Genomic DNA, 144,179 nt, shown 5'->3' with positions numbered 1-144,179 from the left:
CTTTCCAGGAACTTGTTAGAGGCATGTGGAAAGAAGCCCAGATTTTCACTTGAATGCTTAGAATTTGAACTCAGCTCTCCAAGGTTAGATGTCAAATACCTTGCCCATTGAACCACCTTCCCAGTTGTACTGTACAGTTTTATATCTACTTGACACATATTAGAGTCATTTGCAGACCAATGGTCTAATCTATACCACATATTCTTAGTTGATGATGGATGTGAAGGCCTAGCTCATTGTGAATGTACCATCCCTAGGCAGGAAGTTTTGGAATCTATAAGAAAGCAAGCTGAGCAATCATTAGGAGCAAAGCAATAAGTAGCATCTTTTTATGGTTTCTTCATTGGCTCCTCTATCCAGTTTCCTTACCAGACTTCCTTCAGTGATGAACTGTGGTATAGAACTATTAGTAAAACAACCCTTTCCTCATAAGTAATTTTGGTCCTTGTGTTTTATCACAGCAATAGAAACTCTGACTAAGACACTTAAGCCCTAAGAGAGTTTAGTTTTTTAATGACTTACTTGTTGTAGTTCAGTACGAAGTAATAATAATTTAACAACTCTTCCCCATACTGAGTTGCATTCTTTAGCCTTGGTATGAGGGTATGTTTCTAGTTTCATTGTAACTTGTTATATCATGTTGTGTTGCTATCCCTGAGAGGCCAGCACTGCTTTTTTGAAAGGAAATAAAGAGGAGTGGCTCTATCAGAGAAGGGAGGTTGAGGGGAGGGCCCATGAAGAGTAGAGAGAGTCTTTGGGATGTCATGCATGAGACAAAAATAAAAAAAATAAGAAAAACATCTCAAAATCAGAAATGAAGAATAATTCACAGTTCAGTAAATAATTTAGCCACTTTGTATTTTCTTGAAAAGCTAGCCACAGGATTTTTAAAGTAGAGACATTTTTAAGCAGTCAGGAGAACACCATGGGAGAACCTGAGACAAGAGTTGCTACCCATGGGGTCAGATGCTTTGCTACGATCAAGGTACAGATTGTTTCTATGTATTCATGTATATACTCATGGAAGATTTTTTTTTTTTTTTTAAGCAGGCAAAGAAGGTGATTATAATATTACTCAGTTTATATGAAGTTTTCCAACATGAAAGAATTTTAATAGATGTGTTGTTAAATTTTTTGATTTAAAGAAATTGAATTAATAATAGGGATATCTAACGAGGATTATTCATCCAGAAAAGTTAGAGAGCTTTAGAAGGTGTTAAAGAAGGATGTACTTTAAAATGTTTTAGGTATGTATTATAGTCTGGTAGAACTTAGTCTGAGGTAAGAGGTCAATCTAATACTCAGCCTTCAGGGGTTCCTGACAGAAGGTCAGTAGTCACAGTTAGGAAACAGTTCCCTGCAGAGGAACTCTGTTTATTAATATGCAAAGGTTTTGCTATTGGGTGGGAAGAATATTTTCTTCAAGTTTGGCAATACAACAAGCATTTGTTTGTAAGAAAATTGCTTATTCTTTTAGCTGTGTTGTTGGTTTTCAGTATTTTAGAGACAATTATTATTCTCATAGTTCCAAAGCTACTTTTACATCACAAAATGAGAACTTATATTAACCTAGGAAATTTGAGTACTGGCCTAGTTTCTACAGAGTCCTGCAAACATTCCTCTCTAAGATGCTGCCTCGTAAGTTATCTTATTAAAAGTTCATTTCAGTCAATTACACATTTTGTTTATTAAAGCTCATTTTATGTTATTATATTGATGTTAGTGAAAATGTTAAAACAATTATTTTAAAAAAACAAAAGTTAGAGGTAACTGCTCAAAAATAATCAGATTTCTCTTTTTCCCTGAATTTAGAATTATCTAGAATGTTAAGGTGGTCAAAAGATATACAATACTGTACTGAAATTCCTGCTTTATAAATTTAGAAATATCATAGTTAAGAAAAGTCTCCCAGAAAAGGAAAAATCATACATGTACTGTTAACTTCACCAGACACAAAACTTTTGTTCTAACTTAGTGTCTACAGAGAATGACCTGGTTCGACATTTGCCAAAAATGTACAACTTCATGAACCTCGGAAAAAATCATCAAGAAACAAAGGTGTTGATAAGAAGGAGACAGGGATGAAGTGATGAGGCAATAATCAGACCATATCATCTATGTATGAAATTAGAAAACAGCAAATTTAGTAAATGAAACTTACTAAAATGAAAGAAAAAATTTTAAGGGGTCTGGGGAGCTACTTTGATCAGTAATGTACTTTCAAGTAAGGCTAGAGGGTTGAGTTCAGTCCACAAAACCTACATTAAAAACTATTTGTGGAGTTACATAACTTTGATTCCAATTTGAGTAGATGAGAGTCAGACTGTTTGATACTTGAGACTCACTGAAAAGCCAGCCTTGCCTCCTGGGTGAATTCCAGGCTGATGAGAGTCCTTGTTTGAAAAAATAAAAAGGTACAAAACATGAAAAATTATACATTTGGTTGTCTTCTGGTCTCCTGATGTGCACATGCAAACATGAATTCATTCTGCATAAACATGCACAACCATGTGCACATGCACACACACACACACAGACACGGACACACATAGTCACGCACACACACACACAGACACGGACACACATAGTCACGCACACACACACACACACACACACACACACACACACACACACACATACACACACACACACACACACACACACACACACTTACCCAAGGGGGGGGGTGAAAAAAATTAGGAGAGAAAAGAAAACTTACTTTGTAAGCCTAAAAGTCTGCTCTGAAGGGGTTTGTTGTAGACTCTAGAGTGGAAGTAAAAAGTCAGTAGAATTAGCTTTATAACTACTGATGCTATGGAGCATTAGATCTGAATGACCATAGTCACTGGTGTCTTTTACTTTCTGAGAAGTAAAGGCTTGCTGTCTTCTGCAAAATGTGTGTGAAACAAGTGATCTTTTAAGTATCATTGTCTTTTTTAATTTTGGTAGATTTTGCTTTAAATATAGAACTTGAATTATGAAGCTCATATGCAATTATTGTGTCAATCACATGCTTTTAAGGATTTGGGACTTAAGAACATCACTGCAAGTGGAATTTGGGGTTAGAAGTCAAAAGTGTATACTTTGTACTATACTGATCCTGGAATTCACTTTTTCCAATACTTTTTATAAAAATATGTTTGTACTCATGTTTATCTAAATTACTTGGTCCTGTGACAATAAGTTTCCAAGTAAGAAATAGTAATCTAATACAATATTATGAACATATTATTTTAGATGAGATAGTACAAAAATTCCAGTAGCTTGTTGATAACAAATGGACAATAAGTCGAGAAAAACCAGGAAGCTAATTCATTACATCACTCAAGGTGAGTTATAGGTGAATTACTAGTTACTAGTTACATCACTCAAGGTGAATTATCAGTCATAGGCATGTCATTCCTGTATAGAGAACATATCAGGCTTGCTGCAGACACAATGCCTTGGAATAATTCCATGTTTTCTTTCTCCCCTTTCTTAATGGGACTGCACTTGCCCTGCAGGTAACAGTATAATACTGAAGACCTATCAATACCTGTGTCTTACATAGAACAACTTCATGTCTTTCTGTATGAATAAGATAAAGTGATAAAAGAGCAAAGCCATACCTATCAACAACACAACAGTTAATCAACTATTCCAGCTGTATTTCCAGAATGAGGATAGCATGGCAGAGGGGAGATTATACTTCAAAGTTTCTTGGATTTTCAAGGGATGTTTATGTTGGATACAGTCATCCATCTGATGGTGGAGGCTGTTTTGAAAATAGATGATAAATACATAATCAGAAATCAAAGGTTTCATTTTTCCTTAAACATTTTTCTTCTTAGATGTTTCTGATGGCATTAACATGGGCATATATATCGAAATCACTCTCAGGAGCTTATGTGAGTTCCATGCTCATACAAATAGAAAGACAATTCGGTATCCCCACCTCTATAGTTGGACTCATCAGTGGGAGCTTTGAGATAGGTGAGTTAAATTTATGTGTATTTACACACACACACACACACACACACACAGAGAGAGAGAGAGAGAGAGAGAGAGAGAGAGAGAGAGAGAGAGAGAGAGAGAGAGAGAGAGAATGTTAGGGGTGGTTGAGGAATAGTCACTTATGTAAATATCCTCAAGATGGCACTTAATTTGTACCACATACACTGACATTGTCCCGTTTTATGATAAATGGAGGATACAGTATTAATATTTTCTTCTGTCATTTGATAAGTCAAAGAGATGGTAAAGACTTTTCTTTGGTAATTTACATGGTTGAGATAATATAGTGGTGGTTTACCTTGGGATAAGTAGCCAGTTCTGTTTTCTAGCTGTCAAACTACAGTTAGCTTAGCTATCAATGTAGTCAGAAATCTGGGGAAAATAAATTTTAATCTAGGTGTCATGTAGTAATTAAAATTACCAATGTTGGTTTATAGTATACTACATAAACAGTTCCCATGTACTCATGGTCTCCATCTTAATTTGGGCAGAGTCAGTCTGGCTGTCAGGCCTAGAAGATCAAATGCTTTTTTCTCATAGAGTAGATACATGGGGGACATTACTCAACTTAACATGGGCAATATGAGACAATTAACACTCTGGGTATCCTCTGTTTGTCCTCAGTGTAAGTCAAGCCCTGGCCATGAGCTTAAACTTACTCTGTAGTCCAGGCTGTCTTCCTCTCCTGGCCTTCTATTAGTTTGAATGTCAAGTATGTTCTACCAGATCCCACTTGTTCTTTCTACTCTTAAACACAGTTATCAAGGACCTCTTTTTCAGCTCAGGGCTTCCAAACAAGTTTTTTAAACCAAGCTTTCTCCTAAAACACAAAGAATTATTTTTGCTTTGACCCTTTGACTACTGCAATGTAGAACTAAGACCTAGTTGGAACATTTGTACTCCAAGCAATATTATATCATCTAAGGAAAGAAGTGACAATAGAAGCAGGCATCCATTTTGGCAATGTTAAACAACAAAGGTGGTTTTAAATAGCAAGCCAAAAACCATAAGTCCATTTGAATTTGTGTAGAGCAGGATGAGAGGAGCGGTCAGAGGTGAAATACAGGCCTACACTAGCTTTTTCATACAATCCCATGGATGGATGATCATGAATAGAGCTTTAGTATACTCAAGAGAGGAAGAGATCCTTCCTCCTGGTCACAATTGCTTTACATATTCAAATAATACACAAAATATCCTGACCCCATACCCCACAACCTCCCCCCCCCCCCAGTTCTCTATTTTTAGTTGGTTGTTAAACAAAGAGCCCCAGAGTCTAAATGCTGGAGAGTCTGCCGACTAAGAGCTGCTGATACTTTACTAAACCATGAATTCTCATTTCCCTCTTTCAGGAAACCTTTTGTTGATTATATTCGTGAGTTATTTTGGAATGAAACGGCACAGACCTATCATGATTGGTGTTGGCTGTGCAATTATGGGTCTAGGGTGTTTTATAATATCACTACCTCATTTCCTCATGGGTAGGTGAGTATTCAAATTTTACCTACAGGTAGTGAGAGTCAATTTCATTTTTGGGAGTAGAAATGCTCTCTTGGCTCTATACCCTGGATAACTATTGGAGTAAGTCCTTTGCCACCTCAATCAATTGCCTTTGATCAGGATATTCTGAAAAGTTTTTGGTACTTTCTTCACATTGATATCTTTCTCCTGCTCCTTTCCTTTTTGCTATTTGAGCACTGGCATCTTAGATTTTGTTCATATCTTGTGATTCATATCTTGTGATTTTCCATTTCTAACCTCTTGTTTTCTCATCTCCTTGGTATTTCTGGAAAATTTAACTTTGTTATCCAGTCTCTTAAATGTGCTTGTAATTCATATGATCATCTTTAAAAATTTTAATTGTCTAGCATACCTCTTTATCTAATATATCTCTTCTGGGGAAACATCTTGTAGTTTCTGAAGAATTCAGTATGTTTTCCTTTGTGACTCTTCAGATGTCTCCCTTGTCTCTGGCTCCTTCACATGTAGGTTTCTATTCCTTGATCTACTGTACTAGACTATCCTCCATAACAGCCTTGGTTGTTTACTCATATTTAAGAGAGTACATTTAAGAGGATATGGATGATCAACAAGTGATTGAGTAGGGATTGGCTAATGATTGAGAAAAACTGTTTGATTTTAGCTATTTTGGAAATGTGTACAATTAACTTCTATCCTAGACTGACACCTCTGCTCTTGCTAAAGATGTAAAGTTTTGGCTAAGCCATAACAAAATGGGAATATAACCTTTTAGTATTCATAGTTTAAAAAAGTAATGACTTCTCTTTTCAGCCTCTGTGTCTTCAGTGTATCTGTTTGGACCCTCTTACTCCTTGAGCATTTCCAGTTGGAGAGATGAAGGGCAAGCCTGAGGATCTAGCTATTCCTTATTTGCACTTTAAGCCCCACTTTAGACTTTGTTCTGTGTGCCCAGCTTGGCCCTGCATTGGTAGTCTCTTCATGCAGCTTTCCAAGGAGCCTCCAAGATACCCTGTTGTTCCCAGCAGCTCGTTATGTTTCCCTTCTAACTTCTGATTCAATGGCCATTCGTATATCCACAACCCAATCTCAAAATTTTATGGAATGTTATTCTGACTATACATTCAATCTTTCACTTGCATTTTTAAAAATTTTAGCTATTTTTTGTATATATTCTGTTGGTCAAGCTAATATGTGTCAGGCAAAACTCTAAGGAGTCAATTCTCTCTGACCACTGTGTGGGTCTTGGGATGGAAGCTTGAACACAAGCATCTTTTCCCATGGAGTCATCTGGTATTCAAGAGCCTATTTCTTCTTCTTCTTCTTCTTCTTCTTCTTCTTCTTCTTCTTCTTCTTCTTCTTCTTCTTCTTCTTCTTCTTCTTCTTCTTCTCCTTCTCCTTCTCCTTCTCCTTCTCCTTCTCCTTCTCCTTCTCCTTCTCCTTCTCCTTCTCCTTCTCCTTCTCCTTCTCCTTCTCCTTCTCCTTCTCCTTCTCCTTCTCCTTCTCCTTCTCCTTCTCCTCCTCCTCCTCCTCCTCCTCCTCCTCCTCCTCCTCCTCCTCCTCCTCCTCCTCCTTCTCCTCCTCCTCCTCCTCCTCCTCCTCCTCCTCCTTCTTCTTCTTCTTCTTCTTCTTCTTCTCTCTCTCTCTCTCTCTCTCTCTCTCTCTCTCTCTCTCTCTCTTTTGAATAAGATCCTCATGTAGCTCATTGTGCCTTCAAACTCACTCTGTAATTAACAATATTCATGAACTTATGATTCTCTTGTTTTTACTGCCTCACTGCTGGGATTAAAAGTATTTTCTGCAATATCTGGTTTTACTGAATGCTCGGGTCAAACTAGGATTGGTGATTTGGTAGACATTGAAGTACATCTCCACATCTAGATCTCTTTTTCTGTGAGGATGGGCCTTCACTTTTTTTGTTTTTAAACCAACATTTTCAGCTTTTTAATTTATTCTTCTCTCATTTGTTACACCCCGACTGCAGTTTTAGTTTGCTCCCCTATCCTTAGTCTCCCCTCTCCACCCCCAGATCAACTCTCCCACTTCCCCTCAGAAAAGAGCAAGTCTTGAAGGGACATTAAAGAAATATGGCATAAGAAGCTACAATAAGTACAGGCACACATTCTCACATCAAGGCTGAGAACAGCAACATGGAAAGAGAAACACAGTTCCAAAGGCAGGCAAAAAAGTCAGTGACAGCCTCTAATCCCACAAGGACATCAAGCTACACAGCTATAACATATATACACTGTTGGGGGCTGACTTTTAGCAGAAATCGGCTATCAGCTTTGCAGCCATCTTGAGCCATATATCCTGACATGAGACTTGGATTACAATAGCCTACAACAGCTGAGCACACTCTGATAACATCTTGCTTTAGATACCCAGGACTTTCCTTGGGTGTGTGAGATTAAAGGTGTGTGAGATTAAAGGTGTGTGACTTAAGAGTGACCTTGAGATCAGATTTAGAGACAAGACCTAAGGGCATGATTAAAGGTGTGACCAAAAGGCATGGCTTAGAAGTGAGACAGATAAAAGGCAGAGGCAGAAGGCAGAAAATCTGACACAGCAGAGAGAAGACAGAGAAACAGTACAACTTGGAGGAAAACAGATTACCTGACATTAGGTAGAAGACACTTTAGTGAGAACAATTTGGAGTAACAGAGATTCAGACACTTAGAGGAACAGAGACTGAAGAATAAACGGGATTGAAACACACTCTGTCTGGTCTCCATTCCTCGAGACCGCCCTCACTCTCTCTCTTGCTGAACCCCTACACGCAGACTGGAGCGGCAACTTGGGCGGGATACAGTGGCCACCCAAACTCGGGGCAGCCCGAGCCTCAACATTTTGTTCGTGCCGTGACATTTTTTGGTGCCCGAACGCGGGGCTAGTGCAGCTCCCAACATTTTTTTGGTGCTCAGCGAGGGGCAGTGAGAATGAGAAATCCAGTGAGGGACATTACTGGAAGAAGGATCTGTTGATTATCACAGGAATCTGCCGTGTCAAGAAAGGTAAGGAAAATGGGACAAGAAATTAGTCAACCTGAATCCAACTCTCTGTTTTGGTTTGCTTCAAGAAAGGTAATGAAAATGAGACAAAAAATTAGTCAGCCTGAATTCAACTCTCTGTTTTGGTTTTGTTGTTTGCTGCTCACATGTGTTAATTTTCTGCTTTTGTTCTTGAATGCTGTCTTTTTTGTTCAAAATAAAAAGAAGCGTAAGTTAGAATCAAAAATACAACCAAAGGTTGATGACAATTTGTCAGAGCTTGACTGTGCTGACCAAGAGGAAGAGGAAGTTACATTTTATGATGCTGAAAGACCCCCTCCCTATGCACCTCCACCTCCAAATGCTACCGCAATGGAGATGGTGGTTGTAGATCCCATAAGGGAGTTACAGGAAAAAAAAATATTTGTTCTTAAACAACAAATAGAGCTAGAAAAAGAGTATCAGGACTTAATTAATCAACCACAAAAATTAAAGACAGGAAATATGTCTCAAGAGGTAAACTGCGAAAATCCCCTGGCTCCTTGTGTTCCTCAACCAGGAGTCCAAAGACAGTCTCTGTCGTCTAGCTTAAGACTAGCCACAGATCATCCAGAGAAGGGAAACACTGAGGCTTTTCCTGTATCAGAGACCAGAGATGATCAAGGGGTTGCTTGGAGACATCACACAGGGTTTAATTTTCAAATTATTAAAGAATTTAAAAATGTAGTATCTCAATACAGTGCCACTGCTCCTTTTACTCTTGCAATTTTAGACTCTGCCTCAGAGGAGTGGCTGACTCCTAGTGATTGGAATGTGTTAGTGAGAACAGTTCTTAGTGGTGGTGATTATCTTATTTGGAAATCAGAGTATCATGAGAATTATAAAGAGACAGCTAGGAGAAACATTCAGGCATGCAATGGTTGGTCCTTTGATGCCTTAGTAGGAGAAGGGCAATTTGCTTCTAGTGATAACCAGATGCAATATGACCCAGGTTTATATGCTCAAATTCAAAATGCAGCCATGAAGGCTTGGTGTAAACTTCCAGTAAAGGGAGACCCTGGTGCATCTTTAACAACAGTCAGGCAAGGGCCTGATGAGCGATTTTCTGACTTTGTTCATCGATTAATGACAACAGCAGGGAGGATTTTTGGTAATGCAGAGGCAGGTGTAGATTATGTGAAACAACTTGCATATGAAAATGCTAATCCTGCCTGCCAAGCAGCCATTAGACCTTACAGGAAGAAGACAGACCTTACAGGGTATATCAGACTCTGTTCTGACAGGTCGCTCCTACCAACAGGGCTTAGCTATGGCAGCTGCCATGCAAGGACAATCAGTAAGAGATTTTTTGGCAAGTAAAGACAGAAAGGCATGTTTTAAACGTGGTAAGCCTGGACACTTTGCAAGAGATTGCAAAGTAGAAAATGAGTTAAGCCAGAGACAGCCCAGAAAACAGCCTGGGCTCTGCCCACTTTGCAAACGTGGAAGGCATTGGGCTAGTGATTGTAGGTCTAAACAAGATGCACAAGGTAACACCCTTTCCCATAATCAGGGAAACGGGAACAGAGGCCAGCTCCAGGCCCCGAACTGACACAAGCCAAAACAGGCTTATGGAGCAGTCAGTGTCCTATCGGCAAACACCAATCCCTTTCAGAACTTAGTCGAGCAACACCAGGAAGTGCAGGACTAGACCTCAGTTCTGCCACCCACACAGTATTAACCCCAGAAATGGGACCTCAGGCCTTACCCACTGGAGTGTTTGGACCACTCTATCCAAATGTGTTTGGCCTGATAGTGGGAAGAAGCAATACTACTATGCAGAGACTACAAATTTTTCCTGGAGTTATAGATAATGATTATCAGGATGAGATTAAGATAATGGCACAGGCAATTCAGAATATAGTCACCATTCCTACAGGAAAGAGGATAGCTCAACTATTGTTACTTCCATTGTACCCTACTAATCACAAATATAAGAATCCTAAAAGAGGGGATAAAGGTTTTGGTTCCTCTGATGCATACTGGGTACAGCCTATAGTTAAACAAGAACCTATGATGACAATTTGGCTAGATGGAAAGGCATTCCAAGGCTTGGTTGACACAGGAGCTGAAGTGACTATCCTAAAACAAAGTGATTGGCCTGCCACCTGGCCTCTTAACCCAACCTTAACCAATTTAAGGGGTATTGGCCAAAGTCAAAACCCACTAGAAAGCTCTAAGGTGCTGACATGGAAAGATAAAGAAGGTAATACAGGAAATATACAACCCTATGTCATCTCAGGCCTTCCCATTGATCTCTGGGGCAGAGATCTGTTATCCCAGCTGGGATTGATTATGTGCAGCCCTAATGAAGTAATCACGGCTCAAATGATAAACTCTGGACTTTCCCCCAGGGAAAAAGGATTAGGAAAAAGTGAAAGAAGGGATTATCTAACTTGTATCAGGCCATAAAGGCTCATGAATTACATCACCTTAATTCTAAAACTTTAAAAGGTATGTTTAAAATTACCAGAGAACAAGCTAGACAAATTGTCAAACAATGTCAATCATGTGTTAAACTTTTACCAGTTCCTCATTTGGGTGTAAATCCAAAGGGACTGATACCAAACAGTATCTGGCAAATGGATGTTACTCATTATAATGAATTTGGCAAGCAAAAATATATACATGTATATGTAGACACATACAGTGGTTTCATTTATGCAACATTACAAACTGGAGAAGCAAGCAAGCATGTTATCGTTCATATGCTCGCTACAATCACTGTATTGGGTGTGCCTAAACAGATAAAAACTGACAATGGCCCAGGTTATACAAGCTCCAGTTTCCACCAATTTTGTGAAAGATTGGGAATACTACATAAAACGGGTATTCCATATAATCCACAAGGTCAAGGTATGGTAGAAAGGGCACACCAAACCATTAAATGTCAATTTGAAAAAATTAAAAAGGGGGAATGGTACCCTACCAAGGGATCTTCCAGAAATATCCTTCATCATGCATTCTTTATTTTAAAATTTTAACTTTGGATTCTGAAGGAAAATCTGCTGCAGATAGATTCTGGCATCCTGATACCAAAAAGAATTTTGCAACAGTCCTCTGGAAAGACCCATTAACTGGAACCTGGAATGGGCCAGATCCAGTGCTTATCTGGGGAAGAGGTTCTGTTTGCATATATTCCCAAACTGCAGATGCTACACATTGGCTGCCAGAGAGACTGATTAAACAAATAGACAACAATAACAAATCCAGGGAAGAGAAACCCCCTGAGAAGCGTATTTTTTCTTTGCAGGAAATATGAAGGAAACATGAAGATGCTTCACAATTGCCTTCAAACTGGAACAGATCAACGAGTAAACCTGACTTGGGAAGTTATCAGTGCTGAAGGAGACATCACCACCTGAATCTCCAGGGTGGCTCTATTGGACTCTTGATTCCCTGACTTATGATTTAGTTGGGAACTAGATTGTTTTAGATTTAGTGGGAATTTAGATTGTTTAGACCCAGGAGAAAACCCACTACCACAGTTACTATAGTTGTTTTTTTGGGTTTGAGATTGACTAGAGCAGGAACAGGGATTTCTTTACTTGTCTCCTTTAGATCAGAGCTATGATCAGTTTTGTATTTCTATAGATTCAGATTCTGATATAAGACATTTATAAACAGAATAGAAGAGGCTTACACTTTTTACTCCTCTGATAGAGGGAGTTATGTGTTGCTCTTAAAAAGAATGTTGCTGTCATACTAACTATTCAGGAGTTGTTAAGTCTCTTGTCTGTTGGGTCCATGTGGTTCAACAAACTGATGGCTTTTGTATGGCAACAAACCCATATGGGTCCATTATTACAGGTTGGAAGTAGAGGATTGTAAAACCTCTGTCATTAAGACTAATGAGGTATATCCCCTAACTTACGCACTAAGCCGGATAGTCAAAGACGGGTAAGAGAGCATACCAATACCCTTGCCCCTAAAAGAAGGGAGGCCTTACCATCCTAAGACAGGAGCTCAACCAATGGCTGTTGAGTATCCAAGGACGGGAAAAGGAGGCTGGGGTCCTTTGCTCCAACCTAGGACAGCCACGGTTTCTGTAAGTTTTCCCAGCCTTCCCTTTTGAAAAAAAATTTTTTTTTAAAAAGGGGGACCTGTTGGGGGCCGACTTTTAGCAGAAAGTGGCTATCAGCTTTGCAGCCATCTTGAGCCATATACCCTGACATGAGACTTGGATTACAATAGCCTACAACAGCTGAGCACACTCCGATAAGATAATCTTGGTTTAGATACCTTGGGTGTGTGAGATTAAAGGTGTGTGACTTAAGAGTGACCTAGAGATCAGATTTAGAGACAAGATCTAAGGGCATGATTAAAGTTGTGACCAAAAGGCATGGCTTAGAAGTGAGACAGATAAAAGGCAGAGGCAGAAGGCAGAGAATCAGACATAGCAGATAGAAGACAAAGAAGCAGACACTTAGAGGAAGAGAGACTGAAGAATAAACGAGATTAAAATACACTCTGTCTGGTCTCCATTCTTCTAGTCTGTCCTCACTCTCTTTCTTGCTGAACCCTGACCCTCGGACGGGAGCAGCAGCTTTCACCAGGATACAGTGGCCGCCAAACTCGGGACAGCCCGGGCCTCAACATTTTTAGGCACCCAAACGTGGGGCTAGTGCAGCTCTCAACAATACACAAGTTCTAGGTTAGACACATTCAGGCTCCCCAATTTCTATGAGCCCACTTGAGTCCCAATCAGTTAATTCTGAGGGCAGTGTTCTTGTAATTTCTTTGAACCTTGATGGCTCACCCAATCATACCTTCCACTCCTCTGAAGGACTCCCTGAGATCTTATTATTTGGCTATGAAACTCTGCAGTTGCTACCATCAGTTGCTGGATGAAATCGCTATGGTCTTTCATGATGATTATGCTAGGCTCAAGTTCCTGTATATACAACAGACATGACAAATTGTAGGTTACAGGAGCTGTGGCTGGGTTGGTATTTCTATTTATCCACTTAAGACCTTGTCTGGTGGAATACTACTTTTTACAGCCATTTTATTGTCAATTGGGAGAATAAATGGACCTTGAATGAATGACTGAATTTTAAGCAGTTATTAAACCAAATGAAGGCTATTATTATCTTCTCAAGTGTTTTTGAAGGGAACAAAAAGTCTGTGAATATAACCTATCATCTGTCTTTCTTTTATCTATCTATCTTTCTTTCTTTCTTTCTTTCTTTCTTTCTTTCTTTCATCTATCTATCATCTACCATCTATTTTCTTTTAATTGTTTTATATTCTATTCAAATCAAAGTCACAAAATATTTAGCAATTATTGTGTTTGGGAATCTTCTGTCAAAAGAGATAATTCTTTAAAGCTGACTTGTCCTCCCAATATCATGCATAGAGAGACACAGAATCTTGCCCATATTTCACTCGCCATCATTTTGGGGACATCCAGAGAGGTTTTCTAATGAAAAGTTATTCTGAGTTCTTGACTATATTATGCAGAATAGAAATTAGAATGTTGGTAAGTATAGTTCCCTACTGTGAAGAATTCAGCTACCCAGGCTCAGACTTTCCTCTGCTTGACTTTCATCTAACAAAGGTGAAAAATACATCCAGCATATTCTCCAAATGCAGAGATTTAGTTATATAATTTTTCTAACTATATTGCATTTAGTCATTTCTTTCTTGCACAACCTGCTCCTTAATAGTGATTCAAGTGAAATTAATATTTTTATTCCTATGACCCTGTGCAGTTAGGTGATGGCTTCTGTCAAATCTTGTTATGATGTGTACAGGTTTTCTTCTGTTGAGGTTATTGAACATACGAAAGAATGATTGTTTAAATTCCCAGAAAGGAAGGCTAGGGCTAAAGCTCAGAGAACCCAGAGCAGATGTCTTGTTTTATGTTCTTTGTGTCCCTCTAAAGCTTTGTCTTCTTAATTCTACATTACTGAGTTTTTATTTTTTTTTTGCCTTTGTTCTTTATGTCACAAAAATTATTTTGAGGAAATGATTACTTAGAAATCACCATTAGTTGACATTAGAGAATCTAATAGTTTTATCATCTATTTGTAGATACTTCAGAGCTAACTGTAAAGAAGTGACAAATTTTTGGTCATTATCAAGTTATTGTTTTTGTTTAGTTTTTGACAATATTGGGTACTTCCATTTTCTCATTCAGATGTTTTGTTTTGTTCTGTTTTTGATAAAGGATGTCATAAAGCTCAGGCTGGCCTCTGAATTGCAGAGATAAGAGTAGCCTTAGACCTGATGCTCCTGTCTTCACCTCTCATGTGCTAGGGCAATTATCCTGAGACACCACACCAATTTCATGCAGTTCTAGAGTTTAAAACTGGAGCTACATGTCCAGCCTACTGACACAGATTCTGGCTTCTTTGTTTGTTTGCTTATTTATTTGTCTCTATATGTACATGGCTATATCAGAGGACAATTTTATGCAGTCATTCATCAACTTCTACTTTCATAGGGGTCCCAGGGATTGACCTTAGGCCATTAGGCTTGTGCAGCAAGTATTTTACCTGCTACATCATCTCACTGGTCCTGCCATAAGATTCATGATGATTAAACTGACTTTTGTGGAAATTTCTTTACTGGTTCTGTATGCCCTATTTTCAGGGAATCAGGAGTCAGTAGTCTGTAGATGCTCTCCTTGCACTCAACTCCTCACAGTGAATATTTCCTGTGTCCACACAGATACGAATATGAAACAATGATTTCACCTACAAACAACTTGTCCTCAAACAGTTTCTTGTGTATGGAAAATAGAACTGAGGCCTTAAAGCCAACGCAAGACCCAACAGGTTGACTCCTGCTTCTCATTACTTTCTGCTCAGTCACTTGGCCACAAAATGCTCTTTTATGAAGGGCTTTAATAGGACTCTGGGTTTGGTAGACTTATAAGACAAATAAACACAATTTATTTCCCTCTTCAGGGAAAGGAGATGTCTAATTACCTAGAATATTCTTCCTCATGAGTCTGAATATACTTATTAGAAACTTTTGTTTGGTTACCAACATTGTATAATTAGTCCCACAAGGGCAAAAGACTTAGAAGGATGGATTTACACCCCAGGCTGTAACCTATGTGGTTGGTCTTGTTTGGTTTTCTTTTGCTGTAATGAAACATAAACTTGAATAAATATTTACAGAAAAATTTGAATTAACTATCAGGAGCGACTTGGTAGTCAAATACACATGAAGCTTTCTATTCTTTTAATCCAGAGTGTATGAGAGAAATGAAATCATTAATGTGGATATACGTACTGGTAGGAAATATTATACGTGGAATTGGTGAAACTCCCATAATACCCTTGGGTATTTCCTACATAGAAGACTTTGCCAAATCTGAAAACTCTCCTTTATACATTGGTAAGTTTCAAAATCAGAGTAGAAATCAATTTTTGATTTGAATGCTTTATGGTTTCCAGAACAGTGAGCTGATGCTGTGGCATAGTTGGTTATAAGATTGTTCAAACAACTGGAGCTCCTTTCTCAATGTTTAAAGAAACCAATGTATGTATGTATAACGTACTTATGCATATGTATATGTCTCATGAATATCAAGTTTATTTTTTTAAATGTTGAAAATATAAAAATACCCAAGGTAGTGTGGTATGTAGCTAAATGGTAGAGTACTTTCATAGCCTCTTGGATTTGATAGCCAACATTGCAAATGAAGGAAAAGTAATCTAAGCTTAAAAATATTTAAATGTCAATACCATGTTTTATTTCTGACTGTGTGTAAGCAAAAATTTTTTTATGTGGTTATTTAATATCCTGTTTTTTTTTTTTTAATTCCAGGGATTTTAGAAGTAGGAAAGATGATTGGCCCACTAATTGGACTTTCTTTGGGATCCTTCTGTGCAGGCATTTTTGTAGACACAGGGTCTGTGAATACAGGTAACACAGTGCATTTTATTTATACAGCCTACTCCCTAGAGTATGAGAGAATTCTTGGGAGTGCCATACCACTGCTTATTTTGATCCCCAGTTAGGTAAATTATCACCACATACAGATGGGAGACTTAAGAGAGGCACTGATAAGAGTACATTGCCTCATTCTGATTAAAGATATTCCATTCTCCCATTATATTTCAGATGTATCTTTTGTTTCAAAAGATTTATTCACATAGGTTTCATTCAATGAAGCAGTCACAGTGGATCACACAATAGACCTTTTTGTTATGTGATGAGCACCAAATTATAAAGGTTGCACATGACAGACAGTAGTATTCGTTTAGTGCTGTCAACTATATCAGCACACAGTGCTATATAGTTAGTATTTTCAAAACTATATACACAAAATGTAAAAACTATCTGGATACCATGCATTTCATATCTTTATTTATTTATATGTGTCTCTGTGTGTGGGAAGATTGGATGATTCTCTGTGTGTATGTGTGTGTGGGGGTGCTTGCTGAGGTCAGAAGAGGATATCAGATCTCCTGAAATTAGAGTAACTGGCAGTGGTAAATTTCCATGTGGATTCTGAGAATAAAGCTCATGACTTCTGCAAGAGTACAAAGGCACCAAACTGTCATAGCATCCCAATCCTCACCTACTGAGATGTTTTGATATATGACTATATCAGGGTAAATCTATTCCTTAAGTATGTGTCAAATAAATATTCTTTCAGTCTTTCTGAAATTTAGGTTTCAATAATATCCACTGTACCACTCTGTAATCTTTTCTTCTTATTCAATTTTAACTCCACCCTATTGATTAACCTCAGAAATATTTTTTAAAGGTCTGAATTAGCCAACCAAGGTGGTAGATGTCATTACACCTAGGATTTGGTAATCACAAGCTGAAGACCCCAAAAAAGAACAAGAACAAATTGTGAATAGTTTACAAATAATTATGAATGTCAATAATTTTCTTCAGCTTACACACAAAAGAATGATGAAAGCTAATGCAATATCTGTATTTCTTTACAGATGACCTGACCATAACTCCAACCGATACACGCTGGGTCGGTGCTTGGTGGATCGGCTTTTTGGTCTGTGCAGCAGTGAATATCCTGACCAGCATCCCCTTTTTCTTCTTTCCAAAAACACTCCCAAAGGAAGGATTTCAGGATAATGTGAATGGGACTGAAATTGCCAGAGAGAAGAGCAGAGAAAAGGCCAAGGAGGAAAACCAAGGAGTCACTAAAGGCAAACATGAAAACTTAACTCTCTTTGGTTTAGATGGGTCTGTGGTTCTTGGGCACCTTGTCACTTGTATTGAGATAAGACAGTTTGTCATTAATCATCAATCCTCAGTTGTGTTAATGGTGTCTTCTACAGTCACCATTCGAAACAACTAACATGATAGGGAACTTGATTTAACCCTGGATTAGATTTTATAAAAATTTAAAGTCAGTCTGAACACTCAATGAGCAAATATTTTTATATCTGTTTTGGCAATCCTATTTTATAGAAAATATTAGTCCAAGGTAAAAAAACCATGAATAGCCAGAAATTTAAGATATAGATAAAGATAAAGATGAAAATCTGTTTGATAATGAAAATGTTTAGCTGTGAGCACCCTTGAAGTCAAGGCTGAAAGAGAAAACGTGACAGGTGACAGAAACTTCCATATTTGAAAGTGTGTGTTAGTTTACGGGACAATTTTTCTCTTATGACAAACTGTTTTACAACAAGCAGGAATGTTCCTAAGCAACAATCCTGAGTAGAGATGCTTCTGTGAGAAGCTACAGTGGGACAAGGAAGTGTTCAACAGTGCACATTCTTATACTTGGCACTGCTTTCACAGTTGTTTGTGTTGAGACTTGTGTAGTGTTCTCCAGAGATCAGAGATATTGCATGAGGGGTGTAGCTTGGTCTCTGAAATTCTGAAAGTATATAGTTGGAAGATGGAAGGAGTCAGTGCTTTATTTGTTAAATGAGGGTAAGCGTGTGTTATAATCTTGAATGTTGATGATGTTCTATTACAGACAACTGTGGAGAACATCTAACTTATGATATTGCCATTTCCTCCAACACTCATATTCTTCAACACCAATGTTCATTGAATAGTCAAACATCCGACTTAAACACTAGAGACCATGACTGGGTAGCCAAGCCACACTGGAAGAGATTGCAGAGGCTTGAAACTTCTTAGAATCATGGTCATGTGAACAATTCTCCTGAAAGAGGAAATACTGACTCTACTGTGTGACTGTGGTCTACCAGATAAACCTATAAAGAATGTAGCAGAGAATAAGACATAGAGAAAATAACTGTGCTCCTTGGAGACTCATTTAGGACAAGGATGTCAACAAACACAAGTGAACTGAAGCTCTCAGGAATACTGATTGCATCCATCTCACTCATAAAGATGGGTTTTGCTACTAGAGCCTGTTTCTTTTCATTACACTTTTCTGCCTCTACTTTTAAATGGTGTCTTCTTGATAGTTTTCTTTCTATAAAATTTTATAAAAAATTTTAAGGAAAATGCAAAATTAGAAACTCAAGACAGAAGACATGAAAAGGAAAGAGACTGTTAAGAGTAAATTTTAGCCACATTATCTTGAATAACAAGATAATCAGTAGAGACAGGCTTCAAACTGGTCTCAGTTTTTTAAACAGGGAAAGCTTTGGTTAAGTTGCTTGGAAGGTTCTTGGTATTCACTGACTGAGTCATCAGCCTTCCTCACAGTGAAACCTTCACATTGAGATGTTTTTGGTTCTCACTGGGTGCTTTTCATGTATGTCCTTCCGTGAAGCTCTGCTGAGTTGAGGAGGTTGTCTGGGTTACAGCATGATTCCTGATTTCAGCTCATCCATTCTTGCATAAAGGAGTGAAAACATCAGTTTCTGAAATCAAACTTCATCAAATTGAGTCCTTCATAATTATCAAAGAGCAGACTAGGCACTCTTTAGCAGATGCTGGATATTAATAAAGGAAATGAAGGAGTAAGGCCACGGACTTGAATCCATCTCCTCATAGTTTTGCTTGGTGGCACAACTGTTTTTGTTTCTTGTTTTCTTTTTTTTTTTAAATTAATCATTATATTTATTTATATATCAAATGTTATCCCTTTCCTGGGTTTCCTTTTTTGAGCTTCCCACCTCATCTTTCCCCTGTGCCTCTAAGAGAGTGTTCCCCCACCCACTCATGCCCTCATGCCTCATTCCTAGAATTCCCCTTCTCTGGTGCATCAAGTCTCCACAGGACCAATGGTGTCCCCTCCCATTGATGTCACATAAGGCCATCTGCTACATATGTAGCTGGAGCCATGGGCTGGCTTATGTATACTCTTTGGTTGGTGGTTTAGTCTCTGGGAACTCTGAAGGATCTGGTTAGTTGATACTGTTTTTCCTCTGGGGTTGCAATCTTCTTCAGCTCCTTCAGCCTTCCCCTAACTCTTCCATTGGGGTCCCTGTGTTCAGTCCAATGGTTGCCTATGAGTATCAGCATCTATCTTAGTCAGGTTCTGGTAGAGCCTCTCAGAAGACAGCCATACCAGGCTCCTGTATGCATCCCCATTTTCACATTAGCAATAGTGTTAGGGTTTGGTGTCTGCATATGAAATGGTTTGTGGGGGGGTGGGTCTATGGATGGCCTTTCTTTCAGCCTCTGCTCCATTATTGTCCCTGCATTTCTTTCAGACAGGGACAATTCTGGGTTAAAAGTTTTGAGATAGATGGGTGGCCTCATCCCTCAACTTAGCTATCTACTGGAGGTGATCTCTTGAGGTTATATATCTCTGTTGTTGGATTTTTGATTAGTGTCATCCCCATTGGGTTCTGGCAGCCTCTCGAATCACTGATGTCTGGGACTTTCTAGTGGTTGCCCAAGATCCCCTCCCCCATTGCTACATATTTATATTCATTCTCCTGGCTCTCTGGACTTCTCTCCCCTCTTTTTCCATACCTGATTCTTCCCCCTCTTTCCCTTTCCCTTCCCTTCTCCTACTCTAGCCCCTACTACCCTCTGCCTGCTGTGATTATTTTGTTTCCCTTTCTAATTGGGTTAGAAACATCTACATTTTGGCCTTCCTTCTAGCTAAGCTTCATATGAACTATGAGTTGTATGATGGCTATGTTGAGCTTTTGGTCTGATAGCCATTTATCAGTAAATACATACCATGTATGTGCTTTTGGGTCTGGATTACCTCACTCAGGGTGATATTTTCTAGTTCCATCCATTTGCCTACAAAGTTTGTGAAGTCATCTTTTTAATAGCTGGGTAGTAGTCTGTCTATTGTTTAAATTTACCACATTTTCTGTATCCATTCTTCTGTTGAGGGACATTTGGGTTGTTTCCAGCTCTGGCTATTATAAATAAGGCTAATATGAACATAGTGGGACACGTTTTCTTGTAATATGTTGGAGCATCTTTGGGTATATGCCCAGAAGTGGTGTATCTGTGTCTTCAGGTAGAACTATTTTCTAAGGAACCTCCAAATTGATTTCCAAAGTGGTTGTATGAGTTTGTAAACTCACCAGGAACAGACGAGTGTTCCTCTTTCTCCATGTCCTCTCCAGCATCTGCTGTCACTTGAGTTTTAGATCTCAGCCATTCTGATTTGTGTAAGGCTCATGTTGATTTGAATTTCCATACTGATGAAGAGTGTTAAACATTTCTTTAAATGCTTCTTGGCTATTCAATATTCCTCAGTTGAGAATTCATTTTTTAGCTCTGTATCCCACTTTTAATTGAGTTATGTAGGTTTTTGGAGTCTAAGTTCTTGAGTTCTTTGTATATTTTGGACATTAGCCCTCTATGAGATATAGGGTTGGTAAAGGTCTTTTCCCAATCTGTAGGTATCCATTTTGTCCTATTGATAGTGTCCTTTATCTTATAGAAACTTTTCAGTTTCATGAGGTCCCATTTGACAATTTTTGATCTTAGAGCCTGAGCCACTGATATTCTGTTAGGAAAATTTCCCCTCTGGTGATGTGTTTAAGGTTCTTTCCCACTTTCTCTTCTATTAGATTCAGAGTATCTGATTTTATGTAGAAGTCCTTGATCCATTTGGACTGGAGCTTTGTAAAAGCTTTGTATTTAAATGTGCATCAATTTGCATTTGCCCACATGGAGACTGCCAGTTGAAGCAGGACCCTTTGTTGAATATGCTATCCTTTTTGCACTTCATGGTTTTGACTTCTTTGTCAAAGATCAAATGACCATAGGTGTGTGGGTTTATTTCTGGATCTTCAATTCTATTCCAATGAGCTACCTATCTGTCTATGTACCAATAGCATGCAGTTTTTGTCAGTGATGGTTGTTTCCTGTTTACAACAAAGTGCTGAGTCCTGATTACATATCCAGACTGTTAGCCTACATCTTTTTATTGGAGAATTGAAACAGTTGATATTGACAGATATTAAAGCCCAATGATTGTTGGTTCCCATTATTTTTGTTGTTAGTGGTGGTATTGTGTTTGTGTGGTTCTCTTCTTTTGGGTTTGTTGTGAGATGATTAATTTCTTGTTTTTTTTTTCTTGCGTGTTTTCCCCTCTTGTGTTGGAGTTTTCCTTCTATTATCCTCTGTCGGCTGGATTATCAGAAAGGTATTGTATAAATTTGTTTTTGTCATGGAATATCTTGGTTTCTCTATCTATGTTGATTGATAGTTTTGCTGGGTCTAGTGGCCTTGAATGGCAGTTGTGGTCTCTTAGGGTCTGCATTACATCTTTCCAAGATCTCCTGGTTTCTAGAGTCTCTGTTTTCAAGTCTAGTATAATTCTGATAGGTCTGCCTTTATATATTACTTGGCATTTTTCTGTTACTGCTCTTAATATTCTTTCTTTTTCCTGCATATTTAGTGTTTTGAATATTATCTTTCTTGAGAAATTTTTTTTGGTCCAATCTATTGGATGTGCTTCTTGTACATTTATGATGATTGCTCTCATTAGGTTGAGGAAGTTTTCTATGTTTTTGTTGAAAACGTTTTCTGGCCTTTTGCATTTGGAATCTCTTCTCTCTTCAATTCCTATTATTCTTAGTTTGGTCTATTCATTGTTCAAGAAATTTTCATTCATCAAGAACTTTGTTTTTCTGAATTACTTGGATGTATTCCCTTGAGAGCTTTTTGCACTTTGTATTTTCTTTGACTGTCATGTTAATATCTTCTATGGTACTGTCCACACCAGAGATTCTCTCTTCTGTCTCTTATTTCTCCTTGTGATGCTTACATCTGTAACTCCTGATCTCTTTTCTATGTTTTCCATCTCCAGGCATGCCTCCCTTTGTTATTTCCTTATGGGTTTTATTTCCATTTTAGATCCTGGAATGCATTTTTTACTGCCTTTACCAATTTGATTGTGTTTTCCTGTATTTCTTTAAGGAATTTATGTGTTTCTTCTTTAAGAGCTTCTAGTGCTTATCTGTGTTCTTGTATATTTCTTTAAAGAAGTTATTTATGTCCTTCTTAAGGTCCTCTATCATCTTCATGAGATGGGATTTTAGGTCAGAATATTGCTTTTCATGTGTGTTAGGTATCCAAGGCTTGCTGTGGTGGGAGAATTGGGTTCTGATAATGTTTAATGGCATTGATTTCTGTTGTTTATATTCTTGCACTTGCCTCTGTCCATCTGGTTATCTCTGATGTTAGCTGGCCTTGATGTCTCTGACTGGACCGTGCCTCTCCTATGAGACTGGTTATGATGGACAACCTGAGTCAGGCTTTCTTTGCAATTGTGGTTATGATGACCCTCCTGGGAGTTGACTTTTCTCTGGATGTGAGTGTTGATGTATGTGGCCCTGGAGCACCTGATCTGCTTCTGAGTGCAGCTGTGGACCTGTGGACCAGAACATTGATATTTCTCTGGCAGAGTAGATAGGGTCCATCTCTTCTGAGCCCTGTGGGGATCCCAGTTAGGCCAAGTATTGGTGCTGGGCATGTTTCACCTGTGAGCCTGGTTGTGATGGACTGCCTGGGAGTCAATTTGTCTCTGAGTGTGGAAGGTTGTCTAGAGGGCTGGCTCTGCTCTGTGCCAAGTTGTGAGTTGGAAGTAAACTCCAGTTCTTATATAACCAGTTTTGTCACTAACTTTCATAAGCAACTTAACCAGTGTTATAGAACTTTAACTCCCAAGGGGTAAAAATTTATAACATCTATTTGTGTTGCAGCAGAGAATCTGAGATTTTTAGGAGCACACTGAACAAGAATGGCACAGCCAAGTTAGCTCAATGGTCTCTATACTCTCTTGTTTCAGATTTCTTTCCATTCATGAAGAACCTCTCCAGCAACCCGATTTACATGCTATTCATCCTTATAAGTGTGCTCCAGACCAATGCATTTAACAATAGATTTAACTTTCTGCCTAAGTATTTGGAACAGCAATATGGAAAATCCAATGCAGAGGCCATCCTACTCATAGGTATGTACTTTCACTTTTTCCTTCATAGCACTTTCCTCTCCCATGATAACATGGTAAACACTATTTCAAACAGCATGATAAACAGAAAAATAATGTGACTAGGAGATTACAATGAGATGCAATCTCTTAGGATAGCCTTGTACATGTCTTCTTTCCAGGCTCCAAAGAAATCAATAAATAATAGAGAAAGGACATGGGTAAAAAGAAACCTTTCTGATCTTTCTTCAGTCAAAATGGGAAATCATCACAGTTTTTGCAATGTTGGAGGAAGCCTGTGTCATTCAATTTTCAGATACCAATATGTGAATTCAAAGAGGAATATAGAGTTAAATCACTGAGAGTTTTTGTCTTACTTTCACATTTTATATCTGGACTTCAATTCTTTTTTCTTTTTCTTTTCTTTTCTTTTTTTGTTTTTTTGTTTTTTGTTTTTTCGAGACAGGGTTTCTCTGTATAGCCTTGGCTGACCTGGAACTCACTTTGTAGACCAGGCTGGCCTCGAACTCAGAAACCCGACTGCCTCTGCCTCCCAAGTGCTGGGATTAAAGGCGTGCGCCACCACCACCCGGCATGGACTTCAATTCTTACTTTCCACATTTCTCCTAATTCAGTCCTTTGGTCCTTTTGTTGTTGGAGAAGTGTGTGCAAACTCACTCTTCATTTCTGTTTAGTACACTTAAGCCAAGTGTCCTTCTTTAATTTTGAAAACTGAAGATCACAATTTGCCTGCTTCCATGTTGTCTAGAGTTTTTGAAAATCCAAATCCCAGTCCTCACCCTCAGATCTGATTAAATGAGAGGAAGCTGAAAAGGATGATTACATCCTTCCAAGCCTTGTGCTGGTGTTGTGTTAATGCAACCTAAGTGGAATTTTCTCTTTCCTTCTTTTTTCCCTTCATTTTTGTGTTTGGAAGGAGAGTCGGGGGGAAGAATGCTGGGCATTATTAACTATGCACAAAATATATTACTCTTGAAAAGCATAGACTCACAACTTTCAAAGCCATCTGAAAGTAAATTGGATTCCCTATAGACAAAGTGAAAAAATACTTGAAATATTTTATGTCATATGTGAAGTTCATAAGGTGTTTATCATGTGTTGTGAATGATTGCATACATGCTGTCTTTTAAAATGGAACTTATGAGGCATTTGAGAACATATTTGTATGCAATATTTGAGTGAGCGGTGATTAGATTTACTGCATACTAGAATAGAATAAAGTAGTTTCTTAAGTAAGTTATATTAGAAAAAATTATAATTAAGCAATGATGGGTCAGGAACTTATGTCCAATACAGCTTCCTAGTCACCATTGTCAGGGCACTCAGTAAGCTCACAGGTCAGCATCATTCTTTGTCCTAGGATCAGCATGTCTCACCCATCACTCTGGCAGCCACCTGCTCCTTCAGCATCTTGCAGAAAAAACAAAAACAAAAACAAAAACAAACATGCCCCCTTCTCCATATTTAATTCCTGATCTGGATCATGCCTTTTGCCAGTAAGTGCATCCTTCCCTTTCAGCTGTGCATAAGTATTGCTAGTTGCAGAGTGCCGTAGACACTCAGCAGAACGTTCCCTGGCATCCAAAATTAAAAAAAACCAAAAAAACAAAAAAACCAAAAAACCAAAAAAACAAAAAAACAAAAAAAAACTTTAAAATAAAATCAAAATAAATACAATTTAAATAAATTTGTGGTGTACAGGGGGTATATCTCACCCTTTTTAATTTCATGAAGATATTGTTTTAAAGTTCCATGGGCCCATTCCACAATCTCTTGTCCTTGACAATTATAAGGAATCCCCATAATATGGGTAATGTTAAACTGCTGTTAAAGGGTCTCAAATGTTCGATTGCGATAGCCAGTTCCATTATTTTTTTGTTTTTGTTTTTCTTTTTTTTTTTATTATTATTGGGTATGTTATTTATCTACATTTCAGATGTTATCCCCTTTCTCCTTCCCTACCGCCAGAAACCACTTAACCCCTCCTCTCTCGTCCTATTTCTATGAGGGTGTGCTCTCTCGCACACACACACCCACTCCTGCCTCCCCAAACTCAAATTTCCCCTCGCTGAGGCATCTGGCCTTCAAGTGACCAAGGCCCTTCTCTCCCACTGATGCCCAACAAGTCCATCCTCCTCTACAAATACAGCTAGAGAGATGTAAGTTCCCAGGCTAGCTGTTTAGACCCAGGGAGCGCTGGTTGGTTGGTATTGTTGCTCTCCCTATGGGGACACAAGCCCCTTCAACTCCTTCAGTCTTCCCTCTAACTTGTCCACTGGCAACCCTGTGGTCAGTTTGATGGTTAGCTGTAAGCTTCTGTCTCTGTGTAGGTCAGGCACGGGCAGTGCCTCTCAGGAGACAGGTATGTCAGGCTCCTGTCAGTATGCACTTCAGGACATCCACAACAGTGTTTCATATGGTAAGTGCATCTGGGAGGGATCTCCAGGGCAGTCTCTGGATGGCCTTTCCTGTAGTTTCTGCCCCACACACTGTCTCATATTTGCTCCTGTGAGTATTTTGTTACTCCTTCTAAGAAGGACCGAAGTACCCACACTTTGGTCTTTTTTCTTTTCCTTGGGCTTCATGTGGTCTGTGAGTTATGTCTTGGGTCTTGTGAAATTTGGGGCTAATATCCACTTATCAATGAGTGCATACCATGTACGTTCTTTTGTGATTGGGTTACCTCATTCAGGATGATATTTTCTAGTTGCAACCATTTGCCTAAGAATTTCATGAATTCATTGTTTTTAAAAGCTGAGTAACACTCCATTGTGTAAATGTACCACATTTTTTGTATCTATTCCTCTATTGAGGGACATCTGGGTTCTTTCTAGCCTCTGGCTATTATAAATAAATCTGCTATAAACATATGTCCCTTTTATATGGTGGAGCACTTTTTGGGTATATGCCCTGGAGTGGTGTTGCTGGATCCACAGGTAATATTATGTATCATTTTTCTGAGGAACCACCAGAGTGATTTCCAGAGTGTTTGTACAAGCTCACAATCCCACCAACAATGGAAGATTATTCCTCTTTCTTTACATCCTCACCAGCATCTGCTGTCATCTGAGTTTTTAATCTTAGTCATTCTGACTGATGTGAGATGTAATCTCAGGGTTGTTTTGATTTGCATTTTCCTGATGACTAAAGATGTTGAACATTTCTTTAGGTGCTTCATGGCTATTAGATATTCCTCAGTTGAGAATTCTTTGTTGAGTTCTGTACCCCATTTTTAATCGGGTTATTTGATACTCTGGATTCTAATTTCTTAAGCTCTTTGTAAATTTTAGATATTAGCCCTTTATCAGTTGTAGGATGGGCAAAGATATTTTTCCAATCTGTGGGTGACTGTTTTGATCCTATTGAGAATATCCCTTGCTTTACAGAAGCTTTGCCATTTTATGAGGTCCCATTTCAGGAACTTTTCCCCTGTGCTCATGTGTTTGAGGCTCTTCCCCACTTTCCTTTCTATTAGTTTCAATGTGTCCAGTTTTATATGGAGGTCCTTTATCCACTTGGACTTGAGTTTTGTCCAAGGAGATTTAAGAATGGGTCAATTTGCATTTTCCTACATGCTGACCTCCAGCACCACCTGTTGATAATGCTGTCTTTTTTCTACTTTATGGTTTAAGCTCCTTTATCAAAGATCAAGTGACTATAGGTACATGGGTTTATTTCTGTGTCTTCTATTCTATTCCATTGATCCTCCTACCTGTCTCTGTTCCAATACCATGCAGTTTTTATCACTACTCCTCTGTAGTAGAGCTTGAGGTCAGGAATGGTGATTCCCTCAGAAGTTCTCTACTTGTTGTGAATAATTTTCACTATCCTGGAGTTTTGTTATTCCAAATAAATTTGAGAATTACTCTTTCTATCTCTGTGAAGAATTTAGTTAGAATTTTGATGGGGATTTCATTAAATCTGTAGATTGCTCTTGGCAAGATTGCCATTTTTACTATATTAATTCTGCCAATCCATGAGCATGGGAGATCTTTCCATCTTCTGAGATCTTCTTGGTATCTTTCTTCAGGGTCTTGAAGTTCTTGTCATACAGATCTGTCACTTGCTTCGTGTTAGATTCACACAAGGTATTTTATATTATTTGTGACTATTGTGAAGCATTTCATTTCCTTAATTTTGTTCTCAGCCTACTTATCCTTTAAGTTGAGGAAGTTTACTGATTTGCTTCTTTTTGTTCTAGAGGTTTCAACTGGGCTGTCAAGCTGCTAGTATGTGCTCTCACCAGTTTCTTTTTGTAAACACTTAGAGCTATGAGTTTTTCTCTTAGTACTGCTTTCATTGTGTCTCACAAGTTTTGGTATGATGTGTCCTCATTTTCAGTACATTCTAAAAAAAACTTTAATTTATTTCTTTATTTCTTCCTTGACCAAGTTATCATTGAATAGAGCATTGTTCAGTTTCCATGTGTATGTTGGCTTTCAATTGATTTTATCATTATTGAAGACGAGCCTTAGCCTGTGGTGATCTGATAGGACTATTTCAATCTTCTTGCAACTGTTGAGGCCTGTTTTGTGACCAATTATATGGTCAATTTTGGAGAAGGTACCATGAGTTGCTTAGGAAAATATATATTCTTTTATTTTTGGGTGAAATGCTCTTTAAATATCTGCTAAACACATTTGGTTTATAACTTCTCTTAGTTTTGCTGTGTCTCTCTTTGGTTTTTGTTTCCATAATCTGTCCATTGATGAGAGTTGGGTGTTGAAGTCTCCCACTATTATTATGTGAGGTTCAATCTTTGCACGCTTTGAACTTTAGTAAAGTTTATTTTATGAATGTGCGTGCCATTGCATTTGGTATATAGATGTTTAGAACTGAGAGTTCATTGCTTACTTATACCCCTGATAGGACAAGCTTCCTTGCCTCAAGTTCTTAGTCCTTCTGGAACAGAAAATCAAAAACAGAAGTTATAATGCCTCTTGTATTGTTATTAAATGTGACCATTTATTCAGACTCAATCATTGACTGGTCTAGAAATCAGTCCAATATTGGAAATAAGAGTCTTCATTTGGATATCTATTTCTGTAGTCTTTCAGAGACATGTATAGACATTAGCTGCAGTGCTCTATGATGTTATGTTAGCAAGAGATAAAGTTGGGCAGGATCTGGATTTCAAACAGGTATTAGCACATGTGTTAATACTCTTTTAATTGTCAAGTTAAAAATACTTTTGTTTCCTTTAGAGTATTGAATGTAAGTTGCATTGATTGTACACATTCTAATTGTGTTAGTGTTTTGAAATCTGTCATGCCAGTTATGGAGGTCTTTAAAACAGCTGCTGTTTTAGTACCTTGGTATCACAGAACTTTGGTATTCTAAAATTAGCTTGCAAATACTGGAAAAAAATGAGTCAGGCTTTATCATAAGGGTAGTGAGCTTGATTATTGCTGGTATAAGAGCTTTAATTACATTAATTGGTAGCAGCATTGCTTCTTCAATTGCTGTGACACAGAAGTTAAGACAGCTACTTTAGCTTATCATTTAGCAAAAAACATTACTAATGTGTTCAATATACCAGAGGATTAGGTAGGCATTTGGAAGAATGGATTGATGCTTTTTATCCTATTGAAATTACTGGAAGGAGGTTCAGATTTTAAGGGTAAGGAGCCGTTTTGAGTGTCATGCCAAATACCTTTGGATCCATGTTAGTTCTACAATTTACAGTGGTAGTCAGTATAATTAGGAAGAAGTTTAACGACACATGCAGTGTATTTGGCATAATTCTAACAACATTCAGGATGTTTTAATGATACAAAGGGAGCTTATGAATGTCAAGAATGCTGCTCTGCTGAGCATTGATGCAGTAGATACTGCAGATAAAATTACTCATGACCTGAGGTCAACATTTGTATTTTGGTCAAGCTTCAAAAGTGGCATATACAGCTTGATTATAGTAGCCCTTTTTTTTTGTGCTGGGAATACTTTTATTCCTGTCCATTATGTTAAAGTTTTTCTTCAACAACATCAATATTTTGGCAGCCTAGTACATGGCTTGAACCTGAAAATGGACCCCCAGACAGCATTATTAAATTAACAGACTGTCAAGACAAGGATGGGTAAGATTCTGCACAGAGTCTTACCAACCTAAGACATTAGTGCATTACTTTTGATAATGCATATTCCATGATGTACTCATGGAAGGCATTCTTGTCAGAATGACCTAAGACAGGCTCAGTATTGTTAATGAAATAAAAAATGGGGAGAGGTGGAGAGCCTTTGGAGCTGTTTGGCAAGACTCTGACATGGGCCAAGGACAAGGAAATGAGCTTTTTGGCAGGAATATGACATTGGCCAAGGACAAGGAAGTAAGCTTCAGGCAGGAATCTGACATTAGAACAAAGAAGTAATCTTAGGCAGGAACCTAAATATTAGGCTAGAAGAAAGAAGTAATTTCAGACAGGAATCAAATTTTAGGCTAGGACAAGGAAGTTAGGCTTCAGACATGAAAATGACCTTGGGCTAGAACAGGGAAGTAGGCTCAGATATTTTAGTCATCCTGATAAGCTCTTAGAAACAGTGATCACAGCGGTGATCATGTAATTGGGTTTAATGCGTCTATTTTACTTTGACTCTTTGTGTTTATTGTATTGCTTGGTTCTTGACTATTTGCCTCCATTGTGTTGCTAGACCCTGAACCTAGAACTGACCTTAATATATGCATGTAGTAAAATGGTATAAAAGCAAATTGGAGGATGGGGGATGTGACTGGGTGTTCTAAGGAGGGGAAATGGGTAAAATGGATGACATCTATATTGTAAATAAATAAAATATCAAAAAAATTCATATTAAAGAAATAATTTTAACATTTGTTCTGCTGTCTTTGTAAATACAAATTTTCTTGCATTTATAGGTCTTCATATTTTTCCTGCAATATGCATTGGATATTTAACTGGTGGCTTTATTATGAAGAAATTCAACATCACTGTCAAGAAAGCTGCATACCTAGCATTCTGCCTATCTTTGTGTGAATACCTTCTTTATTTCTGTAACTTTCTGATTACCTGTGATAATGTACCAGTTGCTGGCTTAACTATCTCTTATGAAGGGTATGTAGGTTTTTTTTTTTTAATGAAGATCATAACATTTTCAAAATTTCTAGTTGTTTTCCTTCAAGGATTATGTATGACCATATCATTTTATTATAAATTAATGGCAGTGATTCACAGCTAGGTTGTACTTTCCTATGATCCATCAATCCTATGCCATCCAACACTATGTTTAAGCTTATTAAAAGAGGACTGGGGACTACCCATGAGTCAGGCTGTGATTCCACATACTCTAATTCTCATCATGGCGATATCTTAATCAGCTTTAAATTGCAATAAAGGAAACTAACCTGGAGCTTTGAGCTTAAATTATTTAGGTATTTTATACTCCCACTGTGAGATAGCTTTAAAAGTTGAGTATAAAGGCCAAGAAGCCTTCACAGGTTTTTACAGTAGGCTCAAATTGAGCATAATCAAATTTAATACATGATAAGTCAATTAATGTTTCTATTTTTATATGTCACTGGTATACTTATATCTCATATATTCTCTGGTCTTATATTTTGTATTTTAGGGTTATCTGGTCATATTCTGTATTAGTATAGAGAACGTAAAACTCAGTTTAAGAACTAGTTACATAATCAATCAGTTAAAATTAAACAAAGCACATACTGGTAGGTTTTTTCAAAGGTCTGAGGAGATAACTCAGTAAGAAAATGCATACTGAGCAGGCATGAAGTTTTGAGTAGAGATGCCCAGAACTCAGGGAAAGCTTAACATTGTTGGGTATCTGTAACTCCATTCTTAATACTGTGAGTTAACCAGCATAATCAGGAAACACTGAAAGTTAATGGGCTTGCTACTCAGGCTTTGCAGCAGTAAAAACCAGGACTCTGTCTCAAACCAAGTGAAAAATGATTACTAACAGGCACATGCAGGCTGTTTATAACATGTGCACACACACACACCTTAGTGAGACTGCGACAAAGACAGAAAGACATAAAAAGAGAGAGACATAGGCACAGTGATATTAAAAGTAATATTTCTTTTAAAACACTCAAGAATTATGATACAAATAATTTCAAACATAAAACTCTAAGAAACCATGTATGTCTGATTTGAATTACATGATCACTGGAACAGATAATTGTCTGTGAAAAACAGTATAGAGATGACATGTTGATATTTGTATGATTTCTTCTTTTGTTCTGGGAGAGAAGATCAAATATCTCTAGCACTCTCTCTTCTGTCTCTCTCTCTCTTCTGTCTCTCTCTCTCTCTCTCTCTCTCTCTCTCTCTCTCTCTCTCTTCTCTCTCTCAGGAGGTGTGTGTGTGTGTATGTGCTGAGATGAGGAGAAGATAATAAAATGCTTGTTTAGGCTTTTAGTATTTATAACATTATTTCAAATTATTTCAGATTTCAGAAACCTTTATACATGGAAAATAATGTCCTTTCTGACTGCAACACTGGGTGTAGCTGCTTACCAAAAACATGGGATCCCGTGTGTGGAGACAATGGCCTAGCATACATGACAGCCTGCCTTGCAGGCTGTGAGGAATCTGTTGGAACTGGAACCAACATGGTAAACATCCTTTCAGTATGTGGGATGACATTTCGTGTACTGCACTAACATGAACAGTGGTATCACCTAAACCTTCATCCGCTAAAAAGAACAAAGGAGTCCTTGCTTAAAATAGATTAATAGGTTTAATAAATTAATAGTAGATTAATAGTTTTTAAAACAAATCAATTTCTTCAGTATACACATACTTGACTTTACAACTCCTAGATGTTATGTAACCTTGACAGAGTCTGAGTATTATTTTGTAATTGCAAAGCAGTAGAGATCAGTAGCCAAATGATTTGAATTAAAATGCTCTGGTCAGGTGGGAGAGATAGCTCAGTTGTAAAGAGCCTTGCTGCTCTTTCAGAAGACATGCTTAGTTCCCAGCACTCACATGACCATCTCTAGACCATCTGACGCTCTCTTCTGCCTGCCTCAGGCACCCACTTGCACTTGTTTGTATACACATGGAAAGAGAAGCATACATTTAAATCAACATTAAAATTAAAACTTTAAACTACTCTGGATCGAATCTCGTCTTCGTTGTGATAGGGGCTCATGTTGAGAGAGATATTTGAAATGGTGGCACCCATTCTGGCTTGTAGTTATGGAGCTGCCATGTTCCTATTCTAGACCTGAGGCCATGAGTGGTGGCAGCTTTGCTGCTCAGCTCATGCCATCTGCTCAGGTGTCCAGAGACTTTGGTCCTTCTATCTACAAGATGCCAGCATGAGAGATTGGCATAGCCAATCTCTGTCTCCACAAGGATGGAGTGTGCCCAGACCATCTCATCATCCACATGAGCCTGGTCATAATGCAAAGGTAATGCTTAGATTATTAAAAGGCTTTATATGTTTTGTAATACTCAATACCAAGATGCCCAGACAATCATATGTGTAACCAATACCCAATCTAGATATATCAAAAACCTTTGACTGCTGGAGATATGCAGACATCCGCAGCCTTGTTCTCCTCACTCTCATCCTCTCTCGTTCCTCCTCTTTCTTCTCTTCTTTCTCTCCTTATTCCTCCCACCTTAGCTCCTCCCAACTATTGAGGAAAATATGCGGCTACACTCTCATGTAGTTGAGGTGAAAAGAAACTTATTACTCTGGAAAAAACTGCTCTTTGTTGTGATAAGGTCTCATATAGTTGAGGTGGACACAAACTTAGCTTTTCATATCACAGACTTCTTTGAATTATTTATCTGTTTGTTTATTTATTTAATCATTGTGTGTGTATGTATGTACGTATGTATATATGTAGTGTGTGTGTATGTGTGAGTGTGTGTGTGCGCATTTGAGTGTATATTTGCAGGCAACGGTGCATATAGAGGACAGAAGGCAACCTCAGCTGTTGACTATCAGGACCATGCACTTTGCGCTTCTGACACAGGTTCTTACTAGCCTGGAATTTGCTAGATCTTTCAGGCTACCTGGAAATTGAGCCTCAGGGTGTGGCCTGTTCCCACCTTTAGATCCAGTGTTGCAAGCACATCCTCTTGCACGGAGCTTCCACATGTGCTGGGATGAGAACTCAGGTTCTCATGCTGGTTCAGGTCATCATTGACAGTTCCTCCTTCCCAGACCCTTATCATGACAGTTTAGCATCATAGACTGTCACATGTTTTTCTTGCCTCAAACATATTATAATCTTGAGAATTGATTGGTAATCAAAGTAAAATACAAATTTTGATTCTTAGTCAGACCTGGAAAAAATAACTATTCAAAAATATGTAAAATATAAGTTTTCATTCTTAATCAGACCAGGGAATATAATCTATTTATTTATATATGTATATATTTATACAATTACAAAAATATAAAAATATATATTTAAGTAAACTTTTTTCTTGGAAACATGACATTATTAGTAAGCACCTAACAATTTCATTAACATTCTGAAATACGTTTTGTTTTAGCACTTAGTACTAGCGTCAAAACAAAACAAAGTCATGTTTATTTATGTGCAATATTTATTATGTGTAGACTATAAAGTTGGCTGAGTAGGGAAAGACATTGTCCATCAGCCATTTACACTAGAAATACATCCTAGAACCCCCATGGTACAAAGAGAGAACTAACTCTCATATTTCCTGAATTCTACATGGAATCCATGGCACATTCCAGTCCACACTTAGAAACACAAATGCACTCATATGCATGTACACACACACACACACACACACACACCATTTACAAGAAATGCCAAACAAACAAGCAAATAGATACCAGAAGTAAAATAAAGTATGCATTTAGAATAATTGAAATTTTACAAATTTATTTGACAAATTTGAAAAAAATGGTACCATTAAAAATATATCACTTTATGTTTTATGGTATAGTTCTAATATACTAAAGAAACATACATTTTATTTATTTAGTAATTTTTATTAAGTGGTGTTTGTGGCCAAACTCAGGCCCACATTAGCCCAAATGAGTGGTCTTCCCCTGAGTCATATCATTGACCCAACACTTCCCATTTTGATCCAACTGGCTGTGCAGATGGTACTGTAGGTTCATACTAATATGTTTCTTCTTTAATAGGACACTTTTTTTGACAGGTGTTTCAGAATTGCCACTGTATTCGGTCATCAGGAAATTCATCTGCAGTCCTGGGGCTGTGTAAAAAAGGCCCTGAGTGTGTTAAAAAGCTGAAGTACTTTTTAATCATGACAGTATTTCTCTGTTTCCTCTACTCACTCTCAGCCATACCTGGATACATGGTTCTTCTGAGGTAATAAATAACTTCTTCATTTAAATTTCCCTCTTACTTTCTTAGTAGTGTGAGTGCTTACATGCTGTGAGCTCCTGTGTGCCTCTAGGAAAACAGGATGTCAGAAAACAATGTTGGGGAACCCACTCTCTTCTTTCATCTCCTATTTTAGGCAGGGTCTCAGTGTTTCTTCTGCTGCTCGGCCTGAGTCCTTCAGCTGACCTGGCCCACAAGTTCTCAAGCAGTTCTGTTTTCCCCTCTTGTTTCACCTTGGGAGTGCTGGCAGTATAGCTTCATGCCACTGGTTTGGTCATCTTTAATTTAATATTCTATATATGTTCCTGAGTTGTGGGGATTGAAATTGGGCCATAAGTTTTTTACAGATTGACCCACCTCACTGATACCATTTAGTTGTTTGTTTGTTTGTTTGTTTGTTTGTTTTTGGTCATTTATGAAAGTTTCACTTCTCAGCTAAGGCCATTGGAATCATAGTTTCTACAATATCAATGTTTTCATATAATTTTATTAAGACATTTCTACTAAGCTCTTTTACGTTTAATAGTAACTTAGAGTTTGCTGGGATTTTTCTGCTGTCTTCTCCTATTTTCTCCCATTATTAAGAATAAATGGATATTTGTGTTGTTTTGGGATGTGAGAGTAGTTGCCTAGCACTCACTTCCTCTGGCTCAGCTAATTGCCTGGCAGAGACTGAAACTCTGTGCAAACTGGACTAGGGTCCCTTGACATGCAGAGCCCAATCTGTCTTTAACAAAAACTGAATGCAATACTAGACATTGTCTAACCAGGAGCTACAAGAGTTCAATGATTGACTCTCACATAATCTGAGGTAGCTGCAGAGTCAAGTTCCAAAGTTTATTTTCCTAGCAGGTGTTCTTTCCAGTCTAGCAAATTTCAGACCAACCCACTAATAATGGAAAAGAGTTTGAACCCCTTTTCTTATATCATTGGAATTCAGAAGCATTACTGAGCTAAAGGTGATGTGTAATTCATTATACCAAGGCAGGGTCCCTTTGTGTGTCTTGGTAGTTTCTACCACAGGCCCTTGAGCCAGCAGCTCACAGGCTCCATTAGTGTGTGGTAGCCAGCCTGGCTGCACAGCTGGGCTCTTTTCTTTCTCCATTAATTAATTTATTTATTCACTTTCCCCTACAGCCTCCCCCCTCTCCTCACAGTTCCCTCCCTCACATGGCCCCTCCTACCACCACACTTCACTTTCCCTTTTGAAACTGAGGTCAGTCAAGATAGCCCAGTTAGGGTACCAGGATTCACAGGCTGGCACCAGAGTCAGGGTAAGCCCCTGATCTGGTTGTTGGGGGACCAGGAGGGGCACCAAGCTGCACATCTGCTACATATGGGAGGTGCCTACATCTAGCCCTTGTATGCCCTTTGGTTGGTTGTTCAGTCAATGGGAGCTCCCAAGGGTCCAGGTTAGTTGATTCTTTTAGTCTTCTTGGAGAGTCCCCACTCCTCCAGGTTCCTCAACCCTGCCTCCAACTCACAGCCCTGCCTTTGCATGGGTGAGCTTCAGGTGTGGGAAAGTGCAGCAACTAAGCTGTGAGTCTCTGCAGCACTATACACACTTCAGGGGCTGAGCCTCCAGTCTGAGTGGGGGTGAAGCTGCCACAAAGCAGCTTGTGGCTGGTAGGAAAAATTTGCTTCCCCTGCCTACCTCCTGGGACTATTTTGCCTAATGCCTGTCTCTAGTGTCTTAAGCTTGGATTTCTTGCTACCACATTGGATGCCAAATATTGCTGGAATTTCTGGACCTGCCAGCAGTTAAATAATGACACACAGACATTGATTTTTTTATTGTAGCTTAGGCATTTATCTGGGGATCCTACCCAGCTGGTTCATCTAACTTAATCTTATTATCCTAGCTCATGGCCCTGCACATGGTTAGTTCTTTACCTCATTCTTAGTACCAGTATTTGGCACCATCTCTGGATCCCACCAACAAATTGTCACTTCTCTGGTTCTTCTCCCAGAGACACTATCTCAGCCCAGAGGTCCCACCTCTCCTTTCCTGCTTAGCTATTGGCAGTTAGCTCTTTATTAAAGCCAATCAGAGAATGCCTTAGGCAGGTGGGGAAGGACAGAGATACACCTTCACACTGTGTACCTCAACACGTTTACATTCATATTCAGTTGAATGTTGTTGTATTGGAGATGTGGTATATGCCTTGTTTCAGTTCATTCAGTCACAGAAATAGAAGGCACAAAGTAATGCTAGTTGTCAAGACTTATTCTTGCAAGTGACAACTGTAACCTTATCACCTGCCATGCAGATTCAGCTGATGCAGTTAAGTGGTGTCTCCTTTCTCCCTCAAAGCTCCAGGTGGCTCAGTTTCCAAGCTGCATGCTCAGTTAATCAGGACTTTTCCTCATAGAGGAGAACGGTCCCAGATGAAGCACATGGCCAGCTGAACTCACCTGTCAGAACCTCCAAGCATGCCCTCACAAGATGCTCTCATATTAACTGCACACCTATTCCCATTTCCATCCTTCCTCACTTTCTCAATTATCTTAGTTCTTGAAAGTTGACTGTTCCACTAGGTGAAAAAAAAAAAAAAAAGAAAAAGAAACAAAAAACAAAACAAAAACAAAAATCCAAGGTTCATTGATGTTGGAACATTTTCCGTGTACATAATTTTGTGTGTGGATGTGTTTGTGTGTGTGTGTATTCTATGGCATGTATGTTGAAATGAGAGGACAGCTCACAGGAGCTGGTTCTGTTTCCATCATGTGCATTCCAGGTGTTGAAATCAGTGTGTCAATCAGTTGGCTAGCAACTTTACCAATTGAACCCTAATGTGTGATTTCTTGATGTAATCAGGTTAAAGTCTATTCAAGATTTTTTTGTATTTCTTTCTCTTTCATCTGCATTTGAAGATTGCAATGTAAATATTTGATAATTCACTGCTAATATTGGAATACTATCATTATTCCTCCAGACTCTTGTGTTTTCTTTAACTCCTTTATGCAATCACTTTCAAAATGAAATCCCAACAGTTGCTTATATTACACTTTTCTTACACAATGGAGTGTTTGGTGAGAATACGTCACATATTAGAAAGATTTCTGTATTTCTAAAAATATTTTTTAGCTATTGTTCTGACTTATTTGTAGGCCTTTTGTATGTAATTATCCAAATCATCTCAGAAAACACAAGTGTCTACAGTTGCTAATTCCAAATAACACAGTAATTTTCTTAATGTCTTGTCTTACATGATGGATTCTTTCTCTGCTTATCTGTTGAACTGCATTTGCAGCATCTCAACTATTTACATGATATGCACTAGCTTTTTTAAATCAGCATGACAAAATGCTTGCAAACAACTTACAGGAAGAATGATTTATTTGGTTTGTGGTTTCAAAGGTTTGGCTCTTTTATGGTGGCTACAGCATGGTGGTGACCAAAGAATCCAGAAAAATTCTTCATTTAGGTTAGCAGACAATCTCTAACTGTTAAAGGGCTCAGCCATGCTTTAGATGTGTGGAGGTCAGAGGACAGCTTTCAGAAGTCTTTACTCTCCTCTTCTGTGTGGACTTGACAGAGGTAAGTATGTATCATTCTTACTTCAGGATGAAAAGTTTGACCATTAGAATCATGAACTTCTATGGTAACTGAAAGGATGCTAGTGCAGATATGGATTGGCATGATGAACTTTATATGTGTGTGTGTATTTTTTCAGGTGTATGAAGTCTGAAGAAAAGTCACTTGGAGTTGGATTACATGCTTTTTGCATAAGAATATTTGGTATGAAAACTTACCCAACATATCAGATGTATGTTAAGTGCTTAGTAAACAAATTACTTTTCTCTGAATAAGAAGATAGCAAATATCTTGTCAACCCAAAATAGAACTCTCACCATAAATGGAATAAGGTTTTATTCTGGAAGTGACATAACATGGGACCACAAATTCACATCTTTCCAACATCATGTTACAATACAAGGGCAGTTTTATGATGTTTATACTTAGAGAATGAAAGTATCCAGGAACTAGGTGCTTCTTGAATATATTTGTGGGAATGTCAGGTATAATGGTTATAGCAAAGCAAATAGTTCTGTGCTGTAGGCTTGATGCTATCTGATGATGTTCTTAGTGTTTGTGTAGGTCGAAGTTAAAGCTAGACATCACTAAAGGCTTCATGCAATAGTCATATGGATATATGATCAGACACAATGATGGGGCAATGGATAATCAATAGAAGATAAAGGTAATCTGTCTCTGGATCAGCAATATCCCAAATGTCAACATTCAGAAAGTTTCATCCCCTTATAGCATCATTAACATGGATGTTCTCTGCCCATTTCACCTGACCTTCAGTTTACAAACTTTTGTGTTTGGAACTGGCTACTTGTAATTAGTCTGAGAATGATGAAGTAACTGAAGAGATGAAAAGTGTTGCTGGGCAGTGGTGGTGCACACCTTTAATCCCAGGACTCAGGTGGCAGAGGCAGGAGGATTTCTGAGTTCAAGGCCAGCCTGGTCTATAGAATGAGTTCTAGGACAGCCAGGACTACAAAGAGAAACACTGTCTCCAAAACCAAAACAAAAAAAAAAAAAAAGAGAAACAAAGAAACAAAGAAAGAAAGAAAGAAAGAAAAAAAAAAAGAAAAGAAAAGAAAAGAAAAGAAAAGAAAAGAAAAGTGTTTCTGCTTATCTTTAAAGACCTTACCTAAACTTAATTATACCTTTCATATTTTGGTAGATTTAAGAATAAATGTGGAGGAACTGGTTTTGTTAGTTGGGTGTACAGAAAACCATCACATTTAAAAATATATTTGAGAATATACGAAGTCAAAAAATGCTGCTTTTAGGATAATATACACAGCTATCATTTGTGTGATTCAGAAACTTTAACTGATTGTTCCTAAAAGTAAGCTTAGTGCATTTGATTCATAATTTTTATACTGATTTTTTAAAAGGGGAAATTGAAGCATTTCCAAATACAAATTACACACCTTTCTTTTTCCTTTTGTTCTTTCAGTGGGATGGTGTTTTTGTTCTTGTTTTTATTGTGGTTGTTGTTAATTTGTTTTTGTTTTTCCTTTCTTTCTTCATTGTAGTTGGCATTCCTGCACCAATTTACTTTGGTGCTTTGATAGACAGAACTTGTTTACATTGGGGAACTCAGAAATGTGGTGTGCCAGGGTCATGCAGGATGTATGATATAAATAGCTTCAGGTAAGTATAACTTTGAGACTTACTTTTGTAGCATAAAATTCTTACATAATGTTCCTTTTTCATATAAAGCATTGTTTTGGGTGATAAACTTATATAAAGCTTCATTTTCAGAACGCTATAGCTATATAACATATATTTTAATACTTCCTCATTGTTTCTAAAGTGCATGATGCATATACACAATTCCTAAAATCACTTCAAAATATTTTAGAAAGTGAGCAGTTATCTGCCCAGAGGCCCTGGAATAGCAGAGAAGAGATGCAACTTGAGCTGAACTAGCATGGTTGAAGTCTAAAGTTATACAAGGCAGCAAGATTCAGAGACCTAGCACAAGGGTTCTGCAGCAGGGAACAGAATCCCTCAGTTCTTTCTACCCTTCTGCCTATAACTCCCCCTGGCAGAGGTGGGGATGACAGAGTCCCAGCACATCCATGCATCATGGATTCTGGAATTATAGCTCCAGGAAAGTTCACAGCCCTCTCATGCTTGCAGCCTGACTCATTGAGAACCTCTAATCTGGGTCATATCATACAGTTTTACAAAATGTACCTGATGCTGTAGCCAGTAAGTATCTTGAAAAGAGACCTGGTATCTAGATTTCACTGTTGGTCAAATCTCTGGGAAACCCAGAGATACCCTACTGGACTTAATGTTAGCAGCCTCATTAACACAACTTGGCTCAGTAAAGTGATTATGCTACAAGCCTGTTGAGAGTGTCACAAGTGGGATGATGTGATAACTGGAACCATTACTCTCAAGAACTAGGAGACCAGGAAACACACCCTATGATATCAGGGTGCATCCAGTTGTGTGTAGTTTATGCTGCTGCTTGGAATAAAAGCAGTTACTTACATGGCTCTCACCACTCTCAGTGCAGGCAGTTGGCACTAACACTCTAGTCAAAGAACTGGGGGTTCCATGCTGCCCCACCATCAGTGGCCTTCCCAGGTTTATCTTGAACCAGGACTCTGCTGTTACCTTGTCTTGCCTTTTAACCCAGGGAGAAATCTTGTTTGCTGCAGACTACATTGCTTTGTCTTAAGTGTTTATTGTTAGGAGTGGCTAAGATCCCATTCCCTGACTGGTATACCCACAGTAACAGTGTGAAAGGGCAGAAGTACTTTTGTCTGCATATCTGTGTGTGTCACAGTTCTAGTGGCCTTGACATCCACAGGATGGTGGATTGTATCCAGAATTGTGCAAATTAACTCTTTTGAGCAAACTAACTCTTCTTCCTTACCTTGATTTTGTCAACATCTTTTATAATAGTTGCAGGAAAATAAACTAAGATATTTGTTAATATATTATCCACTTAGAAAAAAGCTTCAATAATATGTCTAAACTATTATATCTGAAGTTTTAAGCATCTTTAGTTATATACTGTACTTATACTTTTTCTCTACCGAAGTAGCTGTGATCATTTTCTCTATTCCTTTTGTTTGCTTGTTTTTATTTTGTTTTTCAAAACAGGGCTTCTCTGTGTACAGACCCAGCTGTCCTGGAACTTAGTTTATAGTCCAAGTTGGCCTTGAACTCACAGAGATATGTCTGTCTGCCTCTGCCTCTGCCTCCTAAGTGCTGGGATTAAGGGGGAGGACCACAAAGCCATGTCTTCATTTCTCTATTTGTATGTGCTGAGGGCTGGCCCCAGTGGGTCTTTTTTCTTCTTGATTCCTCTTGAGTCAGCAGAGGTAGAAGAGAGAAGGCATGGTCTTATGAGATATTTAGGGTTGTGTAATAATAATAATAATAATAATAATAATAATAATAAATTATTTAACTATCTTGAGACCCTTTGCTACAGTAGGTGATACTCCTGTCTGAGTTCCTCTTAGGCCAGAAGCTGCAGTCTCTGGCATTTTCATCTTCTCAGGGGATTAAGCAGTTGATTAATAGCTAGAGACTTTTCCCTCTTTTCCAGATGTCTCTTGCAAGTCAGGCTAAGGGGAAGTTTGAAGTAATAAACTTCTATTACTAAATCAGAAGAGAGTCACACTTAGAGAAGGAAAAACCTTTTTCACAAGCAAATATGGGTTGAATTTATATAAGTTCACATACAGATTCATGCATATACATTCTTAAATCTCCATTCAAATCAGTTGGGCCCAGCTTTTAGACTATCTCATAATTACATACTTACACACTCACATCCATACTTACATATGCATATGGAACAAAAGACCAAGTACCAGTGCAGAAACAACACACTCATTCTGGATGAACAATGAGCTTTAATCTTTGTTGCATAGAGAAAGAAGAAGCTTCTACTATTTTAATGCTAAATGAATTAAAAGCAAATCTGAAAGAAAAAAGCTTTGTTCTCTTTAGTAAGACTAAGACTGCCTTGCCATTAAGAAAAGATCAGTCATTCTGGATTTCTGATGGGGTTGAAAACATATAGCTATTGACCTTAAGAGAAAAGATTTGAGTGGATGGTCGTCAGCTGACATTCATCCTAAAGCCAGGTTCAGAACTAAATGTTTTAGTTAGAATAGATGACAGAGGAGCTGGTTAGTCAACAAAAGGATGGACTGGGTATTAGGACTATCCTGTACCTCACTGGTACAAATTGGCATAATTATGCTCTAATTGTATTTTGAGAGAAAAGTTTCATTTTAACAGGAGAGGTGATGTGTAGGAGGAGCTAAGGTAGGAGGAGTACTGAGAGGAAGAAAAGGAGTAAGAAGAGGAGAAGAAGAAGGAGAGGAGAAGCTAGGTGATGAAAGAAAGAAAGAGGGGGGAGACAGGGAGGCAGATATTCATGTATCTCCACCAGTCAAAGATAGTTGTTATATCTAGGTTGGTCAGTGGGTTACACCTCTGATTGAACAATTCCAAAATTATAAAGCCTATGATTAACATTATTTTAAAAAAATGTATAAATGCAAAAAGGAAAAGGGGGCATGGGATAGGGGTTTCCTAAGGGGGGTGGGGGTGGGGGAATGTGGATAGGGGATGGCATCTGAAGTGTAAATAAAATATCTAATAAAAAAATAAAAAAATAATAATAAAAAAAGAAAAGATCTATTTTGTCCCATGGTAAGGAGAAGGCTGCCTGCTTCTTCTGCTCAATCTGCAGCTTCTTTTTTCCTCTTTCTGCATTCTGCATATTACCCACTTAATTTTTAATGTTGCCTTATAATTTCTAAAATATTCCATTCCACATTTTCCTTCTAATCTTTCTCTTTCCTCCTGCTCTGATGTAAAAATGCTCTTACTTCCAATGCCTTCTTTTCTAAGTTCTTCTTCAATTATGTCTAAAAAAGTTTTCTTCAGTTCTGCCTCCTCTTTTTTCTCCGCAGTTATATATCGCTCAGAATACATGATCACATGGCAAAAAGCTCATCCTAAGTTTACACATAAATTTGAGTCATAAATTGAACAAGAACTTTACAACAGCCTGCATATCCATGAAGAGTAATTATCTGGCTAAACATTCATCACCTGTCACCAGCTCTGTAGGTTCATGGTGAAATAAAAACCATATTTGTGACTGAGGTATTAGTGATGTTTTGTATGGATAAACCCAGTAAATATTTTATCTTCTGTCATTTTCCCCTGACATTTTTCTTCAAAGCATAAGTGATCTTTAATAATATACAAATTTACATTCCCTAAACACATTAAGATTTAATACAGATTGGTTCTTTTCAATAGGCACATTTTCCTTGGATTGGATGTAGCACTGAAAGGATCAAGCTATCTCCCTGCATTCTTCATTCTAAGACTTCTCAGGAAATTTCAATTCCCTGGGGACATGGACTCTTCTGAAACTGAACTTGCAGAGATGAAGCTCACAGAGAAGAAAAGTGAGTGTGCAGATGTTCATAGAAGTCCTATGTTGGAGAATGATGGAGAACTGAAAACTAAGCTGTAATGAGTTTTCTACTGGCCTGTGCAAGGCCATGAACAGAATGTACACTTGACTAGTTACAAATCATGAGATATTCAATAAGAATACGTATGTTTAAGAACCTCAAAAATTATTTTTACCCATGATAAAACTAATTATTGATAACATTTTCAGGAGGCTGGTATAGGACTTAAGATTTTCCTAGGACAGACTTCTATAGAGACACTACACTGACATTAAAGCTTTCTTCATTTGTAAAGCGCATTCAGTATTATATCAAGTGAAATAATGTGTTTCTTATATTTCTTCAAATAGCTTTAATATCTATTCCTTAAACACTCTTTAATTATGTTGAATTTATGTTTTGATGTTGAGGATATTTAGAGCTGAAAATACGCATTGTGGTTGTTCCACATAGAAATAATTATTCTTTCTATGAACAAGATGTGTGCATATGTCTGTATCTCAGTGTTATTAACTTTTATTAATTTTAGTCATGACGGTTCTGAGATTCGACTTTTTCCTCATGTGTCATCTCCTGTTTTTAGTTCCTTCTTTCTTTACTCATGTCACCCCTTTGATTATTTAAGTTTATATCACTGAAAAACCTAATCAGATTATTAAAAATCACATTGCATATGGTGTTGGACCTATTTTTTCCTAGCAATTCAAAGCTGGTCATGAAACTATTTTTTTTTTATTGAATATTTTTTATTTACATTTCAAGTGTTATCCCCGTTTCCAGTTTTCTTTCCCTTCCTCTTCTCCAGCTTCTATAAGGTGTTTCCCCCATTCTCCCCCCTACTTCCACCTCCCTGACCTGGCATTACCCAGCATCGAGTTTACTCTGATCCTAGGGCCTTTTCTCTTACTGATGCCAGACAAGACCTTCCTTTCTCCCATATGCTTCTGGAGCCATGGTTCACTCTTTGTATAATATTTAGGTGGTAGTTTAGTCCCTGGGTGCTCTGGGGGCTTTGGTTGTTGATATTTTTGTTTCTCCTATAGGGTTGCAAACCCCTTCAGCTCCTTCAGTCCTTTTTTCTAACTCCTTCATTGGGGGCCCTGTGCTCAGTCCAATATTGGCTGCGAGAGTCCACCTCTGTATTTGTCAGGTTCTTCCAAAGCCTCTCAGGAGACAGCTATATTGGGCTTCTGTCAGCAAGCACTTCTTGTCAACCACAATAGTGTCTACATTTGTTGCCTATATATGGGATATATCCCCAGGTGGTGCAGTCTCTGATCCACACTTTGTCTCCATATTTCCTCCCCTGAGTATTTTGTTTCTCCTTCTAAGAAGGACTGAAGATCCACACATTGGTCTTCCCTTTTCTTGAGCTTTATGTTGTCTGTGAATTTTATCTTGGGTATTCTGAGCTTTTTGGCTAATATTCACTTGTCAGTGAGTACATACCATGTGTATTCTTTTGTAATTGGGTTATCTGACTCAAAATGATATTTTCTAGTTCTAGCCATTTGCCTAAGAGTTTTATGAATTCACTGTTTTTCATAGCTGAGTAGTACTTCATTTTATAAATATACCATATTTTCTGTGTCTATTTCTCTGTTGATGGACATCTGGATTCTTTCAGTTTTTGGCTATTATAAATAAGGGTACTATAAATATAATGAAGCAGGTTTTCTTATTATATTCTGGAACATCTTTGGGTATATGCCCAGGAGTGGTATACCTGGGTTCTGAGGTAATACCATGACCAATTTTCTGAGGAAGCACCAGAATGATTTTCACAGTGGTCATACCAGCTTGCAATCCCACCAACAATGGACGAGTGTTTCTCTTTCTCCACATCCTTGCCAGCATCTGCAATTGATCTTATTTATTCTGGCTGGTGTGAGCTGCAATCCCAGGGTTCTTTGGCTACATTTCCCTGATGACTAAGAATGTAGAATATTCCTTTAAGTGCTTCTCAGCCATTTGAGATTCCTCAGTTGAGAATTTTTTGTTTAGCTCTGTACACCATTTTTAATAGATTTTCTGGAGTCTAACTTCCTGAATTCTTTGTATATATTGGATATTACCCCTCTATTGGGTGAAAGAAACTATTTTTAAAAGCATGTATTTGAGAAAGCTTGTCTTTTCAAAGGCCCTTTGTGGAAATTGTGTTGTATCTCAGGATTACAAGGTTTGCATAATATATGTGAGGCATTCAGTTAAGATCCAATTTATAGTAAAATACTGACCAAATAAAATAAAATAAAATAAATCACAAGTGAATGAAATATAATTGTTATTTAAAGGCTACTTTGTGATATTTAGGGGGAATTTTTGGCCCACTGTTCACTTTATTCATGTATCCTCAGAGCACATAGTGGAAGCAACTCATAGGATGTAAGCTCCGGACTTCATGTTGCCTGGGAATTAGGAAGAGAGAGATGGAAGGGGCCAAGAATCTAGTATCTCTTCCAAGGGTTTATTATTTGGGCCCCAATTCCCCTCTAGGCTCCATCGTTTAATATTTTCACATTATTTCACAGCATATTTCACAGCATTCAATAACTCCTTGCTGACAACTGAGATTTTAAGACATTGGCCAATGTAGGTAATCCAAACCCAAAAACCATAGCAAAGAGAAAGCAGACAACCTAACTGTAGAGCTTTCTAGAGTTATCTGCTAATTGTTATGACTTCCTGAATTAGTGTGTATTGCAAAAGAAACATTTCATGGAGATGGAGAGACAGATCAGTAGTAATGAGCATGTGCTGGCCTTGCTCAGAATCTGAGTTTGGTTTCCTCCATCTACATAAGGAATCTCACAACCACTTGTGACACTACCTCTGGGTGATGTTCCCTTGCTTGTCTACATAAACTAACACTAACAACATCAAAATAACAGAAATTAACAACCACTTGTAATTAATATCTCTTGACATCAAAGGACTCAATTCTTCAATAAAAGACACAGGTTAAGAAAATAGATACAAAAAGAGGACCCATCATTCTGATGTATACAAGAAATGTACCTTAGCAATAAAGATAGATATTACCTCAGAGTAAAGGGCTGGAGAAAAGATTTCCATGCATGTGGACACAAGAAGAAAACTGGAATAGTTATTCTAATATTTTAAAAAAATGTTATGCCAACCAAAATTAATCAAAAGAGACAGAACAAATCATACTTATAAAAAAAATATACCATGACAAAATCTCAATTCTGAATATATATGTCCTAAATGCAAGGACAGCCACATTCATAAAAGAAACACTTAAACACTAAAGCTTAAAATATGCGTTGAACTCTACACATTTATAATTAGACACTTCAACACACCATTCTCACCAATTGACATGTCATTCAATCAAAAGTAAACATAGAAATAAGGAAAATAACTGTTGTGGGCTGGAGAGATGGCTTAGTGGTTAAGAGCACCGACTGCTCTTCCAGAGGTCCTGAGTTCAATTGCCAGCAACCACATGGTGGCTCACAACTGTCTATAATGGGATCCGATGCCCTCTTCTGGTGTGTCTGAAGACAGTTACATTGTACTTATATAAATAAAATAAATAAATCTTTTAAAAAAGAAAATAACTGTTCTTATGAATCAAATGGACTTAACAGGTATTTACAGAACATTTCACCCAAACAAAAAGAATATGTATCTTCTCAGCACTTCATGAAACCTTATTCAAAATTTTGACCAAATACTCAGTCAAAAAGCAAGCCTCCAAAGATGCAATAAATTGAAGTAATACCTTGTATCTTATTATGGATTAAAGTTGGACTTAAACAACAACAGAAGCATGAGAAAGGCTACATACTTATGGAAACTGAATTACTCTCTACTCAACGGTATCTGGGTTAGAGAAGAAATAAAGAAAGAAATTAATGACTTTCTAGAATTCAATGAAAATAAAGCATAACATAACCAAAGTTATGAGACACAATGAAAACATTGCTAAGAGTAAAGCTCATTGCACTAAAGTCCCATATAAAGAAATTAGAAGATTCTCATACCAGCAATTTAACAGAAGCCTGAAAGATCTAGAAAGAGAAGCAAACACTATAAAAAGAATTAGAAGGCAGGAAATAATCAAAACCAGGGCTGAAATCAATCAACTAAATACAAAGAAAATAAAGCTAATACCAATACTTCTCAAACTATTCCACAAAATAGAAACAGAAAAAATACTAACTAATTTATTCTATGAGGACACAGTTACTTTGATACCTAAACAAAACAAAGACCCAACAAAGAAAGAGAACTTCAGACCAATTTCACTTACTGAATAGTGATGTACAAATACTCAATAACATTCTCAAAAATGAAATCCAAGAGCACAACAAAGCATCATTCATGACAATCATGTAGGCTTCACCAAAGGGATGCCTGGATGGTTCAATAGACAAAAATTCATTAATGTAATCTTCGATATAAACAAGTGAAAAGAAAAAAGTTACATGAACATTTCATTAGATGCTGACAAATCATTTGACAGAATCCAAGAACACTTCATGGTAAATGTCTTGGATAAATCAGGAGTTTATGGCAAATACAGAGAATAATTAGAGCATTATTTAGTAAACCAATAGGCAACACCAAATTAAATAATGAGAAACTTGAAGCAATCTCACTAAAATCAGGAACAAGACAAGGCAGCAAATTCTCTTTTTCTATTCAATTTAGTACTTGAAGTTCTACCCAGAGCAATAACACAACTAAAGGAGATAAAGGGAATACAAATTGATAAGGAAGAAGTCAAAGTATCACTATTTGTGGATGATAAGATAGTAGATATATATGTGACCCCAATAATCCTACCAGAGAACTCCTAAATCTGATAAACAACTTCACCAAAGACCCTGGATATATAATTATCAGAAAGAATGCATGATAGACAGGAGCCTAGCATGGCTGCCCTCTGAGAGGCCCAACAAGGAGTTGAATGAGACAGATGCAGATACTTATACCCAACTAATGAACAAAAGCCAGGGACACTTGTGGTTGAATTAGGGAAAGGCTGGAAGAAGTTGTGGAAAAGGTCAACCCCATAGGAAGACCAGCAGTCTCAATTAACCTGGACCCCTGAGATCTCTCAGATACTGAGCCACCAATGAGGCAGCATACAATAGCTAGTATGAGGCCCCTGACACATTTACAACAGAGAACAGCCTGGTGTGGCCTCCGTGAGAGAAGATGCAGCTAAACCTTGAGAGACTTGAGGCACTCAGGAGTGCAGAGGCCTGGCAGGGTAGAGTAGTGTTGGGATATCCTCTTGGAGATGGAGAGGAGGAAGAATTGGATAAGGAACTGTCAGTGGGTGGACTGGAAGGAAGATAAGGACTGTAAAAAATAATGAAAGATAATTTAAAAAGAGAGAGAATCAACAAGATAGAAAAACCCTTAGAAAAACCAACCAAAAGACAGAGAGATAGTATTTAAATCCAAATGGATGATTTTCTAGATAGATACCACTTATCCAAGTTAAATTAAGATCAGGTAAAGTATTTAACCTCCAAAGAAATAGAAGCAATCAGTAATATATCCAAACCAAAAAAATAAAATAAAATAAAATAAAATAAAATAAAATAAAATAAAATAACTAAAGCCCAGGGCCAGGCAGTTTTAGTGCAGAATTGTACCGAACTTTCAAAAGAGAGCTAATAGTAATACTCCTCAAGGGATTCCACAAAATAGACAGAGAAGCCACTAAACAACTCTCCGAAGTCACAGTCACTGTGACTTTTATCTAGAATCCATCATGGCTTTATAGTACATGGTGAAATCATCTCATAAAGATGACCTGCTAGATTTTTATCTTTTAGATGGCTCCTGGCAATTTCCCATACTCATTAATCAGTAGGATTTACATAGTGAAAATGTCCATCTTAACAAAAGCAATTACAGATTCAATGCCTTTCCCATAAAAATCCCATCATGATTCTTAACAGAACTTGACAGACCAATTCTCACCTTCATGTGGAAGAACATATAACTCAAGGTAATCAAAACAATCCTCAGCAATAAACAGACTTTGGAAGGAATCACCACTCTTGACATCAATCTGTATTTACAGAGCAATATTAATAAAAATAAATGTTGTTGCTATAGGAACAGACAGACTGATTAATGTTAGTAAATTGAAGACCCTAAAATAAACCCATACTCTATGGACATTTGATCTTACAAAGAAGGCAAAACCACACAATGGAAAAAAGAAAGCATGTTCAACAAATGGTGTTGGTCTAACTGGATGTCTACATGTAGAAGAATGAAAATATAATCATGTCTATCACCCTGCACAAAATTCGAGTCCAAGTAGATCAATGACCTCAACGTACATTCAGACATACTAAATCTAATAGAAGAGAAATTGAGGTATAGTCTTGAACTCATTGGTACAGGAGACAACTTCCTGAAGACATACTGATTATGCAGGTTCCAGGATCAACAACTGATACATGAATAATTATAAACTGAAAATCTGTAAAACAAAGGACACTGTCATTGGGACAAAATAGCAGCCTACAAATTGGGCAAAAGATCTTCACCAACCCTTCATCTGAGTAGGGCTAATATTAAAAATTTAAAAAGAGCTCAAGAAATTAGACATCAATAACCCAAATAACCTTATAAAAATGGGGAACAATGTTAAAAACAATTCTCAAGAGATGAATATCAAATGGGTGAGAAACACTCAAAGAAATGTTCAAAGCCCTTAGTCATGAGTGAAATGCAAATCAAAATGACTGAAATTCTACCTTATACCTGTCAGAATAGCTAAAACAAAACACTCAAGTGAAAGTCTATGCTGTTGAGGATGTGGAGCAAGGAAACACACCATCTTTAGAATGGCAACTAGTACAAATTTAATTGAAAATGAATCTGGTGATTTCTCAGAAAAATGTCAATATTTCTACCTCAATATACAATATTCAACCAATACCCAATAACTCAACACTGAGTAATCAACACACTCAATAATACTCCTGGGCATATACCCCAAAGTTGCTCCACTACACCACATATACATTTGATTAACATGCTTTTAGACCTTTGTTAATAGCAGCTTTATTCATAACATCCAGAAACTGGAAAAAGACCTATATGTTCCTCAAGTGAAGAATGGAATAAGAAAATATGGTATATTTCCACAATCGAATACTCTCCAGGTCTTAAAAACAAAGATATCACTAATTTCATTGGCAAATGGATAAAAACCTAAGAATATCATCCTGAGTAAAGGTAATATTAGCTAAGACTCAAAGCAGTGGGGATATGGAACTTGAAGGGGCCACCTCCTGTAGCCAGACAGGAACTGTAGGAGAGTGATTGGGATACAAATTCATCCACATAACTTTGGACCCAGATTTTATCCTGTCTACAAAAAATACAAAGACTGGGGATAGAGCAGATACTTAGGGAATTGCCAAACAATAACTGGCCCAACTAGAGACCCATCCCCATGTGCAAACACTAATTTCTGATACTAGTAATTATACTTTGTTATACTTGTAGACAGGAGCCTAACATGGCTGTTTTCTAAGAGTTTTCATTTAACAGCTGACTCAGAAGGATGCAGATACCCACAGCCAAACAATTGATGGAGTTTGCGTTCTCTTATGGAAGAGCTGATACAAGGACTGAGGGTACCAAAGGTGATAGGAACTACACAGGAAGACCAACAGTGTCAACCAACCTGGTTTGCTAGGGCCAACAGATAAAGAGCACACATAGGCTGGACCTAGTCCCCAGCACATATGTAGCAGATGTGCAGCTCAGTCTTCATGTGGGTTCTGAACCCACATTGGAGCAGAGGCTATCTCTAAAGCTGTTGCCTGTCTATGGAATACGTTCTTCTAGCTGGGCTGCCTTATTTGTCCTTGGTGAGAAAGGATGTGCCTAGCATTGCTGAGATTTGATGTGCCAGGGTTGGGGTCATGGGATGCCCAGGTCAGGGGATCCTCCCCCTCATCAGAGGAGAAGAGGAGGAGAGACAGTGGGGCTGTGCAAGGGAGGATGGAAGGGGGAGCAATCAGGATAGAAACTGAAGAGATAAATGAAAACATGTTAGTTTGTGAGTCTGAATGACAAGCTGTGTATGAAAGAACAAACATCTGACACCAGTGCTTTTTCCTGTTAGGTACTATGGGATTCAACTAACAGCATTCTTTTTTCTAATTTTGGGAGAAGAATCAGAGTTTGAAATAAAATAATATCAAAGTGTTGTATAATAGCAACAAATAATGAAATAAATGGAAAGAATGAAGAAACCAAAACTAAAGAATAGAATTACAGTCAGTATACTACAGGCTCGAGCAGACCAAAGGCAGGGACAACCTCAACAGCTCTTTGAGAGATCCAGAATGTTCATCAGAGGGTTAAGATAACAACTTTCTGTTAGTTGAACTAAGGCCAATCGTGTTCTATCAAGGGAAGATTTATTTTGCTCATGCTTCCAGATATTTTAGGCCATGATCACTCAGCCCTGCTGCTTTGAACCTGTGTCTATTCAGCACATTGGTGAAGATGCTGTTGTCACACTGTCTGCTCTGGTGGTTTGAGCAAGTTTGGCTTCAGTAGACTTATATGTTTAAAAGTTTGACCTATAGAAAGTGGTGGTATTAGGAGATGCCTCATTGTTGGAGTAGGTGTGGCCTTTTTGGAGGAAGTGTGTCACTGCGGGGGGGGGGGTTGGGAGTTGAGTTTTCCTAACCTCAAGCTATACCCAGTGTCACAATGTCCTTCTGGCTACTCTCAGATCAAGATGTTGAACACTTGACTCCTACTGTACCATTTCAGCCTGCACAATGACATGTTTATCACCATGAAGTTAGAAGCCAGCTCCAGCTAGATGTTTGCCATTATGAGTTGGCTTGGTCATGGTGTCTCTTCACAGCAATAAAACCCAAGCTAAGATACCTGTGAAGGAAATAGAGAGTGATGGACAAGACCAGAGGCCTAGTATTTGTTACAAGAACTGACTGCCATGGACTCAACTTCCTAATTCTTGGCCCCTTCTCTTAATTCTTAACCCTTCCCACCAGATGTCAACAGCACCTCGCTGAAGACTAAGATTTTAAGACACAAGCTATTGGAAGAATAGTCCAAACCAAAGCCAATAGCACACAGAAAGTAGACAACCCAGCTTAAGGGCTTTCTGCAGCTATCTTCTAGGCTGTTATGATTTACTGAATTAGTCAGTGTGTATTATAAAGGTAACGTTTCATTGAGATGGAAAGATGAGTCAGCAGTTAAGAGCATGTGCTGCTCTTTGCAGGATCTGCAGTTGGTTCCCTGTACCCATATTAATATTCTCACAGCCACCTGTGACCTCACCTTTGGGTGATCGGATACTTATGACCTCACAGATATGTACCTGTACTCACATGCATAAATCCAGTGCCTGGAATTCACCCTTATTAAGATGTACTTTTATTTCACAAGCAGAGGTCCTTGCTTGATACTTCTTAGTGGAAAAAGGAATCAAAAAAATACATCGGACTGAAGTGTTTGGAGATTTCCTCATGGTGCCCATGAGTTCTAGGAAGGCGGGTTATTATTCTGAGCTTTATTACCATCAGGGCATGATCATGGCACAGCAGAGAGATGTGGAGGAGAGGAGCAATGGAAGAGGCAGAGAAAAATAAATTAGTTCTCCATTTAGAATTGTTATATGTCTAAATTTAGGAGAATTTATAATATTTTATCAGTTGTTAAGCTTTACTGTCAAGGTAACTAACATTGTGAGAAGGTAAAAAGTCAGGTTCAAAGACAGAAACTTGAAGAAATGCAAAAGAAAAGAGAGGTAATAATTTTTTTTTGTATTCTGTAGCCTGGAATTGAAATTCATAAGTTAATATTTGATGGTATGGGTTTGTTAACACAGTTAAGTTCATTATCATAGGAATTACAGAGATGTCTGCAAGCTAGTAAATTCTTGTCCCTGGGCCACTGTGAGAGTAGGCAGGAAGAACAAAGGCCTCCACATTGGCCTTTCAATTTAATTTTTGTATGTGCTTTGAATTTTCCTCAGTATAAATAAAATATGATTACTTTTTTCATCAAAACTAGGTATACATTCAATCAAGATTAAAAGTACTGGGGTTTTTATTAGAAGAAATAGTCCATCCTTCAATTCAGGAGAATCTGTCTTGTTATTGGTAATTTTTGGATTGGTTCCTAGAATGGTTAATTTGGGTGGAAAGGTTTCAGTGGTCACCACTGTCTGAATAAGCACCTTCCTTTTGATTATGCATGATTTTAGAATCCAGTAGAAAGCAATCACAGTGTCTAATGCATACAATAACTTTGAAAAGTTTGCCACACAGTGTATACTATAGCAAAGTATGAAAGGTAGCTGATGCATTTGCATGACTCTGCTTACTCTCCACTCCGAGCTCTACCTCAGTGGGTGTGTGTGTATGGGGATGTCTTGTATTTCCAGAGTTTTGATACTGTGGTTTTTATATCCACTTCTGTTGAACCTGGCCGTAGTGTCAGTTGCAATTAGAAGAAACTAAAATTTCAACATTTTTCTTTCTTTTTGAAAAAATATTTTATTAGTTATTTTAATTATTTACATTTTAAATGTTATCCTCCTTCACAGTTTCCCCTCCAAAAATCCCCATCTCACTCTCCTGTTTGAGTGTGCTAACCCCCACCCCCTGCCACCCACTTCCTCCTTACTGCCCTAGTATTCTCTTATGCTGTGGCATCAAGCCTTCACAGGACCTATTACCTCCCCACCTACCCCTTGATACCAGATAAAGCAATCCTCTGCTGCACATGCAGCTGAAGCCATGGGCCCCTAAATGTTTATTTGGTTGGTGGTTTAGTCCTTGGGAGTTCTGAAGGGTTCAGTTAGTTGATACTGTTGTTCTTCCTATAGGGTTGCAAACCCCTTCAGCTCCTTCAGACCTTCTCCCAACTCCTCCATTGGCATCCCTTTGCTCAACATTTTTCACACTTTGTACTTGTGAGTCTAAGTACAAAACAGAGAAGAAGCTGTTGAAATAGGTCAAGAAAAGATTGACTGACTTTCTGTGAGGTATGGGATGCCCTATGTATCTGATCTGTGTGGCTAATATACTTGATTCAAACGTTTTCTGCAAAGATGTTGCTAAAATATCCTCCTTCAAAGGAAAGTCTTGCACAAAGGACAGAGCCACTGAAAGAGAATGTAGCATTCTATTTGTCAATCTAAAAGATAAAGGGATTGGAAGGTAATTTGTAAACCAAAGACCATTCCAAAAGAAATAAGGATACCTTCACTGAAGCCCATCTGTGTCCAAACAACACAGGCCATGGCTTACTATGTACATTTGCAACTGTACACTGAAGAGAACTCTCTTCAGTCACACTGGGGAATCTGTAGAGCTAGCCCAATGGTTCAGATTTACTGCTTCTGCCTTGTGAATCAAAGCACACTCTGAAACCAGGTCATAGTTTGCTTGCACGTGTATCAGATTCTAGCTATCTGTGGTTTGTTTGGATGATCATGTATAGGCAGAAAGATATGTCAAAAAATGTCTTGGAAAGTGCTGTGTTTAAAGATGTCATGTAGTGTCATGTGACGACATATGGACGTGTCAGAAATCATAGCAAGATTGTGTTCTTCTGGACAACCTCTAAGTAACCCTTCCCAAAAACACCGATAATTTTTGGTCTTCAGCTGAAACCATGGAGAACTAAGAAGGAGCACAAAAAGAAGCCCATAAGTTGTAGCTAGCCTGAAGACATAATGACCTTTGAGGGAACCACTGCCTAATGGGGCCGCTAGAAGTATCAGAATTTGAAATAAAGAACACAAAGTGTTTAATAGCAAGAAATAATTTTGGGAAATGAAAAAATAAACAAAATCAAAACCATAGAAAAGAATTAAAATTGGTTCTCTGATTAAAGCTTTTTAAAACACACATTTCCTATTAAAATGTTTATTGTGCACTCCAGGCCTGGAGGACTGGTTCTATCCGGTCTGGGCCTGAGCACTAAACAGATCCTGGGCAGCAGCTCTGCCCCTAATCTCAAACAACCCAGAGGAAGTGGGGCTCCTAGGTGCTCTAACCTAGTCTCTATCTTAGGTAAGCAGACAGCACCGCCTGCCCCAAACAGGGAGTAACTGGGACCCACTAGGACCTAGGAAGTCACTCCTGGCCAGGAGCACTGGTTCTTTCCTCTCTGCACCTGAGCACTGAGCAGATTTTCAGCCCCAGCTCTTACCCTAGTAGTAACAACCACCCCACACAGTTCTGATACAACCAAGATAATAGGAAAAACAGGCTCCAGTCAGAGACAGGCCAGGTAGCACTAAGGTGATCAGGATGGCAAAGGCAAGCACAAGAACATAAGCATCAGCAACCCAGGGTACTTGACATTGTAAGGCCCCCATGAAGGGAGACCTTACCCAAGCCTCAGGAATTCTTGGCCACCCAGTAACTCACAAGACACCAAACTCTATGCAATCAGTAAGAGGTATATTTTTATCAGCATGCTGAGGTCAAGACCCATGACCCACACAGGGGCAGTGGGGGTCTGACCCCTGGGCTTTGGAGACAGAGGGAATTTAAAGCCAAAAACCACAACTCAGGGGGCAAACCACAACCCAGGGGGAGTGAAGGAGACTTATTGGAGAGTACCTGTGGAAAGCCCCAGCCCATTATTCAGTTTGTGACAGAATCTAAGAAACAGTCATGGGGAAGATTTTGTATAGGCTAATCTCAAAGAGACTATTTGTATTTAACTATCTATCTTGTGGTCAGCCAAGTTCCTGAAACATAGAGCTCATGACCAAGCTGACCTGCACTCTTGGTACTGCTCAGCTTGCTAGGAGTTTCTGAAAAAATTTTAACCCACTTTTTCTGATGGAAGAGTTCTAATCATAGAACTAAATTTTAGCATCTTTATAATCTAGATTTTTTTGACCCTGTAAGGCATGGTACTGTTGTGGTAACATTAAAATCTGATCAGCACTTATTTTTTTTTAAGAAAGGTAACTAATCTATTTAATATATAGGGGCCTATAATTAAAGCTCTTTTCACATGGAAAGCATGAAACTAAGTAGAGATGTCTTTGACTTTTACTGCTGTGGAGGTGGCAGGAGCACCAGTTATGGTCCTTTCTAGTGAGGCTCAAAGTTCTTGACACAGTGGGGGCAGATGAGAATAGCATCTCAAAACTGGAACTGATGTGGCACACTTAGATCTCCAGTCCCATAAGCTTTTTTTTTTTTTTTAACTGCTCCGAGACCTCATGTTGAACTACCTCAAGTGTTTTCATGTGGGCAAAGAGGGATTTAGAAAGAACAACATCAAAATCATATACTCTGCCTGTTTCAGTAAGTGGTGGAGACTCCACACCCCACATAAAATCTTATAAGGTGTTAGCTTAAATCATAACTTGAAACAAGGCAAAAGGAAGGAGGGCTGTCCAGTCATTTCCAGCCGGTCTCTAAGACTAATTTAGTTGAGCTCTCTTTAATAGTTTTATTTTAACATCTCTAGCAGTCTTGAGCTCTGGGGTCTGTAAGCACAATGTAATTAATCTCTAGTTGTGTGGCCAGTCCCTGACTTACCTGGGCAACAAAGGTGGGTCCAATGTCAAACCCAATTATCTTGGGTATTTCAAACCTGGGGAAGTTTTCTTTCAAGATCTTAGCCACCATATTGGCAGTCTCAGTGTTTGTAGGAAAGGCTTCTACCCAGCCTGAAAGAGTATCTATAAAGACTAACAAATATTTGTTATCATATTTAGCAGGTTTAACTTCCGTGAAGTCCACTTCTCAGTAGGTCCCAGGTTTGTCTCTTCATAGTCTTTTTTTCTGGGGGACATCTTGAATACCCAGCGTTAGTCAGGACACAGGCCTCACAGGTTTTTTTACTACTGCTTCAGCTACATCAGATAAGTTCAACACATAAAATTGGGAGGACTTTACCAAGTTCTTCAGGTGTTTAGCTCCTAAGAGCTAAACAATGTAAATTTGTCACATATCTTTGTCCTTTTCTCTGTGGAAAGATTATTTTTAACATGGACATCAAGATATTTTCTAGGACTTTCAACAGTCAGGATCACAGCTCTTTGAGCAGCCTTTTTAGCAGTCAAATCTGCCATCTGATTTCTTTTAACAACTGCATCTTGAGTTTTCTGATGTCCAGGACAATGAATTATGGCCACTTTTTTAGGCAAATGGATGACCTCGAGGAGGCTCAGTATTTTTCTTGTTCTTAAGGTTTTTTTTCTGCAGAAGTCAGCAGTCCCCTCTGTCTGTAAATTGTCCCGTGGCAGTGGTAAAAGCATATCTGCTATCAGTGTTTTTTTCTGGCAGGCTGCTGGCTCAAAACACTTGTTTTCTATCTATCACTGCTGCTCCCACCACCCATTCACATTTAATCACACAGCTGCTTCCGTCCATATACCAGTTCAGACTTCCTGGTCAAGATTGGTCTTCTGCTAGAATGTCAATAGACAGGGGAGGAATCATCAGTTTTCATAGTCTTTTTTTCTGGGCGAAGGGTTCAGAATGGCCAGGATGCAAAGATCACCCTTTTGTGTGGACATTAGTCATCTATCAGTCAGGGGGCTGCTGGATAATGTTTTCAAGGGAGTGGGGTGTCACAACAGTTATCTGCTCTCCCAGAGTCAATTCAAGCAAGGCCACAGCAGCAATGGCTTTCAGACAAGTAGGCCATCTGCTGGCATCTAGGTCAAAAGCCAGCAGTGTCTAGGAACTCTCTCATTTGTCTTAGTACTTTGTAGGCCTTTAAGAGTGGTGGATGTAGTCAAATGTAGTGCCTGGCTTCTTTACCAGTAGCAGAGGGGGGTGTTCCATGGCGACTGGCAAGACACCAGAATGTCTTGTTGTAACAGTCTGTGAATGTGAGGTCTAATTTTTTCTCTGGCTTCATGACTCATTGGGTACTGCCACACTCCAATAGAGGAAGTGCTAGTTTTAGTCCAACTTTTGGAAATTCTGTTAACCATTTACTAATGGGGGGGGGGGCTTCTTGTAGTTTTTGAAGCTCATGGAGCCATTACTCACCTTCTAGTTCTAAGGCCAATATCATAGAGGTAGGGGTTCTCTCAAGACACCCCTGGTCCTGTCTGAGTAAACTTTAACTTTGTCTCTCCCCAACAAAGTCATAAGGCACTCAAGAATAACCAGACTGAGACACTTGTCTTTTTCTCAGATCAACAGTTCATGAAGTAGTCTAAGAATATTGTTTCTGCCCAGTTGCCCCTATGACTATGGTCTTTTTAAAAAATTTTCTCAATGATTGTTTCAGAACTGAATATTCTGTTCCAGTATCCACCAGAATGTCCAAAGCGATCCCTTCCATTCTCAGGGTCCCCTCTAGTCATCTTCATTGAGAGCCGGAATCTTAGAGGTCCTGCCTTTCTTTTTTGGACAGTCTAGAGCCCAGTGTATATATATATAATATAATATATATATTATATATATATTATATATAATATATATATATAATATATATAATATAATAATATATAATTATATATAATATATAATATATATATAATTATATATAATATATATAATATATATATATATTAGGCACACTGATCTTTTTCTAACAGATGTCTTTGTATCTCTCTGTACCCATTTGGTATTCATCTTCTGTTGCCAAGGTTCCCTGTCTGTCTAAGCCTTGTCTTTTCTCTCTCTCTATCTCCTACAACTATGGCCAGTATTTTAGTCTTCAGTCTCTCTTTTGTGGTATACTTTTTCTGTCTCTTTAACTAAATCCTGCAGGGTATAATTCTGTAATCCCTCTATAGGCTGTAACTTCTTACCTGTCACCAGAGCTGGTGGGGTAAATTGTCAGCTCCTCCCTACCTGTAGCTGTGTCCCAGCCTGGTTGGTTAAGGGGGGCTTTTAACAGGATCCTTTCTCATTCTTCTGTAGTAAAAAGAACCTGTAAAACTGCTGGCAATCATCCCAGGAGGGCTGATGGAAAAACATTAAAGACTTTTTCAGTCCTGCCAGAGTGGCAGGGTTATCTGAAAAGGAAGGGTGATTAATCTTTCAGTTTGTTGTGTGCCTCATTCTGTGGAGGACCAGGGTTCAGGAGCCTGGCTTCCTCCTTCTCACCCATGGTGGTGGATCATGGACCATGTCCTGCCACAAAGTAATGTATGGCTGTTGATTGGGATATGACCCTAGTCTTTCTAGAAAAATAATAGCTCTAACTTAAAAAATAATAGTCAAGTTAAAAGTCTCTTTTGGCAGCTGGTCAACATCAAAAGTCTGTCACAATCATTTCTGACCACAAGTTATGTGGTCTGGTTCTAACTTCAGTCTAATAGTCCTAGGTTAAACTTTAGTCACAGCCTGTCCCATCGTCACAAATAACATAAAACCCAGACAAAACATATACACAGAAAGATAAACAAAAATCTGTCTCAATCGTGAGTGACAGAGAGAAGGGAATCCATGTCCTCCCTGGAACCCAGTGCCTGCCAGGAGGGATTCCATGTCCTCTATATCAAGAGAACCACTGCGTTCTCCCTGGCACCAAGATGGGAATCTCTCAGGGATCCCTGAGAATTCCTTCCCTCCTGGGAAGTCTCACAGCTCTGCAGCCAGTGATTTCATGATCACATCTGCTAATCACTCCATTCGTCTCCTCCTGAGACAGAAATGGCTGCAAATAGCTATAAAAACCAAAAGTACTTTCACAAACCCAGCTTACTGAGACAGTGCAGACAAGAGAATGGGTCCAAAATACAGAAACCACAGAAACAGAAATCTTTTACTGAGACAATATAGAAAACAAAATTGGCCAAAAACATAGAAATCATATCTCCAAGTGGGTTCTTAGAGCTTAGGGTGGTCTCACTTTCCCGGTCAGGGAACCAAAAATGTTAGGCTCCCATAAAGGGAGGATCTCACCCAAGCTTCAGGAATTCATGGCCACCCAATAACTCACAAGACACCAAACTCTACGCAATCAGCAGAGGTATATTTTGGTCAACATGCTAAGGTCAAGACCTATGACCCACGCAGGGGCAGTGGGGTCTAAACACAGGGCTTTGGAGACAGAGGGAATTTAAAGCCAAAAACCACAACACAGGGGGGGAAACCACAACCCAGGGGGAGTGAAGGAGGGTTATTGGAGAGTACCCATATAAAGTCCCAGCCCATTATTCAGTTTGTGACAGGGTCCAAGGAACAGTCATGGGGAACATTGTGTATAGGCTATTCTTAAAGAGCCAATTTGTACTTAACCATCTATCTTGTGGTCAGTCAAGTTCCTAAAACAGAGAGCTCATGACCAAGCTGACCTGCACTCTTGGTACTGCTCAGCCTGCTAGGAGTTTCTGAAAAATTTTCACCCTTTTACCACCATTAGAACCTAGTTATCTCACACAAGAAAGTCCTGAATTCCCCATATTATTAGGAAAGCAAGATTCAGATTTAAAATCACGTCTAACGATGATGGTAGAGGACTCTTTAGAAAGGACATAAAGAACACTCTCAAAGAATTTGAGGAGAACACAGGTAAACAGGTAGAAGCCCTTAAAGAGGAAAAACAAAAATCCCATAAAGAATTAAAAAGAACACAACCAAACAGGTGAGAGAATTGAACAAAACCATCCAGGACATAAAAATGGAAGTAGAAACAATAAAGAAATCACAAAGGGAGACTACCCTGGAGATAGAAAACCTAGGAAAGAAACCAGGTGTCATAGACACAAGCATCACCAACAGAATACAAGAAATAGAAGAGAGAATCTCAGGTGCAGAAGATACCACAGAAAATATTGACACAACTGTCAAAGAAAATGCAAAATGCAAAAAATTCTTAATGCAAAATATCCAGGAAATCAAGGAGACAATGAGACCAAACCTAAGGATAAATAGGTATAGATGAGAGTGAAGATTCCCAACTTAAAGGGCCAATAAATATCTTCAACAAAATTATAGAAGAAAACTTCCCTAATCTAAAGAATGAAATGCCCATAAACATACAAGAAGCCTATAGAACGCCAAATAAACTAGATTAGAAAAGAAATACCTCCCATCACATAATAATCCAAACAGCAAGTGCAGAAAATAAAGAAATAATAATTAATGCAGTAAGGAAAAAAGGCCAAGTAACATATAAAGGCAGACCTATCAGAATTACACCAGACTTCTCACCAGACACTATAAAAGCTAGAAGATGCTGGACAGATGTCATACAGATTGTAAGAGAACATAAATGCCAGCTCAGACTACTATGCCCAGAAAAACTCTCAATTACCATAGATGAAGAAACCAAGATATTCCATGACAAAACCAAATTTACACAATATCTTTCCACAAACCCAGCATTACAAAGAATAATAGCAGGAAAGCTCCAATACAAGGAGGAAAATTATACCCTAGAAAGAGCAAGAAGGTAATTGTCTTCCTGCAAATCCAAAAGAAGATAGCCACACAAAGATAATTTCACTTTTAATAACAAAAATAACAGGAAGCAACAATAACTTTTTCTTACTATCTCTTAACATCAATGGACTCAGTTCCCCAATTAAAAGACATAGGATAACGGACTGGGTATATAAACAGGACCCAGCATTTTTCTGCCTACAGGAAACCCACCTCAGTGACAAATCAGACTCTATCTTCAAGTAAAAGGCTGGAAAACATTTTGTCAAGCGAATGGTCCTAAGAAACAAGCTGGAGTAGCCAGTCTAAGATCTCCAGCCCGAGAACACAAAGGGAGGAACTCATGGCTCCACCTGTAGAGGTAGTTGAGGGTGGCCTTGTCAGGCATCAGTGGAAGTGGACAGCCTTGGTGCCTAATAGTTTGGATTCCCTAGTGTTGGGGAATTCGTGAGCAGAGAGGCAGTAATTGGAGAATGGCGGGAGCATACTCTCATAGAATCTCCCAGAATTATATAGATTAGACATGACAGAGGCAAGCCGCCAGGAGACTTCCACAGCTGAAAAAGTTATCAAAATTTAAGGTACCTTTTGTTATAATTCTGTCAATTAACACCGCAATTGTCTCTCTCCACCCTGTTTACCTTCCAAATGGTTCTCTTTTAGGCATTCACTATAGACCTACTCTATCTTTTTCATTTCCCCTCAGTGTATAAATGATTACCTCCTTACAGCCCATCCCTCATCAATAACTAACCTGACACTGCCTCATTCCTCAATATTCTCAGCTCCATGTGTTATCAAATATCACTTTGAGAACTTATATCTGGTCTCCACAAATCACCTATCTTAGATTCTCTCTCTCAACACCTAAATATCTTACTTTGCCCATCTCTACTCCTTATATCTCCCTTGAACAAAATCCAAAGTGCTTTAAATTTAAGTCTTTCTCCTTTCCTTCCCACATTTTTACCTTGCAGATCAAATAAAGACCTTTCCATCTTTATACTTCTCAAATACATAAGCACTTTCTAGAACCCATCATGTCATGAGTCTCTTCAAAACTCTAAACAACACCATCCACAACACCATCTACAACTCTTTCTGCTCTGTTCATCTCTAAATCTATTAAACTAATTACAGGAGTCCCCATCACAGTCTATTCCCACAATCTATATCTCTCTCAGCCTGTAAGTTACAGAGGAACCCCATTTCTTTAACTGACTCAGATTCTAGTCCTATAGATTTCTCTTCTCAAAAACTTGCCACATATATTTCTTTCCTGTACAGACAATAATTGCCTCAATGACACACTCCTTCAAGCTAAGTTTTCATTCTTTAAGACTCATCCCACTTATCTCCAAGCTACCCTACTACATAACCCAGATAACAACACACTTAATCCTCCTTTAACACAAAACATACTTCTTATTTACATGAAATATTCCACTCTACTAATAAATCTATTCTGTCCTTTCTCCAAACAAACCTCTTACTCCAGCAAATAAGATTTTTTTTGTTTTTTTTACAAAACAGTACACCCCTAATTACAATGTATAAATGCAAGTTATAAGAGAATGTTTTAAGGTCTGAGAATATAAAAGCTCAAAAAAGAATATTTCTCAGGTTAATATGTGGATTTGAGAAAGTGATAATTGGATCTCAGAAAGTAATTTAAGGCATATGAAAGGCTGTTTCAGATTGCTTCTCATCATGCTGTTATTGTTCAAGTGCCCAAACTTTTACTCTGATTTAAAAACATAAACCTACTAACATTTCTACAATGTAAATTTCAATACAGGTAAAAGACCAATGGTAATGCTACTATTTAATTTTTTCCTTTTTTTAAAAATTAAAGTTTTCATAAACTTCAGAAAATTAACTTAAATGACTCCATATAAGTACTTCTAGCCACCAACAGCCTTATTTTTCCCATATGTCTCTCTGTAAGATTGGAATATTTTCCCCTTCTCTGGTCTTTGGGCTCCTCCAACTACCAAGACCACAAGCTTAAAAATTTCAAAAGTACATTCAAGACAATTTCCTCCTAAAATTCTTAACTATAACATAGTCTTTATCTATTCCTACAGATTTCAAATCAATGCAGACTGCTCCAACAAATCCATCCTCAGTGCCAGCCCCAAGTGTTTCCTCTGTTCCTACATTCTGTTCCAGCCTCACAAATTTCTCTTTTTTAGCCTCAGATGTTCCAAGAGAACTTTATCATTTAGTGACATAACCTGCATCTCTTCAAATTTACCAATATTCTAGTTTTCTTAGGTCCCCAACATGGATGCTTCCAATGTCAGTAGAAAGTAACCAGAGAGAATGATTCCCACTTATCTATCATCCATCAACACAATAATAAAACAAAATATGGGAATGAAGAGGCTTGAGAGACCCCAAACTGTTGTACACAGGTTAACACAGGCTAGAACATAACAACTGTTGTACACAGGTTAAGACAGGCTAGAACATAGGAACTGTTGCACAGAAGTTAACACAGGCTAAAACATAGCAACTGTTGTACACAGGTTAACACAGGCTAGAACATAACAACTGTTGTACACAGGTTAAGACAGGCTAGAACATAGGAACTGTTGCACAGAAGTTAACACAGGCTAGAACATAGCAACTGTTGTACACAGGTTTTGCACTTTTAACCTTTCTCTTCACCCTTGCTAAAACTGTTATATTCCCAATGCTAACCTACAAGATCAATTTCTTTATTTTTCCACTGACCCATTCCTGAAGAAAACATCAAGGTCCAATAATCAAAATTAATTATTTTACCAATATGTCCAATCAGGACTTATCAACTCACTCTGTCACAGTTTTCTCTTCTTTCTCCCTAAAATTCCACTCCTGCAGAAACACTATTTGCCCTCTTGCTTTCCATCCTTGTTTCTGCTGCATTTGATGCTCCTCTCCCCAGACCCAGGGTAATAAAGCTCTCTTGTGCTAAGAATTTGGTGTTCATGTGTATCTTGTACTGATACCAGGGGTCCAAATTCCCTTTCAAAAATTCCGTATTTGGTCATGAGAACCACTGTTTTGTTTATTTCTAATAAATATATTAACATATGTTATTTAGATTTGTAAAAGGATTAGCAACTATGCTGCTCCCACTCATATGGTATCAAATACATCCAAATAATTAGTTGGTTACATTCTAATGTGGGAAATCCATGCTCCCTAATAAGTCAATAAAGATATTTACCTCTGACAACCTTTAATTGTTTTTGTAAATTTAGAAGTCTCTGAGATGCTTCAACACAGATTCAAGACAGACAGAAAAATACCTTTTGGAGAATTTTCTATCTAGATTGATTAGAAATTTTGTTTGTGATTCAACAGTGCTTAATAAAATTAAAGAGCTTATCATTCTCTGAGCAGTAATCAATCTTAAACAAAGAAAATAGCTTTCCTAAGGTTTAGGGTGTTGCCCCTCCAGTGGCTTTTCAGATCATTTGTCTTCCTTCTTTAAACACGAGTGTTGTGATTTTAAAAATGCAATGAAATCCTCTTTTGGAAAACTAACTAAAAAGCCAAAGCATTTGTCTATTACTACATAGGACATTCCCAGGAGGCTGGCCTCATGGCAAGCTCCATGGGGAACAGGCAGAGTGAATACATTGATGAGGAAGAAGGAGTTAATGAACATTTAATGAAGATGATTTGTAAACCTTTCATCTAAAATGTGGGAAGAAATTATGCAAGAGTAGATTGAAAAGACAGACAAACAAGATGTCTACACTGTGGGTACATTTCACATTGGCTTTCTTAGTGTTTTTGTTTAAAGAAAACTGACAATGAAGTTTCTTAAAGGTATTAATCCTCTGTCAGAAGACAGGAGTATCCTGGGTAACTCACAGAATAGCTATCCTGGATAATAAGCAGCAAAATTCCCTGCCTCAATCAAACAGAAAGTGAGGAAGGGCCAATATTTGATGTAGTTTTATGTTCTGCACATAGGTATACATTCAAACACTCAAACACATACACAAACATGCTTGCATACATGTGCACTCATGCACATTCACACATGCACAGAAACTCAAAATGAAGACAATAGATTCGTATAAATGTCAAATGAACATCTGAATAAAGTAACAACCATGTACTTGCTATTCACACAGAGTGAACAACATATGGCAGCTACAATTGACCACAGCCAGTATTTAGGAATGACATCCCTGGTGCCATGCTGCAAATATAATAGGAGAAAAAGTCTGGAATGGTAATGAGGCTTCATTAGTGATACAGACAAAATAGATGCATCTAGTAATAAGGTTCATGGCCTTATGATAATAAAAATCCATTATTTAATGGAATTGTGGAAGTCCAGCAAAGACAATTTAGCTGCCCTTATAGAACCTGAGGAAATATCATCTGTATCTCCTGTGTCTTTAAATGTGATCATCTTTGACACACCCTGTGGGGAGCCGACAGAAGGCCGCTATCATCCTTGCAGTCATCTTGAGCCATATACTCTTATAAGAGACTTGTTTTCAACAACCTACAACAGCTGAGCACACACTGATACCATCTTGTTTTATATACCCAGGATTTTCCCTTGGGTGTGTGTGACTTAAAGGTGTGACTTAAGAAGTGAGACTTATAAAAGATGAGAGGCAGACAGAAGAGGCGGCTGGAAACTTGGAACTTAGAGGCACTAGGGACTAGGAACTAGGGACTAATAACTCGAGACTTGGGACTTGGACTAGGAAAAGAGACTTGAGAATAAGCGGGACTGAATCACACTCTGTCTGCTCTGGATTCTTCATGTCTGACCTCACTGCCTCTCTCTTGCTGAACCCTGATCTGTGGACCAGAGCAGCTGTAAGAGCTGTAACAATTTGCCCCAAAGCTTGGGGCAATGTGGGCTCTAACAATTTTGGCCCACAAGATTTTGGCAGTGTGGATTCCAACATTTGGCAGCGAGGTCCCCAAAGCTTTTATGCCCAATGTGGGGCAGCAAGAACAAGAGAACCACTGTGGGACATTACTGAAAGAAGGATCTGCCGATAATTCAGAAGTGAAACAAAAGCAATCACTGCAGGAAATCTGCTACATTGAGAAAGGTAAATCACGATAATGAAATTGAGGCAAGAATACATCAGCCTGAACTCAACTGTCTGTTTTTATTTTGCTGTGTACTGCTCATGTGTGTTAATTGTCTGCTTTTGCTTCATTCCTTAAATGCTATCTTTCATGTTCAAAATAAAAAGAAACATATTTATCCAAAATTAGAATCTAAAATACAACCAAAGGTTGATGACAATTTGTCAGAGCCAGATTTTGCTGACCTAGAGGAAGAGGCAGCCAAACATTATGACCCTGAATGCCCATAGAACCCCTCGCTATGTGCCTCCACCTTCAAATTCTCCCACAATGGAGATAGTGGTTACAGATCCCAGAAGAAAGTTACAGGAAAAAAATATCTTTTCTTAAACAACAAACAGAGTTGGAAAAAGAGTATTGGGACTTAATTAATCAGCTACAAAAATTAAAGACAGGGAAGATGTCTCGAGAGGTAAACTGCAAAAATCCCCCAGCTCCTTGCATTCCTCAACCCAGAGTCCAAAGGCAGCCCCTATCATCTAGCTTTAGATTAGCCACAGATCATCCAGAGAAGGGAGATGCTGAGGCTTTTCCTGTATCCAAGATCAGAGGCGATCAAGTGGTTGCTTGGAAACATCACACAGGGTTTAATTTTCAAATTATTAAGGAATTAAAAAAATGCAGTATCACAATACCGTGCCACTTTACTCTTTTCTCCCTTTACTCTTGCACTTTTAGAGTCTGGCCTTTGTTCTATCTCAGCAGCAACTACTAGGCTCTAACTTGTGGCTGCATCGCAGGAAGAAAAGACACTTAGAAAAGTTGTTATAGAGTTTATTAAGTGTAAAAAGTATCCTATGAAAGCTATCTGAGGGGAAATGTGGAAAGGTCCTGAGTGGGAAAGAAGAAAAGATTTTAACAAAGTAAAAATTCTAAGGGAGGAAAAATTCTAAGCAGGGGGAAATGGAAAAGGAAAAGACGAAGGGCTCCTAACTAACTGACTTCATTTTAACTGACTATTCTAACTAACTATTCTAACTAACTCTATTCTAACTGACTTCTTTGTCTTTGTCTCCGGAATTTATACACCATTCAGTGTACATGATCACATGTTACAAAGTTCATTACAAGTTCACACCAAGATTCAAATCATAAATTGAAATGGAAGTTTACAACACAGAATGTTTACATGAATATTCATTAGGAGTAATTATCTAGCTAGACATTCATCACCTGTCTAGCTCCACAGGTTCGCAGAAAGTTTGAAACTATAACTTAAGAAATTAATGAAGTTTTGTATAGATAAACCCAGGCAATATTTTCTCTTCTGTCCTGGTACCTATAATAAATTGTGGATCCTAGGTTAATTGTTTTACACTTCTTGGAATGTGCTCTGAGCAGGAGAGAGTCTGGTTAGTTTCTCTCTCAGGGCAATTAACTGATAACACTCAGGAGACTGGCAGAGTTCTCATTGCAGTTTGACTATGCCTGAGGGACTTAATAGCAGTCCTGTTATAAAAGAGCTTAGTAATCATTGATATAATTTTAGGAATTCTTATAGGATCATCATTAAGACTTAAGAAGTCATCTATTTGCCTATATAGTGTCACTACAAGACAGTACATCTTCGTGAATTTGCAGAGATCTGCTACAAAGGGGTGTGCTATTGCTTAGTTATAATTGCATATGTCTAATAACAATAATGGGAAAAGCATATTAATAGCAGGAAGTTTTCCTAAAATCACGTCTACCACAGCCTTGCTAATGAGGCACACTCGTTACAGATTATATAATAATCTGAGGCAAGCATTTCAGGATGATCATCTGCTCATTATTAGCTTGTCCCATTATGGCACCTGACAAAGGAGGATAGCTCAACTATTGTTACTTCCATTGTTTCCTACTAATCACAAATATAAGAGTCCTAAGAGAGGGGATAAAGGCTTTGGTTCCTCTGATGTATACTGGGTACAGCCTATAGTAAAACAAAAACCTATGATGACACTATGGCTGGATAGAAAGACATTCCAAGGCTTGGTTGACACAGGAGCTGATGTGACTATCCTAAAACAAAGTGATTGGCCTGCCACCTGGCCTCTGACCCCACCCGTAAACAATCTAAAGGGTAATTGCCAAAGTGAAAATCCACAACAAAGCTCTAAGGTACTTCTGTGGAAAGATAAAGAAGGTAATACAGAGAATATACAACTGTATGTCATCCCAGGCCTCCCTATTAATCTCTGGGGCAGAGATCTGTTATTCCAGTTGGGATTGATTATGTGCAGCCCTAATGAGGTAATCATGGCTCAAATGGTAAACTCTGGATTTTCCCCAGGGAAAGAATTAGGAAAAAATTAAGAAGGGGTTACTCATCCTGTTGAGGTCCATGGTAACAATGTAAGAAAAGGATTGGGGTATTTTTGATGGGGGCTACTGATTCAGCTGCACCACTAGGGAGTTGTGCAGATCCCATCACCTAGAAGGGTGATTTGCCTGTCTGGGTGGATCAGTTGACCCTAACCACCAAAAACTTACAAGCTGCTCAATTGCCAGTGCAGGAGCAATTACAGGCAAGATATTTAGAGGAGAGTAACTCTCCCTGGAATACCCCGATATTTGTCATTAGGAAAAAGTCAGGAAAGTGGAGACTGTTTCAAGACTTGTGGGCTGTTAACACAACCATGATTAGGATGGGAGCCTTACAACCTGGGCTGCCCACACTGGTGGCCATACCTTTAGGCTATTATAAAATAGTTATAGATTTAAACGACTGATTTTTTTTTTTAACTATCCCATTGCATCCTAATGACAGAAAGCACTTTGCTTTCAGTGTTCCCAATATAAATTTTAGAGAACCTATGAAGAGATATCAATGGAAGGTCTTGCCTCAGGGTATGGCTAACAGTCCTACCTTGTGCCAAATGTTTGTGGCTTCTACCATAGAGGGTGTTAGAACCATGTGGAAGCAAATCTACATGATTCATTTCATGGATGATATTTTAAAACAGGAAAAGTTGTAAAACAGGTACTCAAGTGCTTTGATAATCTTAGAACAGCTTTACAGGCTGCAGGATTACAGATAGCACCAGAAAAGGGACAATTACAAGATCCATATACTTACTTAGGATTTCAGATTAATGGTCCACATATTATTAATAGTAAGGCCACCTTGAGGACTGATTCCCTTAAGACACTTAATGATTTTCAAAAATTACTGGGAGACATTAATTGGGTATGACCATATTTGAAACTCACAACAGGAGAATTGAAGCCTCTGTCTGAGATTTTCAAAGAATATCCTGATTCTACATCTGACAGGGCTTTAACAAAGGAGGGTAGAAAAGCCTTACAGAAGGTGGAGAGTGCTATTTCATCTCAATTTGTAACTCATATTAACTATTCTAAGCTTTTATATTTTTCTTATTTTTAACACTAAACTAACTCCTACTGCAGTTTTTTGGCAAAATGTACCAATATTATGGGTTCATTTTTCCCTCATCCCCTAAGAAGTTTCTTTATCCATACTATGTTGCTGTAGCTGATATGATTATGTTGGGCAGAGATAATAGTCAAAAGTATGTTGGAAAATATCCTGAAGTAATAGTACAACCCTATGCAAGGCAACAGGTTGATTAGCTTATGCAGAGTTCTGAAGTCTGGCCTATTGCATGTGCCTCATTTGCTGGTCAGATAAATAATCATTATCCACAAGATAAATTGATTCAGTTTTGTAATCACCATACATTCATTTTTCCAACTCATACTGTGCATGCACCTATCAAGGAAGCATTGCTAGTTTTCACTGATGATTCCTCATCAGGAACAGCTGCTTATGCCTTTCAATGTCAAGTAATCTCCTTTGCTACATCATCTGTGTAAGCTCAATTGGTTGAATTACATGCTGTTATTGCTGTGTTTCCAGCATTTCCAAATCAAACCATTAATATTTATACAGATAGCTCATATATAGCTCAGTCTATCCCTCTACTAGAAACTGCTGCACAAATAAAGCATTCCTCAGAAGCACCTGATTTGTTTTTTACAGTGCCAACAATTAATTTTGAGGAGAAAGTGTAAATTCCTTATAGGACACCTGAGACCCCACACTGGGCTACAAGGTCCTCTCTCTGAGGGAAACACCAAGGCAGATCTAGTTACTCGTGTAGCTGCAGTGACTTTATCAGATCCACCATCTAACTTGGATCAGGCCATAAAGGCTCATTAGTTACATCACCTTAATTCTAAAACTTTAAAAATTATGTTTAAAATTACCAGAGAATAAGCTAGATAAATTATTAAACAATGTCAATCATGTGTTAAACTTTTACCAGTTCCTCATCTGGGCGTAAATCCAAAGGGACTGATACCAAACATTCTCTGGCAAATGGATGTTACTCATTATAATTAATTTGGCAATCAAAAATATATACATGTTTGTGTTGATACATACAGTGGTTTCATTTATGCGACATTACAATCTGGGGAAACAAGAAAGCATGTGATCACTCATATGCTTCCTACAATTGCTGTATTGGCTGTGCCTAAACAGATGAAGACTGACAATGGCCCAGGTTATACAAGCTCCAGTTTCCACCAATTCTGTGAAAAATTGGGAATACTACATGAAACAGGTATTTTATATAATCCACAGAGTCAAGGTATGGTAGAAAGGGCACATCGAACCAAGAAATGTCAATTTAAAAAAATTAAAAAGGGGGAATGGTACCCTACCAAGGGATCCCCCAGAAATATCCTTCATCACATGCTCTTTATTTTAAAATTTTTTAACTTTGGATTATGAAGGAAAATCTGCTGCAGATAGATTCTGGCATCCTGATACCAAAAAGAATTTTGCAACAGTCCTCTGGAAAGACTCATTAACTGGAACCTGGAATGGGCCAGATCCAGTGCTTATCTGGGGAAGAGGTTCTGTCTACATATATTCCCAAACTGCAGATTCTGCATGCTGGCTGCCAGAGAGACTAATTAAACAAATAGACAATAATAACAAACCCACAGAGGGGGAATCCCCTGAGAAGCATATTTTTTGTCTTTGCAGGAAACATAAAGGTGTTTCTCAATTGCCTTCAAACTGGAACAGATCAACCAGCAAACCTGACTTGGGAAGTCCTCAGTGTGGAAGGAGACATCACTACCCATACCTCCAGGGTGGCTCTATTGGACTCTTGATTCCCCAACTTATGATTTAGTGAGGAACATTGTTTAGACCCAGGAGAAAACCCACTCCATAGTTACTATAGTTGTTTTTGGGGTTTGAGATTTACTGGAGCAGGAACAAGGATTTCCCTATTTGTTTTGTTAAGATCAAAGCTATCATCAGTTCTATATTTCTATAGATTTAGATTTTGCTATGACACATTTGTAAACCGAATAGAAGAGGCTTATACTTTTTGCTCCACAGACAAAGGGTGTTATGTGTTGCCCTTAAAAAAGAAGTTGCTGTTATACTGACCATTCAGGCATTGTTAAGTCTCCTGTCTCTCTGGTGCATGCTGTTCAACAAACTGATGGCTTTTGCATGACAACAGGTAGACATTATTCAAATGAAACACATACAGGTCCATTATTAAAGGCTGGAAGTAGGGGATTCTAAAACCTTGTCATCAAGACTAAAAAGGATTAACCCTTAACTTAATTGCTAAGCTAAGAGAACACTTCAAGACACATGCCCCTATAAAGGGAAAGGGAGGCCTCACCAACCTAAGACAGGAGCTCAAGCAATGGCTGTTGAGTATCCAAAGATGGGAAAGGAAGGCTGGGGTCCTTTGTTCTGACCTAAGGCAGGCATGATTTCCATAAGTTTTCCCAGCCTTCCCTTTTGATAAAAAATTTAAAAAGGGGGACCTGTGGGGAGCCAACCGAAGGCAACTATCATCCTTGCAGCTATCTTGAGAAATATACCCTTACAAGAGATTTTTTTTCAACAGCCTACAACAGCTGAGCACACTCTGATACCATCTTGTTTTATATACCCAGGATTTTCCCTTGGGTGTGTGTGACTTAAAGGCATGACTTAAAGGTGTGACTTGAAGGCATGACTTAAAGGCATGACCTAGAACTGAGACATATAAAAGGCAAGAGGCAGACAGAAAAAAAAAGGACTTGAGACTTGGGACTGGAAAACTTGGAACATGGAGGCACTAGGGACTAGGAAATAGGGACTAGGAACTCGAGACTTGGGACTTGGACTAGAAACAAGGGACTAGGAAAGAGAGAAGAAGAGAAACTTGAGAATAAATGGGACTGAATCATACTCAGTCTGGTCTCCATTTTTCGAGTCTGTCCTCACTCTCTCTCTTGCTGAACCCTGACCTGCAGACTGCAGCAGCAGAACGAGCAGGTACAATTTAGCCCCCAAAGCTGGGGCAGTGTGGGCTCTAGTAATTTATCCTCCAAAGCTTGGGGCAGTGCAGGCTCTAACAATTTTGACCCCCAAGCTTTTGGCAGTGTGGGTTTCAACATTTGTCAGAGCGGTCCCTGACACTGACCTAAGGCAGGCATGGTTTCCATAAATTTTCCCAGCCTTCCCTTTTGAAAAAATTTTTAAAAGGGGGGCCTATGGGGAGCCAACAGAAGGCAGCTATCATCCTTCCAGCCATCTTGAGTCATATACCCTTACAAGAGACTTGTTTTCAACAACCTACAACAGCTGAGCACACTCTGGTACCATCTTGTTTTATATACCCAGAATTTTCCCTTGGGTGTATGTGACTTAAAGGTGTGACTTAAAGGAGTGACTTAAGAAGTGAGACTTATAAAAGGCAAGAGGCAGACAGAAGAGGGGGCTGGAAACTTGGAACTTGGAGGCACTAGGGACTAGGAACTTGGGACTGGGAACTTGAGACTTAGGACTTGGACTAGGAAAAAGACTTGAGAATAAATGGTACTGAATCACACTCTGCTCTCCATTTTTCATGTCTGCCCTCACTCTCTCTCTTGCTGAAACCTGACCCGTGGACCAGAGCAGCAGTACAAGCAAGAACAATTTAGCCCCCAAAGCTTGGGGCAGTGCAGGCTCTAACAATTTTGGCCCTCAAGCTTTTGGCAGTGCGGGTTCCAACATTTGGCAGAGTGGTCCTGGATAACACCTTACACCCTACAACTGTGATTATTGCAGAGAGATCCAAGAACTTCAATGATATTAAAAAGAATGACCTTCACCCATTCTGAGCACAATTTAACTTTAATCCTTCATGCAGTAATGGTCCTTGTAACTGAAAATTTCCAAGATATCCAACAGTAAAAGTATAGTTCATTCTGACTCTTAGTCATGGATTTTTTTAAAAAGTAAAACGAGGTGTGACTTTCAACCTCCAAGACCAACTGAAATCGGATGCATTAAGCTGGAATACTGTAGGACCTTTGTTCTGGAGGGTGTCTCACGACGATCTCCCGACTGGGGACAGGGTGAGAGCAGGGAACGCTCACTACTGTCTCCGTGCTGCCTCTGGCCTGCATTTCTGGCCTGTGTTTCCGATGTCTGTAGATCTTTGTCCCAGCCTGATGGGGGGAGGGGCTGAGGCCAAAGGACACAGAGTGCAAGAGGGAGGGGAGATTGCCTGCCCCTGCCGCTGCCTCTGGTGCCCTGTCGCTGACTGGTCTCTCCCAGGTGTTGCCTCTGTCTCTCTGTGCTGAACCAGTCCAGGCCCGGGCTGGGCCGATAAGGAGCTGACTAGCTGGCAAGGAGGCAGCCTGGTATTCCAGGAAGGTTCTGGGAAAGCTGGCAGGTTCTGAAGTGTTACAGCTCTTTGCTAAGCCGGGAAATGCAGGCTAAGTAGCAGGGAAAGACAGTAGATCCCTTGCCCAGTGTTAACAGCTCTGGAGCCAGCTAGCTGGCGAAGAGGTGAGGGTCCATGACGGAAGCTCTCAGACAACAGGATGGTTCTTGTGCGAGCTTTACTTCTCAATTAAGCTCAATATATACAGTTTGGGGTGGGTGAAGGTTTTAGCAACAGGTAACCCCATTGGCTTAGTCTGAGGTTTTTGGGGATGCCTCATATGCATGTGAGGAGAGCCTGGGGCACCATTTCTACATGATGTGATGTGGAAAGCTTCTGCTGTGCCCTAAAGGTGGAGCCTACTGCCTTAACCCTCTTGGGGTAAACAAGTCCTTATTTGGTGAGGAGGCTGGGCTTGCCAGTAGCCTGATCTCTCGTCATGGGTGTCAGCCTATGGTGGAGTGGAATGTAGTATGGGCTGATGGGCAGTCCACTGGAGGCTACTTAAGCTGCACTCGAGGGAGGCACGGGGGCACACCCTTGATGCTGTAACTGAAAGTCATTCCTGAGTAAAACTGTCGCTGGAAGGAACTGGTGTGCTAGTCTTTCTTCCCTGCTGGTCAGAGTGGTCGGCCGAGGTACAATGTGACCTTTCAACCTCTCTGTGGGAGGGGCTGTGAAGGGCGGAAGCTGAGGGGGGGCGGGGGGGCAGGAACAGAGCTGAACTCCTGCCGTCCCTAAAGAGTTTCTGGGGTTCAGAAGCTCGTTCGACCAGACACCTGGTTGTCTCTCAGCTCAGTGCCCCACAGAATACTGCCCCCTTAATTCTGTATGTTTACCTTCGTAAAGCCCTGTGACCATTCTCCTTAAATGAAAATAAATATGTGCTTTTGTTTAATGAGTGGGAGGCAGTAGTGTGTAATGCTGTGTAAAACAGGAGATAGTCTCTGATCAGGGGTTGCCCACTTTTATTTCAAAGTCAATCCTGAAGTAGTGTGAAGTTTGTAAGATGTCAAATTTGTGAAACAGAAGGATCTTCATAACAAAAGGAATAAATTTTTACAGATATTTCTACAACTACAGGCAATAGAGATGAACATTTATTAATCATGTGTTCTATACAGGATCTTGTTATGATGCTGTGGAAGATCAGGCTTACATTGACCTAACAACTATTATCCTGCCCTCCCCTATTTAGTGCTAAAATTGGAGTAGGTTTATACTCCTTTTATCAATTTTTCCAAATGACTTATTTAGGTATTCATTCATTCATTCATTCATTCATTTATCTGTCTGTGCATTTGCCCACATGGAAGCCAGTAGCAGGATTTTGGTATCCATTGCCAGAGTTCCACATGTTTCAGGGCTACCTGATGTGAGTGGTAGTGTCCAATGTGCAGTCCTCTGTCAAGCAGCAAAAGTTCTTAGCTAACAGACCTCTAGCTCCTCCATTTATAACAAGAAAAATAATCCCTAATTTTACTTACAGAAAACAGCATAGGCAGTACCAAAAGTGATTTAAAGTAACTTAACTGAAAACTCATTCAGAAAGTTCTGGCTTACCACTTACACACCAACACAGTCTCCTTAGAAGGGGCAGATTGCTGCACTTGGTAAGAGTCTACATGGGTAAATATTGACTTTGCCACTTAGGTAACTTAGGACCTTGTTGGGCCTTGGACGAGGTAACTCCATTTAACCTGTTACCTTCAGTCACGTAGGACAGGTAGAGGGTGTGACTAACAAGTCTCCACCTCCAGAGATTTAAATATTAATGAATTATCAAAAGGCCAGGGGCGTAGCTAATTAAGTTATTCCCTCCTCTTTCTCCCTTCCCTATAAGACTGGTTTCCCCTGGCTTTTGGCGGGGGGAAGCGTGTACCAGTTGCGTCCATTCACCATGTCATGAACAATAAAAGCTTTGGAAAACCGGACTCCACATGTCCGTGGTCTCTCCGACTGATTCCCAGCTTTTGGAACCCTGGAACCTTGCCGATGTAGCCGCTGGCCCGCCCACCGACAGCTGCGTGAATGTGGGATCTTCTGCTGGCTGGATGGGAAGCCCGCTGCTGAGACCCGCCGCAGGACTCCCTCCCCCCGCCCGTGAGATTTCTGCCCCACAGGACCTAGGTTACCTTAGATAGTTATGTGACCCCTCTCCTCTTTAAATCCTCTATCTTTAAAGTTGAGTGACAATACTCATGCCACAGGGCTTTAGGAAAATTGAATGCACTGGTATGACAAAAGTATCCAGAATAATGCATAAAATATGTAAAGATTATGTCAGGTTGATGTTCATTATTTATTATCTATAATCTTCCATGATGTCCAACTTTATCCAAACAATGTGTTATCTAAGTGAGATCAGAGCTCCTGAATTATGCAAGGAGCTATCACCTGATCTGAGTCAGACCAGCACTGAGGACTTAAGTCTATTAAGCAGCATCAAATAGCTACCATTGCTTGAATGTTGCTTGTGCATCCACTTTATAATATTCATTAGGTATATTTAATTGTTAGTGAGAATTATGGTTACCCTCATTGATGTTCATCTGCTTTCATATCCCCTGACATCTGCAGATTAATGTTTTCAGGTTCTATGTTCATCAGATTCTGTTAGGTTGTATTACTGGGGAATTTTTTTGTGATGCTGTAATTGTGAAAAAGAGGAGAAATATCAGGATTTTCCTAGCTTCCTATTGGTGGCTTTATGTCCATGAGACCTTCAGCCTCTGCATCTCTGCTCTTTCCCTTTATGATGCAGTGTTTAACTTGCTTGGTTTCCTAATTCTACTTAAACTTTTGCGAATTATTTCCCACATTAAATCCTTCTATTATATGTCACAATCTATTTTTTATCAGTATTTTGAGAAAGATAGATATTGTTTGCCATTGTAGATAAAGAAACTGAGTGGCCTGCTTAGAAAAAAAATGCTGTTGTTTTGCAAAGAGATCTTTAAATTTGTGCTTATTTTAAAGTATGAGTGGTTAAACTCTTATACTGCACCAAAGTGAACTGTTCATTATGATCATGAGAACAGTTCTTATCTATCATTTTCTTTCCTCTGACATTAAGTGCACCATGGAAAAAGCTACCCACTACCACTCAATGATTTTTTTCTCCCAGTGGCTTCTGAGACTACCTGAGAACAAGCACAAACTATTAACCTTTGGATGCCTAACATCTTCTAATGTGTTTGGAATTTAGCAAGGCCTTAATAAATATTCATTGAATAAATGAACGATAATCAGTACCATTGACACATCTTAGAAAGTTCCTTTACTTTAATTACAGCCTATAAATTTCCTTCCCTATTTCCACTACAAGTAAGTTGTATCTCAGCCTACATGACTTCTTTGTATCCAGTGCATACAAAGAAGTGAATATTCATCTATGTATCTATCTATGTATCCATGTATGTATGTATGTATGTATCTATCTATCATCTATTTATCATTTATCTATCATCTATCTATCAATCATCTCTCTATCATCTATCTATCTATCTATCTATCTATCTATCTATCTATCTATCTATCATTTTTCTCAGGAGAAATGTAGGTTCCTAGGGATTCATATTCATATAATTGTCTCTGGAAACTGAGGTGTTTCAAACGACCTCACTTTTCTCTATAACAAGCATAGCTTGTCTTACTCTTGTTGAATCTTGATGGTTCATGCAGTGACTAAAATACTAGTTATTCAATAACTATTTTTTTAACTACAAGGCAATAAATAGAACTAGGGTTATACATAATCGCTTAATTGTGACTGGGATTGGGAAATTTGGTAAGTGTTTTATAAACTTAGAACAATGCTGGATTACATGTTAAATGAACATCTTTTCAGAGAATTTTTATAAATTATTGCTGTGGGTATGTCTGAGAAATCATATTAAAATTTTCAGATTCTCTAAAAAAGGAAATCTGGAATTAAAATACTTTGATGGTAATGAAAAATGTTCTACTTTCAAAACACAAAGTAGAATGATGAGAATGATACAGTTGAATAGAAATAAAGCCAATCTTTCTCCATGGCATATAAGTATTTATATGTATATATCACCTATACAGAAGGGATCCTGGTTGTCCATACATAATAAGTATGTCATAAATACTATGTTTAGATCAATCTTAGGTATCTTTTCCTTAAATCCTGCATTTTAAAATCTGGAATTGTTGGATTTTTCCCCTTATCATAAATTTGTTTGTTATTTATTCCTTAGGTTGTTTTGTGATTTAAATTCTGTGTCTCCCTATGTTTCTGTGAATCACTTCTGTCTTCTCTTCTAAAGACTCCAGGGAAGTCTTGGAAAACAAAGAACTCATGAAAGAAGCATGGTCAAATAGCCTTTATTGTCTCAGTGAGGTGGAAGCTTAATAGCAACTCAGTGAATATTCTCATGTGTTTTATTTATTTATTTATTTATTTATTTTTCATTTATTTTTATTTATTTATGTATTTATTTATTTACATGCATTACATCATGTCTACAGTTCCCCTGCCTCCACTACTCCCAGTCCCCCTCACTTCCTCTCTCTCCAACATTCACTCCTCCTCTGATTCCCTTTTAAAAAGGCTTGTAGGCATAAATTTTGCAACTTATGTTTAATAAGGGTTCAACTTCTCCTCTAGCCATCACCCAGCAGAGGTAGTGAAAGAGAAAACTTATTAGGATAAGGGAAAGTGGACCTGTTCAGCAATAATTTTTGGAGGCAAGCTTGATCTTCTTGGGCAACAGTACAGTCCTGTAACAAACACCAAATATGACTTAGCAGCTGCAGAGCAGTCCTCTAGGCAGACAGCCACCAGGCAGCTGTAGTTCAATCCTAAAGAAACTTCCAGGTGTGGCAACAAGACTGGGGTGAGGCCACTGAAGTATCAAATTGCTACAGCAACCTCAAGAGCAGTTCTTGGGCAACTTTGTCTTAATGACTGTGTTATCACAAGGTAAGCTCAATAGTGCAATGTAAGGGGAATCAATACATGTATATCTTTAGCAGAGAATAGTGAGGTGGAGCTAACAGAACCAATGCTCTGGGCTCCTCTCCCACCTTTCCTACTGTCTGTGGGGTCATATTTATACTCCTTCATCAAGAGTCCTTTCATGTGTTTGTTATATTCAAACATCTTTTCATCTGTGTCTTCTTTAGGAAAAAAGTCTTCCACTTGTTTGCTTTTGCAAGGCATTCTTTCACCTGTCTGCCTCAGCAAAACATCATTTGATGTAACTAAGTTTCCAAATAACTAGAAGTTTTCACTTCACAGGCCTTCCAGAAATAGCAACAGAACATGGAATTACAAATAAAAATGAGGTTATGAGAAATCCTCATATCAAGGCTGGATAAGGTGACCCAATCAGGTGATAAGTGTCTTACGTTCAGAAAGTGTCACAGACATCCCCCAATTCTGCTCTTGGGGGGCTCCCACAAGAATACCAGTCTATACAACCATAATGCATATGCACAGGTTCTAGCTCAAACCCAGATAGGGTCCATGATTTTTGTTCCACTGTCTAGAAACTTTGTGATCTTTGTGTGGTAAGTTCTGAGGACCATGTTCTCCTGGTGTCCTCCACGCGTCTGGCTCCTAGAACCATTTTTTTGTGGGACCATGAAGGATAGCTTGGTTCCTGGTTGAGCAGAGGCCTTGAACCCTGGACCCTAATGGGATGATGGTAGGTGTTCGGCCTCACTCCCAGACCCCAGGCTTCTGACATGTGGCCAAGTCCTACATTGATCTTTTCCTTTCAGTTACATAGGACAATGCCCCTTCCAACCCCTCAGCAGGTATTGGGCTTGACTACAGGCCTCGAGAAATTTCCATATTAACGAGATACCTGGCAGAGGGCTTGGCCAATTAAGAATTCTTTCCCATGACCACTTCCCTCCTCCCTTTCTATTTAACTCAGGTCTGCCCTGAGAGAAGTGGGGGGTGCAGACAGATTCATCCACTTTCTGACATGATAATAAACTTTTTAAACCCATGGACTTCCTCATGTGTTTGGGGCCCCACCATGGAGAACCTTGGAGAAGGCCTTTAACTAATTAATGAGCTGTGGCTGCCACTGCTGCCACTGCCTAATCTCCAGCTGAGGACTTCTCTACATTCCCACAATGGAGGCCATCACTTCAAACAAGCCAGCCTTGATCCAGCCATGTGAATCCCAGTAACCAAGAGTCTCAACCCAAAGGACACTGTAGGGGCTTCCCTCCCTCTCATTTCTCTCGGCTGTGGACCTATCCCGCTGGCATGACCCACAGTGTCTGTTCTTCTGTGGCTCACAGTGGTTTCTGGGAAGCCAAAGACAAAGACCACCAGTCTCCTGGGTCAGCCACCTCAACTCAGAGATCCCACTTGGGAGCACTGCCCCTGCGGACTTCAGACTGAGATCTCCCCACACCGAGGCAGATCTCTGCAGCATCTGCCCGATCATGTGGAGTGAACTCAGTCAAATTCTCATGCTTCTGTTCCTCAGAGCCACAGGATCCACAACTCCACCCAACAGGACCCACGCTCACCCACGCAGGTGAGCAAACAGCACCACTCTTTCTCTCCCACTTCTTTGTTTCCCTGGCTTTGCCTGTCTGTGGGTCTCTATATCTGCTCCACTCAGTTGATGGATGATGGCTTTTTGATGACAGTTAGGGTAGGTGCTGATCTAATGAGAATAGCAGAATATCAGTGGCAATCATTTCATTGACCTTATTTGCCAGAAGTATTTGGCTCTATCCTGGGTTTTTGGGATGACCAGCCTCTGGCTCCTGTCCATTCACACAGTGAATTCACATGGACTCCTCATGGGGCTGGCCTCAAGTTGAACCAGTCATGTGTTGGCCACTCACACATGTTCTGTACTACTATCACCCTACCACATCTTCCAGGAAAGACACATTGTAGGTAGAAGGCTTTCTAATGGGGTTGATGTTCTAGATCCACTACTGGGAGTCTTGTCAATTATAGAAGGTAGGTAGTTTATGCTCCATAACCTCTATTACTTTGGAGACTTCAGCAGGGTCACTCTCTTAGATTTTATGGAATTTCCACTGCACTAATTTTCTACTGCCATGACCTGTTTTCCAGTCATGTCTTCCACTACTCTAGCCCTTTACTCCCTTGTTTCAGACTCCACCAGCCCTCTGTCTACTTGCAAAATATATTCTATGTCTTCTTCTAGAGAGATTCATGGATGTCCATTGACACCTTTTTGTTACTTAGCCTCTCTGGTCTGTGGAGTGCAGCATGCATATCCTTCACTTAAGTGCTAATGTCTGCTTATAAGTGACAACATACCAAGGTTGTCTTTTCGTATCTGGGTTAACCCACTGCCCATGATTTTCTTCTAGTAGCATCCATTTGCCTGCAAATTTTATGTTGTCATTATTTTAACAGCTGTGTAATACTCTATTTTGTAAATGTGCCACATTTTCTTTATGCATTTTTTAGTTGTGGGACATCTAATTTTTGTTCCACTTTCTGTCTATTATGAATAAAGAACATAGTTGAGCAAGTGTTTTGTGGTAGGATGAAACATCTTTTGGGTATATGCTCAGGAGAAGTACAGTTGTGTCTTGAGATAGATCAATTCCCAATGTTCTGAGTAACCTCTATATTAATTTTCATGGTGGCTGTACAAGTTTATACTTTTACCATCAAGGGAGGAGTATTCTTTTTGCTTTAAATCCTTGCTAGCATGAGCTGTTAGTGTCATTGATCTTAGCAAGTCTGACAAGTGTAGATGGAATTTGAAAACAATTTTAATTTGCATTTCCATGATGATTAAGGATGCTAAACATTTCTTTAAGTGTTTCTTGACTGTCTGAGATTCCTATTGAGAATATTCTTTGTTTAGATCTGTTGGCTCCTTGCTGGTAGGTCCAGGGCTGAGCTGGTGGGTGAATTTTGTTGGAGCAAAATAAACACACTGGCCAGCTGAGTGTCTTGTTGAAGCAGGAACTTTATTGCATCAGGCTCTTGCTTATATAAACTCAGCACATAGGCAGGTGAAATTTTTGTTGGAGTGTAATGATGTAGGAGGCAGGGAAGAGTGAAGGAGCACATGGGGTGACTGACAGGGCCAATGGAAAAGCTGTACATTAGGAATGGGAGTGGGGCAGAGGCAGGGCCAAACAGGTCTTGCTGAGTCACCCCATTACAGAAGGGACTGAGATAAGTCTCAAAACTCAAGCCAGGCTTAAGCTCTCCCACAAGGCCCCAGAAACTCTAGTCAGTCTCATGTTTGTCCACAAGGCCCAAACCAGGGCAGAAATGGTGCCCAACATAGATCTATACTCTGGTGTTTAAATTGAATTTTTGGTTTATTGAAATCTAGTTTCTTGAGTTCCTTATATATTTTGGATACTAACCCTCTGTCAGATATGATGTTGGTGAAAAATTTTCCCTTCTGTAGGCTGCTATGTTGTTCTATTGATAGTGCTCTGTGCCTTATAATAGCTTTTCAATTTTTAGTCTCATTTATTGATGGTTGTTCTTAGTGTCCCTACTATCACTGTTCTGTTTAGGAAGTTTTCTTCTGTGCCAATGCATTCATGAATATTCCCTACATTCTTTTTTATTAGGTTCCGTGCATTCAGTTTTTATGTTGAGGTCTTTAATCCACTTGAACTTGAGTTTTGTTCAAGGTATTGAATATGGATCCATTTTCATTCTTCTACAGAGTGGTTTCCAGTTGGACCTTTTTGTTATTAAAGGGAGCAACCTCCAGGTGAGTTCAAAGGGCATTGCCTGGGCCTTATTTGCTTTGGCTAAAGAGTTGAAAAGATTTATTTTAACCATGTTGTTTTTAGCTTTACAGTCAGAGTTTAGCAAGCTCCAAGGCTATATTTAATACAACCAAAAAATGAACATAACTATTTGCATTGCATTTTTAATAGAAATCAAACAAAGACAATCTTCTCTTTGAGAGTCAGTTATGTCTAAAGAGGTTTTACTAGGACACAAAAGTGAAAGGAGGTTTTGCTAAAGCAGACAGACACAGTTGAAAGGACATTTTGCTATAGCAAACACACAAAATGACACATAATGTTCAGAAAAAATAAAAAAATGAGCCCACTGACAGTTGGAACTAGAGCATTAGATGGGTTGCTCCACCTTCCTATTCTTTGCTGACAACATGTGTGTATTGGTTCACCTTACATTGTACTGCACATCACTTGTGGTGATACCATAGAACAAAGCTCACCAAAGAACATCTTATGAAGATCCTGCAGCTTCTTGATGCTTCTGTGGTCTTGGGCCTATTGGCAAGCCTTGCAGTTTCTTCTAGATTGAACTGCCTCTGCTGGTTCATGTGTGGTGTCTGCTGAAAGGACCAGACTGCAGCTGCTGATTCATATTTGGTGTTTGCTCCTGGACTGAATTGCTGAAATCCTGAAAACAAAGATTGAACTTGACTCCTTAAAACTATTTCTAAATCGGTTTAGTTCCCTGTGTCCTAATAAAATTTCTTTTCCCCTATCTCTAGTGGGTGGTGGGCTTCAGAAGAAGTTGAACCCTTATTAAAGTAGATTGAGAAATGTTTATGCCTACAATTTTTTATGCAGTTATTTACAAGATCAGTCATAATAAAATGGCAAAAACTATCTGGGCATTTTTTTAAACATTCAAGGTACTGATAAAACTGTTCTTATTCATGTGATTGTATGATTTTGTGTGTGTGTGTGTGTGTGTGTGTGTGTGTGTCCATGTACACAATGTAAAGGTACTTATGGCTTTGCATATATGCATAAAAATGTAAGCATGTGCAGGTGCACATATACAATGCATATTATAGAGGTAACAATTCATTGTAGTAATTCTTTTTCTATAATGCTCAGTCTTATGTTTTTTGATGGAATCTCTTCACTGAAACTGTTGATGGTTCTCTCAGTCAAACAGCCATCTTGGCACACTACATGAGTACTGCTGACTGGATGTAATGGTCCAGGATCACTGAGGAAGGATAGAGGGAGCCTCAACCCAGGGAGCTTCAATCCTTCAATCATGAGGATGCAGGAAATGGCTTCCTTTTTACCTCCCAACCTGGCAGCATAAAATCAGCTCCTAGTAATAATTTACTATCCTGAAAATTTTGAGGCTTTACTTCTTATTTGACATTTCAAAGTTTTTCCCCTAGACCCTATAGACCTTGAGTATGCCAATGAAGCATCTTCCAACACCTGCCCTGGCCAATGATCCATGTTCATTCAAACCTTGAACAAGAAACCCTGGCTACCTCCCTGGGGGAATAAATACATTCCCCACTTAATAAATTTGTTGTCCAAAGCTGTTCTTGAGTGTGTTCTCTGCCTGGGTGCTCATTGCCAACAAAGATCCTGCAATGCATTCACCCCTGACCAGCTAAATATTCCTCCCTCTAGTTCATCACAGTGCACAACAGGCCTGGATACCCCAAAAGAGAGAGCAGAAATAGGGTTGCAGTTCCTCCCAGGGTTGTTGTTAGAGGCAAGTGCAGAGAAGCCCAGTTTTTCACTTGGATACTAAGAATTCAAACTCAGCTCTCCAAAATTGGGAATGAAATACTTTGCCCATTGAACCACCTTCCCAGTTGTGCTGTACAGTTTTGTATCAACTTGACACATATTAGAGTCATTTGCAGACCAATGGTCTAATCTATACCACATTTTCTTGATTGATGATGGATGTGAAGGCCCAGCTTACCATCCCTGGGGCAGGAAGTCCTGGAATCTTTAAGAAAGCAGGTTGAGCAATCATTAGGAGCAAAGAAATAAGTAGCATCTTTTCATGGTTTCTGCATTGGCTTCTCTATCCAGGATCCTTACCAGACTTCCCTCAGTGATGAACTGTGGTATAGAACCATAAGTAAAACAAACCCTTTCCCCATAAGTTGATTTTGGCCCTTGTGTTTTATCACAGCAATAGAAACCCTGACTAAGACACTTAAGGTCTAAGAGAGTTTAGATTTTAATGAATTACTTGTTACAGTGCAGTAAATAATTTATCAGCTCCTCCGCATACTGAGTTGCCTTCTTTAGCCTTGATATGAGGGTAAGTTTCTAGTTTTATTGTAACTTATTACATCATGTTCTGTTGCTATCCCTAAGAGGCCAGCACTGCTTTTTTTTTTTTTTTTAAGAAATGAAGATGAGTGGCTCTATCAGAGAAGAGAGGTTGAGGGGAGGGACTGTAATAAGTGAAGAGAGTTGTTGGGATTTAATGAATGAGAGAAAAATTAAAAAATAAGAAAAACATTTCAAAATCAGAAATGAAGAATAATTCACAGTTCAGTAAATAATTTAGCCACTTCATATTTTCTTGGAAAGGTAGCAGTAGAATTTTTTAAGTAGAGACATTTTTTAAGCAGTCAGAAGAACACCATGGGAGAACCTGAGAAAAGGGTTGCAATCCATGGGGTCAAATGCTTTGCTAAGATCAAGGTATGGATTGCTTCTATGTATGCATGTATATACTCATGGAATTTTTTTTTAAGCAAGCAAGGAAAGTGATTATAATATTACTCAGTTTATATGAAGTTTTTCAACATGAAAAGAATTTTAATAGATGTTTTGTTAAATTTCTTGATTTAAAAAAATTGAATTAATATTAGGGATATCTAACCAGGAGTAATTATTTGGAAAAGTTAGAGAGGTTTAGAAGTTGTTAAATAAGGATGTAGTTTAAATTGCTTTAGGTATGTATTATGTTCTGGTAGAACTTAGTCTGAGGTCAGAGGTCAATCTAATACTCAGTTTTCAGGGGTTCCTGACAGAAGGTCAGAGGTCACAGTTAGGAAACAGTTCCCTGCAGAGAAACTCTGTTTATAAATATGTAAAGACTTTATGATAGGGTGAGAAGAATATTTTCTTCAAGTTTGGCAATACAACAAGCATTTTTTAGTAAGAAAATTGCTTATTCTTTTAGCTGTGTTGTTGGTTTTCAGTATTTTAGAGAAAATTATTATTCTCAAAGCTCCAAAGTCATTTTTACATTACAAAATGTGAACTTATATTAACACAGAAAATTTGAGTACTTGCCTAGTTTCTACCGAGTCTTGCAAACATTCCTCTCTAAGATGCTGCCTAGTAAGTTATCTGATTAAAAGTTCATTTTAGTCAATTACACATTCTACCTGTTAAATCTCATTTCATTTTATTATATTGATGTTTTGGAAAATGCTAATATAATTATTTTAAATGACAAAAGTTAGACGTAACTGCTCAAAAACAATCAGATTTCTCCCCTTCCCTGCATTTAGAATTATCTAGAATGTTAGGGTTGTCAAAAGATATACTGAAACTACTGCTTCCTAAATTTAGAAATATAATAGTTAAGAAAAGTCTCCCAGGAAAAAAATATCATGTTGTTTATGGCTTTCATGGCCTTCAGTCATACATGTACTGGTTATTGCACCAGACACAAATGTTTTGTTCTAACCCATTGTCTACAGAAAAGGACCTGGTTACACTATATCCATCAAAAAATTTAAAAATTCATGAACCTTGGAAAAAGACAGGAACCAGGGTGTTGAAAAGGAAGAGATGTGGGAGAAGAGAGGAGGCAATAATGAGACCATATCATCTATGTATGAAATTAGAAAGCAACAAATTTAGTCAATAAAACTTTATTAAAAAATGAAAGAAAATTTCTTAAGGGGGTTGGGAAGATATGTTGATCAGTAATGTACTTGCAATGGAGGCTAGAGGGTCTGAGTTCAGTCCACAAAACCTACATAAAATTTGTTTGTGGAGTTTCATAACTTTGATTCCAATTTGAGTAGATGGGGGTCAGACTGTTCAATACTTGAGACTCACTGAAAAGCCAGCTTTGTCTCCTGGGTGAATCTGGGCTGCTGAGAGTTCTTACTTGAAAAAATAAAAAAGTACAAAACTTGAGAAATTATACCTGAGGTTGTCTTCTAGTCTCCTCATGTGCATATGCAAACATGAATTCATTCTGCATAAACATGCACACCTATGTGCACACACACACACACACACACACACTCACAAAGTGGGGGAGGTGAAAGAAATTAGGAGAGAAAAGAAAACTTACTTTGTAAGCCTAAAAAGTCTGCTCTGAGGGGGCTTGTTGCAGACACTAGAGTGTGGAGTTAAAAACTCAGTAGAATTAGCTTTATAACTACTGATTCTATGGAACACTAGATCTGAATGACCTTAGTCACTGGTGTCTTTTACTTTCTGAGAAGTAAAGGCTTGCTGTCTTCTGCAAAATGTATGTGATACAGGTGATCATGTAAGTATGAATGTTTTTTAATTTTGGATGATTTTGCTTTAAATATAGGACCTGAATTATAAAGCTCATATGCAATTATTGTGTCAGTCAAATCCTCATAAGGATTTACAGTGGGAGTTAAGAACATCACTGCAAGTGGAATTTGGAGTTAGAAGTCAAAAGTGTATACTTTGTACTATACTTAACTTGGAATCCACTTTTTCCAATACATATTTTTATATGTTTCTACTCATGTTTATCCAGATTACTTGGTCCTTGTGACAGTAAGTTCACAAGTATGAAATAGTAATCTAATACAGTATTATAAGCATATCATTTCAAGTGAGATAGTACAGTAATTTCAGTATCTTGTTGATAACGAATGGATGATAAGTTGAGAGAAACAAGGAAGGTAATTCACTACATCACTCAAGGTGAGTTATAGGTGAATTACTAGTTACTAGTTACATGACTCAAAGTGAGTTGTCAGACGTAGGCAGTAGTGAGGAGTCTTAACTGTACACACCCATGTTTTATCTGACACCCTAGGAAGGCCAACAAGGTTCTGCCCTGAATTTCTATGCCATGAGCCTCACTTGGACAGATAATATTCAACCAGAAAGTTTAAAGTATGTCACTTTACTCTGACTTTTGTCCACAGTAGAGAGAATATGGCTTGTGCTAAAGAATGCAGAGAAAGAGGACAAAGTGTTGAACTGTCTCAGGATATCCAGAGGCATGTCATTCCTGTATAGAGAACATATCAGTCTTGCTGAGGACACAATGCCTTTGAGTAATTCTGTTTTATATTCCTCCCCTTCCTTAATGGGACTGCACTTGCCCTGCAGGTAACAGTATAGTGCTGAAGACCTATCAATACGTGTGTCTTACGTAGAACAACTGCGTGTCTTTCTGTATGAATAAGGTACACTAATAAAAGAGCAAAGCCATACCTATCAACAACACAACTGTTAATCAACTATCCTACCTGTATGTACAAAATGAGAACAGCATAGGAGAGGCAAGATTATACTTCAAAGTTTCTTGGATGTTCAAGGGATGTTTATGTTGGATATATGGTCATCCATCTGATGATGGAGGTTGTTTAGACAGTAGATTGCAGATACATAATCAGAAATCAGTTTTTATTTTTTCCTTAAACATTTTTCTTCTTAGATGTTTCTGATGGCATTAACATGGGCGTATATATCGAAATCACTCTCAGGAGCTTATGTGAGTTCCATGCTCATACAAATAGAAAGACAATTCGGTATCCCCACCTCTATAGTTGGACTCATCAGTGGGAGCTTTGAGATAGGTGAGTTAAATTTATATGTATTTACACACACACACACACACACACACACACACACACACACACACACACACACACACACGTTAGGTTTGGTTGAGAAATAGTCACTTGTATAAATATCCTCAAGATGGCACCTAATTTGTACCACATATACTGATTTTGTTCCTATTTGTGATGAATGGAGGATAGAGTATTAATATTTTCTTCTGACATTTGATAAGTCAAAGAGATGGTACAGACTTTTGCTTGGTATTGTTTTTTCTGTACAAAAGTTTTTTATTTTCATTTTTTTGTTTACATTTTTTATTGGATATTTTATTTACATTTTAGATGCCATCCCCTTTCCCAATTTCCCCTCCCTAGAAAACCCCTATCCCATGCCCCCTTCTCCTTTTTGCTTTTATACAATTTTTTAAATGTCAACCAAAGGCTTTATAAGTTTGGTAATGCTCAATATCAATCAGAAGTGTAACCTAATACCCAATCTATATATGTCAACTATCTCTGACTGGCAGAGACATGTGAGCATCCGCCTCCATGTCATCTGGACCCCTCCCTCTTTCTCTCTCATCACCTAGCTCCTCCTCTCCTTCTCCTTCTCTTCCTCTTCATACTCCTCCCACCTTAGCTCCTCCTACATATCATCCTTCCTGTTAAAATAAAACTTTTCTCTCAAAATACAGTTAGAGCATAACTATACTAATTTATGTCAGTAAGGTGCAAGATAGACCTAATAGCCAGTCCATCATTTTGTTCACTAACCAGAACCACTGTCATCTCTCCTAAATAGAAGACTTAGTTCTGATCCTTGCTTTTTTTTTTCTTGGCTTTAGAATGAATATCAGCTGAAAACCGTCCTCTCAAATATTTTCTCTGAAAGTAAATAGCAAGGATTGGCTATGGAACTATAAATTTTCAACCCCATCAGAAATCCAGAGTGTCTGAGTTAACTGAGATTATGGGAAACATAAAGCATAGCTTCTAAAACATAACCAATTTATAGAGACCTTTGAACACCTGGACAGTCCCTATACTACAGAATGTTGGAGCATCCGATCTTCAGCCTTCTGGCCCAGGATCATCTGACAGACCTAGTGATGCAGAATTATTAAGGGCTGATTACTCTGTCTAGGCAGATATAATCAGTCGACTATTCTGCAAGTGTGTCCTTTTCTGGGCAGTAATTTGTCTGTAGATGGAAAGAGGCAATTCTTGCCTAGTGGCTGTCTCACCACAATTGGAGTAACTCCAAAGATGCTCAACTCCAAAGATGCTCAATTTCTTCTTAGAATCCTAGACAGGAAGCTGTCAGGAGCAGACATGTCTCTAATCAAAATGAACATTACTACAGAAAAGTTTGTAACATCAATTCTGTTGACTTCTGATGTTTTGAAAACCAACTATCCATGTAAGGCTATCTGGACTGTTGTCTGTTAACTCCTCTCAGCTATTTCTAAAGAAAATATAGAAAACTCCCTAACAATAAACTCAAAGCCATGAATTTGCTATAGGCCCTTAACTCACAGTCTAACCATCTCAGATAAGTTAAAAAAGTTAAGGAGGGACTGGGTCTAAGCCTTGTATTCCTAAATGTGTTATACAGGCGCCATGCCTATGATAGTAACAATATTCATCTCACTTTTATATTAATAAGAAGCTTGTACCAATAAAAACCTTAAATTTGAAATCAAAGTAAATTTTGTACCATTTAAGAAATTAAAACTTCATCTTAATAACAATTATACATATTTCTACGAGTAAGTTATGGCTATGCAATAAATCCTAGCTAATCCTCCCTGATCCACCAAAATCACTACTTTTCCTTAGAAAGACAGCCCAGTATTGACCACCTCAGTCCCCAAGCCCAGGGAATAGGGGCGCCGACTCTTCATTAACTTCTTCAAGCTGATTATGGGTGTTGAGATATTAGAAGAGGGATTGGGAAAAAAATAAATTGATTAGCCTCTGACACTGTGTCTTCACTGCATCCGGCTGGAATTTCAGGACATCAGAGGTTCGAGCAGGTGTGCTCAGCTTGCCTGATGAGTAGATACACCAAGGCTATGTATTCTACAATATACAATTCTCAAAACAAATTTTAGTATCAAGATAATTGTTTGTTTGAATTCTGGAATCTAGTCTTCTGGCTGCCTGCCTCTATCATGTCTAATCCATATAATGCTGGGAATTTCTATGAAGGTGTGCTCCCACCATCCTCCCCTTTTCGCCTTCCTGCTCTCAAATTCCTCAACACTAGGGAATCCAAACTTTCAGGCACCAAGGCCCTCTACTTCCACTGATGCCTAACCCCTTATCCCCCTCTAATTACTATGAGGGTGTGCTCCCACCATCCTCTCATTCCCACCTCCCTGCTCTTGAAATTCCCCAACACTTGGAAATTCACACTTTCAGGCACCAAGGCCTTCTACTTCTACTGATGCCTAACCTCTTACCCCATCTTTGCTCCTCCAATTACTATGAGGGTGTGCTTTCACCAACCTCTCATTCCCACCTCCCTGCTCTTGAAATTCCCCCAACACTAGGGAATCCAAACTTTCAGGTACCAAGGCTGTCCACTTCAACTGATGCCTGGCAAGACCACCCTCAACTACCCATACAGGTGGAGCCATGAGTCCCTCCTTTTGTGTTCTCGGGCTGGAGATTTTAGAATGGCTACTCCAGCTTGTTTCTTAGGACCATTTGCTTGAAAAATGTTTTCCAGCCTTTTACTCTAAAGTAGAGTCTGTCTTTGTACTGAGGTGGGTTTCCTGTATGCAACAAAATGCTGGGTCTCGTTTATGTATCCAGTCCATTAGCCTATGTCTTTTTATTGGGGGAATTGAGTCCATTGATGTTAAGAGATATTAAGGAACAGTGATTATTGTCTCCTGTTATTTTTGTTATTAGAGGTGAAGTTATCTTTGTGTGGCTATCTTCTTTTGGATTTGTTGGAAGAGGGTTACTTTCTTGCTCTTTCTAGAGTATAATTTCCCTCCTTGTATTGGAGCTTTCCTGCTATTATTCTTTGTAGTGCTGGGTTTGTGGAAAGATATTGTGTAAATTTGGTTTTGTCATGGAGTACCTTAGTTTCTCCATCTATGGTAATTGAGAGTTTTGCTGGGTATAGTAGCCTGGGCTGGCATTTGTGTTCTCTTAGGGTCTGTATGACATCTGTCCAGCATCTTCTAGCTTTTATAGTATCTGGTGAGAAGTCTGGCATAATTCTGATAGGTCTGCCTTTATATGTTACTTGGCCTTTCTCCCTTACTGCATTTAATATTCTTTCTTTGTTTTGTACACTTGATGTTTTGATTATTATGTGATGGGAGGTATTTCTTTTCTGGTCTAGTATATTTGGTGTTCTATAGGCTTCTTGTATGTTTATGGGCATCTTGTTCTTTAGATTAGGGAAGTTTTCTTCTATAATTTTGTTGAAGATATTTATTGGCCCTTTAAGTTGGGAATCTTCAGTCTGATCTATACCTATTATCCTTAGGTTTGTTTTTCTCATTGTGTCCTGAATTTCCTGGATGTTTTGTGTTAAGAACTTTTTGCATTTTGCATTTTCTTTGACAGTTGTGTCAATATTTTCTATATTGACACAAGTGATTTTAAATCTGAATCTTGCTTTCCTAGTGATATGGGAAATTCAGGACTTTCTTGTGTGAGAGAACTAGGTTCTAATGATGCCAAGTACCCTGGGTTACTGATGCTTATGTTCTTGCGCTTGCCTTTTGCCATCTGTATCTCCCTAGTGCTACCTGCCCTGTCCCTGACTGGAGCCTGTCTTCCTATTATCTTGGTTGTATCAGAACTTTATGGGGTGGGTGTAACTACTGGGGTAAGCGCTGGGGCCCAAAATCTGCTCAGTCCTCAAGCTCAGACAGGATACTGCCTGAGTTAGAGCACCTGGGATACCTGCTTCCTTGGGGTTCTTAGAAATTGGGGGCAGAACTGCTGCTCAACATCTGCTCAGTGCTCTGGCCCAGACTGGAAGGAACCTTCCTTGGTATTTTAAATGGTCGATTTAATATAGTGGTGAATTACCTTGGGATAAGAAGCCAGGTCTGTTTTCTAGCTGTCAAATTACATTTAGCTTAGCTGTCAAAGTAGTTAGAAATCTAGGGAGAAAATTCCAGTCTAGGTGTCATGTATTAATTAAAAATACTGAGGTTGGTTTATAGTCTACTACTTAAACAGTTCCCATATCCCCATGGGCTCCATCTTAACTTGGGCAGAGTCAGTTTGGCTGTCAGGCCTAGAAGATTAAAAGCTTTTTCCTATGGAATAGATACATGGGAGAAGTGACTCACCTTGACATAGGCAATATGACACAATTAATACTCTGGGTATCCTCTGTTTGTCCTCAGTGTAGGCCAATCCCTGGCAGTAGGCTTGAACTTACTCTGTAGCCCAGGCTGACTTTCATCTTGCCATCTTCCTCTCCTGGCCTTCTAGTAGCTTAGATGGCAAGTATGTTCTACCAGATCCCACCTGTTCTTTCAACTCTCAAACATATTTATCAAAGAACTCTCTGTCAGCACAGGGCTTCCAAATGAATTTTTTAAACCTAGATTCTTCATAACCACAAAGAGGAATTTTTACTTTGATCATTTTACTGTTGCAATGTAGACCTTGGACCTAGTTGGAGCACTTGGACTCTAAACAGTATTATGACATCTAAAGAAACAAGTGACAATAGAAGCAGGCATCCAGTTTGGCCATATTGAACAACAAAGGTGGTTTTAAATAGCAAGCTAAAAAACATGAGCCCATTTGAATTTGCATACAGCAGGCATGAGAGGAGTGGTCAAAGGTGAAATACAGGCCTACACTAGCTTTTTTTATTCAATTCTAACAGACAGATAATCATGAATAGAGCTTTAGTATTCTCCAGAGAGTAAGAGATCCTTCCCTCAGGGTCACAGTTGCTTTACATATTAAAACAATACACAAAATATCCTGACCACTTACCCCACAACCCTCCACTTCTCTATTCTTAAGGTGGTTGTTAAACAAGGAGCCCCAGAGTCTAAATGCTGGAGAGTCTGCTGACTAAGAGCTGCTGATACTTTACTAAACCATGAATTCTCATTTCCCTCTTTCAGGAAACCTTTTGTTGATTATATTCGTGAGTTATTTTGGAATGAAACTGCACAGACCTATCATTATTGGCATTGGATGTGCAATTATGGGTCTAGGGTGTTTCATAATATCACTACCTCATTTCCTCATGGGCAGGTGAGTATTCAAATTTTACTTAAATGAAGTGAGACTCAGAATTTCATTTCTGAGAGTAGGAAAGCTCTCTTAGCTCCACAGTCTGGATGACTATTTGAGTAAGTCCTTTGCCACATCATCAATCAATTGCCTTTGATCAGGATATTCTAAAAAGGTTCTGGTACTTTCTTCACCTTTCTCTTGCCTTTTTTTTTTTTTTTTTTTTTTTTTTTTTTTTTGTATTCGAGCACAGGCATCTTAGATTTTGTTCCTGTCTTGTGATTTTATATTTCTAACTTCTTTTCTTCTCATCTCCTTGGTGGTATTTGTGGGAAATTTAACTTTGTTATCCAATTTCTTGAATGAGCTTGTAATTCATATCATCATATTTTAAAAATTTTATTGTCAATCATATCTCTATATCTAATATATCTCTTCTGGGAGAACATCTGGTATTTTCTCAAGAATTCAGTATGTTTTCCTTTGTGACTCTTCATTTGTCTCCCTTGTCTCTGGCTCCTTCACATGTAGGTTTTTATTCTTTGATTTACTGTAATAGAGTATCCCCCATAATGGCCTTGGTTATTTATTCATATTTAAGAGTATATTTAAGAGAATATGGATGATCAACAAGTGATTGAGTAGATATTGGCTAATGATTAAGAAGGACTGTTTGATTTTGAGCTATTTGGAAATGTGTGTAACTAACTTTTCATCCTAGGCTGGAATCTCTCTGCTCTTGCTAAAGAGGTAAAGAACAAGAATCTCTCTGCTCTTGCTAAAGAGGCTAAGCCAGAACAAAATGGGAATATAACCTTTTATCATTTATAGTTTTTAAAAAAATAATGACTTTTGTTTTCAGACTCTGTGTCTTCAGTGTATATCTTTTGATTCTCCTGCACCTCTGTGCATTTCCACTTGGAAAGTTGAAGGGCAAGCCTCAGGATCTAGCTACTTTTTATGTGCACTTTAACCCCTACTTTAGATATGGTTCTGTGTGCTCAGCTTGGGCCTGAAGTGCGAATCTCTTCATGCAGCTTTTCAAGGAGGCCTGGAAGATACTTGTTGCTCCCTACAGTATGGTTATGTTTCCCTTGTAACTTCTGATTCAGTGGCCATTCATCAATTCTCTCTGACTACTGTGTGGGACTTGGGATGGAAGCTTGAATACAAGCATCTTTACCCATGGAGTCATCTGGCTTTCAAGAGCATATTTCTTCCCTTTATTCTTTCCTTTGTTTGTTTCTCTCTCTCTCTCTCTCTCTCTCTCTCTCTCTCTCTCTCTCTCTCTCCTTTATTTTGTTTTTTTTTTAGTATTTTTATTGGATATTTTATTTATTTACAATACAGATGTCATCCCTTTTCCTCATTTCCCCTCCATAGAACCCCCTATCCCACACCTTTTTTTTGTTTATGCTTTTATACCATTTTGATTACATGTGTGTATTATGGTCAGTTCTATGTTCAGGGTCTAGCAATACAATAGATGCAAATAGTCAAGGAACAAGCAATGCAATAAACACAAATAGTCAAAGATAAAGCAAGGCATTAAACCCAGTTTCATGAACACTCTTATAATCACTGTTTCTAAAGGCTTATCAGGATGACCAAAGTATCTGAGCATATGTTCCTATCCTAGCCCAAGGTCATTTTTATGTCTGAAGTCTACTTCCTTGTTCTAGCCTAAAATGTAGATTCCTGTCTGAATTTACTTCTTTGTTGTAGCCTAATATTTAGTTTCCTGCCTGGAATTACTTCTTTGTTCTAGTCTAATGTCAGATTCCTGCTTGAAACCTATTTCCTTGTCCTTGGCCAATGTCATATTCCTAACAAGCTGCCCATTTCCTTGTCATTGGTCCATGTCAGCTTCTTGACAGTAGCCCCAAAGGCTCTCCACCTTTCCCCATTTTTTATTTCATTAACAAGACTGAGCCTGTCTTAGGTTGTTCTGACAAGAATGCCTTCCTTACCCATCATGGAATATCCATTCTCAAAAGCAAAGTACTTCTGTCTTAGGTTGGTAAGGCTCTGTGCAGAATTTTACCTATCCTTGGCTTGCCAGCATTTTAATTTAATAATGCTGTCTGAGGGTCATTTTCAGGTTCAAGCCATGTACTTTGGCTGCCAATATGTTGATGTTGTTAAAGATAAGCCTTAATACTATGAGCAAGAATAAAAGTATTCCCAGGACCAGAAGGGCTAGCCTGATCAAGCTATATATACCATTTCTGAGGTTTGACCAAAATGAAAATAATGAGCTCAGGTCATGAATAATTTTATTGCATTATCGACAGCATCAAAGGTCAACAGAGCAGCATTCATTAAATTCATAATCTCACTATACAAAGTTAACACACCCAGAGAGTTGTTAGGATTATGCCAAATATCTTACAGGTGTCTTTAAACTTTTTTCTAATTATAATGACAATCATTGTGAATTTCAAAAGTAACACTACTACAATGATATTTGTCATGACACTTGGTATGGCTCCTAATTCTTGTACCCTGAACCTCCTTCAGATAATTTGAATGGTTTATAGAGCATCATTCGTTGTTCCAGATACCTATATAAGTCCTTTTATATACTCAATACATTAGTAACATTTTTTGCTAGATGATTAACAAAAATAGTTGTTTTAACTCCTTGCATCAATGTTATTACATAAGCTGTGGTGCTAGCAATTAATGGAATTAAATCTGTTATACCAGCAATAATCAAACTTGCTACCCTCTTGCTTCTGCTTGAAGCCTAACTCACTTCTTCCAGCATTTTCAAGCTTTATTCAGGGAACCAATGTTTTACAATACTCAGGGAAGTGAGACAAAAGCTGGCTGATAGACCTCCATAACAGACATGCCAGGTTTCAACACACTAACATAATTGGAAATCATACAGTCAATGCAACTTACAATAAATATTGTAGAAGAGACAAAACCAATTTTAGCTTGACAATCAAAAGAGCCTTAAAACATGCATTAAGCCTTGTTTGAAATCTAGATCTTGTCCCAACATTATCTCTTGCTATCCTATCATCATAGTGTATTATGGCCAAAGCTGCCCCACATTTGTGGGCCAAAAATGTTTTGGACCGCTCTATCAGTGTTGGAACCTGCACTGCCAAAAGCCTTGGGGGCTAAACTGTTAGAGCCTGCACTGCCCCAAGCTGCTCTGGTCTGCAGGTCGGGGATCAGCAAGAGAGACAGTAAGGACAAATATGTAGAATGGAGACCAGATAGAGTGTGATTCAATCCTGTTTATTCTTCAGTTTCTCTTCCTAGTCCAAGTCCCAAGTCTTGAGTTCCTAGTCCCTAGTCCCTAGTTCCTACTCTCTAGTTCTTTACATTCCAAGTTATTTCTTCCAAGTGCTAAGTGCCTAATGTCTAATTCCAAGTTCTTCCTCCAAGTGCCAAGTGCCTAATACCTCATAATCTCTTCTGTCTCAAGTGTCTACTCCCAAGTGCCTAATACTTAATAATAATTAACTCCAAGTTGTACTGAACTCTTCTGTCTGCTTCTCCCTTTTATATGTCTCACTTCTAAGTAACACCTCTAAGTCACACCCTTAAGTCATGCCCTTAGGTTTTATCTCTGAATCACACCTTAAGTCACGCCCTTAAATCACACACCTTTAAGTCTCACATACCCAAGGGAAGATCCTGGGTATCTAAAACAAGATGTTATCAGAGTGTGCTCAGCTGTTGTAGGCTATTGTAATCAAATTTCTTGTCAGGATATATGGCTCAAGATAGCTGCAAGGATGATAGCTGCCTTCTGTTGGCTCCCCAAAATAGTGAGCTACAGCTAGCTTCCAAATATGTCTCTGAAAAAGTCCAGATTCAGTCTTCCAAACATAGACTGTTATTTCCCATATTTGATTGATTTCTATACCAGTACATGATTGAGTCTTAATATCGTGTCACCTTTAAGAAGAATACAAGAGACATGATTTCTATTTTCAATTCTCTATCCCACAAGGTCTCTATACCACTCTAGGCAAGGCAGCTTGTCCCATCTGGGATATAGTCAAGCAAAGGTGGGTCAGGAAAATATGTCCAATACAGCTCCTCAGTCATTCTTGTCAGAGTACTCAGCAAACTCAGCAAACTCACAGGTTTTTTGAAACCACAAAATGCCTATACCTAAACCACACAAAGACTCAACAATGAAAGAGAACTTCAGATCAAACTCCCTTAAGAATATCCATGCAAAAATACTCAATAAAATTCTTGCAAACCAAATCGAAGAACACATCAAAACAGTCATCCACCATGGTCAAGTAGGCTTTATCCCAAGAATGCAAGGATGGTTCAATATAAGGAAATCCATCAAGTAATGCACTATATAAACAAACTCAAAGAAATAAAATCACATGGTCATCTAACTAGATGCTGAGAATGCATTTGACAAAATTCAATAGCACTTCATTGTAAAGGTCTTGGAAAAAAACAGCAATCTAAGCCCCATACCTAAACAGTAAAGGCAATATACAGCAAAGCAGTAGCCAACATCAAACTAAATGGAGAGAAACATGAAGCAATCCCACTAAAATCAGGGACTAGACACGGCTGCCCACTCTATTCCTATCTATTCAATATAGTACTCCAAGTCCTAGCCAGAGCAATTAGACAACAAAGGGGAATCAAAGGGATAAAAATAGGAAAGGAAGAAGTAAAAATATCACTATTTGCAGATGATATGACAGTATACTTATGTGACTCCTTAACTTCCACCAGAGAAATCTTAACCCTGATAAGCAACTTGAGCAAAGTAGCTGGGTATAAAATTAACTCAAACAAACCAGTAGTCTTTCTCTACTCAAGAGGTAAACAGGCTGAGAAAGAAATTATGGAAAGGACACCATTCAAAATTGTCACAAATAATATAAAATACCTTGGTGTGAATCTAACCAAGCAAGTGACAGATTTGTATGACAAGAACTTCAAGCCCCTGAAGAAAGAAACCAAGAAGATCTAAGAAGATGGAAAGATCTCCCATGGTCATGGATTGAAAGAATTAATATAGTAAAAATGGCTATCTTACCGAAAACAATCGATAATTTTAATGCAATCCCCATCAAAATTCTCACTCAATTCTTCACAGAGATAGAAAGAGCAATCCTAAAATTCATTTGGAATAACAAAAAACGCAGGATAGCATAAACTACACTCAACAATAAAAGAACTTCTGGGGGAATCATCTGACCTCAAGCTGTACTACAAAGCAATAGCGATTAAAAACTGCATGGTATTGGAACAGAGTCAGGCAGGAGGATCAGTGGAATAGAATAGAAGACCCAGAAATGAACCCCCATATCGATGGTAACTTGATCTTTGACAAAGAACCTAAAACCATCCAGTGGAAGAAAAGACAGCATTTTAAACAGGTGGTGCTGGTTGAACTGGAGGTCAGCATGTAGAAAAATGCAAATTGATCCATTCTTATCTCCTTGTACAAAGCTCACGTCTAAGTGGATCGTGGATCAAGGACCTCCACATAAAACCAGCTACACTGAAACAACATGGGAAACCCTCTCTCTCTCTCTCTCTCTCTCTCTCTCTCTCTCTCTCTCTCTCTCTCTCTCTCTTCTTTCTTTCTTTTAACAAAGATCCTCATGGAGATCATTGTGCCCTCAAATTTACTCTGTAATTAATAATATTCATGAACTTATGATCCTCTTTTTTTTCACTGCCTGACTGCTGGGATTGCAGTTATTTCCCACTATGTCTGGTTTTGCCAAATGCTTAGGGTCAAACTAGGATTGGTGATTACTAGACACTGAGGTACTTTTTTGTATCTAGATCTCTTTTTCTGTGAGAAATGGGCCTTCACGTTTTTCATTTTTAAACCAACATTCCCCCCTTTTTAATTTATTTTTCTCTCATCTGTTAAACCCTAACTGTAGTTTTAGCTCCCTCCTCTCCCCTCAGACTCCCTTTTCCATCCACAGATCAACTCCCCACTTCCCCTCAGAAAAGGGCCAGTCTTACAGGGACATTAACCAAATATGGCATAACAAGCTACAATAAGAGCAGGCACACATTCTCACTAAAGCCTGAAAACAGAAACACAGAAAGAGGAAAGCAGTTCCAAAGACAGGCAAAAAAGTCAGTGACAGCCTGTAATCCCAAAAGGACACCAAGCTACACAACCATAACATATATGTAGAAGTTCTAGGTTAGACACATTCAGGCTCCCTGATTTCTATGAGCCCACTTGATTCCCAATCAGTTAATTCTGAGGGCAGAGTTCTTGTGGTTTCCTTGAACCCTTATGTCACACCCAATGATTCCTTCCATTCCTCTGAAGGACTCCCTGAGATCTTATTATTTGGCTGTGAAACTCTGCATATGCCACCATCAGTTGATGGATGAAGTCACTCTGGTATCTCGTGATGATTATGCAAGGCTTAAGTCCCTGTATATACAACAGACATGACAAACTGTGGGTTATAGGAGCTGTGTCTGGGTTGGTGTTCCTATTCCTCCACTTAAGACCTCGTCTGGTGGAATAGTAATTTACATCCATTTTATTGTCAATTGGGAGAATAAATGGACCTTGAATGAATGACTGAATTTTAAGCAGATATTGAACCAAATGAAGGCTATTTTTATCTTCTCAAGTGATTTTAAAGGGTACAGAAAGTCTGTGAATGGAACCTATCATCTGTCTGTCTGTCTGTCTGTCATCTATCTATCTATCTATCTATCTATCTATCTATCTACTATCTATCTATGTATCTATGTATCTATCTATCTATCTATCTATCTATCTATCTATTTGTCTGTCTGTCTGTCTGTCTCTGTCTATCTATCTATCTATCTATCTATCTATCTATCTATCTATCATCTCTCTTTTTCTCATTCTTTATCTATCATCTATTTATCTATCCTATCTATCTATCATCTATCTCTTTCTCATTCTCTATCATTTGTCTATCCTATCTGTCTGTCTGTGTCTGTCTGTCTATCATCTATGTATCAATAGTGTATCTATCATCAGTCATATATCATCTTTTTAATTATTTTATATTCTATTCAAATCAATGTCAAGAAATATTTGGCAATTATTGTTTTTCCATCTTCTGCCAAAAGAGATAATTCTCTGAAGCTGACTTGTCCTCCCAATATCATGAGTAGAGAGACACAGAACCTTGTTCATACTTCACTGGCCACCATTTTGGGGGACATCCAGAGAGTTTTTTAAGGAAAAGTTATTCTGAGTTCTTTGCTGTATCATGCAGAATAGAAATTAGAATGTTGGTAAGTACAGTTATCTACTAGGAAGTATTCAACTGTCTAGGCTCAGGCTTTGCTCTGCTTGACTTTTGTCTAACAAAGGTGAGAAATACATCCAGCATACTCTGTAATGCAGAGACTTAGATAGATAATTTTTCTACTTCACTTGCATTTGGTCATTTTCTTTCTTGGACAACCAGTTCCTTAGTAATGTGCTCAAGTAAAATTAATACTGTTTCTTAGAACTTTTATTCTTATGACTCTGTGTAGTTAGGTGATGGCTTCTGTCAAATTTTGTTATGGTGTATAGAGCTTTTCTTCTGTCGAAGTTATTGAACATATGAAAGAATGATTCTTTGAATTCACAAAATGGAAGGCTAGGGCTAAAGCTCAGAGAACCCAGAGCAGATGTCTTGTTATATGTTCTTTGTGTCTCTCTAAAGCTTTGTCTTCTTAATTCTACATTAAAGCTTTGTCTTCTTAATTCTACATTACTGAGTTTTTCTTTTTGTTTTGCTTTTTTTTTTATGTCACAACAATTATTTCTAGGAAATGGTCATTTAGAAATTACCATGAGTTGGCATTAAAAAAATCTAAAAGTTTTGTCATCTATTTGTAGATACTTCAGAGCTAAATGTAAAGAAGTGACAAATTTTTGATGATCATCAAGTTTTTGTTTTGTTTTTGATAATATTGATTGCTTCCATTTATTCATTCAGATGTTTTGTTTTGTTCTGTTTTAGACAAAGGATATCATAAAGCTCAGGCTGGCTTCTGAATTGCAGAGTTAAGGGTGGCCTTAGGCCTGATGCTCCTGTCTTAACCTCTCATGTGCTAGGGCAACTAACCTGAGACACCACACCAATTTCATGCATTTCTGGAGTTTAAAACTGGAGCTACATGTCCAACCTACTGACAAAGATTCTGGCTTGTTTGTTTGTTTATTTGTTTATTTGTTTCTATATGTACATATGTATATCAGAGAATAACTTTATACAGTCATTCATCTTCTTCCACTTTCATAGGGGTCCCAGAGATTTAACTGAGGCCATCAGACTTGTGCAGCAAGTATTTTACCTGCTTCATCATCTCACTGGTCCTGCCATAGGATTCATGATGATTAGACTGACTTTTGTGGAAATTTCTTTATTGGTTATGGATGCTCTATTTTCAGGGAAGATTACTCAGTAATCTGCAGATGCTTTCCTTACACTCAACTCCTCACAGTGAATGTTTCCTGTGTCCACACAGATATGAATATGAAACAACGATTTCACCTACAAGCAATTTGTCCTCAAACAGCTTCTTGTGTATGGAAAACAGATCCCAGATCTTAAAGCCAATGCAAGACCCAGCAGGTTGATTCATGCTTCTCATTGCTTTCTGCTCAGCCACTTGGCCACAGAATCTCTTTTATAAAGGGCTTTAATAGGACACTGGGTTTGGTAGACATGTAAGACAAATGAACACAATTTATTTCCCTCTTCAGGGAAAGGGGATGTCTAATAACCCAGAATATTCTTCTTTGTTAATATATTTATTAGAATCTTTGTTTCTTAACCAACATTGTATAGCTAGTCCCACAAGGGAAAAAGACTGAAAAGGATTGATTTACACAAGGCTGTGATTTATGTGGTTGGGCTTGTTTGGTTTTCTGTTGCTGTAATGAATCATTAACTTGAAAAAATATTTACAGAAAATTTGAATTAACTGTCAGTAACACTTGGTAGTCAAATATACATGAAGCTTTCTATTCTTTTAATCCAGAGTGCATGAGAGAAATGAAATCATTAATGTGGATATATGTACTGGTAGGAAATATTATACGTGGAATTGGTGAAACTCCCATCATACCCTTGGGTATTTCCTACATAGAAGACTTTGCCAAATCTGAAAACTCTCCTTTATACATTGGTAAGTTTCAAAATCAGAGTAGAAATCAATTATTGATTTGAATGCTTTATGGGTTTTAGAATAGTGAGCAGAGTTCTGTGGCAAAATTGGTTATAAGATTGCTCAAACAATTGGAGCTTCTTTCTCAATGTTTAAAGAAACCAATGTATGCATGTATAACACACATGCATATGTATATGTCTTATGAATAACAAGTTTATTTTGTTACATGTAGAATATATAAAAAATACCTGATATAGAGTGGTATGTAGCTAAATGGTAGAGTACTTTCATAGCCTCTTGGATTTGATACCCAGCTTTGCAAATGAAGGAAGAGTAATCTAAGCTTAAAAATAGTTAAATGTTAAGGCCATGATTTTGTATGTGTGTGCAAGCAAAAATTCTTTGTGTCGTTATTTAATAGTCTGTCTTTGTTTACTTCCAGGGATTTTAGAAACAGGAAAGATGATTGGCCCAATATGTGGACTTTTTTTGGGATCCTTCTGTTCAAGCATTTATGTAGATATAGGGTTTGTGGATACAGGTAAATTTTATTTATACTGCCCAATCCCTAGAGTATGGGAGAATGTTTACGAGTGCAATACCACTGCTTATTTTGATCCTCAGTTAGGTAAAATTTCACCATATACAAATGACAGACCTAAGAGGGGGAGGGATATGTGTAAATTGCCTCATTCTGATAAAAGATATTCCATTCTCCCATTATATTTCAGATGGATCTTTTGCTTCAAAAAGATTTACTCACATAGGTTTCATTCAGTGAGGCAATCACTGTGGATCACACACCAACCCTTTTTATTTTGTGACGAGCAACAAATTATAAAGGTTGCATATGACAGACAGAAGTATTGATTTAGTGCTGTCAACTATATCAGCACACAGTGCTATATAAAGTTAGTGTTTTCAACATGGATACCATGCATTTCATTTCTTATCTTTATTTATGTATATGTGTCTATGTGTGTGTAGGGATTGGATAATTCTCTCTCTCTCTCTCTCTCTCTCTCTCTCTCTCTCTCTCTCTCTCTCTCTCTCTGTGTGTGTGTGTCTGTGTGTATGTGGGGGATGCTTGATGAGGTCAGAAGAGGGCATCAGATCTCCTGTAATCAGAGTAACTGGCAGTGGTGAATTTCCATGTGGGTTCTGAGAATAAAACTTATGACTTCTGCAAGAGCAACAAAGCCACTAAACTGTCTAAGCACCCCTCCTTCCTCACTTAATATGATATTTTGATACATGACTATATCAGGGTAAATCTATTCCTTAAGTATGTCTCATATAATTATTGTTTCAGTCTTTTTGAAACTTAGGTTTCAATAATGTCCACTGTGGCACTCTGGAACTTTTTCTTCTTATTTAATTTTAACTTCACCCTATTGATTAATCTCAGACATTTTTTTCTAAATGTCTGAATTAGCCAACCAATGTGGTAGATGTCATTACTCCCAGGATTTGGTAATCGCAAGCTCACATTTTAAAAAAGAACAAGAACAAATTGTTAATAGTTTGCAAATGATTATGAATGTCAATAATTTTCTTCAGCTTACACACAAAAGAATGATGAAAGCTAATGCAATATCCATATTTCTTTACAGATGACCTGACCATAACTCCAACCGATACACGCTGGGTCGGTGCTTGGTGGATTGGCTTTTTGGTCTGTGCAGCAGTGAATATCCTGACCAGCATCCCCTTTTTCTTCTTTCCAAAAACACTCCCAAAGGAAGGATTTCAGAATAATGTGAATGGGACTGAAATTGCCAGAGAGAAGAGCAGAGACAATGCCAAGGAGGAAAACCAAGGAATCACTAAAGGCAAACATGAAAACTAAACTCTCTTTGGTTTAAATGGGTCTGTGGTTCTTGGGCACCTTGTCACTTGCACTAAGACAGTTTGTCATTAATCATCAATCTTCAGTTGTTTTAAATGTCTTCTACAGTCACCATTGGTAACAACTAACATGATAGGGAACTTGATTTAACCCTAGATTAGACTTTATAAAAATTTCAATCAGTCTAAATGCTTAATGAACACATTTTTTTATCTGTTTTAGCAATCCTATTTTATAGAAAATATTAGTCCAAGCTTAAAAAAAAACATGAATAGCCAGAAATTTAAGATAAAGATAAAGATAAAGATAAAGATAAAGATAAAGATAAAAATCTCTTCGATAATGAAAATGTTTAGCTGTGAGCACCCTGCAAGTCAAGGCTGAAAGAGAAAACATGACAGGTGACACAAACCTTTATATTTGAAGGTGTGTGGTAGTTTTACAGGACAATTTTTCTCTTAGGACAGACTGTTTTACAACAAGCAGGAACGTTCCTAAGCAACAATGCAGAGTAGAGATGCTTCTGTGAGAAGCTACAGTGGGACAATGAAGTGTTCAACAGGCACATTCTTAAAACTTGGCACTGCTTTCACAGTTGTGTGTGTTCTCCAAACTTCAGAGCTAGTGCATACAGGGTGTGGCTTGTGTTCTGGCATTCTGAAAGTGTAGAGTTGGGAGATGGGAGGGACCAGTGCTTTACCTATCAAATGAGGGTAAGAGTGTGTTATATTCTTGGGTGTTTGTGATGTTCTGTTACAGACAACTGTGGGGAACAACTTACTGATGATATTGTCATTTCATCCATCATTCATATTATTCAACACCAATGTTCACTGAATAGTCACATATGTGGCTTAAAAATTAGAGACAATGACTGAGCAGCCAAGCCACACTGGAAAAGTTTGCAGAGGCTTGACACTTCTTAGAATCATGGTCATGTGAACAATTCTCCTGAAAGGGGAAATACTGACTCTACTATGTGACTGTGGTCTACTAGATAAATCTAAAGAATGTAGCAGAGAATAGGACAGAGAAAATAACTGCTCCTTGGAGACTCATTTAGTACAAGGATGAAAACATTTTCATTACACTTTTCTGCCTCTACTTCTAAATGGTGTCTTCTTGATACTTATCTCTCAATAAAATTTTAGACAATTTATTAATGCAAATGTAAAATTAGAAAACCAAGTCAAAAGACATGAATAAGAAAGAGATGGTTAAGAGTGAATTTCAGCCAAATTATCTTGAGTAACATCCAATCCTTTTAGCAGAGACAAGCTACAAACTGGACTCAGTTTTTTAAACAGGGAAAAACTTTGGTTAAGTTGCTTAGAAGGTTCTTGGTATTCACTAACTTAGTCATCAGCATTCCTTACAGTGAAACCTTCATGTTGAGATGTTTATGGTTATCACTAGGTGCTTCTAATGCATGGCCTGTTGTGAAGCTTTGCTGAGATGCTGAGGATATCTGGTCTATAGCATGATTCTTGTTTTCAGCTCATCCATTCTTGCATATCAGTGTTAGGGTTTGGTGTCTGCATATGAAATGGATCCTAGGTTAGGATGACCTCTGTATGGCCTTTCCTTCAGCCTCCTCTCCATTTTTGTCTCTGCATTTCCTCCAGATAGTGACAATTTTAGGTTAAAATTTTTGAGATAGATGGGTAGCCCCATCCCTCAACTTGGCTATCTACTGGAGGTGGTCTCTTCAGATTATATCTCCCTGGTTTTAGGTATTTTGGTTAATGTCATCCTCATTGGGTCCTGGGAGCCTCTGGCATCACTGGTGTCTGGGACTTTCTAGTGGTTGCCCAACATCTCCCTCCCCCATTGCTACATATTTCTATTCATTCCCCTGGCCCTCAGTACTTTTTTCCTGTCTTTTTTCATATCAGATTCTCCCCCTTTTTTCCCTTCCCCTTTACCTCACCTACTCAGGTCCCTACCACCCTCTGCCTCCTGTGATTATTTTGTTTCCCCTTCTAATTGGGTTAGAAGAATCTACATTTTGGCCTTTCTTCTTGTTATGCTTCATATAGACTGTGAGTTGTATGGTGGTTGTGTTGAGCTTTTGAACTAATATCCACTTATCAGTAATACCATGTGTTTCCTTTTGGGTCTGGATTACCTCACTCAAGATGATATTTTCTAGTTCCATCAATTTGCCTACAAAGTGTGTGAAGTCATTCTTCTTAATAGCTGAGTAGTAGTAAATGTATCAGGTTTTCTGTATCCATTCTCCTGCATCCCATTTTTAATTGGGTTATTTAGTTTTTTGGAGTCTAACTTCTTGAGTTCTTTGTATATTTTGGACATTAGCCCTCGATAAGATATAGGGTTGGTAAAGATCTTTTACCAATCTGTAGTTTTCCATTTTCTCCTGTTGAGAGTTTTCTTTATCTTACAGAACCTTTTCAGTTTCATGAGGTCCCATTTGTCAATTGTTGATCTTAGAGCATGATCCATTGTCCTTCTGTTTAGGAAATTTTCCTGTGGAGATGTGTTGAAGGTTCTTTCCTACTTTCTCTTCTATTAGATTCAATGTATCTGCTTTTATGTAGAAATCCTTGATCCACTTGGACTGGAGCTTTGTATAAGGATATAAAAGTGGATCAATTTGCATTTGTCCACATGCAGACTGCCACTTGAAGCAGGACCATTTGTTGAATATGTTATCCTTTTTGCACTGCATGGTTTTGGCTTCTTTGTCAAAGACCAAGTGCCCATAGGTGTGTAGGTTTATTTCTGGGCCTTCAGTTCTATTTCATTGAGCTACCTGTCTGTCTATGTACCAATAGCATGCAGTTTTTAATCAGTATTTCAGTAGTACAGTTTGAGACCAGGGATGGTTATTCCCCCAGGAGTTCTTTTATTGTTGAGAGTTATTTTAGTATTCTGGATTTTTTGTTATTCAGATGAAGTTAGGTCTTTCTATCTATGTGAAGAATTGAATTGGAATTTTGATGGGAATTGCACTGAATCTGTAGATTGCTTTTGTTAAGATGGCCATTTTTACTACATTTATCCTACTGATCCATGAGCATGGGAGATCTTTCTATCTTCTGACGTCCTCTTCAATCTATTTCTTTAGAGACTTGAAGTTCTTGTCGTAGAGATCTTTCACTTGCTTGGTTAGAGTTACACCAAGATATTTTATATAATTTGTGCCCATTGTGAATTGTGTTGTGTCACTAATTTCTTTCTCAGCAAATTATTTTATGTGTAGAGGAAGGCTACTGATTAGTTTGAGGTAATTTTACATGTAGCCAATTTGCAGAAATTGTTTATTACTTGTCAGAGTTCTCTGGTAGAAATTTTTGTGTTGGTTTTGTAAACTATCATATCATCTGCCAATAGTGATACCTTGACTTCTTCCTTTCTGATTTGTATCCTTTGTGCCCTCCTGTTGCTTTCTAATTGCTCTACCTAGAATGTAGGGTACTATATTGAGTAAATAGGGAGACAGTGGGCAGCCTTGTTATGTTTCTGATTTTAGTCGGATTACTTCCCGCTTTTCTTCATTTAATTTGATGTTGGCTGTTGGTTTGCTGTACAGTGATTTTATTACATTTAATTTGATGTTGGCTGTTGGTTGGCTGTACAGTGATTTTATTACATATTTACGTGTATACCTGAATTTCTGATCTCTCTAAGACATTTAACATGAGGGTCTTTTGTATTTTGTCAAAGGTTTTTTAGTGCCTAATGAGAAGCTCGTGTGATTTTTTCTTTGAGTTTGTTTATATAGTGGATTATGTTGATAGATTTAGGTATATTGGGCCATTCTTGCATTCGTTGGAGGAAGCCTACTTGATTATGGTGAATGATCATTTTGATGTATTCTTGGATTTGGTTTGCAAAAATTTTATTGAGTATTTTTGTATTGATATTCATAAACAAAATTGGTCTGAAGTTCCCTTTCTTTGTTAGGTCTTTGTTTGGTTTAAGTATCAGAGTAACTGTGGCTTTCTAGAATGAATCAGGTAGTGTTTCTTCTCTTTCTATTTTGAGGAAAAGTTTAAGGAGTATTTGGTATTAACTCTTCTTTAGATATCTGGCTGAATTCTGTATTAAAACCCACTGACCTTGGGCTTTTATTTTGGTTGGGAGATTTTTAATGACTGCTTCCATTTTCTCAGGGATTATGAGACTGTTTAGATAGTTTATCTGGTCCTGATTTAGCCTTAGTATCAGAGATCTGTCTAGAAAACCATCCATTTCATCTAGATTTTCCAGTTTTGTTGAGTATAGGCTTTAAAAAAAAAAAAACCTGATGAGGTTTTTTTGAATTTCCTCAGTTTCAGTTGTTATATCTCCTTTTAATTTCTAATTTTATTAATTAGGATATGGTCTCTGTACCCTTTAGTTAGTTTGGCTAAGGGTTTAGCTATCTTATAGATTTTCCTCAAAGAACCATCTCTTAGTATTGTTGCCTCTTTGTATAGTTCTCTTTGTTTCTAACTGGTTGATTTCAGCTGAGTTTGATTCTTTCCTACCATATACTCCTCTTGAGTATGTTTGCTTCTTTTTCTTCTAGAGTTTTCAGATGTTCTATTAAGTTGTTAGTGTAGGATTGCTCCAATTTCTTTATGAAGGTACTCAATGCTAGGAACTTTCCTTTTTATGTTGCTCTCATTGTGTCCCATAAGTTTGTGTATTCTCTGCCCTCATATTCATTACATTCCAAAAAGTCTTTAATTTCTTCCCTGACCAAGTTACCATTGAGTATAGATTTGTTCAGCTTCCATATATATGTGAGCTTTCTGTTATTTTTATTGTTAGTGTAGTCTAGCCTTAGTACATGATGATCTGATAGAATGCATGGGATTATTGCAATCCCCTTGTATCTGTTAAAGCTTGTTTTTGTTTCTGATTATATGGCCAGTTTTGGAGAAGGTACTATGAGGTACTGAAAAGAAGGTATATACTTTTGTTTTAGGATTAAATGTTCCATAAATATTTGTTAAATCCATTTGCCTCATAACTTCTGTGAGTTTCACCGTATCTCTGTTTATTTTCTGTTTCCATTATCTGTCCATTGGTGAGAGTAGGGTATACCAATAGTATCATACTATTATTGTGTGAAGATCAATATGTGTTTTAAGATTTAAAAACATTTCTTATACAAATATGGGGGCCCTTGCATTTGGGACATAGATGTTTATAATTGAGAGTTCATCTTGGTGGATTTTTTCATTTGATGAGTCTGAAGTGTCCTTCCTTATCTCTTTTGATAACTTTTGTTTGAAAGTCCATTTATTGAATATTAGAATGGCTACTCCAGCTTGTTTCTTGGGACCATTTGCTTGTAAATATATTTTTCAGCCTTTTAGTCTGAAGTAGTGACTGTTTTTGACAGTGATGTGTGTTTTTGTTTACAACACAGTTCTGAGTCCTGTTTATGTATCCAAACTGTTAGCCTATGTCTTTTTATTAGGGAATTGAGACCATTTATTGTTTAGAGATATTAAAGCCCAATGATTGTTGGTTCCCATTATTTTTGTTGTTAGTGGTGGCATTGTGTTTGTGTGGTTCTCTTCTTTTGGGTTTGTTGTGAGATGATTAATTTCTTGTTTTTTTTTTTTTTTTTTTTTTTTTTTTTTTTTTTTTTTTTTTTTTTTTTTGAGTGTTTTCCCCTCTTGTGTTGGAGTTTTCCTTCTATTATCCTCTGTAGGCTGGATTATCAGAAAGGTCTTGTTTATATTTGTTTTTGTCATGGAATAGCTTGGTTTCTCCATCTATATTGATTGATAGTTTTGCTGGGTATAATGGCCTGGGCTGGCAGTTGTGTTCTCTTAGGGTTTGCACTACACCTTTCCAAGATCTCCTGGTTTTTAGAGTGTCTGTTTACAAGTCTGGTATAATTCTGATAGGTCTGCCTTTATATATTACTTGGCATTTTCCTGTTGCTGCTCTTAATATTCTTTTTTTTTCTTTGTATTTAGTGTTTTGATTATTATGTGATGAGAAAAATTTCTATTTGGTCCAATATATTGGATGTACTTCTTGTACATTTATGACCATCTCTTTCCTTAGTTTGAAGAAGTTTTTATCTATGTTTTTGTTGAAGATGTTTTCTAGCCTTTTGCATTGCGACTCTCCTCTCTCTCTTTAATTCCTATTATTCTTAGTTTGGTCTTTTCATTGTTCAAAAAATTTTCATTCATCAAGAAATTCATTTTCCTGAATTTCTTGGATGTTTTGGCTTAAGAGCTTTTTGCACTTTGTATTTTCTTTGACTGTCGTGTTAATATCTTCTATGGTATTTTCCATACCTGAGATTCTCTCTTCTTTCTCTTATATCTGCTGGTGATGCTTACATCTGTAACTCCTGATTTGTTTCCTATGTTTTCCATCTCCAGGCATGCCTCCCTTTCTTATTTCCTTATTGTTTTGCATGCCTACCTTTGTTATTTCCTTATTGTTTTTATTTTCATTTTAGATCCTGGACTGCATTTTTTAAATGCCTTTACCTATTTGATTGTTTCCCTGTATTTCTTTAAGGAATTTATGTGTCTTCAAGAGTGTCTACCTGTTTATCTGTGTTCTTGTATATTTCTTTAAAGGAGTTATTTATGTTCTTCTTAAGACCCTCTATCATCTTCATGAGATGGGAGTTTAGGTCACAATATTGCTTTTCAGGTGTGTTAGGGTATCCAAGGCTTGCTGTGATGGGAGAACTGGGTTCTGATGTCTAATGGCATTGATTTCTGTTGTTTATATTCGGCACATGCCTCTGTCCCTCTGGTTATCTCAGATAGATGTTAACTGGTCTTGATGTCTCTGACTGGACTCTGCCCCTCCTGTGAGACTAGTTATAATGGACAACCTTGAGTTAGGCTTTCTTTGCTATCATGGTTATTATGATCCTCCTGGGAGTTGACTTTTCTCTGGATGTGGGTGTTGGGGTATGGGGCCTTGGAGTACCTGATCTGTTTCTGGGTGCAGTTGTGAACCTGTGGACCAGAAGGTTGATATTTCTCTGGCATGGTAGATAGGGTCCATCTATTCTGAGTCCTGTGGGGCTCCCAGTTAGGCCAGGTATTGGGGCTGGGCATGTTTCACCTGTGAGCCTGGTTGTGATGGACCGCCTGGGAGTCAATTTGTCTCAGAGTGTGGAAGGTTGTCTGGAGGGCTGGCTCTGCTCTGTGCCAAGTCGTGAGTTGGAAGTAAACTGCAGTTTTTTTTGTTTTGTTTTGTTTTGTTTTTTCGAGACAGGGTTTCTCTGCATAGCCCTGGCTGTCCTGGAACTCACTCTGTAGACCAGGCTGGCCTCGAACTCAGAAATCCACCTGCCTCTGCCTCCCAAGTGCTGGGATTAAAGGCATGCGCCACCACTGCCCGGCTCGAGTTCTTATATAACCAGTTTTGTCACTAACTTCCACAAGTGACTTAAAGAATGTTATAGAACTTTCACTCCAAAAGGATAAAGATTTATCACATATATTTGTGTTGCAACACAGAATCTGTGAGATTTTTAGGAGCACACTGGACACAAATGGCACAGCCAAGTTAGCTCAATGATCTCTATACTCTCTGTTTCAGATTTCTTTCCATTCATGAAGAGTCTTTCCAGCAATCCGATTTACATGCTATTCGTCCTTATAAGTGTGCTCCAGGTCAATGCATTTAACAATACATTTAACTTCCTGCCTAAGTACCTGGAACAGCAATATGGAAAATCCAATGCAGAGGCCATCTTCCTCATAGGTATGTAGTTTCATTTTTTTCTTCATAGTTTTTTCCCCTCCCATGATAGCATGGTAAACAGTATAGCTAAGGGCATGATAGACAGTAAATTAATGTAACTAGGAGATTACAATGAAACACAATCTCTTAGGATATCCTTGTAATCAATTGTCTTTGTTCCAGGCTCCAGGGAAATCAAGAAAGAATAGGGAAAGGACATGGGTAAAAAGAAACTTTTCTGATCTTTATTCAGTCAAAATGGGAAATCATCATAGTTATTGCAATGTTGGAGGAAGCCTGTGTCATTCAATTTTCAGATACCAATATGTTAATTTAAAGAGGAATACAGAGTTAACTCACTGAGAGTCTGTGTCCTATTTCCAAATTTTACATCTGGGCTTCAATTCTTGCTCTACACATTCCTCCTAATTTAGTCCTTTGGTCCCTTCAGGTTCCTTTGTGGTCTGAGAAGTGTGTGCAAACACACTCTGCATTTCTGTTTAGTACACTGAAGCCAAGTGTCCTTCTTTACTCTTGAAAACTGAAGACCACAAGCTGCCTGCATCCATGTTGTCTAGAGTTTCTGAAAATCTAAATCCCAGTCCTCGCCCTCAGATATTAAATGATGGGAAGCTGAAAAGGATGGTTACATTCTTCTAAGCCTTGTGCAGGTGTTGTGTGAATGCAACCTAGGTGGAATTTTTCTTTTTCCTTCTTTTTTTCCTTGAGTTTTGGCTTTGGAAGGAGAGTCAGGGGAAAGAATGCTGTACAATATCAACTATGCACAAAATGTATTACACTTGAAAAGCATAGACTCACTTGGAACTTTCAAAGCCTTCTGGAAGTAAATTAAATTCCCAATAGACAAAGTGGAAAGAAATATGTGAAATATTTAATATCACATGTGAAGCTCATAGGTATTTATAATCTGGTGCCCATGATTACATAAATGCTAACTGTCTTTTAAAATTGAAGTTTTGAGGCATTTGAGAATACCTTTGTGCAATATTTGAGTGAGTGGGGATTAGATTTTCTGCATACTAGAATAGAATATAATAGTTTCTTAAGTAAGATATATTAGAAAAAAAAGTATAATTAAGCAAAGATGTGTCGGGAACTTATTTCCAATACAGCTTTCCAGTCACCATTGTCAGGGCATTCAGTAAGCTCATAGGTCAGCATCATTCTTTGTCCTGGCATCAGCATGTCTCAACCATCGCTCTGGCAGCCACCATGCTCCTTCAGCATCCTGCAGAAAAAACACAAACACGTCCTCTTCCCCATAATTAATACCTGATTGGCATCATCCATTATGCCAGTAAGTGGATCCTTCCCTTTCACTTATGCATAAGAATGTCTAGTTGTAGAGCACCATAGACACTCATCAGAAAGTTCCTTGGCATCCAAAATAAAAAAACAAAAAACAAAAAGCAAAAAGTCTTTAAAATAAAAACAAAAAAATATAATTTAAATAAATTTGTGATGTACAGGGATATATCTCACCCCTTCTTATTTCATGAAGATTTTTTTATAGTTCCGTGGGACCATTCTACCATCTCATGTCCTTGATAATTATAAAAAATACCAGTAATATGAGTAATGCTAAATTGCTGCTAAAGAGTCTCAAATGTTCGACTGCCATAGCCAGTTCCATTATTTGTTTGTTTGTTTGTTTTTCTTTTCCTTTTTTTATTATTAGGTATTATCTTCTTTTTCCATTCCCTATTCCCAGAAACCCCTTAACCCATCCTCCTTCCTCCTATTTCTATGAGGGTGTGCCCCAACACAACCACCCACTCCCACCTGCCTTCACTTGAATTTCTCCTCACTGGGGCATCCAGCTTTCAAGGGACCAAGGCCCTCCTCTCCCACTGATGCCCAACAAGTCCATCCTCCTCTACAGATACAGCTAGAGACATGGGTCTCTCCATGTGTGTTCCCAGGTTAGCTGTTAAGACCCAGGGAGCTCTGGTTGGTTGGTATTGTCGCTCTCCCCATGGGGCCACAAGCCCCTTCAACTCCTTCAGTCTTCACTCTAACTTGTCCACTGGGAACCCTGTGGTCAGTTTGATGGTTAGCTATGAGCATCTACCTCTGTATATGTCAATATCTGGCAGTGACTATCAGGAGACAGGTATATCAGGCTCCTGTCAGCATGCACTTCTGGATATCCAGAAGAGTGTTTGCATATGGTGAGTGCATCTGGGAGGAATCTCCAGGTAGGGTAGTCTCTGGATGGTCTCTCCCACAGTTTCTGCTCCACACAGTGTCTCATATTTGCTTCTGTGAATATTTTGTTACTCCTTCTAAGAAGGACTGAAGTACCCACATTTTGGAGGGCATTTTTGTTAGAATGACCTAAGACAGGTTCAGTCTTGTTAATGAAATAAATAATGGGGAGAAGTAGAGAGCCTTTGGGGCAGTTTGGCAAGAATCTGACATGGGCCAAGGACAAGAAAATGGGCTGCTTGGCAGGAATATGACATTAGCTAAAGATAAGAAAAGTAGGCTTCAGGCAGGAATCTGACATTAGGCTAGAACAAAGAAGTAATTTCAAGTAGGAATCTAAATCTTAGAACAAAAAAGTAATTTGAGGCAGGAGCCAAATATTAGGCTAGAACAAAGAAGTAATTTCAGACAGGAATCTAAATTTTAGGCTAGAACAAGGAAGTAGGCTTCAGACATGAAAATGACCTTGGGCTAGGACAGAAAAGTAGGCTCAGATTCTTTTATCATCCTGGTAAGCCCTTAGAAACAGTGATCACAGGAGTGTTCACGTAATTGAGTTTAATGCCTTGCTTGTTCTTTGACTCTTTGTGTTTATTGTCTTGCTTGTTCTTTGACTATTTGCATCTATTGTATTGCTAGACCCTTAACCTAGAACTTACCTTAATACATGCATGTAATCAAAATGATATAAAGGCATAAAGGAGGAGGGGAGATGAGATAGAGGGTTCTAGGGAATGGAAATGGGGAAAGGGAGTGACATCTGTATTGTAAATAAATAAAATATCAATAAAATTCATACAAAAACAAAAATTATAACATTTGTTCTGCTGCCTTTATAAATACAAATTTTCTTGCATTTATAGGTCTTTATATATTACCTGTATTATGCATTGGGTATTTAGCTGGTGGCTTCATTATGAAGAAATTCAAGATCACTGTCAAGAAAGCTGCATACCTAGCATTCTGCCTATCTTTGTGTGAATACCTTCTTAATTTCTGTAACTTTCTGATTACCTGTGATAATGTACCAGTTGCTGGCTTAACTATCTCTTATGAAGGGTATGTAGTTTTTTTTTTTAAATGAAGATCATAACCTTTTCAAATTTCTAGTTAATTTTTTTCAAGGATTATGTATAACCAGATCATTTTATTATGAATTAATGGCAGTGATCCATGGCTGGGTTATGTTTTTCTCCAATCCATCAATTCTATACCATCCCATACTATGTGTAAACTTATTAAAAGAGGACTGGGGACTACCCATGAGTCAGGCTGTGATTCCACATACTGTAAAGGTCTTCATGGTGATATCTTAGTCAGCTTTACATTGCAATAAAGGGAAGTAATCTGGAGCTTTCAGCTTAAATTATACAGATTTTTTATACTCCCACTGTGAGATAGCTTTAAAAGTTGACTATATAGGCCAAGAAGCCTTCACAGGTTTTTACAGTATGCGCAAATTTAGCATAATTGAATATAATACATGGTAAGTCAATTAATGTTTCTATTTTCAAATGTCACTGGTATAGTTATATCTCAAATACTTTGTGGTCTTATATTTTGTATTTTAGGGGTTTCTGGTCATATTCTATATTAGCATAGGGAATTTAAAACTCAGTTTTGGAAGCAGTTACATAATCAATCAGCTAAAATTAAACAAAGCACATACTGGTAGGTTTTTTCAAAGGTCTGAGGAGATAACTCAGTAAGAAAATGCTTGCTGGGCAGGCAGGAAGTTTGAGTTCAGATGCCTAGAACTCAGGGAAAGCTTAACATTGTTGGGTATCTGTAACTCCATTCTTAATACTGTGAGTTAACCAGCATAGTCAGGAAACACTGAAAGTTAATGGGCTTGCTACTCAGGCTTTGCAGCAGTAAAAACCAGGACTCTGTCTCAAACCAAGTGAAAAATGATTACTAACAGGCACATGCAGGCTGTTTATAACATGTGCACACACACACCTGAGAGAGACAGAGACAGAGACAGAGACAGAGAGACCTAAAGAGAGAGACAGTGAGATTAAAAGTAGTATTTCTTTCAAAACTCTCAAGAATTATGTTTTAAATAATTTCAAACATAAAACTCCAAGAATTCATATATGTCTGATTTGAATTACATGATCACTGAACAGATAATTAATTGTCAGTAAAAAACATAGTATAGAGATGACATGTTGATATTTGTATGATTTCTTTTTTTGTTCTGGGAGAGAAGATCAAATCTCTCTAACTCTCTCTTTCTCTTCTCTCTCAGTGTGTGTGTGCATATGCTGAGATGAGGAGAAGAAAATAAAATGCTTGTTTAGGCTTTTAGTATTTATAACATTATTTCAAATTATTTCAGAGTTAAGAAACCTCTATACATGGAAAATAATGTCCTTGCTGACTGCAACACTGGGTGTAGCTGCTTAACAAAAGCATGGGATCCAGTGTGTGGAGACAACGGCCTAGCATACATGACAGCCTGCCTTGCAGGCTGTGAGGAGTCTGTTGGAACTGGAACCAACATGGTAAACATCCTTTCAGTAGGTGGGATTACACTTTGTGTACTGCACTAACATGAACAGTGGTATCACCTAAGTCTTCATCTGGTAAAAAGAAAAAAGTAGTCCTTGCTTAAAATAGATTAATGTGTTTAATAAACTAATAGTAGATTAATAGTTTTTAAAACAACTCAATTTCTTCAGTATACACATACTTTACAACTCCTAGATGTTATGTAAATCTTGACAGAGTCTGAGTATTATTTTGTAATTGCAAAGCAGTAGAGATCAGTAGCCAAATGATTTGAATTAAAATGCTCTGGTCAGGTGGGCGAGATAGCTCAGTTGTAAAGAGCCTTGCTGCTCTTTCAGAAGACATGCTTAGTTCCCAGCACTCACATGACCATCTCTAGACCATCTGACGCTCTCTTCTGCCTGCCTCAGGCACCCACTTGCACTTGTTTGTATACACATGGAAAGAGAAGCATACATTTAAATCAACATTAAAATTAAAACTTTAAACTACTCTGGATCGAATCTCGTCTTCGTTGTGATAGGGGCTCATGTTGAGAGAGATATTTTCAATGGTGGCATCCATTTTGGCTTGTAGTTATGGAGACGCCATGTTCCCGACTAGCCTAGACCTGAGGCCACAGCAGAAGCAGCTTTGCTGCTCAGCTCAGGCCACTTGCTCAGGGGGCCATAGACACAGGCCCTTCCACTTACGAGATGCCAGTATGGGAAATGGCTCTGCCAGTCTTCCACACTGTCTCCACAAGGTTGGGCTGTGCCCAGACCATCCTGCCATCCACACAGACCTGGTAGATAATGCTCTAGAACAAGATGTCCACACAATCAGAGGTGTAATCCAATAACTAACCTAGATATATCATCTACCTTTGACTGCTAGAGACATTCAAACATCTGCAGCCATATTCCCCTCCTTCTCCTCCTCTCTCACTTTGTCACTGCTCCTCTTCCTCCTGCTCTTTCTCCCCTTACTACTCCTCTTCCTCTCCTCACTCCTCTCACCTTAGTTCCTCCCAACTTTCGGGGAAAATACGTCTCTACAGTCTCATGTAGTTGAGGTAGACAGAAACTCATTATTCTTTGTTGTGATAAGGTGTTATCTAGTTGAGGTGGACAAAATCTTAACTTTTCATATCTCAAGCTTCTTTCTTTCTTTCTTTCTTTCTTTCTTTCTTTCTTTCTTTCTTTCTTTATATGTTTGCTTATTTATGTAATTATTGTGTGTGTGTGTGAGTGTGTGTGCACATGTGTGTGTATATGTGCAGGTAACTGTGCATATGGAGGCCAGAAGGCAACCTCATCTGTTGACTATCAGGACCATGTACTTAGTACTTCTGACACAGATTCTTACTAGCCTGGAATTTGCTAGTTCTTTTAGGCTACCTGGAAATTGAGCCTCAGGGTGTGGCCTCTTCCCACCTTCAGATCCAGTGTTGCAAACACATCCTCTTGCATGCAGCTTTCACGTGTACTGGGATGAGAACTCAGGTTCTCATGCTGGTTCAGGTCATCATTGACAGTTCCTCCTTCCCAGACCCTTATCATGACAGTTTACCATCATAGACTATCCCACATACTTCTTGCCTCAATCATATTATAATCCTGAGAGTTGATTAGTAATCAAAGTGAAATATAAATTTTGATTCTTAGTCAGACCTGGAAACAATAACTATTCAAAAATATGTAAAATATAAATTTTCATTCTTAATCAGACCGGGGAACATAATCTATTTATTTATATATGTACATATTTATACAATTATAAAATATAAAAATATATATTTAAGTAAACTTTTTTCTTGGGAACATGACATTATTAGTAAGCACCTAACAATTTCATTAACATTCTGAAATACATTGTTTTAGCACTCAGTACTAGCATCAAAACAAAACAAAGTCATACATATTTATTTCTGTGCAATATTTATTATATGTAGAGTTTAAAGTTGGCTGAGTAGGGAAAGATATTGTCTACCAGCCACTTACACTAGAAATACATCCTAGAACCCCCATGGTACAAAGAGAGAACTAACACTCATAACTTATTTCCTGAATTCTACATGGAATCCATGGCACATTCCAGTCCACACTTAGAAACACAAATGCACTCACATGCACACACACACACACACACACACACACACACACACACACAGATGTGCAGCAGCAACCCTGACCAGCAGGAATTAAGACACAGAACAACCAGTTCCTTCTCACAGCAGTTTACTCAGGATGCTTAGCAGTTGGTAGTCAAGATGGCGAGCCCCTGATCCCTTCCTGGGCGCAGCTTATAAACTCTGCCAGGAGCCCATGAACTCATGCCACGTGCACCATACAGCTGAGGTCACTAAACAGCAAAACAAGCTATGTGGGATAAACAATATATTTATCAGAGTGTGCTTCAGCTGTTGTAGGCTTTTGAAAACCAAGTCTTTCATCAGGATATATGGTTCCAGATGGCTGCAAAGTTGATCTAGCCGATTTCTGCTAAAGTCGGCTCCCAACACACAGACACACACAGACACACACAGACACACACACACACACACACACACACACAATACATATACAAGAAATGCCAAACAAGCAAGTAGATACCAGAAGTAAAATAAAGTATGCATTTAAAATAATTGAAATTTTGCAAATTTATTTGACAAATTTGAAAAATTGGTACCATTAAAAATATATCTTTTTATGTTTTGTGGTAAAGTTTTGATATACAAAATAAACATGCATTTTACTTATTTAGTGATTGTTTTTCAATGGTGTTTGTGGCCAAACTCATGTCCACTTTAACCCAAGTGAGTGGTGTTCCCTTGAGTCATATCATTGACCCAACACTTCCCATTTTGATCCAACTGGCTGTGCAGATGGTACTGTAGGTTCATACTAATATGTTTCTTCTTTAATAGGACACCTTTTTTTGACAGGTGTTTCAGAATTGCCACTGCATTCGGTCATCAGGAAACTCATCTGCAGTCCTGGGGCTGTGTCACAAAAGCCCTGCGTGTGTTAAAAAGCTGCAGTACTTCTTCATTATGTCAGTATTTCTCTCTTTCCTCCACTCACTCTCAGCCATACCTGGATACATGGTTCTTCTGAGGTAATAAATAATTCCTTCATTTAAATTTCCCTCTTACTTTCTTAGTAGTGTGAGTGCTTACATGCTGTGAGCTCCTGTGTTCCTCTAAGAGAACAGGATGTCAGAAAACAATGTTGAGGAACCCACTCTCTTCTTTCATCTCCTATTTTAGGTAAGATCTCAGTGTTTCTTCTGCTGCTCTGCCTGAGTCCTTCAGCTGACCTGGCCCTCAAGTTCCCAAGGAGTTCTAATTTGCCTCCTGTTTCACCTTGGGAGTGCTGGCATTATAGCTTCATGCCACTGACTTGGTCATCTTTATTTTAATATTCTATAGATGGTTCTGGGGATTGAAATTGGGCCATAAATAAATAAATTGGGCCACATTGACCCACCTCACTGATATCATTTAGATTTTTTTTTTTTTTTTTTTTTTTTTTTTTTTTTAATTAATGAAAAGTTTCTCTTCTCAGCTAAGGCCATTGGAATCATGGTTTCTACAATGTCCATGTTTTCATATCATTTTATTAAGACATTTCTACTAAGCCCTTTTACATTTAATAGTAACTTAAAGTTTGCTGGGATTTTTCTGCTGTCTTCTCCTATTTTCTCCCCTTATTAAGTATAAATGGATGTTTGTGTTGTTTTGGGATGTGAGAGTAGTTGCCTAGCACTCACTTCCTCTGGCTCAGCTAATTGACTGGCAGAGAGAGAAATGCTGTGCAAACTGGACTAGGGTCCCTTGACATGCTGAGGCCAATCTGTCTTTAACAAAAACTGAATGCAATACTAGACATTGTCTAACCAGGAGCTACAAGAGTGCAATGATTGACTCTCACATAATCTGAGGTAGCTGCAGAGTCAAGTTCCAAAGTTTATTTTTATAGCAGGTGTTTTTTAAACCTTTAAAAACTGTTTATTTTATAGCATGTGTTCTTTCCAGTCTAGCAAACTTCAGACCAACCCACTAACAATGGGAAAGAGTTTGAACTCCTTTTCTGGTATCATTGGAATTCAGAAGCATTACTGAGCTAAAGGTGATGTGTAATTCATTATACCAAGGCAGGGTCCCTTTGTGTGTCTTGGAAGTTTCTACCACAGGCCCTTGAACCAGCAGTTCACAGGCTCCATTAGTGTGTGGTAGCCACCCTGGCTGCACAGCTGGGCTCTTTTCTTTCCCCATTAATTAATTTATTTATTCACTTTCCCCTACAGCCTCCCCCCTCTCCTCACAGTTCCCTCCCTCACATGGCCCCTCCTACCACCACACTTCACTTTCCCTTTTGAAACTGAGGTCAGTCAAGATAGCCCAGTTAGGGTACCAGGATTCACAGGCTGGCACCAGAGTCAGGGTAAGCCCCTGATCTGGTTGTTGGGGGACCAGGAGGGGCACCAAGCTGCACATCTGCTACATATGGGAGGTGCCTACATCTAGCCCCTGTATGCCCTTTGGTTGGTTGTTCAGTCAATGGGAGCTCCCAAGGGTCCAGGTTAATTGATTCTTTTAGTCTTCTTGGAGAGTCCCCACTCCTCCAGGTTCCTCAACCCTGCCTCCAACTCACAGCCCTGCCTTTGCATGGGTGAGCTTCAGGTGTGGGAAAGTACAGCAACTAAGCTGTGAGTCTCTGGAGCACTATACACACTTCAGGGGCTGAGCCTCCAGTCTGAGTGGGGGTGAAGCTGCCTCAAAGCAGCTTGTGGCTGATAGGAAAAACTTGCTCCCTCTGCCTACCACCTGGGACTATTTTGCCTAATGCCTGTCTCTAGTGTCCTAAGCTTAGATTTCTTGCTACCACATTAGATGCCAAATATTGCTGGACTTTCTGGACATGTCAGCAGTTACAAAATGACACAGAGACATTGATTTTTTATTGTAGCTTAGGCATTTAGCTGGGGATACTACCCAGCTGGTTCATCTAACTTAATCTTATTATTACCTCATTCTTAGTACCAATATTTGGCACCATCTCTGGATCCCACTAACAAATTTTCACTTCTCTGGTTCTTCTCCCAGAGAAAGTATCTTAGCCCAGAGGTCCCACCTCTCCTTTCCTGCTTATCTATTGGCAGTTAGCTCTTTATAAAAGCCAATCAGAGAATGCCTTAGGCAGGTGGGGAAGGACAGAGATACACCTTCACACTGTGTACCTCAACACTTTTACTATTCAGTTGAATGGTGTTGTATTAGATATGTGGTATATGCCTTGTTTCAGTTCATACAGTCACAGAAATACAAAGGTACAAAGTAATGCTAGTTGTTAAGACTTATTGTTGCAAGTGAGGGACATTCATTTGTGACAACTGTAACCTCATCACCTGCCATGCAGATTCAGCTGATGCAGTTAAGTGGTGTCTCCTTTCTCCCTCAAAGCTCCAGGTGGCTCAGTTTCCAAGCTGCATGCTCAGTTAATAAGGACTTTTCCTCATAGAGGAGAATGGTCCCAGATGAAGCAATGGCCAGCTGAACTCACCTGTCAGAACCTCCAAGTATGACCTCACAAGATGCTCTCATATTAACTCCATACCTATTTCCGTTTCCATCCAGGTGTTGAAATTAGTGTGTCAATCAGTTGGCTAGCAACTTTAGCAACTGAGGCATCTCATAGTCCCTAATGTGTGATTTCTTGATATAATCAGGTTAAAGTCTATTCAAGATTTTTTTGTATTTCTTTCTCTTTCATCTGCATTTGAAGATTGCAATGTAAATATTTGATAATTCACTGCTAATATTGGAATACTATCATTATTCCTCCAGACTCTTGTGTTTTCTTTAACTCCTTTATGCAATCACTTTCAAAATGAAATCCCCACAGTTGCTTATATTACGCTTTTCTTACACAATGGAGTGTTTGGTGAGAATACGTCACATATTAAAAGGATTTCTGTATTTCCAAACATAGTTTTTAGTTATTATTCTGACTTGTTTGTAGGCCTTCTCTATGTAATTATCCAAATCATCTCAGAAGACACAAGTGTCTACAGTTGCTAATTCCATATAACACAGTAATTTTCTTAATGTCTTGTCTTACATGATGGATTCTTTCTCTGTTTATCTGATGAACTGTATTTGCAGTATCTCAAATAGTTATATGACATGCACTAGCTTTTTTAAGTCAGCATGATAAAAGGCTTGCAAATAACTTAAGGGTAGAATGATTTAATTGGTTTGTAGTTTCAAAGGTTTGGATTCTTTATGGTGAGTACAACATGGTGGTTACCAAAGAATCCAGAAAAATTCTTCATTTAGGTTAGCAGACAATCTCTAACTGTTAAAGGGCTCAGCCATGCTTTAGATGTGTGGATGTCAGAGGACAGCTTTCAGAAGTCCTTAATCTCCTCTTCTGTGTGGACTTGACAGAGGTAAGTATGTATCATTCTTACTCCAGAATGAAAAGTTTGACCATTAGAATCATGAACTTCTATGGTAACTGAAAGGATGCTAGGGCAGATAGGGATTGGCACAGTGAACTTTATGTATGTGTGTATTTTTTCAGGTGTATCAAGTCTGAAGAAAAGTCACTTGGAGTTGGATTACATGCATTTTGCATAAGAATATTTGGTATGAAAACTTACCTAACATATCAGATGTATATTAAGTGCTTAGTAAACAAATTACTTTTCTCTGAATAAGAAGATAGCAAATATCTTGTCAACCCAAAATAGAACTCTCACCATAAATGGAATAAGGTTTTATTCTGGAAGTGACATAACATGGGACCACAAATTCACATCTTTCAAACATCATGTTACAATGCGAGGACAGTTTTATGATGTTTATACTTAGAGAATGAAAGTATCCAGGAACTAGGTTCTTCTCAAATATATTTGTGGGAATGTCAGGTAGAATGGTTACAGCAAAGCAAATAGTTCTGTGCTGTAGGCTCAGATGCTATCTGATGATGTTCTTAGTGTTTGTGTAGGCCAAAGTTGAAGTTAGAGACCTCTTAAGTCAAGATATTACTAAAGGCTTCATGTGATAGTCATATGGATGTGAGGTCAGACACAGTGATGGGGCAATGAATAATCAGTAAAAATGTAAAGATAATCTGTCTCTCGTTCTCTGCCTTCTTTCAGGCTGAACACCCAGATTTAATTCTTAGAGCTAAATATTTAACATCAATCAATAGGAGTGCCTTCTTTTAGGCTGGGGTAGGATGGGATGGGGCAGCTTTGCCATCCTTCAAGCTTGAGATTGCTTTCTTTCAAGAGGGGTATATTGTTTTCTTTCAAGTGGGAGGGGGTTTGCTTTCTTTCTTGAGGGGGCTGGAGGGGGCTACTATCTTTCAAGCAGAGCTGCTTTCTTTCAAGTAGGGTATGTTGCTTTCCTTCTAGAGGGGGTGTTGCTTTCTTTCAAGCACAGTTGCTTTCTTTCATGTGGAGTGGGGTTTTGCTTTTTTTCAAGCAGACTTGCCTTCTCTCAGGCTACTCAGATTCCTCACCTGTCCTGAACTGTGGGTTAGCTAGGACCTAGGACACTCCTAGCTCTTCTGAGATACACACAGAATTTTTTTTAGGGGGGGGTGTACCTTAAGAAGTTCCTGTTCAAGGTGCCATTAGTAATGCTGGGGGCCAACCCTGGGCTTGGATGAGGAGGAAGTCTTCTTTCTTCCTCTTAGGTTTTTCTTCTTGAGGCACCCGAGGGGGAAGAGCATCTGCAGGGGTTAAGACTTGGTCTTATGAGATTTGGGGTAAGACTCTGGTCTTATAAGATTCTTATTGTTAAGACTTTGGTCTTACGAGATATTTAGGGTTGCTGTATAATAAAAGTTTACTTATCTATGCTAGAAAAGTTTACTTACTATGCTACTGCAACTGACCTGCTGTCTGGTAACCTCTGAGGCCAGAAACTGCAGTTTCTGGCACTTAGCACCTCAGCCTCAAAACTGCAAAGGATTAAATAGCCTTTGTACTCTCTCAGCAGGAACTGCTGGGCCCTAATTTATGCCTGCTAGCCTGAGGCCGCAGGAAGAAAAAACAAGTAGAGAAGTTATTATAGAGTTTATTACTAAGTGTAAAAAGTTTCCTATGAAAGCTATCTAAGGGGAAAAGTGGAAAGGTCCTGAGTGGGAAAAAGGAAAAAATTCTAATAAGAGAAAGTTCTAAAGGAAAGAATTCTAGGCAGGGAAAAAGGAAAGGAAGAGACGAATGGCTCCTAAGGAATCTCTACTATGACTACTGCTACAACTACTGTACTGCTCTGTCTTTGTCTTCAGTACTTATACATCTTTCAGAGTACATGATCACATGTTACAAATTTCATCACAAGTTCACACCAAAAATCAAATCATAAATTGAAATAGAAGTTTACAACACAGAATGTTTACATGCATATCCATTAGGAGCAATTATCTGGCTAAACATCCATCACCTGTCTAGCTCCACGGGTTCACTGAAGGTTTAAAACTATAATTAAGAAATTAGAAAAGTTTTGTATAGAAAAACCCAGGCAATATTTTATCTTCTGTCATAGCACCTATAATATATCATGAGTTCCCTTTTAGTGACCTTTGGTTAATTGTTTTACAAGCTCTTGGAATGTGCTCTGAGCAGGAGAAAGTCTGGTTACTATCTGAGAGCAATTAACTGATGACACTCAGGAGACTGGCAGAGTTCTCATTGCAGTTTTGACTATCAGAAAGGGACCTAATAGCAGTCCCACTATAAAAGACCTTAATAATCATTGATATAATTTTAGGAATTCTTATAGGATCATCATTAAGTCTTAAGTCATCTATTTGTCTATAGAGCATCACCACAAGACAATAGATCTTCTTGGATCTGCTGAGATCTGCTCCAAAGGGGTGTGCTATTGCTTATTGATTGTTATATATGTTTAATAATAATAATAGAGAAAGCTGTAAGGGACTTATTTTATTTATATAATATTAATAAATAGCAGGAATCTTTCCTAAAATAAGTCCCTTACAGCCTTGCTGAATAAGGGCTCACTTGTTGCAGATTATATAATAATCCAAGGCAAGCCATTTCAGGATGATCACCTGCTAATTATTAGCTTGTCCCATTATGGCTCCTGACATTTTTGTAGGTCGTAGTTGAAGCTAGAGAACTCTTAAGTCAAGATACCACTAAAGGCTTCGTGCAATAGTCATATGGATATAAGATCAGACACAATGATGGGGCAATGGATAATCAGTAAAAAGGTAAAGGTAATCTGTCTCTGGATCAGCAATAACCCAAATGTCAACATTCAGAAAGGTTCATGCCCTTATAGTATCATTAACATGGATGTTCTCTGCCCACTTCACCTGACCTTCAGTTTACAATCCTTTGAGTTAGGAACTGGCTACTTATAATTAGTTTGAGAATGAAGAAACTGTAGAGATAAAAGGTGTTTGCGCTTGTCTTTAAAGAACTTACCTGCCTGGAAGTGGTGGTGCACACCTTTGATCCCAGCACTTGGGAGGCAGAGACAGGTGGATTTTTGAGTTCGAGGCCAGCCTGGTCTACAGAGTGAGTTCCAGGACAGATAAGGCTACACAGAGAAACCGTGTCTTGAAAAAAAAAAAAAAAAAAGAAAAAGAAAAAAAAAAAAAAGACCTTACCTAAACTTAATTACACCTTTCATCTTTTGGTAGATTTCAGAATAAATGTGAAGGAAATGGTTTTGGTAGTTGGGTATACAGAAAACCAACACATTTAAAAATATATATGAGAATATATGAACTCAAGGGATGCTGTTTTAGGATTTATACATAGCTTGCATTTGTTCTAATTTCGAAACTTTAACAGATAATTCCTACAAGTAAGCTTGGTACATTTGATTCATAATTTTTATATTGATTTTTACAAAAGGGGAAATCGAAGAATTTCTAAATATAATTACACACATCTCTTTTTGATTTTTGTCCTATCAGTGGGATGGTGTTTTTGTTGTTGTTCATTTGTGGTTGTTGTTAATTTGTTTTCGTTTTTCATTTCTTTTCATTGTAGCTGGCATTACTGCACCTATTTACTTTGGCGCTTTGATAGACAGAACTTGTTTACATTGGGGAACTCAGAAATGTGGTGTGCCAGGGTCATGCAGGATATATGATATAAATAGCTTCAGGTAAGTATAACTTTGAGACTTGCTTTTGTAGCATAAAATTTTTATATTGCATTCCGTTTTCATATAAAGGTTTGTTTTGGGTGATAAGTTTACATATGACTTCAGTTTCAGAAGGCTACATGGTATAACTTTATAAGTTATATATTTTAATATTTCCTCATTGTTTCTAAAGTGCTTGATGCATATGTACCTTTCTTCAAATCACTTTGAGATATTTTAGAAAGTGAGCAGGTGTCTGCATAAAGGCCCTGGAATAGCAGAGAAGAGGTGCATCTTGAGCTGAGCTAGCAAGGCTGAAGTCTAAAGATAAACAAGACAGCAAGATTCAGAGACCTAGCACAGGGGTGTTGTAGTGGGGAACAAAATCTCTCAGTTCCTACTACCCAGTGGTCTCACTCTGATAGAGGTGGGGATTACAGAGTCCCAGCACATCCAGGCAACCCTCTCATGCTTGCAGCCTGACTCATTGAGAACCTCAAATCTGGGTTGTACTATGCAGTTTAACAAAATGAGCCAGATGCTGTAGCCAGTGACTGTCTTGAAAAGAGACCTGGCGTCTACATTTCACTGTTGGTCACATCTCTGGGAAACCCAGAGATGCCCCACTGGACTTAATGTTAGCAGCCTCATTAACACAACTTGTCTCAGTAGATTGATTATACTATAAGCCTGTTGAGAGTGTCACAACAGGGATGATGAAATAACAAGTCATTACCTTCTAGAAGCAGGAGACCAGGAAGCTCAGCCTCTGAGTTCAGGGTGCATCCAGTTGTGTGTAGTTTTATGCTGCTGCTTGGAATAAAAACAGTTACTTACATGGTTTCCACCACTCTCAGTGCAGGCAGTTGACACTAATACTCTAGTCAAAGAACTGGGGGTTCCATGCTGCCCCACCATCAGTGCCTTCTCAGGTTTATCTTGGGGACTCTGGTTGTTACCTTTTCTTGCCTTTTAACCCAGGGAGAAATCTTGTTTGCTGCAGACTACATTGCTTTGTCCTAAGTGTTTATGGTTAGGGGTGGCTAAGATCCCATTCCCTGACTGGTATACCCCTAGTAACAGTGTAAAAGGACAGAATTACTTTTGTCTGCATATCTGTGTGTGTCAAACTTCTAATGGCCTTGATATTCACAGGATTGTGGACTGTATCTCAGAATTGTGAGCAAACTAACTCTTCTTTCTTACCTTGATTTTGTCAACATATTTTATAACAGTGACAGGAAAATAAACCAAGATATTTGTTAATCTATTATCCACTTAGAAAAAAAGCTTCAATCATATGTCCACACTATAATATCTGAATTTTAAGCATCTATAGTTATATACTAGACTTATACTATTCTTCTGCAGAAATACCTATGATCATTTTCTCTATTCCTTTTGTTTGCTTGTTTTTTGTTTTGTTTTTCAAAACACGGCTTTTCTGTGTACAGCCCCAGCTGTCCTGGAACTTACTTTATAGTCCAAGTTGGCCTTGAACTCACAGAGAAATGTCTGTCTGCCTCTGTCTCCCAAGTGCTGGGATTAATGATTAACGGGGAGGACCACAAAGCCATGTCTTCATTTCTCTATTTGTATGTGCTGAGGGCTGGCCCCAGTGGTTCTTTCTTCTTGATTCCTCTTAAGGCAGCAGAGGGAGAAGAGAGAAGGCATCCATAAGACTTGGTCTTCTGAGGTATTTAGGGTTACTGTATAACAATAATAATAATAAAAAATTTAAGTATCTTAAGTCTAAGTCCCTTTGCTACAGTAGTTGATACTCCTGTCTGAGTTCCTCTGAGGCCAGAAGCTGCAGACGCTGGCATTTGCACCTCCTCAGGAGATTAAGTAATGGATTAATTGCTAGAGATTTTCCCTCCTTTCCAGATGTCTCTTGCTTTTCAAGCTAAGGGGAAGTTTGAAGTAATAAACTTCTATTACTAAATCAGAAGAGAGTCACACTTACAGAATGACAAATCTTTTACACAACCAAGTATATGTTGAATTCATATAAGTTCATGTACAGATTCATGCATATACATTCTTAAATTTCCATTCAAATCATTTGGGCCCAGCTTTTAGACTATCTCATGATTACATACTCACACACACACATCCATATCTATCTATCTATCTATCTATCTATCTATCTATCTATCTATCTATCTCAAAAGACCAAGAACCAGTGCAGAAAGAACTCACTCATTCTGCATGAAAAATGAGCTCTAATATTTATTGTACAGAGAAAGAAGATTCTACCTTTTAATGCTATAAATGAATTAAAACCAAGTCTATAATAACAAAGCTTTGTTCTCTTTAGTAAGACTAAGACTGCCTTGTTATTAAGAAAAGATCTATTTTGTCCCATTGTAAGGAGAAGCCTGCCTGCTCCTTCTGCTCAATCTACAGCTTCTTTTTTCCTCCTTTCCTCTGCATTCTAAATATTGTCCACTTAACTTTTAATGCTGCCTTATAATTTCTAAGTTAGTTCACTCTGCATTTTTCCTCTAAACCTGCCCTCTCCTCCTGCTCTGATGTAAAAATGCTCTTACTCCCAACACCTTCTTTTTGTAAGTTCTTCTTGAGTTCAGTTCTATCTAAAAAGTTTTCTTCAGTTCAGTCTCCTCTATGTTCTCCACAGTTATATATCTCTCAGAATGCATAATCACATGGCAAAAAGCTCATCCTAAGTTTACACATAAATTCGAATCATAAATTGAACACAAACTTTACAACAGCCTGCATATCCACGAAGAGTAATTATCTGGCTAAACATGTCACCAGCTCTGCAGGATCACGGTGAATTAAAAACTATCTTTGTGACTAGAAAATTAGTGATTTTTTTTTTTTATAGATAAAGCCAGTCAATATTTTATCTTTGGTCATTTTCCCCTGACAATTTTCTTCAAAGCATAAATGTTCTTTAATAATATACAAATTTACATTCCCTAAACACATTAAGATTTAATACAGATTAGTTCTTTTCAATAGGCACATTTACCTTGGGTTGAATATAGCACTGAGAGGATCAAGCTATTTCCCTGCATTCTTCATTCTAATACTTATGAGGAAATTCCAATTTCCTGGAGACATGGACTCTTCAGAAACTGAACTTGCAGAGATGAAGCTCACAGACAAGGAAAGTGAGTGCACAGATGTGCACAGAAGTCCTAAGTTGGAGAATGATGGAGAACTGAAAACTAAGCTGTAATGAGTTTCCTACTCACCTATGCAAGACCATGAACCGAATATACACTTGACTAGTTTTGAATCATGAGACATACAATAGGAATACTTATCTTTAAGAACTTCAACAATTATTTTTACTCATGATGAATGTAATTGTTGATAACATTTTCAGGAGGGTGGTATGTAAGACTTAAGATTTTCCTAGGACAGACTTCTATAGAGACCCTACACTGAACATTAAAGCTTCATTTCCAAACAGCATTTTCTATTATATCAAGGGAAGTATGTGTTTCCTATATATCTTCAAATAACTTTAAAATCTATTCCTTAAACACTATTTAGTTCTGTTGAATTTATGTTTTGATGTTGGGGATATTTAGAGCTGAAAATATGCATTGTGGTTGTGCCACATAGAAATAATTATTCTTTTTATTCACAACATGTGTGCATATGTCTGTATCTAAGTGTTATTAACTCTTTTTTTAATTTTAGTCATAATGCTTCTGAGACTTCTGAGATTAGACTTCTCCCTCCTGTGTCATCTCCTGATTTTAGTTCCTTCTTTCTTTACTCATGTCACACATTTGATCATTTAGTTTATATCACTGAAAAACCTTAGCAGATTATTAAAAATCACATTGCAAATTTTGTTGGACTTATTTTTCCTAACAATTCAAAGCTGGTCATGAAACTTTTCTCCTTTTTTTTTTTTTTAAATCTACATTAAGATTTAATGTAGATTATTTCTTTTTGGTGGGTAGATATTTTCTTTATTTACATTTCAAATGTTATCTCCTTTCCCAATTTCCACGCTCACACAGGAAACCCTTCTTGCATGCCCTCCTCTTCTGCTTCTATGAGGGTGTTCCCCCACCCACCCACCTACTCCCACCTCCCTGCCCTAGAATTACCCTACACTGGGGCATCAAGCTTTTTCAGAACCTAGGGCTTCCCCTCCCATTGATGTTGGACAAGGTCATCCATTTCTACATATTTGGCTGGAGCCAAATATTCTTTGGTTGGTGGTTTAGTCCCTGGGTGCTCTGGGGAGTCTGGTTTGTTGATATTGTTGTTCCTCTTATGGGATTGCAAACTCCTTAAGTTCCTTAAGTCCTTTTTCTAACTCTTTCATTGGGGACCCAGTGCTCCATCCAATGGTTGGCTGCAGAAGTCCTTCTTTGTATTTGTCAGGCTCTGGCAAGAGCCTCTCAGGAGACAGCTATATCAGGCTTCTCTCAGTGAGCACTTATTGGCATCCACAATAGTGTATGGGTTTGGAGTTCATATATGGGACAGATCCCATGTGGGACAGTCTCTTAATGGTCTTTCCTTCCATCTCTGTTCCATACTTTGTCTCCGTATTTCCTTCTCTGAGTATTTTATTCCCCCTTCACCTAAACAAAAAGAATGTATCTTCTCAGCACTTCATGAAATATTCTCCAAAATTTTGACCATATAGTCTGTCAAAAAGCAAGCCTCCAAAGATGCAAGAAATTGAAATAATAGCTTGTATTTTATCAGACCATCATGGATTAAAGATGGACTCCAACAACAACAGAAGTACCAGAAAGGCTACATACTCATGGAAACTGAATTAGTCTCTAGTCAATGATCCCTGGATTAGGGAAGAAATAAATAAATTAAATAATTGATAGCATTCAATGAAAATAAAGTCATAACATACCCAAATTTATGAGACACAATGAAAACATTGCTAAGAGGAAGGTCAATGTACTAAAGGCCTATATATAGAAGTTAGAAAGTTCTCATACCAGCAATTTCAAAGAAGCATGAAAGATCTAGAAGAAGAAGCAAACACAATGAAGAGAAGTAGAAGGCAGGAGATAATCAAAACCAGAGCTGAAACCAATCAATTAGAAACAAAGAAAACAAGAGCTAATACCAATACTTCTTAAACTATTCTACAAAATAGAAACAGAACACTACCTAATTTATTCTATGAAGACACAGTTACTTTGATACCTAAACAAAACAAAGACCCAACAAAGAAAGAGAACTTCAGACCAATTTCACTTCTGAATAGTGATGTAAAAATACTCAATAGCATTCTCAAAAACCAAATCTAAGCACACAACAAAAGCATCATTCATGACAGTTACATAGGCTTCACTCCAGGGATGCCGGGATGGTTCAATATATAAAAATCCATTAGTATAATCTACTATATAAGCAAATGAAAAGAAAAAAATCACATGAACATTTCATTAGATGCAGAAAAATCATTTGACAAAATCCAACACCCCTTCATGGTAAAAGACTTGGATAGATCAGGAGTCTGTGGCACATATATAGACATAATTATAGCAATATGCAGCAAACCAACAGTCAACATCAAATTAAATGATGAGAAACTTGAAGCAACCCCACTAAAATCAGGAACAAGACAAGGCTGCACACTCTCTCTTTTTCTATTCAATTTAGTATTTGAAGTTCTACCTAGAGCAATAATACAACTAAAGGAGATAAAGGAGATACAAATTGAGAAGGAAGAAGTCAAGGTATCACTCTTTGTGGATAGTATGATAATATACATATGTGACCCCAACAATCTTACCAGAGAACTCCTAAATCTGATAAACAACTTCACCAAAGTCCCTGGATATATAATTATCAGAAATTATCCATGATAGACAGGAGCCTAGCCCTCTGAGAGGCCCAACAAGGAGTTGAATGAGACAGATGCAGATACTTACACCCAACCAGTGAACAGAAGCCAGGGACACTTGTGGTTGAATTAGGGAAAGGCTGGAAGAAGTTGTGGAGGAGGTCAACCCCATTGGAAGATCATCAGTCTCAATTAACCTGGACCCCTGAGATCTCTCAGATACTGAGCTACCAACAAGGCAGCATACAATAGCTAGTACACAGTCCTTGACACATATACAGCAGAAGATTGCCTGGTCTGGCCTCAGTGAGAGAGCATCTAACCCTTGAGAGACTTGAGGCACCCAGGAGTGCAGAGGACTGGCAGGGTGTAGGGTAAGGTTGGGATATCTTCTTGGAGATAGAAAGGAGGAAGAATGGAATGAGAAACTGTCAGAGGGTGGACTGGGAGGGGGATAATGACTGGACTGTAAAAATCGATTAAAGATAATTAAAAGAGAGAGAGAAAACCAACAAGATAGAAAAACCAACCAAAAGACAGAGAGGCAGTGTCCAAATCAAAATGGATGATTTTCTAGATAGATACCACTTATCAAGGTTAAATCAAGATCGGGTAAAAATATTTAACCTCTAAAGACATAGAAGCAGTCATTAAAAATATCCCAAACAAACAAATAAAAAAAAAAGACCAGGGCCAGGTAGTTTTAGTGCAGAATTATACCAGACTTTCAAAAGGGAGCTAATAGTAATACTCCTCAAGTGATTCCGCAAAATAGACAGAGAAGCCTCTAACTCTCTGAAGTCACAGTCACTCTGACCTGCTACTTTTACCTAGAATCCATCATGGCTTTATGCTCCATAGTGAAACCATCTCAGAAAGATGACCTGCTAGATTTTTATCTTTCAGATGGCTCCTGGCAATTTCCCATACTCATTAATTAGTAAGATTTACATAATAAAAATATTCATTTTACCAAAAGCAATTTACAGATTTAATGCCTTTCCCATAAAAATCCCATCATGATTCTTAACAAAACTTGACAAACCAATTCTCAACTTCATGTGGAAGAACATATAACTCAAGGTAACTAAAACAATCCTGAACAATAAACAGACTTTGGAAGGAATCACCATTCTTGACATCAAGCTGTATTACAGAGCAATCGTAATAAAGTTTGCATGTTATTGCTATAGAAACAGACAGACTGATTAATGTTAGTAAATTGAAGACCCTAAAATAAACTCATACTCTATGGACATTTGATCTTACAAAGAAGGCAAAACCACACAATGGAAAAAAGAAAGCATGTTTAACAAATGGTGTTGGTCTAACTGGATGTCTACATGTAGAAGAATGAAAATATAATCATGTCTATCACCCTGCACAAAATTCGAGTCCAAGTAGATCAATGACCTCAACGTACATTCAGACATACTAAATCTAATAGAAGAGAAAGTGAGGTATAGTCTTGAACTCAGGAGACAACTTCCTGAACAGAACACTGATGATGTAGGCTCTAGGATCAACAATTGATACATGAGACTTTATAAAGTGAAAATCCGTGAGGCAAAGGATACTGTCACTAGGACAAAATAGCAGCCTACAGGTTAGGAAAAAGATCTTTACCAACCCTATATCTGAGTAGGGCTAATATTTAAAATTTTAAAGAGCTCAAGACGTTAGGCACCAGTAACCCAAATAACCCAATAAAGGAATGGGGTAGAATTAAGCAGCATTCTCAAGGGATAAATATCAAATGGACGAGAAACACTTAAAGAAATTCTTAGGCAAATGAATGGAACTAGAAAATACCATCCTGAGTGAGGTAACCCAATCACAAAAGAACACACATGGTATGCACTCATTGATAATTGGATAGTAGCCCCAAAGCTTGCAATACCTAAGATACAACTCACAGACCACATGAAGCTCATGAAGAAGGAAGACCAAAGTGTGGGTGCTTCAGTCCTTCTTAGAAAGAATGACAAAATACTCATGGGAGCAAATATGGAGACAAAGTGTGGGACAGAAACTTAAGGAGGGGCTATCTGGAGACTGTTCCTCCTGGTTATCCATCCCATGTGCAGTCACCAAAGGTAGATGCTGATGGGTATTCCAGGGAGTGCATGCTGAAAGGAGCTAGATATTGCTGTATGCTTAAAGGTCTGCCAGAGCCTAGTATATACAGAGGTGGATGCTCACAGCTAACCATTGAACTATTCATGGGGCTCCCAATGGAGAAGTTAGAGAGAAGACTGAAGGAGCTGAAAGGGTTTGTGGCCCCATGGGGTGAGAAACACCAACCAACCAACCAGAGCTCCCAGGGTCTAAACCACCAGCCTGGTAGAACAGAGGGAGGGACCAATGGCTCCAGCTGTATATGTAGGAGAGAATGGTCTTGTCGGGCATAGGTGGGACAGTAGGTCCTTAGTCCTGTGAAGGCTGGATGCCCCAGTGTGGAGAAATTCGTGGGTGGAGAGGTAGGAGTGGGTGAGTGGGTGGGGGCACATCCTGGTAGAAGCAGCAGGAGGGGGAATAGGATAGGGCATTCCTGGGTGGAGCGGGAATGGGGAAAGGGTATAACATCTGAAGTGTAAATAAAATATTCAATTTAAAAAATGTTCTAAGTCCTTAGCCATGAGTGAAATGCAAATCAAAATGACTCTGAAATTTCATCTTATATCTATCAGAATAGCTAAGATCAAAAACTGAAGTGAAAGTGCATGCTGTTGAGGATGTGGAAGAAGTGAACACTCCTACATTGCTGGTTGGATTGGAAACTTGTACAAATTTAATTAAAAATTAATCTGGTGATTCCTTAGAAAACAGCTAATATTTCTACCTCAACACCCAATATTCAACCAACACCCAATAACTCAACACCCAATACTCAATGCACTCAATACCACTCCTGGGCATATACCCCAGAGATACTCCACTATGCCACATATACATTTGATTAACCACATGCTTTTAGACATTTGTTCATAACAGCTTTATTCATAACAGCCAGAAACTAGAAAAAAAAAAAAACCTATATGTCCCTCATGTGAAAAATGGTAGAAGAAAATATGGTACATCTTCATAATGGAATACTCTCCAACTAGTAAAAACAAAGACATCAAGAATTTTATAGGCAAATGGATAAAACTTGAGAATATCATCCTCAGTAAAGGTAATCTTAGCTAAGACTCATATCAGTCGGGATATGGAACTTGAAGGGGCCACCTCCTGCAGCCAGGCAGGAACTGCAGTGAAGTGATTGGGATACCAACTCACCCACACAACTTTGGACCCAAAATTTATCCTGTCTACAAGAAATTCAGGGACTGGGGATAGAGCAGATACTGAGGGAATGGCCAAACAATAACTGGTCCAACTAGAGACCCATTCTGTGTGCAAACACCAATTCCTGATACTATTAATTAGACTTTGTTATGCTCGTAGACAGGAGCCTAGCATGGCTGTTTTCTCAGAGTTTCCACCTAATAGAGCTGACTCAGAAGGTTGCAGATACCCACAACCAAACAACTGATGGAGATTGGGTACTTTTATGGAAATGTTGATAGAAGGTCCGAGGGTCCCAATGGTGATAGGGACTCCACAGGAAGACCAACAGTGTCAACCAACCTGGATCCTTGGAGGCTTTCAGAGACTGAACCAAAAAATAAAAAGCATACGCGGGCTGGACTTAAGCCCCCTGCACATATGTAGTATATATGTAGCTCAGTCTTCATGTGGGTTCTGAACGAGTGGAGCAGGGGCTGTCTCCAAAGCTGTTGCCTGTCTATGGATTACGTTCTAGCTGGGCTGGCTTATTTGTCCTTGGTGAGAGAGGAGGCACCTAGCCTGGCTGAGATTTGATGTGCCAGGTTGGGGTCAGGGGATTCCCAGTTGGGGTGATCCTCTCCCTCCTCAGAGGACAAGAGGAAGAGAGATGGGGGCGCTGTGCAAGGGAGATGGAATAGGGAGCAATCAGGATGGAAACTGAAGAGATAAATGAAAAAAAATGTTTAGTTTATGAGTCTGAATGAGAAGCTGTGTATGAAAGAACAAACATCTGATGCCAGTGCTTCTTCTTGTTAGGTACTATGGGATTCAACTAACAGCATTCTTTTTTTTTTTTTTTTTTTTTTTTTTTTTTTTTCTAATTTTGGGACAAGAATCAGAGTTTGAAATAAAATAATATCAAAGTATTGTATAATAGCAACAAATATTGAAAAAATTGGAAAGAGTGAAGAAACCAAAACTAAACGAGAGAGTTAAATTAGGTTATGTTAAAAACGCTTGTGAGTTATACATTTTCTATTAAAACTTCTTTTTATTGCTTTATGTATGTTCATGTGTGACATGTGGGGGGACAAAAGGGTTCATGTTTTGTGTATGCATGTGTTGAGACCAAAGGTAACAGGCGTGTATCGTTTTCCAATTATATCAAGGCATTTTGTATGTGTTGATCATCTAAACTTAGGTTCTCATACTTGAATCCCAAATATTTTACTGCTTATGTATTTTTCCCTATGCCCAAGAAACACATATTTAAAATATTAGCCGTCTCAGAATTTGTCTGCTGAATCTATAATTTATTGAGGTCTTAGTGTTTTATAGATGTGAAGATACATGACCACTAGAAATCTTATAAAGGAAAATATGTAATTGGGGACGACTTACAGTTAAAAGTTCAGTCCATTGTCATCATGGAGAGAAGCATAGTAACATGCAGGCAGACATGGTGCTGGAGGAGCTGAGAGTGCTACCTATGCATCCACATGCAGTATAAAGAGTTCCTGAGCCTGACTTGAATACTTGAAAAGTCAAAGCCCACAGTTAGTGACACACTTCCTCTCATGCCTTCTCCAAAAAAAAAACCAAACCAAACCAAAACAAAACAAAAAAACTACACATTATGATAGTTCCACTCCCTATGAGCCTATTAAGTGGTCAGCCCATGGCCCTGGTCTTCTAAGAGTTGGAGCCTATGAGGGACATTGCCAGTTCTCTTACTCTCATGACCCTGGGACCAACTCTTCCAACTGCTATAGACAGTGATGGACAATGGAGGGTAAGAGGGCATTTCTCTCTCTTCTGTACTGCATAGAAGACAAGATTCAGGTCTGCTCACATCCCCAGTGTCAGCTCACCTGCAACCCCCACATCCAGGTCTAGCTGCCCAGGTGAGGTGTGGGGCTCACTTCCCCAAGAGTTGCAGTAGGTGAGGGAAAGGGCCAGCTCTCTTGCTTTTATGACCCCAGAGACAGCTCTCTCACAAGGCCCAGGTAAGGGATGGAGCCAATCTTCACAGTCCTCAGATATCAACATGTTCCTGGGTGGCAGCCCAGACCTGTAACATCTGTCTGGCTATTGGTGGTAACAGACTCATGATGCTTCAGGACCGTGGACCCAGATGTAGCCCCTGGTAACAGCACAAGCTAGAACCCCACCATGGTTTCAGGTGGCATCACAGAAGGCTGTTCCTGACTACCTTCACGTCTCCAGTTCTACATCTCTTCATTGTGCCCACATCCTTCTGTTTCTCTTTTTTCTTGTGTGGGTTCCTGTTCTGGAGGGTGTCCCACGATGATCCCCTGCCTGGCTGGGGACAGGGTGAGAGCAGGGAGGGTCCTCTGCTGCCTCTGCCACTGCCTTCGCCCACATCTCCACTCTCCATTGATCTACAGCCCCGCCTGGTACGGGAGGTCCTGGCCAAGGGGACAGACTGTGAGCTGGGAGGGGGAATTGATTCCACTGCCTCTACCCGCATCTCCACTGCTGCTGCCGGGTTACCCCCTGGTGCTGCACACATCTCTCCATGCTGAGCCAGTCTGGCCTGTGCAGGTGAGGCGCCAGCTAGCTAGCAGGGAGGGGAGGGTCCCAAAGTTGTTTCAGGAGAGCAGATCTCGTCCCAAGTGTTACAGCTCTAGTGTTAAAGCTCTTGCAACAGAAACTCTCGGACAAAGGGATGATTCTCGCACACTTTTACTTCTCCTGAATAGGGACCTTCTATACAGTTTTGGGGTAGGTTAGGGTCTGGCAGCAGATAACCCTTATTGGCTTGGTCTGAGAGCCTGGAGATGACTCATCCTCATGTGGGAAAGCCTGAGGCACTATTCCTATGTGACCAATGGCCATAGCCCTCTCTGTGGGAAGGGCTGTGGGGGGCTGAAACTGAGTGAAAGGAGCCAGGAGCCAGAAGCTAAGCAGAACAGAAAGCTTTCCATCCCATCAGGGTCTGGGGTTCGAGGTCTATGTTCGAACAGAACAGGTTCCCAGCTGCTTCTCACAGCCTACCGCCCTACAATCTTGACCCATAGATGGTTTTTTTTTTTTTTTTTGGTTACAATTTTCTCAGAAGTCTTCGAATTAAGGTGCAACTAAGCGTGAGATTTGTTGATTGATTTATTTCAATATTCCATATTTGGAACCTTGTCATACTATTTTAGTTTGCAAAAATGTGCTGTTATCAGGTCAACTATTGTTACCTACTAACAGCCTGTGCCGGGTTAATCCTGTCTCTTCATTTGTTTTATATGTATGTGTGCAAATCTCTTCTTCATGTAGAAAGGAAGAAACAAAAGATAAAATGTTAGTAATATATACAAAGATTTTAAAACTCACCCAGGGTGCTAAAAGTGCCCTGCTTTGTTCTGAATTCCTGCACAACCCAACATGCCAGTTGTTCAGCCTGCAAGTTGCCTGGCTTTTTTATTTTTAATATCTTATAGTATTTGACTCTTCCTCTGAAATTTCATGTGAAAATCCTTGACGAATTGACCATACTAGGTTCAAATTCTCATTGAATCAAGAAAGAAAGTTTTCCAGTTTTATACCAAATACAGAAACAACAATCTCAGTAATCAGATGAATATGGTTCTGGAGAGAGGTCTTAGTGTGTAAAGTCCTTGCCACACAAACATGAAGACCTGAATATGAATCCTCATGTAATCCCAGAATGTCTAAGGTGAAATGGGTAGAAGAGTGAGGAGAATCCCCAGAAGCCTGGCATCTCCATTTAGGGGACCAGAAAACAAAAGAACAAGCCTCACATAAGGTAGAAGCTGGACACTGACACCCATCCTCTGATCCCCCCACATGTTCTGCAGCACATATGTGCTCAGACTCACACATATACTTACTCTGTGAACATTACACACACACACACACACACACACACACACACATACACATCAGAATATAGCATTCTAATCAATAAAATTTTGGAATAGGAATATACACTATTACCAATCAATGATGGCAATATTTTTGTTACATTTAGTATTTTTCAAGCTTTTTTTTAGAATTTAGATTCTAAAAATAGAAGAGTTAAAATAAAGGATCCTTTCATACTGTATATAACAAAGACCGTTATTCTCAATGGCCAGGTCTTCATAGTTTGTTTTGAACTATATTTTTTTAAAAAAAAATCAAAACAGTTGAAAAATCCATATTATTTAGCCGGGCAGCTGTAGTGCATATCTTTAATCCCAGTACTCTCTAGGCAGAGGCAGCAGATCTCTATGACTTCAGGGCCAACCTGGTCTACACAACAAGTTCAAGGACAGCCAGGAATACACAGAGAAACCCTGTCTCAAAATAAAAACAAACAAACAAACAAAAAACAAACCAACCCAAGCCAAGCTAAACCAAGCTAAACCAAACCAAACCAAACCAAACCCAACCAAACTAAAACCCCAATCAACTAACTAAACACAACTATATATATTCTTGAGACCTCCCATTCTAGGATTGAACCACTGGGTTCCTGCACACCAGGCTCCCTCCATCACTGACTGATAGCCTCAACCTGCAGCATCTCTTTTGTTCCAGACACTGAACTGAAGAACAGGTGACAAGGTGACATAGAGGTATGGTGGATTAAGTTTCTGCTCAATGGAGCTTCAGGTCTAGCTAGTGTAGAGATTTCAGCAGACACCAATGGAGAAAGTGATGATGAAATCATTCTAAAAACATTTCAGCCTAGGACAGCATGCAGACAGGGATGCTTACGTGACCATTCCAGCTGGAGTCGGCCAACCCGGGAAGCTAGTGCAGCCCATCAGCACAAAGGAAAAGCCCTCTGCTGGCCAGAGCCTGCACAACTGTGAGTAAGTACTCTCCTTTTTAGACTCATGTAGAAACCCAAGTGTTACTGACTATACAGACAGGAGTCTCCTCCCCTGTTAACTGAGGAAAGACCCACCTTAATGTTTGTGGTGTTGTCCCACTAGCTGTAGTCCTGAGAAGAATAAAACAGTGAGAAGTGATCTCTTTTCCTCTTCCTGTTTCTGACTTAAGGTGTAATGTCATTGGTTGCCTTGACCTGCAGGCACTATGTCTGTCCCACCATATTTGCAGTGAATCTCATAGAAATACAAATAATCATAAGACACTATTATGAACAATTACTTACTAAAACACTGGAAGACCTCAAAGAAATAGATACATTTCTAAACACAAATGACCTACCAAAATTTAAAATAATTTAATAGATCAAGCGCTGAAGCTATAGTTTAGTGGCATACTGTTTATCTTACATGCCCATAGTCCTAGATTTGATCCTCACTACACACACACACACACACACACACACTTTACTCACTTTTCATATCTTTTACCAAGAAATACTTCCACATATTTTTCTGTAAGATTGTGTTATATTGATGTAATTCTTTATATCCTTAATTAATCAGTTTTTCATATGTATCATGTACCTCAATCTGTGATTTTTACCTGTAATTGTTAAATAAATCATTTGATTCTTCTTTTCTTCATCCATTAATAGTTGACTTCACAGTCAATATTTTAACATTTTACTTCCTGGGTCCATACATAGTTTTTGTTTGTTTGTTTTGTTTTGTTTTTTTAACTCTGTAAATCAAAGTTAAAATGAAATTGTGATTTTGTAGTTTGAGGTGGACACCGATATTCACTTTTTCTCCTCCTTTCCAGTCAACTAAATAATTCATGCATATTTCTCATGATCTTGATTAACTTCTTTGCAAAGCACCTCTTGTTCATATTCTTAGACTCAAAAATCAACTGGATGGACAGATCTCTCACTGACTTCTGTTTTAATTTCTGATTTTTAATCTTCATGGTGACTATAGCTGTTTTTTTTTATTCTTCTTGGGCAGCCCATGATGACTTAATCACCTTGAGTTCTGTAGGTCACTTGTTCCCTTCAGCAAGAGAATGATGACCACACACATGTTCTCTTACATCCCTTTATCTTGAAATTTCTTGTTTCCCCTTATTTTTATTTTTAAGTTACTACTTATTTTATATTTATAGGTATTTTGTCTGCATTTATATCTGTGTGTCATGTCTGCATAGTGACTTCAGTGGCCAGAAGAGTGGGTTGGGTCCCCTGGAACAAGAGTTATAGGTGGTTATGAGAGGATGTGTTGGGAATTGAACATATATCCCCTACAAGCACAGCTATGCTTTTACCCACTGAACCACCTATCTGACTTTAGCTATTTTTTTTTTCTGACAGAGTCCACTACCCTTTCTTATAAAAGGACTATGCATGGGAACATATAAAGTTCTGTATATGTATAGCTTATCTTACTAAGATGTGAAAAAGTTAAACTGAAATGTATCCATGTTTGTTTCTGGAGACAATGTTTAATAGCTGGGGGGAGGGGGGTATAAGAATCTCTATGATTCCAATAAATGGAAGGACAGTCTTTCATTGAAACAAATTTAGCTAATGTTCTGGATGAAAGTAAATAGGAAAGCAGGGTAAAAGAAAAACAAACAAAAAAGCATAAATCAATAAGTTAAA

General features: G+C 38.5%; 2 protein-coding genes across 21 annotated transcripts; both read left to right on the top strand.

Moving 5' to 3' along the window:
• Nucleotides 1–820: 820 nt before the first annotated feature.
• On the top strand, nt 821–45,448 carry LOC117715210 (solute carrier organic anion transporter family member 1A5-like). 2 transcript variants are annotated; one of them, XM_034511904.2, is made up of 14 exons: nt 821–985; nt 3,831–3,972; nt 5,346–5,478; nt 15,177–15,283; nt 15,705–15,851; nt 16,284–16,382; nt 17,420–17,638; nt 23,632–23,796; nt 30,665–30,860; nt 32,218–32,383; nt 34,929–35,101; nt 38,794–38,858; nt 40,175–40,292; nt 43,950–45,448. In XM_034511904.2, exons 1-14 carry the CDS (start codon nt 926–928, stop codon nt 44,167–44,169), a joined length of 2,010 nt encoding a protein of 669 aa, XP_034367795.1. In that variant the 5' UTR covers nt 821–925; the 3' UTR covers nt 44,170–45,448. The 2 variants fall into 2 exon arrangements, with proteins under 2 accessions (XP_034367795.1, XP_076796883.1); XM_076940768.1 differs by lacking the exons at nt 3,831–3,972; nt 5,346–5,478; nt 15,177–15,283 and having other exon boundaries at nt 903–985.
• Nucleotides 45,449–75,789: 30,341 nt separating this feature from the next.
• LOC117715213 (solute carrier organic anion transporter family member 1A5-like) lies at nt 75,790–132,418 on the top strand. Of its 19 annotated transcripts, none has more exons than XR_013112722.1 (19): nt 75,790–75,931; nt 77,137–77,396; nt 81,773–81,823; nt 83,874–84,019; nt 89,683–89,824; nt 94,930–95,062; nt 103,529–103,635; nt 104,045–104,191; nt 104,616–104,714; nt 105,787–106,005; nt 113,568–113,732; nt 116,804–116,999; nt 118,285–118,450; nt 121,384–121,493; nt 121,605–121,707; nt 125,027–125,091; nt 126,149–126,220; nt 128,484–128,601; nt 131,572–131,591. XR_013112722.1 is itself a non-coding variant. In XM_076940769.1 (17 exons), exons 2-17 carry the CDS (start codon nt 77,234–77,236, stop codon nt 131,789–131,791), a joined length of 2,310 nt encoding a protein of 769 aa, XP_076796884.1. In that variant the 5' UTR covers nt 75,791–75,931; nt 77,137–77,233; the 3' UTR covers nt 131,792–132,418. The 19 variants fall into 19 exon arrangements, 15 of the variants coding, with proteins under 15 accessions (XP_076796884.1, XP_076796891.1, XP_076796892.1 ...); XR_013112720.1 differs by having other exon boundaries at nt 121,602–121,707; XR_013112718.1 differs by lacking the exon at nt 121,605–121,707 and having other exon boundaries at nt 121,384–121,556.
• Nucleotides 132,419–144,179: the final 11,761 nt, after the last annotated feature.

Source organism: Arvicanthis niloticus, chromosome 9 (genome assembly GCF_011762505.2).
Source record: "Arvicanthis niloticus isolate mArvNil1 chromosome 9, mArvNil1.pat.X, whole genome shotgun sequence".
Taxonomy (NCBI): domain Eukaryota; kingdom Metazoa; phylum Chordata; class Mammalia; order Rodentia; family Muridae; genus Arvicanthis; species Arvicanthis niloticus.
Note: the sequence above shows the minus strand (reverse complement) of the source record. Positions and strands in the feature narration are given on the sequence as shown.

Excerpts from the sequence above, each read along its gene's own strand:
- LOC117715213 (XM_076940769.1), top strand. The coding sequence starts at position 77,234 with ATGTCCGTGGTCTCTCCGACTGATTCCCAGCTTTTGGAACCCTGGAAC. Across the intron at positions 84,020-89,682 it reads TTAAAGGGAGCAACCTCCAG|ATGTTTCTGATGGCATTAAC; the intron begins GTGAGTTCAAAG and ends TTTTCTTCTTAG. Across the intron at positions 104,715-105,786 it reads TATAGGGTTTGTGGATACAG|ATGACCTGACCATAACTCCA; the intron begins GTAAATTTTATT and ends ATTTCTTTACAG.
- LOC117715210 (XM_034511904.2), top strand. The coding sequence starts at position 926 with ATGGGAGAACCTGAGACAAGAGTTGCTACCCATGGGGTCAGATGCTTT. Across the intron at positions 23,797-30,664 it reads AGAGGCCATCCTACTCATAG|GTCTTCATATTTTTCCTGCA; the intron begins GTATGTACTTTC and ends TTGCATTTATAG. Across the intron at positions 38,859-40,174 it reads TTTTTGCATAAGAATATTTG|TTGGCATTCCTGCACCAATT; the intron begins GTATGAAAACTT and ends TCTTCATTGTAG.